Source organism: Mustela lutreola, chromosome 2 (genome assembly GCF_030435805.1).
Source record: "Mustela lutreola isolate mMusLut2 chromosome 2, mMusLut2.pri, whole genome shotgun sequence".
Lineage (NCBI taxonomy): Eukaryota > Metazoa > Chordata > Mammalia > Carnivora > Mustelidae > Mustela > Mustela lutreola.
In genome coordinates this window covers 135,122,041-135,266,219 of record NC_081291.1, presented here as the reverse complement: position 1 = coordinate 135,266,219, position 144,179 = coordinate 135,122,041, and the positions used below count along the sequence as shown (strand labels likewise).

General features: G+C 32.9%; 1 protein-coding gene across 2 annotated transcripts; it reads right to left on the bottom strand.

Moving 5' to 3' along the window:
* Window positions 1-34,431: 34,431 nt before the first annotated feature.
* SI (sucrase-isomaltase) lies at window positions 34,432-135,748 on the bottom strand. Of its 2 annotated transcripts, XM_059163587.1 has the most exons (49): window positions 135,645-135,666; window positions 133,337-133,383; window positions 132,778-132,895; window positions 131,382-131,524; window positions 126,280-126,397; window positions 125,838-125,947; window positions 124,592-124,743; window positions 123,197-123,368; window positions 121,263-121,362; window positions 120,016-120,128; window positions 117,320-117,445; window positions 113,800-113,931; window positions 113,592-113,711; window positions 111,768-111,881; window positions 106,495-106,579; window positions 105,430-105,547; window positions 103,894-104,065; window positions 100,324-100,440; window positions 98,229-98,383; window positions 97,114-97,198; window positions 96,277-96,333; window positions 94,496-94,620; window positions 92,790-92,878; window positions 88,869-88,918; window positions 87,973-88,143; window positions 85,679-85,834; window positions 83,227-83,433; window positions 80,526-80,680; window positions 78,680-78,848; window positions 76,888-76,984; window positions 76,679-76,791; window positions 76,461-76,586; window positions 74,464-74,592; window positions 73,618-73,728; window positions 71,051-71,113; window positions 67,288-67,404; window positions 59,569-59,656; window positions 58,440-58,578; window positions 52,787-52,920; window positions 51,735-51,769; window positions 51,533-51,649; window positions 47,906-48,054; window positions 45,836-45,920; window positions 45,695-45,751; window positions 44,970-45,094; window positions 42,006-42,094; window positions 38,464-38,513; window positions 38,088-38,255; window positions 34,432-34,827 (listed from the first exon to the last, which is right to left on the bottom strand). In XM_059163587.1, the coding sequence occupies exons 3-49, from the start codon at window positions 132,893-132,895 to the stop codon at window positions 34,759-34,761; spliced, it is 5,490 nt and encodes a 1,829-aa protein (XP_059019570.1). In that variant the 5' UTR covers window positions 133,337-133,383; window positions 135,645-135,666; the 3' UTR covers window positions 34,432-34,758. The 2 variants fall into 2 exon arrangements, with proteins under 2 accessions (XP_059019570.1, XP_059019569.1); XM_059163586.1 differs by lacking the exon at window positions 133,337-133,383 and having other exon boundaries at window positions 135,645-135,748.
* Window positions 135,749-144,179: the final 8,431 nt, after the last annotated feature.

Here is a 144,179-nt window from a genome sequence, read left to right as displayed (position 1 = left end):
AGCCACTGCCTTCGGCTCAGGTCATGATCTCAGGGTCCTGGGATCGAGTCCCGCATCGGGCTCTCTGCTCAGCAGGGAGCCTGCTTCTCTCTCTCTCTCTCTCTCTGCCTGCCTCTCTGCCTACTTGTGATCTCTCTCTGTCAAATAAATGAAGAAAGTCTTAAAAAAAAAAAAAAGTGGAATGAATCGATGCAGACTACTCCAGTGAGATGAATTTCTGGTACATTCTAAGTAGTTATTAAGGATAATGGGAGATTCCTCTTGTGGTATTTGCATAAATATAAATATTCAGATAATTGTGCTCTGTCTCATCATTTATACAAAAGGAAGAAGGAATATTTCACCATTCCAAGTTTTAGTACAATGCTGAACATAGTAGGCCCTCAAAATATTTTCTGATAACTGAATAAGACTTGTAGACAATAATAATTGAGAAATAAGTTATAATTAACACGTGATTTACATACAACATCACCTTCTATGATTTATAGCAGCTACCAAAAGCCACTGATTCCTAGATCCTATTTCCAAAATAATAAAAAAAGTAATCAAAGATTATAATCTAAATGATTAATGCAGGCATGGAAAGAGTAGTGAGAGCACTAAAATAAATTGTTCGTTCTAAAAGTCATGATGCCTACCTACTTCTTCTTAAAAACACATCCTATTCCTTTTCTAGGGCAACTGTAACAAACTAAGTAGCTGAGAACAGAAACTTGTTGCCTCAGGGCTCTGGTAGCTAGAAATCTAAGATCAAGGTATTGATAGGCTGAGAGGGCAAATCAGGGTTCTACAGATCTCTCCTACCTGCTAGTCATTTGCTGTCAATCTCTGTCCCTTGGTTTAGAGATTTATCACTCCAGTCTCAGCCTTCCTTTTCAGATCACCTTCTCCTTCTGGCTTTTCTGATAGTTTTAACCTCTGCGTGCATGCCCATCTCTGTGTCCAAATTTCCCTTTTGATAAGGACACCAGTCATACGTTTTACATTTCATCCTTATGACCTCCGTTTAAATTTATTATTTATTTATTTATTTATTTATTTATTTATTTATTTATGTGTTGACATACAATGTTCTTAGTTTCAAGTATACAATGTAGTGATTCAATTCAACCCTTCCTATATATTACTCAGTGCTCATCAAGATAAGTGTACTTTTAATCCCCTTTACCTACTTCACCATCCCCCACCCACTTCCTGGTAACTATCTATTTTCTATAGCTAAGAATTTGTTTTTGGGGGGCACCTGGTGGCTCAGTGGGTTAAAGCCTCTGCCTTTGGCTCAGGTCAGGATCCCAGGGTCCTGGGATCGAGCCCCCCATTGGGCTCTCTGCTCCGCAGGGAGCCTGCTTCCTCCTCTCCCTGACTGCCTCTCTGCCTACTTGTGATCTCTCTCTGAAATAAATAAATAAAATCTTAAAAAAAAAAAAAGAATTTGTTTTTGGTTTCTCTCTCTCTTTCTTTCCTTTTCTCATTTGCCCAACAACCTCATTTTAATTTGATTATTTATATAAAGACCATATCCAAATAATATCCTAATTTAAATGTGTGGGGGGGTAGTTCTTTAGCAGATCTGTTTTGGGGAACATACTTCAACTCATAATAATATCATTTATTGGATCCTTATATTTGAGGAAACAAGGCTAAACCACTCCAAAAGAGTAGAAAGGACGCTTAACCTAAAGCCTGTGGAACAGAGTCTCCCTCTGCTCCTGACAAACCATAAACCACAGTTAAGAACCCAAACCCAAACCAACCAAGTATCAGAAAGGTTAACTAGAATGTATAAGAAGCCTAGTGATGGCAAGAAACGTTATAGGGATTAAAGAATTGAGCAATTCAAGCTTTAATTAGGAGAGCCCGGGAGTGCCTGAGTGGCTCAATGGGCTTAGCATCTGACTCTTGATCTAAACTCAAATCTTAATCTCAGTGTTGCGCGTTCAAGCTCAGAAATGAGATCCACACTGGGCGAAGAGTCTACTTAAAATTTTAAAAAAGTAAAAAAAAAAAAAAAAATTATAAAGGGAGGGCCCAGGAAGAATGGGATACATAGTATTTCTTCCAGATAATGAATCCTTGGCTGCCTCAACGAGCCAGAGAGCGAGGCAGAGCTGTCCCCTAAAATTATAGGACTAATGTTTTCACTGGGGAAAGGAAAACTACTTATATCCTCTCCTCCAATTTATATATTTGTCGTCCTGTGATATATATGTTTTTTATCAATTTTCACAGATTCCTTATGACATTCACATACATCAAGCTCAATCACCATTTTCCCCCAAATTTTCATAACTCTATAAATAAAATAATCTCAAATTACCATTTTTTAATCCTTTTTGAGTTTTAATATCTGCTTTTCTATACATTGTAACCCTTTAACCACTTGCTTCCCCAAACCAGGGTGTTATAACATCTCTTCAGCCCTGAATCTGCACTCAGGCAGTCTATTAGTACTGGTTACTCTTTTTGAATTAAAATTTTGAATTTTATAGATATATCACCTATTAACTTCCTTAATATGGCTAATTTTTTTCCTTTGATAATGCTGTTTATGAGAGAGCTACATATTTTTACCACAAAAGGGAAAAAAATGTGTCACACACTGCCTTGAAATCTATATACCCTTTTCCACTTATTTTAAGCAGATAATAAAATTTATAGTCACCTTAATTTTCTTTGTGTCAACTTACACAGGCATTTCTACTTCTTTATCATTCTAATTAAAATAAGAAAATTTAGAAAAGGGGCTCAGGGAGTGCAGGCCCTGGGGTGGGGGGAGGATGGCAGGACCCACCTCACAGACAAAGGGCTTGGGGCATAGTGCATGCTCACCCTGTTGGCCATGGCCATCAGAAAAAAAAAAAAAAAAAAATTTTTTTAGACTACTCAGATATTACCTAATTGCTAAGAAATACTTTCAGTTCAATGATAAATTTTTTAAACAACTATGAAAAACTGTTACTTATTTCCTGCTGAATTGAATTTGTGGACAATACCAATAAATGAGGAATTATTAGGTTAAAAAAACTTCACCAATTTAAATGCTCCTTTTAAGGATAATGCATATTTCCTTCACACATCTGTACATGATTTATTTTTTCTAATTTTTAAATAAGAGATTCTGCTTTGAACTTTCAAAAAATTTAGTATTTTGTATATTTTTTTGAAGGTCTAAACAATAATCAAATGTAGTGTTACTGGGTTTTTTTTGTTTTGTTTTGTCTTAGATTTTATTTATTTATTTTTGAGAGAGAGAGCACAAGCAGGGAGAGTGGCAGGCAGAGGGAGAGGGAGAAACAGACTCCCGCTGAGAAGTGACCCACCCCCACCCCAAACCTGGTATTTTAGATCCCAGGACCATGGTACCATGACTTGAGCCAAAGGCAGACAAGGCAGACGTTTAACTGACTGAGCCACCCAGGTGCCCAGTGTTAGTTTTAAATATGAATCAGATCATTCCCTCTCCTGTTAACATTTTTTTTCTTTTCATATTTTATACAAATTCTATAGTTAACATACATGGTAAAATTGGTTTCAGGTAGAGTTTAATGATTCACCACTTACATTATAACACCCAGTGCTCATCACAAGTGCCCTCCTTAATTCCCATCACCTATCTAGCCCATCTCTCCCCCAGCCCTGCTCCCATACCTCCAGTAATCTTATTTAGTGTGTTCTTTATAGTTAACAGCCTCCTAGGATTTGCTTCCCTCTCTCTTTTTTTCCCTTCCCCTTTGTTCATCCGTTTTGTTTCTTGAATTCCTCATGAGTGAAATATATGGTATCTGTCTCTTTGTTTCATTTCACTTAACATAACACACTCTAACTCCATCTAAGTAGTTGCAAATAGTAAGATTTCATTATTTTTGATGGCTGAGTACGGGGTGTGTGTGTATCAATATATCATACCACCTCTTCTATTTTTTAAGATTTTTTTTATTTATTTATTTGACAGAGAGAGAGATCACAAGTAGCCAGGCAGGAAGAGAGAGAGGGGGGAGCAGGTTCCCTGCTGAGTAGAGAGCCGATTGTAGGGCTTGATCCGAGGACCCTGAGACAATGACCTAAGCTGGAAGCAGAGGCTCAACCCACTGAACCACCCAGGTACGGATCACCTCTTCTTTATACATTCATCAGTCAATGGATACTTGGGATCTTTCCATAGTTTGACTCTTAATGCTACTATGAACATTGGGGTACATGTGCCCCTTCGAGTCTGTATTTTTGTATCTTTTGTCCTGTTAACCATTATGGTTATAACACATACATTCTTGTTATTGAAACCCAAAACATCTTACCTGAAATGGCCAATGTCTACTTTTTCTACACCCTTCTTCCCTGTTCCTCACTCATTGCTCACCAGACATTCTGGCCTCTCCCATTTTCAAACACCATATGCTGGTTCTTTCCTCAGGGATTCCACACATGCTTTTCCAGGTTACCCTCAAGTTGTTGCATATCGTCTCTTTCCTATCATTTATTACTCAGTTCAAATGTCACATTCACCTGGTAGTTCCTCAAATGAGTCAGATCCATGTTCTGAAGGAGAGTGGAAATAGATACCACACCATATTTCCATGTTCTGCATCTGTTCAGTGCTCATCTATTCTTTTTATTTATTTATTTATTCATCCATCCTTTATTTATTTATTTATTTATATTTGTTTGTTTGTTTTACTTTTAAAATAATTTTATTATTTATTTGAGAGAGAGAGCACGTTAGCAAGAGAACACAAGCCAAAGAAGCAGAGGGAGAAGCTGGCCCCCTGTTGAGCAGGGAGTCCAGTGATGGACTTTATCCCAAGACCTGGTATCATGACCTGACCTGAAGGCAGACATTTAACTGGTTGAGCCACCCAGGTGTCCTTCATCTGTTCTTTTCAGATAAGGGTTAGAGAACAAACTGTATTCGTAGCAAGATCCTCGGACCATCAGCTTGCCATTTTAGGAAAAAATAGGATGTTTTACAAAATTGAAAGGATCAAAACAATGGACACAACTAAAATTCTGATTAAGAGAGGAATAATTAAAAAATATGCCGTCACTAAACATCAAAATGTTAATGAAGATGAAAATTAATCATTATATTATAAATAAAAAAACACAATAGGATGTTTCTAGCCTATTTGCAAGCTGTAAAGAAAAACAAAATTATCACCTACTTACAGTGTGCTTATGTGTGTATGAAAGAATTGTAGATGCCCTTACATTTATTGCTCTTTGCTCAATGTTTTAAAATTTAATTTAATTGTATGTGTGTGTGTGTGTGTGTGTGTGCTCCAAAATTCATTGTTTATGCACCTCACCCAGTGCTCCATGCAATACGTGCCTTCCATAATACCCAACACCAGACCCTCCCAACCTCCCACCTCTCTCCCCTCCAATACCCTCAGTTTGTTTCTCAGAGTCCACAGTCTCTCATGGTTCATCTCCCACTCCAATTTCCCCCAACTCACTTCCCCTCCCCATCTCCCAATGTCCTCTGAGTTATTCCTTATGCTCTACAAATAAGTGAAACCATATGACAATTCACTCTCTGCTTGACTTATTTCACTCAGCATAATCTCCAGTCCCATCCATGTTAATACAAAAGCTTGATATTCATCCTTCCTGATGGAGACATAATACTCCATTGTATATATGGACAATATCTTCTTTACCCATTCATCCATTGAAAGACATCTTGGTTCTTTCCACAGTTTGGCAACTGTGGCCATTGCTGCTATGAACATTAGGGTACAGATGGCCCTTCTTTTCACTATATCTGTATCTTTGAGGGCAAATACCCAGTAGTGCAATTGCAGGGTCACAGGATAGCTCTATTTTTTAATTTCTTAAGGAATCTCCACACTGTTTTCCAAAGTGGCTGCACAAACTTACATTCCCACCAATAGTGTAAGAGGGTTCCCCCTTCTCCATATTTCCTCCAATAGTTGTTCTTTACTTTCTTCTTCATTTTGGCCATTCTAACTAGTGTAAGGTGGTATCTCATTGTGTTTTTGATTTGAACCTCCCTGATGGCAAATGATTATGAACATTTTTTTTTTAATGTGCCTGTTAGACATTTGTATGCTTTCTTTGGAGAAGTATCTATTCATATCGTCTGCCCATTTTTTGATGTGATTATCTATTTGGTGCGTATTGAGTTTGAGGAGTGCTTTATAGATTTTGGATATCAGCCCTTTTTCTGTAGTGCCATTTGTGACTATCTTTTCCCATCCCATGGGTGGCCTCTTTGTTTTGTTGACTGTTTCCTTTGCTGTGCAGAAGCTTTTGATCTTGATGACGTCCCAAAAGTTCAATTTTGCTTTTGTGAAAGATGGTTCAACATTTGCAAATCAATTAATGTAATAGAACAAATAAATAAGAGAAGAGAGAAGAACCACATGATCCTCTCAATTGATGCAGAAACAGCACTTGATAAGATACAACATCTGTTTTTAATTAAAACAATTCAAAGTATAGGGATAGAGGGAACATTTTTCAACTTCATAAAATCTATTTATGAAAAACCCATAGCGAATATCATCCTCAATGGGGAAAAGATGAAAGCCTTCCCTTTGAGATCAGGAACACAACAAGGATGCCCACTCTCACCACTCTTGCTCAACATAGAAATCCTAGCAACAACAATCAGATAACAAAGAGAAATAAAAGGTACTCAAATTGGCAAAGAAGAAGTCAAACTCTCTCTCTTTGCAGATGACATGGTACTTTATATGGAAAACACAAAGACTCCACCCCCAAACTACTAGAACTCATATAGCAATTCAGTAATGTGGCAGGATACAAAAATCAATGTACAGAAATCAGTTGTTTTCTTATACATTAACAATGAAAATATAGAAAGGGAACTTAGAGAATTGATTCCATTTACTATAGCACCAAGAACCATAAGATACCTGGGAATAAAACTAACCAAAGAGATAAAGGATTTATACTCGAGGAACTACAGAACACTCATGAAAGAAATTGAAGAAGGTGCAAAAAGATGGAAGACCATTCCATGCTCATGAATCAGAAGAATAAACATGGTTAAAATGCCTATACTGCCTAGAGCAATCTATACTTTCAATTTCATTCTGATAAAAATTCCACTGGCATTTTTCAAAGAGCTAAAGCAAGCAATCCTAAAATTTGTATGGAATCAGAAGAGACCCTGAATTGCTAAGGAAATGTTGAAAAAGAAAAACAAAACTGTGGGCATCACGTTGCCTGATTTCAAGCTTTACTACAAAGCTGTTATCACCAAGATAGCATGGTCCTGACATAAAAACAGACACATAGACCAGTGGAACAGAGTAAAGAGCCTAGATATGGACCCTCAACTCTACAGTCAAATATTCTTTGACAAAGCAGGAAAACATGCAGTGCAAAAAAGGCAGTCTGTTCAATAAGTGATGCTGGGAAAGTTGGACGGCTATGTGTAGAAGAATGAAACTCGAACATTCTCTTACACTATACCCAAAGATAAACTCGAAATAAATAAAAGACCTACATGTGAGGCAGGGATCTATCAAAATCCTAGAGGAGAACAGTGACAGTAACCTCTTCGATATCAGCCACAGCAACTTCTTTCAAGAAATGTCTCCAAAGAGAATGATGACACTTCGGTCCAAAAACTATGGGATATGGTAAAGACAGTCCTAAGGGGGAAATACATAGCCATCCAGGCCTCCCTCAAAAAAATTGAAAAATCCAGAATATACCAGCTCCCTTTATACCTTAAAGAATTGGAGAATCGATGACAAATTAAGCCAACACCACATTCAAGAAGGGAAATAATCAAGATTAGAGCAGAGGTCAATGAGATAGAAACTAGAGATACAGTAGAATACATCAATGAATTTTTTTTAAATCAATAAGGTTGACAAACCACAAGACAAACTAATCCAAAAGAAAAGAGAGATGACCCAAATTAATAAAATTATGAATGAAAAAGGAGAGATCATGACTAACACCAAGGAAATAGAAACAATCATCAGAAATTATTATCAACAGTTATATGCCAATAAGTTAAGCAAACTAGATGAAATGGATGCATTCCTGGAAACATATAAATGCCTTTGCTCATTTTTTTATTAGAATAAGCACATGACACATTTAATCTAAAAATACTCAGACTCTTAAAATATACTTCAGCTCATAATAGTTTATATATTTCTGTCAGTCTATCTAACAAATATGCATATATATGTATGCTTACTTAAGTTAAATATTTTCTTTTCATTCCAGAATTTATTCAAGTAAATGAGTTTTAATTGTTGTATATATAGTATTTGTGAATTTTTCTAAGCTCTAAATAACTTTAGATATTACTATGTTTTTTTAACATGGATAGCTATTACTTAAAATTTTTTTGTTTCAGGGGTGCCAGGATGGTTCGATCAGTTAAGCAATGGACTCTTGGTTTTAGCTCAGGTCATGATATCAGGGTGGTGAGATTGAGCCTCCCCTCAGGCTCCTTGCTCAGCATGGTATGCTCCAGATTTTCTCTCTCCCTCTGCCCCTGCCCTTGCTCACTTATGCCCACTGTCTCTCTCTCTTTCTCTAATAAATAAATAAAATCTTAAAAATAATTATTTGCTTCATATTCTCATGATGAATTTTTATAAATGATATTTCTAGTTCAATAATCGTGTAAGCTTTATGACCATTAAAAACAGGCTCAACTGGAAATTTCTCTTTACCACATAGCTTTGTGCCCTTTCCAACATCAATTTCTACCCAGCTCCAGTTTGTCATCATGATGATTGACATCTTCACAGTCTCTTCTTTATCATAACATTGTTTTGAATAAGAACTCCCTCTTGCCTGGAAAAATTTAAAAGTGTCATTTCTTATTTGAAATGTTGTGTATGATACCCCTGCATTATCTTTAATGTCCTATTTTAGGCATACTATAAATTATATTCTATCAACATGCATAGTTTCTTCATAAAAATGTCTTCCTAGATGGTACTTTTTAAAGCCCTCAATTTTATTCCTCCATCTCAATTTTATGATGCAAGAATTAGTTTATCTTCATTTGTAAATTGACATTAGAATATATTATTTTTAATTATTTTTAATTTTTTTAAATTTATTTGACAGAGAGAGATCACAAGTAGACAGAGAGGCAGGTAGAGAGAGAGAGAGAGGGAAGCAGGCTTCCTGCTGAGCAGAGAGCCCCATGCGGATTTGATCCTAGGGACCTGAGATCATGACCTGAGCTGAAGGTAATGACTTAACCCACTAAGCCACCCAGACGCCCTTTTTATTTTTTTTTATTTTTTTTTTTTTGAAAATGAAAATTGCCTTTATTTAGGAAGAGAGAAATACATGAAATCAGAACTCCCCCAGAAAATATGGAATATATAATCATCTCTATGGAGCATGGGCCTTCACTATTTGATGCATCTTTTTTTTTTTTTTTTTTTTTTTTTTTTTTTATTGTGCAAAATAAATTTATATGAACATGAAAGTTCATTCTACCATTTGAAATCTTCATTTTACTCTTTCCTCCCAGACTTGAATGTGCTTGGCATAGTAGTAGAGATCTCTGTAGTCCACAAATATTTTTTCAGTAATTCCTGTGTGCCAAGTTCTGTGTTAGACCTTGGTTGCTAAGTTGGCTATTTGCCTGTGGTGTGTGGTTTGGCATTTTCTCAGCTACAGATGCATACTAAAGATTGCCATTGTAGACTCTAGAAAATGAATGGGTAAATTTCCATATTAGATTCCCCTAAGGAAAATGTGCCAAGACAGAACCATTGATTCTATACTGTGAATTCATACTTAGGAATAACTCAAGGTATGATATTTATCCTGAAAGCCCTTTACACTTGTTTTAGTTATTTGAAATTGTTAAAGCTCATTCTGTTTTAGCAAAAACTGGAGTTTAACAATTTCAGACGCCCTTTTTAAAATTTTCTTTCTGTTCAGTGTAACAGTGTTCATTGCTTTTGCACCACACCCAGTGCTCCATGCAATCAGTGCCCTCTCTAATACCCACTACCTGGTTCCCCCAGCCCCCCACCTCCTGCCCCTTCGAAACCCTCAGTTTGTTTTTCAGAGTCCATAGTCGCTCATGGTTCACCTCCCCTTCCAATTGCCCTCAACTCCCTTCTCCTCTCCATCTCCCCTTGTCCTTCATGCTATTTGTTATGTTCCACAAATAAGTGAAACCATGACAATTAACTCTCTCTGCTTGACTTATTTGACTCAGCATAATCTCTTCCAGTCCTGTCCATGTTGCTACAAAAGTTGGGTATTCATCCTTTCTGAGGGAGGCATAATACTCCATAGTGTATATGGACCACATCTTCCTTATCCATTCATCTGTTGAAGAGCATCTTGCTTCCTTCCACAGTTTAGTGACCGTGGCCATTGCTGCTATAAACATTGGGGTACAGATGACCCTTCTTTTCACTACATCTGTATCTTTGGGGTAAATACCCAGTAGTGCAATTGCAGGGTCATAAGGAAGCTCTATTTTTAATTTCTTGAGGAATCTCCACACTGTTCTCCAAAGAGGCTGCACCAACTTGCATTCCCACCAACAGTGTAAGAGGGTTTCCCTTTCTCTACATCCTCTCCAACACATGTTGTTTTCTGTCTTGCTAATTTTGGCCATTCTAACTGGTGTAAGGTGGTATCTCAATGTGGTTTTAATTTGAATCTCCCTGATAACTAGTGGTGATGAAAAAGCTTGCAGCCTTCCCATTGAGTTCAGGAACATGACAAGGATGCCCACTCTCACCACTCTTGTTCAACATAGTATTAGAAGTCCTAGCAACAGCAATCAAACAAAGATAAATAAAAGGTATCCAAATTGGCAATGAAGAAGTCAAACTCTCTCTCTTTGCAGATGACATGATTCTTTATATGGAAAACCCAAAAGACTCCACTCCCAAACTACTAGAACTCATACAACAATTCAGCAACGTGGCAGGATACAAAGTCAATGTGCAGAAATCAGTGGCTTTCTTATACACTAACAATGAAAATAAAGAAAGGGAAATTAGAGAATCGATTCCATTTACTATAGCACCAAGAATTGTAGGATACCTGGGAATAAACTTAACCAAAGAGGTAAAGGAACTGTACTCAAGGAACTACAGAACACTCATGCAAGAAATTGAAGAAGACACAAAAAGATGGAAGACCATTTCATGCTCTTGGATTGGAAGAATAAACATTGTTAAAATGTCTCTACTGCCTAGAGCAATCTATACTTTTAATGCCATTCTGATCAAAATTCCACAGGTATTTTTCAAAGAGCTGGAACAAATAATGCTAAAATTTGTATGGAATCAGAAGAGACCCCGAATCGCTAAGGAAATGTTAAGAAACAAAAATAAAACGGGGGGCATCACGTTGCCTGATTTCAAGCTTTACTACAAAGCTGTGATCACCAAGACAGCATGGTACTGGCATAAAAGCAGATACATAGGACAGTGGAACAGAGTAGAGAGCCCAGATATGGACCCTCAACTCTATGGGCAAATAATCTTTGACAAAACTGGAAAAAATATACAGTGGAAAAAGACAGTATCTTCAATAAATGGTGCTGTGAAAACTGGACAGCTATATGTAGAAGAATGAAACTCGACCATTCTCTTACACCGTACACAAAGATAAACTCAAAATGGATAAAAGACCTCAACGTGAGGCAGGAATCCATCAGAATCCTAGAAGAGAACATCGGCAATAACCTTTTCGATATCAGCCACAGCAACTTCTTTCAAGATATGTCTCCAAAGGCAAAGGAAACAAAAGCGAAAATGAACTTTTGGGACTTCATCAAGATCAAAAGCTTGTGCACAGCAAAGGAAACAGTCAACAAAACAAAAAGGCAACCCATGGAATGGGAGAAGATATTTCCAAATAACAGTACAGACAAAAGGTTGATATCCACGATCTATAAATAACTCCTCAAACTCAACACACACAAAACAGACAATCATATAAAAAAAAAATGGGCAGATGATATGAACAGACACTTCTCCAATGAAGACATTGGCTATCAGACACATAGAATATGTTATTTTTATACTATTCTGTAATTACTATCTCAAATCTCTTGTTTTTCTGCTTTTTTTTTCTTTTTTCTTTTTTATTTTCATATAAAGCAAAATTAAGGTGCGAGTGTTCTATATTTAGTTCTTTCTCATATGCATTTTTATAACCTTTATTCTTTTGCTAAAATTATGAGACTTTACTGTAATATGTTAATTGATTTATTCATTTGATGTTTATTGAGTCCCCATGTGCCATTTAAGGTTAGTTCTGAACTCATTTTAGTCTGTGTTTACTATTCATTTTTAGTTCAGTTTTATACATACTGTTCTAATCCTCAAATTTCCTTTGAATTTTATCTTCATTTTCTTCCGGAATACTCAGTTTTAGTTCCCCTCTTTAGCAAATAATTATCTGACTCTATCTTCTACATTTAGTATCATATTTCTTGTTCTTTCACTCTATTTGTAAATATTTATAAGTATTGATATTTTAGGACCATCATCAACAAGATGAATTTTTTCTGGAAATAACTGTTTTAGATTTGTAGAAAGTGAGGAAGATTAGAATTTGTAAATGTTTATAGATGAGTTTGTGAATTATTACTTCAAGATAAATTAAAGATTTGGCTCCTTGGTAGGTAATTATATTGTTACTTATTATCATAATTTCAACTCTACCATGTCTATTCAACAAATTTCTTTCTTAGAGGGTTTTGGGTCACTAGCATTATATGATTTAGGATTTGAGGAATTAGGGATATGGAGATGAATAAAGCCAAATCCTCTGTATTTATAACCAATTTCTAAACTCTTCATTAGTTTTATCGTTTAGTCTCAATATGTAAACAATATAGAAACAAAACTAGTCTTATACACTTTCACAGAAATTCCATGTAAAGATCTGCAAGCTAGACCTTCAACATAGTTCATCTATAAGTAATTTTGATAGCACCTAAGCTCACATACAAGTGTACACAAGCACACTTTCAGAATAATAAATAATAAAGAATTTTGCAAGGCTATGAAACAGAAAAGTTGGAATTGATTGTTACTACACAATGCTATTACATTACTGAAAATTAAATTAAATAGTTGAATTAAATTAAAACCATGTATATTCTATTTTCAAGAACAATGCAGCCATACTTGTCAACTCACATTTTTTTTTTTCCAAAATCCTAAAGAATGTTTCAGCTAGCTATGACTACCTAAATCAATATGATTCAATGTTAAGAAATACTTTACTAATTTGGAGCACCTAGGTGGCTCAGTCAGTTAAGAGTCTACCTTTGGCTGGAATTGTGATCCCAGGGTTTTAGGATCAAGCCCCAAGTCAGAGCCTGCTTCTCCCTCTCCCTCTGCCCTTCATTTTCTTAAAGTGTCCTCTAAAAGAGACTGCTTTGGAGATGTGCTCCTTACAAGTAAGACAGAGGGAATGCAGGGCTTGGGTGGCTCAGTTTGTTAAGCAATTGCCTTTGGCTCAGGACACAGGCCCTGCATCAGGCTCTTGCTCAGCACGGGGAGCCTGCATCTCCCTCTGCCTGTGCTTCCCCTGTTTGTGCTTTCTCTCTCTCATTCTCTCTCTCTACCAAATAAATAAAATATTTCAAAGATGGAGAGGGAGAGAGAAAAGAAGTAACTTGATTAAAATATCCTGGAATCAAATGCATGTCATATGTATAAGATAACATACTCATTCTTCTCTGAAATCCTAAAGTTTAAAAAATGTTTAATCATATAAAATCTATTTTTTCTCTTGTAGAATAACGAAGCAATACTGAGGAATATACACATCTGCCCAGTGCATATGATTCTTCATGGATATGCTATTATGACAGATTCCCATAATGATATTCAAAGAATCAGAATAAAATTATTGTTTTTATATACCAAAGAATCATTTAGTAACAGATGGAAAACACTGTCTAGTATTCAATGGCAATGAAAAAAAAAAAAAAAACGATGTTAATTCAGTCTTCTAGTAGTTTGCCATGTTACTCTGAAATGAAAAGACTTAGCTTTCTATTTATAAAATTGGAAAATAGTAATGTTGTTACTAAAATATTCTTATGATCAATTTAAAAAATGACACTCTGAATCATAATATAATTGTATCTTATAGGAAATCATAATTGTAAGTCTGATCAAATTTGGTTATGAACCTAATTTGTGTAATGTAGGAAACAAAAATAGGAATTTCAGAAAATGGGTTTATTTGCCTCCACAAAATTGGTATGGTACAACCCAAATCTATGGAGAAAAAGTAAATTTTAAGAAGGGGACTATACTAATACTCTACTAATTATATTATTTGGAATAATTCCACTATATGTTAACAGATATTATGGAAAATAGATTTGATGGACATATGTTTAAAAATTGCTGTGAAAGCTAATTTATATAGGTTTTATTATTTCAGGATTTCATATTATATTTCATATGCTAATAAAAATTTTAATTTCCATAAAAATTATGCAGACTCCATTTTTTCTAGAAACATCTCATAAAACAAGTATTGTGATTAATCATTGTTTACCAATTCTATAACTGTAGTAAGTTAGACAATTAATCCTACATTTTAGAATCAAAATTGAAAAACAATTGCATTTTGCTACAGAATGAAAAATGAGAGAAAATCAGTTTGGGCCTGAACTATTTTAAAAAATAGATCCTCTATATCTAATTCAACTCGTATAGATTTTATTGCATGTAAGAAACAATATATGCAATGATTATGTTACTTTAATTGTAAAACCTTATCTTTAACATGACAGATACTGAAATAACACCCTCCCATGGGATACCCATTTTATTTTCAACCATTTTTCAATATGAATGAGTAACCTAATTATCACTCAGTGTTTGCTAACTAGCGGTACTCAATACTATTGAAATTTTATAAACCTATCTAACCTACATCTATTTCTTGTAAGCATTTATTATGTAGCACAAAGTCAAACCTCATGAAGAAAATATTGCTAACATAATAAACAAAGGAAAGATATCGCCTAAGCAAACAAACCAACAAAAAGAAAAATGGGGGTGCCTGTGTGGCTCAGTGGGTTAAAGCCTCTGCCTTAGGTTCAGGTCATGATCCCAGGATCCTGGGATCGAGCCCCTTCCTCTCTCTCCGCCTACTTGTGATCTTTATCTGTCAAAAAAAAAAAAAAAAGAAAGAAAGAAAGAAAGAAAAGAAAAATGGAGTATGTCTCTGGGAATTTTAATTATTTTTCCTTTTTCTTCATCAGAATTTCTTTAAATTTTCCTCTATTTTTTTTAATTGAGTAAATTAGCATTACAGTACAAATTATATATTTTTATTGAAATAAATTAACTACATAAAGTAAAAGAAGAAGTTAACAATCTGAGGTTGGCTATAAAATAGCTCTAACTTGAAGTTAAGATAGTAACTCATATATTTTAATAGTTCTCCTGTTCCTTAACAAAATTAAATATAAAATTTATACTTTCTCTAAAGAGATGTGTTGAATTCTTCTTGTGTTATTACAAATTTGATAAGGATGACCAGAGTGTTTTGTTTATACGCTGCTCATTTGGGATTTGAAAATGCTTCGACTCAGAGCAGTTAATGATACTACTGGGACTAGATTGCATTTTTAGTTCTTAGACCACTTTTTTATTATTTTTTTTTAACTAAGTATACCATTCATTATTTAAGTTCATTGAAATGTTTTGTTTTCTTGATTCCTGCACCTCTCTGATGACTTTTTCTCATTTCAACTTGAGAGTGTTTACTATTTGCTTTTATTTTATTTTATTTCTTTTCAATGTTCCAGATGTCATTGTTTATGTACCACACCCAGTGCTCCATGCAATACATGCCCTCCATAATACCTACCACCAGGTTCGTTTACTCTCTTTGACTTCAGGAGATCACTGCCTCTGTTTTTTATGTCAACCAGACTAATCCTAAATGATCTTCAAAAGTTTCTTTTCCTTTCCCAATTATTAAATGTTCATCTTTTCCAGAATTCTATCTTTATCCCATTGCTTTCCTTATTACATGCCCATCAGTGATTATTTCATTTACACATATGATTTTAACCAGTATACTGAGTAAAATACTGACTTTTGAGGAAAAAAAAAAAAGTGAGTTTAAATATTTAACTTCACTTCCTATAACTGAAGGACTTTGGGCAAGATGCTTGATCACTTTCTACCTGATTCTCTCGTTCCTTGCACATTAAAAAAAAAAAAAATGCTAACTTTACCAAATACCTGTTAACTGTTCTGCCCAGCAACTCTTCCTCTACGTTCTGAAATTTCCCCCTGTTGAACGCTCTTACACTGTTAGTAGGAATGCAAGTTGGCCCAGCCACTTTGGAAAACAGTGTGAGATTCCTTAAGAAATTAAAAATGGAGCTACTCTGTGACTCTGCAATTGCACCTGGGTATTTACCCCCAAAATACGGATGTAGTGAAAAGAAGGTCCATATGTACCCTAATGTCCATAGAAGTAAGAGCCACAGTCACCAACCTGTGGAAAGAGCCAAGATGCCCTTCAACGGATGAATAGATAAAGAAGATATGGTCCGTATATACAGTGGAGTATTATGCCTCCATCATAAAGGATGAATACCCAACTTTTGTATCAACATGGATGGGACTGGAAAAGATTATGCGGAATTAAATAAGTCAAGCAGAGAGAGTCAATTATCATATGGTTTCACTTACCTTTGGAGCATAAGGAATAACACAGAGGATATTGGGTGAAGGAGAGAAGTGAGTTGGGGGGAGTTGGAGGGGGAGATAATCCATGAAAGACTGTGGATTCTGAGGAACAAACTGAGAGATTTGGAGGGAGGGGGGTGGGGGTCTAGGAGGGCACAGTGGTTGGTATTAAGGAGGGCACGTATTGCATGGAGCACTGGGTGTGGTGCTTAAACAATGAATCTTGGAACACTGAAAAAACAAAATAAAAATTAAAAATAAAAAATAAAATAGTGCAACAAAAGAAAAAAAAAATCCCCCTGTTTTCTTACTTCAGCATCTCAATATTTTAATTGATGATACCACCATCTTCCAGTTACCAAGCCACACAAGAAAATTACATAAGCATTTGCTGAGCCAGCTTTTCTCTACTGCTGCTGTTCTTTTTGATGCTTAGCTCCTGGCAATTGAACATCTGTGTGCTGCAATTCTTTACACCACTGAAATTCTCATTTCTGCAAAGCAAAATGTAGAGCAACTATGTCAAAACGATTTATAAAAACTCAAAACATCCAGATATTATTAATCCCGGAGCTAGCAGAATTTATTCTCAAGCACAATAATAAATTTGTCTGATGGTTCATATTCCTAAAATTTAAATAAACATTTTTGAGATCTCTAGTAAGAAGAAAGTTGGTCACTTCGCTCATGGTGATTCAGAGAAATCATTATGTGTAGCCACAAGTAAAGGCTGCCTTCCAACTATCCAAACACCAGAACCTGCCCAACAGTCTTGCAAAGTCAGGAGAAAGATTTTTATCAAGTCACCAAAAGAGTGAATTTATTTTTCTCAAGCAGTCTGAAAAGTCAGAGTTATAACTTTCTTTAAATAATTCAAAGCAACTTATTGAAATCAGGCCAGAAGTCCAAATATAAATGTCTGTAATGAAATGCCATAAAAACTTTCATTTACATTCTTGGTTTGGACAATTCATGAATGACTGGAAAAGTCTATGGCATGGTAATTTGCAACTTTGCAGTAGAACAAATTCAATCATACACATGCTGGAAGTCTTATATGTGGAAGGGAGGCATTTATGTAGGAATTGAGTTTAGCTTATGATACAGCATCAAAAATTCAATGTGGTTTTTCTCTTCTACACGTGTGTCTGCTCCCTCATTAATCTTTATGTGAGGCTGAAAGGTATTACCTAAAGATTTCTTTGATAGTCTGTATATATAAAATTTGGAAATTTGAATCCTGGTATGGCCTTACAAATATTTGGCTTTTAATAAAGATAAACATTTTTAAAATCCCTCTCTGAAAATACACACACACACACACACACACACACACACACATTGTATTGTGCTAGGAAAACTAGTCTTCTGGTCATTTGAAGGTAAAATCAAAGTTTAAGGAAAAAAGATTTTTTTAAAATATTTTATTTATTTGACAGACAGAGATTACAAGTAGGCTGAGAGGCAGGCAGAGAGAGAGAAGGAGGAAGCAGGCTCCCTGCCAAGTAGAGAGCCCGATGCGGGGCTCGATCCCAGGACCCTAGGATCACGACCTGAGCCGAAGGCAGAGGCTTTAACCCACTGAGCCACCCAGGTGCCCCAATTTTTTTTTAATAGAATAAAAAACACAATCTTCTCTTTTCTAACACCTTCCTAATGACAATCTAAACAGAATTGTTTAAAATGATGATTTCAAATAAAACTGCGGTGTGGTAATTCCTATAATTAGAAGACTATACATTTTTCTAAGATAGTACTAGTTATAAAATGTGTAATAAGAACAGAAAGAGGATATAAAAGCTACTGGAGCTTTTATGCTGCAACACTAATATTGAAAATTAAATATTCTATAAAAAAACAATTTTGGGGTATCTATGTACATATACATACTGAGATTTCTAAAAAAGTAGTCATCAAATGTAAATGACAGTCATTTTTGGGTGGTATGATTTGAATAACTTAAAATTTTTCTCTCTAATTTTCTGCTTTGATTTTAAAAATGGCAATGCAGAGGCACCTGGATGGCTCAGTGGGTTAAACCTCTGCCTTTGGCTCAGGTCATGATCCCAGGGTCCTGGGATCAAGCCTTGCATCTGGCTCTCTGCTCAGCAGGAAGTCTGTTCCCCACTCCTCCTGCCTGTCTCTCTGCCTACTTGTGATCTCTGTCTGTCAAGTAAATAAATAATTTTTTTTTAAATGGCGATGTAGTGTATTTACTTAAATAGCAGACAATTAAAAATAACAAAAACCCTTTCTAAAATCTTTATATATTATAGAAGCATTCTAAAGATGATTTGCTTTAAAGTATGCTTTTATCATGCATTAAAGTAGAAAGTCCAAGTTTCAAGTCAATTGAATTCAAATATGCAGTAGTTTTTTATTGAAATGGGAGTAGGGAGAAAAACATTCTTCATTAATTATTTATTTTAATGTCCCTTTTCAAGATAAAGCTAGATTTAAAATGTAATCATATGCCCTGTTTTACATTTCTATTAAGCTTTCATTTACTGATGGACAAAACAAGTTGATTTGTTTAATCAGATGATATGTATTCAGTTTAATTGTAATACTTGTGATAATAGTTATTGATAACATTGGCTTCACCATATTGATCACTTAATGTGCCAGCCATGTTTTATTTCATAGGTGAATGGGTCTACATCTTATAGCTGACAGAAAGGCTAGGGATTAAATAATTTAGCAAATGTCTAGAACTAGTGAGTGATACAATAATCAGAATTTAAATCCATATCCATCTTACTCTTGGATTCATTACTATTTTAATATTTTCTTCTGAAATTAAAACAAGAACAGCTAAGCTATACTAATCTCCTTCTGTGTATCAGATTTCCTTGAAATTATTTCCAAAGATCATTTTCTTTAATCCATGCAAATACACAAAGTAGATATTATTATTATCCCCTCTTTACAGATGAAAATAATTACATTATTTGCCCATAGTCATACAGCTAATATTCCCAATAATGTCTATTGATACTCAATTCCTGCCTGCCTTTATAAATTCTCACCACAGGGGCATTTGGCCTCTAAACATTTCCCAGATTTTCTTATCAAAGAATTCCTATTAGAAGAGCTTGTATTTGATAAAGAATCTAGGAGACAAGTCAGTATTCCAGCTAAGGACTAAGGACAGCTAAGGGCTAATGCATGGACACCTTCAGGAAATACATGCAGAATTCTGCCTGTAGCCATTAGACATCTTCTTGAGTCAAAGTTACAGATTTAACTCTAGATATCTACATTATTACATTTCTACTCTAAAATATTGTGTATAGATTTGAAAGTTCTGTATATGAAAATAACAGTTCTGAGTGAACTTAAACATTAGTGAATTAGTTATTTGCAGCTGCTGTAACAAAATATTATAAACTTAAACTTAGAGTATTAAAATGTTACAAACTTACTATTTTAAATTTCTGGAGCTCAGAGGTCTCAAATGAGCCTTACCAGCTAAAATCAACATGTCAGCAGAAGGTTCTTTCTGGAGGCGTCAGGTGAAAATAAGTTTTCTTACTTTTTTGGCCTTGCAAAAATTTAATGTATTTCTTGTTTTGAGCCCTTCTTCCATCTTCAAAGCCAAAAATGGCCTATCAACTCACTCCTTTCTGCCTCCCTTTTCTAGTTACAAGGATCCTCATGATTACATCGGGACTACTCTGATAATCCAATTTTTAACTGGAAGACTCTCTGATTTTTGTGATCTTATATGTGGGAAAATATAGCAACTTTTCCCAAAAAATAATGCTTTTGTTGTGGTAGATCTCATGATGGTAGCTGTCTGTGGCAGTGTTTTGTGGGGATTTCACTATTATAAATATAAAATGTAGCATGCAGTTTCCAAAGTTTTCATTTCATAACATAATTTCTAGCAAGGAAAATTTTGTTCCTGTTAGAGAAAAGTCTATTTTAAAAGTTAACAATATTCGAAGAGATAAAACACATTTTTGAATCCCATTTTTTTTTTTTTTTTTTTTTTTTTTTTTTTTTTATAAACATATATTTTTTATATACATATATTTTTATCCCCAGGTCTGTGAATCACCAGGTTTACACACTTCACAGCACTCACCAAATCACATACCCTCCCCAATGTCCATAATCCCACCCCCTTCTCCCCAACCCCCTCCCCCCGGCAACCCTCAGTTTGTTTTGTGAGATTAAGAGTCACTTATGGTTTGTCTCCCTCCCAATCCCATTTTAAACCAATTTACACCTATTAGGATGTGTTGCACTGAAAAAGCAAGCATCCATATTTTCAGTGTGTCAAATGCAAATATTTCCTGTATTTTGATGTTTCAGGGGTAAGAATGCTCCTCAGGTCAACTAAATTTTACCTTATACGTGACTAGTTAAATGTAGAAACCCATCAGTGTCAAGGTAAATAATACTGATTCCTGTTTCCTTATAAGATACATAATTTAAAATAGAAACGGGGAAATGGAGTGCCCCAGAAATGCCAATGTAAAATAATCAGTCTGTTAGAAGAAACACTTTATTTTCCTGATTCATGCAAGTACATATGAGGGCATCATCATATCAGAATGTTTAGTAACCGAACAACTGAGATTCTAATCCCTGTTCTGTCACCTTTTTTCTGCCTGACCTTGTCAGTCAATGTCCTCATTTTAAAAATAGAGGTAAGGGGCGCCTGGGTGGCTCAATGGGTTAAAGTCTTTGTCTTCGGCTCAGGTCATGATCTCAGGGTCCTGGGATCGAGGACCACATCAGGCTCTCTGCTCGCCAGGGAGCCTGCTTCCTCCTCACTCTCTGCCTGCCTCTCTGCCTACTTGTAATCTCTGTCTGTCAAATCAATAATAAAATAAAATCTTTTTAAAAAATAAATAAATAAAAATAGAGGTAAAAATACAAACTTTGAGTGTTGTCAGGGAGTTGAATAAGATCAGCTAATTCTTCCAAAACCATTTATTGAATGCCTACTCACTGACAGGCAACCATCCACGAGTAAGGGATAAGGCAATGAGCAAATAAGAAAGCCGTGCTCTCTAAGAGCTCTCATTCTGGGGTAAGGGAGGCCAGGTAATACATGGATACATATAATGTATAAAATATATAGTGTGTTTTATGGCAATAAGAGCTGAATATGAACCATGGGAGAGGGATACAGAGTGCAGAGGTATGGTGCAAACTCACCGAAAGTCTGATGCTTGCTTGTCAAAGACCTGAAGGATGTGAGGAAGCTAGATGTGCTATTACCTGGAGAACAAGTTATGTCCAAAGGGAAGAGTATGTTAAAATGTCTCAAGAGGGAAGAAGCATGGAATTTCTAGGAACACAAAGAAGGTGAGTATAATTGGAGCAGGGAGAGTGAAGGAGAGCTTGACACATGTAAGTGTGGAGAACTAAACTGATACCAAATCAGAAAGATTCCTGGCTGTTGTCTTTATTACTACCCTAAGAGTAAAGGGAAGGTAATGATAGGTGGTGATAATGATAGCATGGTGGTAATATAACTGCATTTGTGTTTTTATTAAAAATCACTTTGGGGGTGCCTGGGTGGCTCAGAGGATAAAGTCTCTGCCTCCCACTCAGGTCATGATCTGAGGGTCCTGGGACTGAGCCCCCCATCTGGCTCTCTGATCAGCAGGGAGCCTGCTTCCGCCTCTCGCTCTGCCTGCTTCTTTGCCTACTTCTGATATCTCTATCTTTGTGTCAAATAAATAAAATCTTAAAAAAAAATCACTTTGACTTCTACTAAGATAATAGATAGAGGACAGGAATTGAGGAAATTGAAGAAGGCTGAATAGTTAGTGAGTTATTAGGGTGTTTCAGAAGAGCATAGACAATGGCTTATACTATAATGGGATTAAGAGAGATAAAAAGCAGGAGACAGAGTCAAGATTTGGGACCTAGAATTAGGATTTGGTGACACTTTAGAGCTTAGATATAAAAGAGAAGCCACTGTCAAAGATGACCCCCAAATTTAAATTGGCATGAACTACTGGATGAGTGCTGAGGTCTTATTCTGAAATAAGGATTAGATGAAGAGCTAGTTTGGCAGAGTGGAGTTGGGGAAGTGTGCAAACTTATGAAGTTAGTTTCGAAAAACTTGCATTTGATATGTGTGAGATGTCCAAGGAGCTGCTAGAAAAAGAAGGAGTTGAATAAATAGATGTGAAGCCACAGATAGTACCTGGCCTTAAACTGGAACAACAGACAAGCAGAGAAGTGGTATCATCAGAGATCAACCAGGCTTCAACCGGGGACAACAAAATGTGTTGAGGGAATATTGAGGAGAAGTTGGAAATCTGGGCATCTGATGACTGTGAAGGTAGAATGTGTCAAGACTCAGAGAAGTATTAGGAGGTGAAGCAAAGATCTTTGACAGGAAAAAGAAAACAGTGAGCCTTTGAGGAATTAATTTACATTTTTTGCTCTGCAGTATCACATATTGATTTTAGACACAATTTTATTTTCACACTCTCAAGATTTGCCTTACAATGACTTTATATGTTGATAATAAGTTTCACATTTTAACTAAATACACCAGAGGGAATATAAGAGTAGAAATAGTTAAATGCTATTGAATCTCATTATTTTTCAAGAAAATTATTTTTCCAAACAACTATCACCTATTATGATTGTGACTTTTTTGCGTATTATATCATATTTATGCATTTCAAGTATGAATAGTACCCAAGCACCCTATATTTTTTTAAACTTACTAATAAGAAATGAAATACCTACTGATAATAAGCAAAAAGATCACAGTGATAGTGGGACCAAAGTACAGGAATATGTGTGTTCTTTTCCACGTAACCTATTTTATTGTAGTCTCATTTTTATTTATCTATTATTTAAATTTTTTGTTAACATATAACGTATTATTTGTTTTAGGGGTACAAGTCTGTGATTCATCAGTCTTGCACAATTCACAGCACTCAACATAGCATATACCCTCCCCAATGACCATCACCTAGTCACAGCATCTCTCCTACCCTTCTCCCCTTTTTAAAGTAAAGTGTTTCACTACATACTGTTAATATTCATATCAAAAGTAAACCAATATGCAACCACATAGTAAACAAAAAGCTACATCAAAGAGCCTTAGAAAAGTTACTAAAGTGACGTTAAAGAGCATGAATAACATATATTATTGGAGGAAAAGCTTAACCAGGCATTTGGCAGGAACATAAATCAGGAATAAAATGTGAAAGCCTGAGTGACTAAGGGAATAATTAATTGAGTGAAAGATTGATAATTTCAGTTTGTACATAATATGCTGAGTTTAAAAGTGAACACACCTCTATCCAGCTAGAGAATTTGCAGAATTATTGAAATACCTAAGACTGTGAGAAGGAGCAATAAAATCAGACAAGAAGCAGAAGGAAAATTATTTTATAAAAGAACACATTTCAAAAAATTGTTCAAACTTTAATTAAGGACTTGGAACAGAAAGTACATCACTAGGAGAAAATGTAAGGAGAAAAATTTTGAGAGAAAACTGAAGATGTAATTTGGAGCATATAAAAATGAAACCATCAATAAGTAGCTATAAACCATAGTACTCAGTAACCATAAGATAATAAATGTGCTCTCAAGAGATATTACAAGAGGATTTATTTATTGATTAGCTCATCACATCAATCTCTGAAATCTGAGGTGTATATTGAAAAGCAGAACGTATGTGATCAAATAAGATAATTAATTATAATAATTAATAATATTAATTTTGAAACATACATCTATAAAAAACTGAAATGACCCAAATACAAAAGCACCTCAATCTCCTCTGCAATTTGTCCCCTGCTCAAAACACGAGTCTCCATATTTCCTACCTAGTTGAACCAAAAGAACTCCAAGGGATTGGGGCGCCTGGGTGGCTCAGTGGATTAAGCCGCTGCCTTCGGCTCAGGTCATGATCTCAGTGTCCTGGGATCGAGCCCCGCATTGGGCTCTTTGCTCAGCGGGAGCCTGCTTCTCTCTCTCTCTCTCTCTCTGCCTGACTCTCCGCCGACTTGTGATCTCTCTCTCTGTCAAATAAATAAATAAAATCTTTAAAAAAAAAAAAAAAAAGAACTCCGAGGGAAAGTCGTCAGTGCAGAGTGTCCATTTGCTCTTACATCTTTGTTGTAAGTGAAAACATGAACTTCACATAGACTAAGTTAAACATATTATGTTCCCCACGGACAGTATGATACAGATTAGTTTGCCCCTCCTTATTCTTGGATTTCTTCTCACCTAGCATGACTTTCTGAAATCTATGCAAGCAAACAAAAAACATTGTCTCATTTTTTACTTATTAAAAATTCCATCTACTTTTTCATAATCTATCAATTTCCTAACTGCTATTTCTATTTATGTCACATGAAGACTAGCCATTTGAGTGTCCCAGTAATCAGAGGAAAATGCATTAGATATGACTTAATTTCATGTTGTGTATGAAGGAGGAAACAGAAATGTGCACAATATTTACACAGCTCAGACTTAATTTCCACATGGTTGTCTCTTTTACTTTGTGTGTGTGTATCATTCTCATGTTTTCAACTTCAAATTACTTAGGAAGATTACGAATAGATAATTAGAATACAAATTATCTTGCATATATATATATATATATATATATATATATATAATTTAATATATATAATGCCTATATAATTTCTCCTAAATAAAAATCCCAGTAAAAGGAATACTAAGAGGCAATGAAGATTTTCAATGCCAGCAATGAGGCAAACAACAGAAAGGAGGAGCTGTACGAAAGAATATAAAACTCACAATTCTGGTAGCTTACCACCTCCATGGAATTTGTCACCCCTCCATGGAAAAACTGTATTCCTTCATCTCCTTAAATCTGGTCTGTGAGCAACTGAATTATAAGTCATCCTCAGGAAGAACAATGAGACACCACAGGTAAGTGAAGGTGTCATCTTGGACTTCCAGTCAATCAAACCTTCAAATGACTCATGTTCCAACCTATATCTGGGCACCACCATGAGATACTATTTTTTTTTTTAATCATGAGATGTTGGGGTGATGAACAAACCAATGGACAACACCATGTTTTCCTTTGGGACTGAAACCAAGTAATATAGAGAGAAGTTGGAACATGCAAGTCATGAGTAAAAAGAGGAAAATGAGAATTGGTAAGGTTAACCGAGGCTATACCATGTATTGGTATAGAGTGTGGTATCTAGAGTCAGATGGATTTTATCTCCAATACTTGTATATATATGACATTGGGCAAGTTATTTAACTTTCTGTTCCTTGCTTTCCTCATTTATAAAATAAGGATGATGATATTGCATACCTATTAATTATTAATGGAGAAAAATTAGGATTTATGAGTATCTCATACAAAGTAAAAGTTTTAAATATTAAGATAGCCTATGATCGTACAACTATCATTGTGTAATACCAATGCCAAAACAGGGATTTTGACTTCAAAAAGTCCTTAACTTACTATGCCTAGTTTGCCCTTGGTTTGCAAAAAATCTTTCAGAATAGACATGAAAGTTAAGTTTGGGAACAATTTTTCTGAGGTGGTGATCATGGTAGGTTATAGGGTTGAGAGATTGAAAGCTACTACAAAAGAAGTATTTTAATGATATAAAGTTTGAGGTGATGAGAATCTTCATTAGGTGCCAGTTATTGCAAAGAAAGGAAGGGACAAGACTGGCAAATACTGTAGTACAGAAGGAAAATAAAACAGACAAGGCTGGAGGGGTGAGTTGGAAGAGATTGTAGACAAAAAAATGGCATCAAGGTTTTCAAATATCTGAGAAAAGAATTGTCACCCATTCAATGAAAGAAAGTTAGGAAGGGTGTTTTGGGGGAGAAATGTGGGAATATATGTTCTCTGTGTCCTGTAAACATCTTTCTGTTTTATGTTATGTGTTCAAATTTTAATTGTGTGAGTTTGAGAAAAGCAAAGTACCTACCAGTCTGACCACTTGTATAACTTAAAATATGGTGGAGGTGGGAAAAGGGTGTATAAACAAATGTGTTTCTATGTATATATAAACTATCCAGAATAGTTTATAAAAAAGCTAATACATTTCTTGGAGGGGAAATGAGTAAATAGTGCCAGGTATTTGAGAGAGAAATTTCACAAGTTATGTGCTTTTTATTTTCAAGCCATATTACTATATAAAAGTGCATTAAAAAATATGCCCCAAAGGCAGATTCAAATTTGAGTTTTGGACTGAGCAGAAAAATGTGTGGGAGATAACTGATATGATAGTTGATATCATTGAGAGAATACTGAAACTGAAAGAATGGATAAGATCATCAAGACAAAGAGTCATAGATGAGACCAGTATAAGACTATTACCTGAAAACACCAACATATTTGGAAATAATCCTTGTCCTAGATATAACAGTTCTGGTTATGTAGACTTATGGATCAAGCCTTTTTCATATGAGACAGAGACTTGTTTAAAAATAAAATACAGGGGGGCTTCTGGGTGGCTCAGTTGGGCGTCCAAATCAATTTTGGCTCAGGTCATGATCTCAGGGTTGTGAGAACTGAGCCCCATGTGGGTCTTCATGCTCACTGTGGAGTCTGCTGGAGATTCTCCTTCACCCTTTCCTTTTGCCCTTCCCCCTACTCACACTCTATCTCTAAATAAAGAAATAAATAAATAATTTTAAAAGAGAAATAAAATATAGGAACTAAATCAAAACCGTCAAGCATGTTTCTAATTATCTCATCTGTGAAGTCCTTCAATTTTTAAAGTTAACTATTGACAGATTATATATATATATATATGGTTTGTCTCCCTCCCAATCCCATCTTGTTTCATTTATTCTTCTACCCACTTAAGCCTCCATGTTGCATCACCACTTCCTCATATCAGGGAGATCATATGATAGTTGTCTTTCTCTGCTTGACTTATTTCGCTAAGCATGATACGCTCTAGTTCCATCCACGTTGTTGCAAATGGCAAGATTTCATTTCTTTTGATGGCTGCATAGTATTCCATTGTGTATATATACCACATCTTCTTGATCCATTCATCTGTTGATGGACATCTAGGTTCTTTCCATAGTTTATATATATATATATATATATATATATATATATATATATATATATATAAAGCTAAATGTAGAACTAAAATAATTTCCACAAAATTAAGTCACCTTTGGAACTAAAATTTGCCCAATCAAAAGAATATTACCAGCACCCAGAAACCACATTTATATCCTTCTGGTCACAATCCCTACAAAGGTTAGCACTATCATGGCTTCTATTACTAATTGATTGGTTTGCCTGCTTTTGTATCTTCATATACTTGGGTTTGTATTACATATTTACTTTTGTATATGGAGTTTTTAAATTTTATAGTAAAATCTACCTTTTTAAGTATGCAGTTTGCAACTTCTCAGAAATATATACCTCCATGTAACTGTCGCAAAAATAAGGATATAGAACAAATTCATTGCCCCAAATTAATTCCCTGTGTCTCTTTGAAATCAACTCTCCCCCCTCCTCATGTACCTGACAGCTCTGGTCTGTCCTCTGTCTCAGCTTTGCTTTAGCAGAATTTCAAATAAATGAATTTTAAATAATTTGAATATGTTTGAGTTCCTATACTTAATATAATGCATTAGAGTTTCTTCCATGATTTTACAAGTCTTAGTCATTGATTTCTTTTTTAATGTACACATAATTGATTTATGTATCATATAGTAGAGGCATATTTGGGTGTTTTCCAGACTTTGGCAATTATGAATAAAGTCACTGTAACATTTCCATATAGGCTTTCCTGTGCACACAAGTCTTAATTTAGCTTGGATAAATAAGTAAGAGTTTGTTCGGTCACATGATAGGTGAACACTTAACTTTTAAAAAAAACCCAAACTGCTTTCCAAAGTATCTATACCATTTTGCCTTCTCAGCACCAATGTTTAAGAGTTGTGGTTGCTCTTCATTCTTGTCTGTATTTGATGTTGTCAGTTTTAAATTTTGTTATTCTAATAAGTGTGTCAAGGTTGCATTTCCCTAATGATTAATGATGTTGGGCATCTTTACAAGTGCTTCTTTGCCATCCATATACACCCTTTGGTGAAACATTGCCGAAGTCTTTTATCCATTTTTTATTTTATTATTTTTTAAATTATTATTATTATTTTTTTTTTTTGAGAAAGATATTGAGTGGAATGGGGAGGTGCAGAGGGAGAAGGAGAGAGAGAATCCCAAGCCATCTCCATGCCCAGTGTGGAGCCAATTTCAATTTCAAATTAACGTAATACAGGAAGTGCTATGGGAACATGGAGAAAGAGAGAATTAATTTTGTTTCAAGGAGTAGAAAATCATGCCCATTAATTTGACAGTGAAGCTTAACTATAACATAACAGGAATTTGTTAAGAGAATAAGGCACAAAGTAACAGAATTCTAAGTAGTGAGAGAGGAAGAAACACAGTGAGTGTGAGAGATTAAGTTGAAATTAAACTTCTTTATAAAAAACAAGGTATTTCTTTCCAAAACAGTTAATTTCTGTCTGTTTTTTAAAAATATTTTTTATGTATTTATTTGACAGAGAGAGATCACAAGTTGGCAGAGAGGCAGGCAGAGGGAGAGGGAAGCAGGCTCCTGGCTGAGCAGAGAACCCAGTCCGAGGACCCTGAGATTATGACCTAAGCTGAAGGCAGAGGCTTAACCCATGGAGCCATCCAGGCACCCCAAAGCTTTGTCTGTTCTTTAGTAGATTTTTACATTCTTTTAAACTTTCAGTTGGAACCTTGCATATAACAGTAAGTAAGGGAATCACTGGAGAAGTATGATCAAGAAAATAAAATTATATTTGTAGTTTAGACTTTTACTATATTGTATGGTAATTGGAAAAGATTGGAGGAGATAAGGGGAGAAGCAAGAAAAGATATTTAGGAAGCTCTAAAAAATTGTTTCCAGATTAGAAACGATGGGGACTTAACAAGAATAGAGGGGAGATAATAAACTGGAGAAGGATTTGAAATATCAAATATAAGGCTTTTTTTAATATATTGGTTATTTTATTTCAGATTACTACAAAGTAAGTCTCCTTTATGTAAACACCAAATTAATCTTCTTAGCCCCTTAAATCAGATTTACAGCATTGATTTTGTGAATCACTAGGGAAAATAGTGAATGTCATATAGTTTCTACTTTATAACTTGTATGTTTTGAAACACAACCATTAGTCACTACTTAAGAACAAAAAAGATAGCCAAGATTATGCAGCAGATACCACCCACTATATGTCACACCATTAAATGTTGAAAGCTGAATTTAAACTCATCTGTTTAAAAAAAATAGATTAAAAAATAAACTCATCTGTTTGGCTCACAATTTTATGTTCCTTAGGTAGTCAAATGCATAAGTCACATAAACTGTAACTAATACGGATGAAATGAAGATAGGGTAGAAGACTTAGCCTGCTAAATCTTCCTCTTTCTGGAGAAGACTTTGCAGAAAAGCCAGTACTCTGTTGGGGGCTGCATTTCTAAATCATTCGTTAATAATTCTCTGTACTTTGCTCTGTATTTTGTATATTATCTCACTAGCAAGAACATTAAACAAATAAAGTTATTTTAAGTAGATAAATAATCATAATTTGAACATATGATATATTCTGTGAAACTGGTTTTTTTAATTTTTTTATTTTTTTATTAACATAAAATGAATTATTAGCCCCAGGGGTACACGTCTGTGAATCACCAGGTTTACACACTTCACAGCACAGTGAAACAGTTTTTAATAGCAGGATACTCATTTTGAACATTTTTTTTTTTTTTTTTTTTAGTGTCTATGATATGTGCTGGCTTTCTAATCAGTGAAGAACTGATTGTCAGTCCATGTTAAGTTTCTGTCTTCACCTGAAATTTGGTTCCAAATGCCAACATGAGGTCTTATACAGCTTTATGTATAAGAAGTACTAAGTAGATACTTGTTAACTGATTATCATAAAGCTTATAATAGTTTGTTGGGTATAGACATACCTGTCTTCTGTGCATGGTTTTTAAATCCATAGTGGATTCTTACTTGTCTTAGTTTGAAAACATTCTGTTTGGCACATGGGTACGTCTAGAAATGTAGCAGGCAAAATTTCAGATGACTTCCATACATCACTTTCTAGAGTTCACACTTTTGTGTAATTTTCTACCCTTGATAGGGACAGGGCATGTCAATTATTCTAATCAGTGGACTATGGCAAGTGGATGAGACATAATTTCCTTGATTATGGTATGTCACACAGACCCCACCTTTGCTAGCAGACTTGCTCCAGAGACTTTCCTTGCTGCACTAAGTTAAGTGGCTATGTAAAGGATGCATGCATAGTAAGGAACTGTGGGTGGTCACTGGGAAGTGAGGGTGATATCTAGAAGCTGAGTGTAGCCTGTAGCCAGCCATCACAAAAAAAAAAGAAAAAAAAAAAAGCAGGTCCTCAGTCCTGCTGGTGGAAGAAAATGAATTTTTCCAACAACCCAAGTGAGCTTGGAAGTAATTCTTTCTCAGTCTAGTCTCAGGATGAGAACATAATGCAGCCAACCTCTTGATTTCAGCTTTGTGAGACCTGAGCAAAGGAGCCAACTAAGCCAGGACCCACCTCCTGACTCTTAGAAACTATGAAATTATAAAACTGAATTCCTTTAAACTGCTAGATTTGTGATAATTTGTTACAAAGCAGTAGAATTGTGGGAAAAGTTGTTTTGATATCCTAAAGTGTCCCACAGTAAATCGGTTCCTCCTTGTCCAGACAAGAGAAAGTTAGTGTCTGTGGAGGATATTGTAAGATGAAACAGCAGTGGTACAGAACAGAAGCATAGGTGCCCTCGGGTTGTTTAGGAGAGATAAGTGTAGGCATCTCATTTTTATGTGAACAGTTACAAGTAACTTATCATTCACTCTTAAAATGTATACCTGGAAGCCTTCATACCCTCGTATATGAAATATGACATTGAGAACAATTGCTGTAGTAATAGTTACATTACACAAGCTAGTTTTATATTTAAAGCTGACATATTTTTACTGGTTTCATCACGCATTCAAAATTTCTTCTTACAAGGTGACTAAGGATCCCTAGAGAGTATCGTCACTGAGAACTCTACTAGGACAGACACTATCTCCACTTCTTTGTTAACCACAGTCAAAAGAGATGCCTTTTATATTACTGCATTTTTTTTTTCTCTAGGAGGTAGAAGGATTGGAACAGGATTACAGCAGCAATTGATTTAAAAAAAAGAAAAAATAATAACTCTTATTTGTCCTGAGAAGCAGGTGTTGGGTATTTTTGTGATTTAGAGAGTATTTTTATTGTTTCTTATCCTCAAAAATGATTATGGAGTAGTCTTGTTTTTATCTTGCTCCACTGTGGTTGGGTATCTGTGAAAACGTTTATTTTCAGTAGAAAAACATAATGGCTTATTTTTTAGAGCTCCAAACAACTCCAAGCTGACAGCAGTCAATGATTTTTTTTTTTTTTCAACAACAAGCAGCAAATACCTTGTACCACTTTGTGCACCTCTGTAAAAGTATCTCAGGGTTGGAACTCTGAGTTGAAAGGGATACACAAATTTAATTTTACTGAATACTACATGATTGCCATTCAGAAATGGCTATGCTCATTTATAATCTCATCTTTGGTGACTGGATTCCTTGGCAGCACCTGATTTTATAATTTATATTCAGTTTGTAAATTCTCCTCAATTTCTATTTCTTCCCAGTAAACTTAATTTACTTTTTTTGATGTTATTATTATTATTGTCATTATTATCGTTATGGTTGTTTTCCTTGGTCCTTGTAACCTGAGTTATGAATTGTCTTAAATATTCCATAATAACAGTATTCTAACATTTTTCTCTTCTTTAACCTTTTGACCCTCCTTTCCAATTTCTCCCATCCCCCCAGTTGTCCCCCCACCTCTGGCAACCATCAATCTGCTCACTATATCTATGAATTTTTTTCTGTGTTTGGCTTTTTTTAAGGTCCACATGCAAGAAATTATATGATATTTGTCTTTCTCTGTATGATTTATTTTATTTAGTATAATGTCCTTGAGGTCTGACCGTGTTGCCAAAAAATGGCAAATAAGATTTCATTGTTTTTTCATTGTTGACTAGTATTCCTTGGTGTGTATATATATCACAATTTCTTTATCCATTCATCCATCAATTGACACTTAAATTGTTTCCATATCCTGGCTATTGTAAATAGTGCTGCAATGAACATGGAGTATATATATATTTTTGAGTTAATATTTTTGTTTTCTTAAGATAAATAAGCAGAGGGGCACCTGGGTGGCTCAGTTGGTTAAGCGACTGCCTTCAGCTCAGGTCATGATTCTGGAGTCCCAGGATCGAGTCCCACATCAGGCTCCCTGCTCTGCAGGGAATCTGCTTCTCCAGCTGACCTCTCTTATGCTCTCTCTCATTCTCTCTCTCTCTCTCTCTCAAATAAATAAAGTCTTTAAAAAAAAGATAAGCAGTATTCCATTGTGTATATATACCACATCTTCTTGATCCATTCAAATAGAATTGCTGTGTCTTATTGTAGTTTTATTTTAAAATTTTTTGAGGAACCTCTATATTGTTTTCCATAGTGACTACACCAATTTACATTCCCAGCAATAGAGCACAAGCATCTCTTTTCTCCACAACTTCATCAACACCTATTATTTCTTGTCTTTTTTAAAATAATAGCCATCATTATATTATTGTTTCACCAGTCCTTGTATTCTGAGTTATGAGTTGTCCTAAGAATTCCATTATGATATTTTTAAAATTTTTAATTAGAAAAGAATTATATCAAGTTACAGATATTACTTAAGTAAATTATTTAAGTAAATTCGAAGAAACCTTAGAGTTAAAAAAAATGGATACTATTTTAGAACATGATTTAGAGCCTTCCAACCTACATGAATGTGCTAGAATGGTTTATTTAACCAAGTAAATAGAATAAAAGCTAATTTTTTTTTCTCCAGTACATAAAACAATGCTAAAAAAGAAATTTGGATTTCTGTTATGGACTGAATGCTTGAGTCCCTCCAAAATTCTTTGGCTGGACCTCTAATCTTTTGTATGACAGCTCTTAAAGAAGACACATTTGGGAGGTAATTAGGTCATGAGACTGAAACGCCCATAAACAGGATAAGTGCCTGTAAGAAGAGACAACATGGAGCTTGTGTCTTTTCTTTCTGCCTTTTACCATGTGAAGATACAAAGAGAAAATGGCCATCTGCAAAACCAGAAAGAGGGTCCTTACGAGACACCAAATCTGCTGGCACCTTGTTCAGGGCTTCCAAGCCTCAAGAACAATGAGAAATAAATGTTTATTGCCTAGGCTACTCAGTCTATGACAATTTGTTACAGCAATTTAAACTAGGACAATTTATTTTTGGAAAATAAAGAGAAATGTACACTTTCTATACTTATATGCGGTTTATTTTCTGTTGGTTTTTTTTTTTTTTAAGATTTTATTTATTTATTTGACAGAGAGAAATCACAAGTAGATGGAGAGGCAGGCAGAGAGAGAGAGGGAAGCAGGCTCTCTGCTGAGCAGAGAGCCCAATGCGGGACTCGATCCCAGGACTCTGAGATCATGACCTGAGCCGAAGGCAGCGGCTTAACTCACTGAGCCACCCAGGCGCCCCTATTTTCTGTTTTTTTTAATTAAATGTACATACTAAGAAGTAATTAAATCTGATCAGAAGTATTGCTATATGCCTTAAATTTACTAAACTTGGAAGAAAATACTGTATACAATTACACAAAAGATTCATTTTAAAAAAACACCTGTTTTAATTATCTCTTAGTTACACATGTATATATTTAGTAACTGGTTTGCAGTTTTGGCTGATACTTAGCAAAGTAACTAGAATGCTTTAAATCCTAATAAATATGTTAAAAATTAGATCCAGAACACATTATCATAATAAAATTAGTATTAGTATTATTGTACACTGTGGGGTAAGTTTAGATAGATGTTATGAAGTTCATATTTTATACAATATAAGAAACCAACAAAAAGGGAAAATTGTAAGTACAGAGAAGTTTAAATCCAGGTGTTAATATCCCTTTGACAACTGGAATTGATGATAATCTTCATGACCAGCTGATTTGTATTGGTTGATCTAGAGTAACATCATTCACTGTCAGATTAATATTTAGTATCTGAAAAGAAAGCAAAATGGTAATTATTGTTTAATCAGAGTAAGATTTTTTTTGTTTTTTTAACAAAGACTATTTCCATGTATAAATTTTCTCTAATAGAAGTTTCGTTTCTCTTTTTTTGATGAGTTTTTATTTTAGAATGTTCACAACTATTTCAGTAATAATCTCACCCAACCCACTCGTAATACAGATAAAAATAAATCCCAGAGAGGTAGAGTGGTTGTTAAAAGACTGTGAAAAACTAAAACTATTTCCTAATTATCTTGATTTCTATTGTTGTATTCTTTCTCCCTATTCTTAAACATGGAATTATTTATAATTCTATTACATAAATCTCTATGCTTCCAGCCCTCAAATATGAGGACATATTTATACACAAAAATTAGACTGGAAATATGCTTTCTTTTGTGTCAATCCCAAAATGCTTTAGGATGCACAATAATTTCAGTTCTGTTGTGTTACTTTCTTTCACTGGACAGAATCTCAATTAGACTATGTAGGGACTAATTATGGAGGTTACTGAGTAGCTCTAGCCAATCATCTGTAACATTTTTATGATATGATGATTTCATTAGACCTTACCACTGCTTTTTCGCCAACACATCACATGATTTTTCTGTCTTAGCTCAGAAAATTTAGATTCAATCATCAAATATGCAAGAGAAGAGGAAGACAATCCACATTCCTTTACTGCTTACTGAAAACCAGGTACTCTCCTAGTGGCTTTATAAAACATATTCTTCACTAAAAAACAACATTCTAGGATTTATTTCCCACACTGTATAGTAGAAGAGTTTAAAAGGTAAAATTAAATAATTTTTAAAAATGTATATTTGCCAAATTTGAAACTGATCCATCTTAACCAAAACCTAACCTAGTTTTTTTAATACATCAAAAGTGAAAAGGAACAAGTACATCAGATAGCTTTTAATAACTGTACAAGAGGCAACAAAACCTAACTGTTGCCAGGAAAATGTTTTAAAACTGTATTGATAGAGAGGGGCCTGGTGGCTCATTCAGCTAAGTGTCTGGCTTCCATTCAGGTCATGATCTGGGGGTCCTGGGATTGAGGTCACCATCGGGGGGTCCCTGCTCAGTGGGGAGTCTTCTTGTCCCTCTCCCCACTCCCCCTCCTCCTGTTCATGCTCTGCTTCTATCAAATAAGTAAATACAATCTTTTCAAAAAATAAAATAAAATGGGGTGCCTGGATGGCTCAGTGGGTTAAAGCCTCTACCTTCAGCTCAGGTCATGATCCCAGGGTCCTGGGATTGAGCCCCACATCTCTCTGCCCACATCTCTCTGCTCAGGGGAGCCTACTTCCCTCTCTCTCTCTCTGCCTGCCTCTCTACCTACTTGTGATCTCTGTCTGTCAAATAAATAAATAAAATCTTTTAAAAATTGCATTAATAAAGTAATTAAATCAAGATTTGCATATAATTCCCACACTGATGGAGAAGGCCAACAGAATAAAGAAAGAAACTGACCACTCTCTACTTTTAGCACGTATCTATAAAGGTTTGAATCCCTAGGTACTCATAAGTATTTGTTTTATTAAATGAATTTAGAAGGAACTGCTCAATTGCTGATAGTTAAAAATAATATCTACTTTTGGAATCAATGAGGTAATAAAATATTGTAAAAATTCCTTCTTAATACTTAAAAGTCTTTGTGAATATGTTTGGAAGCAGTGGAATGAACTTTCTTTATAAATTATGTGGAATGAACTTTCTTCATAAATTATGTGTTTTTATACCAAGCATCTGGTTAAAATGAACTTGAAATAATACTTGATATGTTTAAAATATCTTTTTTGACATTGTTCACCTTAGTGTTTTGGTTTATTTTTGTAGTAAAAATTATGAACTTTATTTTTGCCAATGCAGTACTAAATAAGGAGCAAGAAAATATATATGTCAAATTATCCTTTTTAATCTGATTGAACATTGGGCAGTTCAAATACACTGATTGCTAATTGTGATATTAACCATTGACTATCTATTCCTGGAGAATTAACTTTCCCTTTGAAGGACTCAGTTTCTTGGTCTGCCACATGAGACCACTGGCTTAAATCAGTGATTCCCTTACTTCGTAATTTTAGAAACCAGTGAAATTTTAAAAAGAAGAAAAATGGGGGTGAGGCACTGAGTTATTAACTTTTATTTTACCAAGGAAGGACATTAAGTATACAAAACTCTAATTCTCCAACCTTGATATAACTTAAAGAAATAAAAGAATTTTGATGCCAAAATAGTAATTAGAACATAGTTCTACATTAAAGGGGAAATAACACTTGCCTACAAAACACCAGCAACAATAGAGCAGTATTAAGTTTCAAGTGGATAGAATGATCTTCCAGGTGCTGTTTACCCCTCAGCTTTGTAAAATTCTGTGAGGACACAAGACTGTGGCCCAAGACACAACCATTATTTTTTTAAGTTGAAGTCAGTCAAATAACCGACTGTTTTTAAGTTAGGTATTGGAAGTACTTGTTGATTAACAGCTAGTAATTTTTATCCAGCTCTAACACTAACAGGTAATACACACACAAAATTTTAGTAGTAGAGCCAGAGCCTTCTACTTGGATCATTTCTAACAGTTAGCTGTTGACTAGAATATATATGTAGAACATATATAGAATATATGTTCTTTGAAATCCACCTTTTTGGGACATGGATTCCAGAATTTAGAATTGGATGGAGCTGAAGAGACTGTTCACTTGCATATTCTTATTGAATTTGAAAGAAAAGGAAGGCTTAAAATTATTTGTTCAAAATAAAAGAACTAATTACTGGTAGCAATGGAAATTTAACATAAAAATTCCAATACCTTGTTTAATGTATGAATTATATCCTTGTATACCTGTATGTCAAATTATTCAAGTGCCAATTCTATTAATTTTGCAAGGATTTCCAAACATACTTTATCCAAGGTGCATTAAATACTTAAATGTAGACATTTTATATTAAAAAAAAATTTAAGGCATTTTACCTTATAGGGATAACAGTGACTTAGAGGCTTAATGTAAATTGAATCTTGCTTTGATTACATCAGGAAAATTGTAACACAGGTGCCACTAGATTGATTCATATGACAAGTTACTATGAATGATAATATGGAGATCGATTAGGAAGTTTAAGGAAAATAAATAAATAACAGAGGTGATAGGTGACCCATAATTACGTTTCATTAGGTTTAGGAAATAGAAGACATCCATATAGATGTTTTAAAAACTCCATTATTTTTTTCTTGTATCACTTACCTCCTTGTCTAGGTTTTCACTAAATTTAACTACTTCTCTATTTCCGTTATATATAAGAATAACCTCATTAACAGCAGTCTTTCCTTTCCCCCATATGTTGATGAATCCAAGCCTCATTTCATTTTTGTTTATGTAACCATTTTTCAGTATAGTGCTTGTCAAGGTATTCTATAAAGACAAAGACAAAGAAGTAATGTAAACCCTCACTTTCAAAAGCAATTAAATCTTTTAAAGCATACATCTGTTAACCAAAACGTATTTCATAGTATAGCAAATTTTTATTCATATTTTTCAAATGAGGTATGTTATACAAAAATGTAAAATATGGAAATATAAAATATGGAACAAAACTTCAAGTATTATTTAACTGACATACCTTATTTAAATTAAATTGTGCCAAGAAATATAAGCCTTTTTCATAGGTGTCTGTAGAGAGACAAAAAGATTATATATTTATATTTCCAAAGAAGAAAAATAATAAAAACTAGAATAGTTTGGTTCTCTTTTCTAGTATAAAGTGTATCAAATACCATCAATGCATATCTAATTTTTCTCTAAGTTTATTTAACTTGTTCAAAAACTGTCCAAGGAGCACTTTAATATGAAGGATGAGTCCCCAGAGAGGATCCTAGAAGAACAGGGCAGGTTGGTGTGTGTGTATTTATTTGTTGGAGATTAATGCTAGAGTAACAGGTCTAAAATCACCTTAACATGGCTCTGGCAGGGTGAAAAAAGTATACTAATAAACAGAATTGGGTGGTGATATTGGTGGTCACTTACCAGCCATTTCAATGACTGACAATATAATAATGTTTATAAAGCAAAATGAACATGATGGAAACTTACTCTAGTGTCATTTGACAAAAAAATATTCAATTGCTGGGGATTATGAGAGATCTATTGAAATCAAACTGATAAAACATGGGGTTTATATTCATTTCTTTACCTAATTATAATTTTACCATATTTAAAATCAATTTTTAAAATAATTTGACAGCTAAAATATAAGTGCTTACTATTTGTCAACTTTTAAGTACTTTATCACACTGCTCCAAGAGGTATGTCCTTTTTATTGTTCTCATGGTTGAAGAGGAATGTGAGCTCCAGAGAAGTTAAATAAATGGCTGAAAGTGAGTCAACTAATTATTAACAAAATCTGGAATAAAGTCCAAATTTACCTGAATTCTAAGACTGTGTTTATATGTAAAACAAAACAAGCATAGGTAAGGCAGAAAGGCAAAAGTAAATTAAATGCATGACTGAAACAAGTGTTAAAATAACATTGAAAAAGTAACAAATTTTACTTTCCTTTTCAAACTTATACATGCCAGAATTTTGTTAAATGATTATTTTTAAAACTGCTTAATCTGTAACTAATTTTGCCTAATCTACAATCTTTACTTAATATACACAAATTTTGAGATAATTTTACAATAGTCTCCCTTTATGTGGGGGTATACACTCTAAGATCCCCAAGCCCTGTATATACTAAGATTTTTCCTGTAATACTTACCTCTGATACAGTTTAATTTATAAATTAGTCACAGAAAGAGATTAACAGTAACTAATAATAAAATAGAACAACTATAACAATATACTGTAATAAAAGTTATGTGAATGTGGTTTCTCACTCTCAAGAAGGCTTACTGTGCTATGCTTATTCTTGTTGTGATGATGGGAGATAATAAAATGCCTAGGTGAGGAGATGAATTGAGATGAATGACTTGGACATGGAGATGCAGCATTAAAACTACTGCTGATCTCCTCACACTGTAAGAGGGAGGATCGTCTGTTTCTAGACCAGGGTTTTCCATGGGTAACTGAGAATGCAGAAACCAAAACCATGGATAAGGGGAAACTGCTGTATTTTATCTTTGATTTTCTTTGAGAGAAAAAAATATGTCAGCAAATAGTATTTTATAAAATGTGAATATACTTAGAGAAGGAAATAGTTCTGTGCCTATTAATTAGATTGATGGGCTTGCTGAGAGAGAACACTTCTTTGGAGAGTCTGACCTGCTGAAACATATGTTATATATTGTTGTTGCTGTTTATTCAAGAATTCAAGGAATTATCTGAAATCTTCATACGGAATTACAACAAATATACTGAGTTTGTCAGATACAATTTAAAAAAAAACAAATATAATTGGCCAGAATAATCTTATATGCTTACATAGAGAGATAATAAATAAATATTTGAAGTATGTTTTTTCTTACTAATGATTAAAAAATAAAATCTGCTATGAAACTTTAATAGGGCAAAGGTCATACCAAGTTCTTTCATCTATATCTTAGTTTGATAGGAAGACCAGGAGTAAAATTTCTAAGAGAAGCATTGTCTCCCTTGCTGTTCAAATGAACTAATTTATTGGATAGGTACATAAATTCAAAGGTTCTAAGACAAGAATGCAAATGTATAACTCAACTTTACAACCCTGGAAAACTGTAGGCAAATTTAAAGTGCAGCCTGCTGGGAGCAGGTGAGAAAGACTGCAAACTTTGTAGAACCCCAGTTGACATGCTAACAAAGGTCAGAACTCTAAAAACATAGGGTTTTCATAAGTGACTCTCAATCTCACAAAACAGAGGGTTGCTGGGGGGAGGGGGGTTGGGAGAAAGGGGGTGGTGTTATGGACATTGGGGAGGGTATGTGCTTTGGTGAGTGCTGTGAAGTGTGTAAACCTGGCCATTCTCAGACCTGTACCCCTGGGGATAAAAATATACTATATGTTTATAAAAAATAAAAAAAAATTAAAAATTAAAAACATAGGGTTTTAATTGATAGCGGTTGATTCTTCACCTTAAATCAAAAGATAGTAGGAAAAATTTTTTTTGTTTTGTTTTTAAGAGTCTTGCTTTGATTGATCCATATGATTCTTGTATCAACCTTCCAATATACTTTATTTACTAATAAATTGATTCCCGTTTATTAGGGTTGCAAAATATTAACTATGATATAACTAAAAAAGTTGAAAAATACATGTCTTGGCTAGTAATGAAAGATCTCTCTTCTGCAGATAGCTTATTTTCATTGCACTGAACCGCCCTGTGAGAACATCAGCTCCACATGGATGTTAGTTTTTAGGACTGATGTTTGTTTGAAGAGAATGTTCAGAACTCCCATCTAGTAGAGTGACACTGTTAATGGCAGTCAACAACCCTAATCCACAACTAGTGTTTACTTAACAGCACACTAATCACCTGAAGGTGATACCAGGGCTTCTCCCCAAATTAATGGAAATTAACTGGTCCTTAGGATCTGCATCTTCAATAAACTACCCTAATAAACTACCCTAAGGGATTCTGTGACAATGATCAGAAAAGCACACATGGCTGGGAGCCTAGCAGTTCTGTCTGGTCTAAAGAAATGACTTTATAACTCATATTACTCTATGACTATAGAGTAAACATAGATCTAATTTTAAATCCTTAAACTTTTCATGTAAATAATATTGAATTAAAAAACCAAATACGCATGAAGTACAGAGATCAAAGTCAAGTTTTGTTTCTAGGCTATCTCATGTTTTAGAGGCATCCTTTATGCATTGCCATGTGCACATGGAATGTGGCGTTTCAGTTCAGGTGACCTCACACGTACTGAATGTCTCTCATGTAAATGGCATGAGCTACTTTCTGGGAGTAACAAATGATCAATATACATTCTCTGTCCATACATGTTTCTTAGTTATTCAGACATTTCCCATAGGATTAACTACATTTAGGGTAAGAGGAAAGTCTTTGATGCTTAGAACATTACGTTTTAAAGTTGATTTAGCTAATTATTAAGCTACTTTAGCTTTGGATAATTTTATTAGCCTTTCATTCAGCTTCCAAGGTACAAAATAGATAACATAAAAGCAATGTGAGATAATATGTATGCCATCAATTACATTTATCTATTAAATGGAACACTCACCGATACTCTCTCCATCATCCCAAAACAGAGATCCCTGTGCCGTCTGATTATTATCTGCAGCAACAATGAGCTTCATGTAATTTTTTCGACTAAAAAAAAATATATAATTTTACCTATGTTTATAGAATACCAGACTTCAGTTATGATATAGCAGCCATATGAACAACCAAAGGAAAACAAGTAAGAATATTAACAATAAGAATACAAACTGTTTTCAACAGAGAAAATGAAAGGTCTTTCCTTAATAATGAGTTACTGGGAATGACATAAACCATAAAATCCTTCATATTTAACAGAAAATATGCTTGCCTTTTGATCTCAAAAGATCACCTACTTAACAGATCAAAAGGGGCTTCATTTATAATGGTTTAAACCATATTAAGTTAATTGATATATTTATTTAGTATTCTTTCTGCTAATCTGGACACTGACCATTAAACATGAATATTTATATATTAATATTTAATACTAATTTAATATAATTATATTATATTAATTAACATTTATTATATTAATATGCACTGTTATATATGTTATTATATATGCTATTATAGCATATATAATAGTGTTTTATCTGTTATAATTTAAACCTTTCTCGCATTTCCATACATGAATCACTGAGTTATCATTGGAAATTATTAATAAGAATGTGAAGAGTAGCATGAAAGTTATAATTTCTTTTTTTTTTAATTTATCATTTGACAGAGATCGCAAGTAGACAGAGAGGCAGGCAGAGAGAGAGAAAGAAGCAGGCTCCCTGCTGAGCAGAGAGCCTGATGTGGGGCTCGATCCCCGAACCCTGAGATCATGACCTGAGCCGAAGGCAGAGACTTTAACCCACTGAGCCACCCAGGCGCCCCAAAAGTTATAATTTCTATCCTTGAAATGGACAATACCTCCCAAGCTGGTGCCTACACAGATCCATCTGTGAACTAAGATGTGCTTCCTTGCTGACTGTACAAATGATTTGGTTTGACAGACTCATATTTTTAAGGAAGGATTTATCAGACAAATTATGCTTAGATATAATTGTCTTTTCCTATCACAAATGTTGAAAGTTGTACTGCCATGAACTGCCCTAAAATATCCATAACATTAGAGTTCAAATCTCTACAGCAACTTAATAAAGACATTATTATATCTCAGTATGAATACCTATATATATTTACATGTAATGTATATATTTCAAGTTCATAGTTACAGGTGTAAGAGATAAATATATATTAACAACATTTAAAAACTGGTTTAACCCACAATTTTCCAACATACTTAAAATTTAAGATTAAAAAGTGTTTCACAGTTTATATTCTACCCTTTCTATATACCTAGCCCTAATAACCTATTTACTGTACCCCTCTAAGCACACACACACACACATACACACACACACACTGGCCTCTCTACTTGTCTTTTATAACAAAAGGATTCTTTGAGGTCCAATTTATAAATGTTCTCTTCTGTGAAGCCCTCATTTCTCAGATATAATTGTTTTTCTGCTCTTAAATTAATATCAGGGTAGAGTATTGAAAGAAATGGATCTGGATTATTTTAGGAGATAGAAAAAGTCCATGCATGTCAAATAGGGCTGTCAGCATGTAGATCACCAAATGAGTGGATACAGCACGAGAAGAGAAGAATCAAGACTGAGTTTCCAAATCTGAATGTGTAAACAGGAATTTAGGCAATGGAAATAGACACTCTGGTCAGAGGATTCACTTTTACATCAGTCACATAAACCAGAGTAGAGCCAGGATCCTTGGTAGATTGGATATAATGCTGAGTGAGAGGGAGAGAATACCAGGTTGGGGTCCTAGGTCAAAGAAGAGAAGGTCTTAGCCAGATCATCAGTTATGAATGATAATGTCTAGAAAATATGAATTAATAAGAATTATCTTTCATCTTTATATGGGATGAGGCTGCTAAAAAACAGGGCTGGTTCTTCTGTGGGCAGCAGTGTACTTGTAGTTTGAAGAAGCAGTGATATTGTCAATGGATATCTACATTTTCATAAACTAGAGTGAGTTTGGAAATACTTCACAGGACTGACAGAGGGAGTTAGAAAAAGTGGAAGGAAAAGGAAGTCCTCTGAACAATATTTGCTTAAAGTTTATAGAAAGTTCATTTAAGAAATCATGTTTCAATGAAGTAAGTAATATTTCTTTCCACATGTCAGAAATCAAAAATGAGTACTTAGATAAGGCAGCCACTCAAAATACAAGAGATTCAATTGCCAATACAGAAGACAAGAAGTTTTAGTTGGTATTTTGATCTAGGAAACTTTCTTACTATTAGAAGGACAATTTTTTGTGAGTCTCAAATATCTGCATATCTTGCATACGGGTAGGGATGTACAAAGGGAGAGGGAGAAAGAGAATCTCAAGCAGACTCTCTGATGAGCACAGAGCCCTGTGTGGGGCTTGATCCCACTACCCTGAGATCATGACCCCAGGAGAAATAAAGAGTTGGATACCCAACTGACTGAGCCACCCTGGTGCCCCTAAATTATATTTTAATGGATGCTTTTAAAGTAAACAGTATTGGAAGATAGGGCATTGTTTGTTTTTAAATTAATTTTTTAAAAAATTTACTGACCAGTATAATAAATCCCCTTAAAAGCAAACAATGAAGAGGTTTGCTTACAGCCCATTATAAAGGGCTGAGTGCCTAAGCCTGGAGTTCCGTAGCTGTGACACAACCTCCTACATGTGCAGTTTCTGTCTAGGCCTAGGTCATCCCCATGGGACTTCAGGGACAAGGAAACCCCAAGCAAACATGAAATTCAAGTCTCTTGCTATGCCATGAATAAGAAAGGCGTTTGTCTCTTACCCAACATCCATGACACTGTGGCAGAGTAACTTGTTCAGTTGGAAATAAGGTAAAATCTCAGACCCTTCCCAGTTCCTGACAATTCTAGCAGGACATATCTCAGAATTTAATCTGAGCTCTTGTAAATACTTCACTTACCTGTGAAATGTGTTTTTATCAGGCTCCTGACATGGTAGGATGTGACCACCACGGACATGTAGGTTTATTGTATCTAAAGGAGTATAAAATTCATGAAACTGCCCTCTGACTTTAATATCTTGGCCCTGGAAATGAGGAGTTTGGAAGGAATAACATAAGTGGCAAGAAATGGAATCATCAGCAATATTGGTGTTTGATATATCAAACAAAAATACTGATGTAAGTACATCAATTGATACACATACAAAAATTAATAAAAACTCAAACACGTATTTGAGAAATCATGTTACTTAAAGTATATACTTAGTTCTTAGTTATTAATAGCTTTGAAAGTAATTTACCACCATTTGTTTTTGTGATACTCTCATGCAGAAAATTCGTGGGTTTTCAAAGGTCACAAAAGTTATTCCTGCTTGTCATATACGTTATTCTTGGAAGGACTATATAACCTTTAATGGTAATTTTGCATATTGATACAGGACAATGACCTTCTTGTGTACAATGTTATGTTTATTCAGTAAAATAAATCAATGACTCCATAATAAGCTACGGCAGAATAAATTAACTCTTTCACTGTGTATTAATTTGATACAGCTATAATTAGCAAGAAATATCTTACCTTTTTAAGTGTAAAGTAAACCAAATATGTCACCAATGAAAAAGCTAGTATAAAACAGTTACTCATATGTTTTTAGTCAATTCCCCAGAATTCCCTAACCACTTACCGTATGATAATCAAACCACCGAGCATCAGGAACATAGCCTATTACAGACTTAACACTCTGGAATTTAAAGATACAGTCATTAAAAACATATAGGTCAAGGAAAATAATATTTTGTGAACAAAAATATATGATAGGACTTACAGGTTCCAACACAGCAGTAACCAGAAATGCTGGCCCCCACAAGAACTGCTTGAATATATCCCATGTTATCTTGTCATTAAAGAACCTTGACAGAATATTTACAAATAATTAAGTCAAAGAACTTCATTTCTCCTGAATATCATAAAATAATTATTCAAATCACATTTTGCTGTATAAACTTTTGTGGACTGAAGTGAAAATCAAACTATAAACAAATCAAAAACAATTCTATCATTTGGAATTTAATGTTAAATAAGTAGTGCAATATTTTACAAGTTAATGTAAACTATAACCATACTTCCTGACAAAACACAGAGAATTTCTGTAAGGCCAATTGAATGAGAAATCTTTGAAGAGAATTCACAGAGGTACAAATATTAACTTTACCTTGTAGAAGTTCAACAAACTAGGAAACATGAGTAACAAATAGTCTGGAAGAGAATTGTGAGGAAAGTGTGCTATACGAAATCTTGATTTCGTGCCTGTGTGGCTCAATTCGGTTAACCGTCTGCCTTCAGCACAGGTCAGGATCCCAGCGTCCTGGGATGGAGCTCTTACCAGCCTCCCTGTTTGGCAGGAAGCCTGCTTCTCCCTCTGCCTGCCACTTCTCCTGCTTGTGCTCTCTCCCTCTCTCTCTCTCTTGCTATCTCTCTTTGCCAAATGAATTAAATAAATAAATAAATAAATAAATAGAAATCTTGATTCAGTAATTAAAAAAAATTTTGTTTCCCAGAGTTCATAATAATAAAAAAAGAAAGAAAAAGAGAAATGAGCAAAAGAATACTTAAATTAGAGCTCACTGAATAGTGCATTTAATGTATTTCTGAATTTCAGGTACAAATGTTTGGAAACACCAAAATCTGTTCTTCATAGTTCCAGAACAGTCACTATTAAATGTCCAAATTTTTTTCTCTAACTGAAACAGAACTGCACATTTCAATTTGTTCTTTTGCTGTTGTTTCACTCTTCTACAAACAGATTCATGCCAAGGTGGACTGCTGAATTTACTGCTTCCTGGACTTTTCGTGAGATAAAGGGCCAAGATGTACTCAGTAGGACAAGAGTCTGCAAAGTTAATAATAATGTTTCTGATTGGGGATTCAGTTTAGAGCTTATACTCTGACTCTTCTGGGAAGTTAATAGGGAGAAGACAAACTGTGGAAATAATAGAGGCAGATATTAATAGAAATTTACCAGAAATAAAGAATGGATTATGGTAGATAAATTAATAAAGTAACTGGTGGATAATATAAATTTAGGAAAACCTGTTATGTTTAAGATCCCGTCATCAGAACAGATGGCATATTGATCAACCTATTACGTTTGTCATTTTGCCTTGCATACTATTATTTAATTTAGCAAATATATGCTGTGTATTTTTACTGATTTATCAATTGTACCATCTAACAAATCACCTCACTCAATTACTCTGGTAATATAGTGTGTGTGTGTGTGTGTGTGTGTGTGTGTGTGTGTGTGACATAAACAAAAAGAGTTAGCTGGTATTTGCCTTAAAAATAGGACAAGCTACAATTTTTACAACTATGCTAGTAGAATAGAATTTTAAGATTTGATCATATATCAGTTTAAGCTTTAAGGAGTGAATCCAAAACAATTTTCTAAGCAAAATACTAGCACTGTTCTAGGGTGCTCTATAACACATCTCCAAGAAAAGGTGAGACAGTTTTCTTCAGTTAGGCATACATATATATGGTAGATTTACTTAACTGTTACTAACTTCAATTAATCAAATCATTGTGTAGAGATAATATTACTTGCCTTCATTTTTAAAATATTCAATATAAAAATATATGTAAATCGAAACACTAGGAATATAGTAATTATAAAAATTATTACTTTTCAATAACTGATTAATGTTTTATTTTAATACCACCCTGTTTATTAATACTTATTTATGTAAATGTTTATTAACCCAAATTTTAAATTAAAATAGCAATGAAAACACTTCCAATTTCAAATATTCTACACTTTATGAGATTACTGAGTAAATTAAATGAAATTTGTCCCCTTTTGGCAAAAAAAAAAAAAAGAAGAAGGATTTGTGCTTACTCATGCAAAAGGGGTCGAATAACAGTGCCCCCATGAGCATGAATTTCATGCATCTGTGTATAGAAGTAAGGCAATAAAGTGTATCTAATATTTAGAATATTCCTTGACATTTCAGAAAAAGTTGCATTCCAGGAAGCAGGATCTTGTCTCTGAAACAAAGCAGAATGAAATAGTCATAAGCTCTTGTCCTTGTTTAAATCATAATTTTCAAATACATGATTGGAGAATAAAAAGTAGAAAATAATATTCATTCATTGCATGTGGTATATACTTTCTTCACAAATATTACAAAGATCTTATGCAGTAATATTTCTATCTCATATGATGAAGAAAGAACATATTTTTTTTTAAATTTTTTATTTTTTATAAACATATATTTTTTATATACATATATTTTTATCCCCAGGTCTGTGAATCACCAGGTTTACACACTTCACAGCACTCACCAAATCACATACCCTCCCCAATGTCCATAATCCCACCCCCTTCTCCCCAACCCCCTCCCCCCGGCAACCCTCAGTTTGTTTTGTGAGATTAAGAGTCATTTATGGTTTGTCTCCCTCCCAATCCCATCTTGTTTCATTTATTCTTCTACCCACTTAAGCCTCCAAGAAAGAACATATTTTAATTAAAAATGCAAATAGCTTGATTCACTTTAGATGAACATATGTAAAAAGCAGTTCATATTTGAATAGGTAGCAAATACATTGTCAATCATGGTGATTATCAGTATAGGGATGAAAAGACTAGAAAAGAAATAAAATGCTGTACAAAAGCCGATATAGACATGCAGAGCTCATTTTGGTGATGCCCCCACACTGTATGTTCTCATGAGAAATGGATAAATTATGATATGAAAGAATTAATCGAATAGGAGAAAGAGAGGACCTAATTAAAAAAAAAATTCTGAATAAGAAAGAAGGGCATGCCCTAGTCTCCTCTGGAATATGCACTCAAGGTAAAAACGAAAATTGACACTGCAAAGATTAAAACCTGTTCAAAATGTTGTGTGGCACCTGAGTGACTTAGTCCGTTAAGCATCCAACTTTTTTTTTTCTTTTTTTTTTTTTTTTTTTTTTTTTTTTTTATTTTTTATAAACATATATTTTTTATAAACATATACTTTTTTTTTTAATAAAGATTTTATATATTTATTTGACAGAGAGAGAGCATGAGTAGAGGGAGGGTCAGATGGAAAAGGGAGAAATAGTTTCTTTGCTAAGGACGGAGCCCTATGTGGCTCAATCCCAGGATCCTGGGATCGCGACCTGAGCCAAAGGCAGATAGGTAACTCACTGAGTCACACAGGGACTCCAATCCTCCAACTCTTGATTAGGCTCAGGTCATGACCTCAGAGTCAAGGGATGGAGCCCCCCATTAGACTCTGTGCTGAGCATGTTGCCTGCTTAATATTCTCTCTCTCTCCCTTTGCCTCTCCCCCCACTTGCACAGCTCTCTCTTTCTCTAAAAAAAAAAAAAAAAAAAAAAAAAAAACACGTTGCATTTACTGGTTAAAATATAGTAGGGACAGTGATTCATATTTTACATTTTAATTTGTACTAGGGAAAAAACAGGCTGCCACATAACTCCAGGGGGCAATACTTTCCATGTTTTTTGCTGGTATCAATAGGAATGATGGTATTAAGAACTATGCCATATCCATACAGATGCCAACTTTTTTTAGATTTTGGTAGTAAGAAAGCTTTATGATGACTGTTACCATTGTTATATGGAAAATAATGTTAAAATAGGCAAAACCTTGAAAGTAAAGTGGTTCAAAAATTAGTAAACAGTAACTGATCCTATTGTTACCACTTCCAAAGATAAGAAGAGGTAAAAATCATCTCTTAACTTACTGACCTCGCTGACATTATTTCAATTTTAACAATACAGAAGAACTTAATTCTAAACTGTGCATCCCTAAATTCAATTATACTACCTCATAATTGAACTTAAGTTGAGGCTTCTGTTCCATAGATTTTTATTTAAAAATACTTCCTCAGTTTTTTCTTCCTCCATTTCATCTTCTCCAAAACTCCAGCCACCTCCCATCTTGGAGGTTTTCACTTGCACCCTCTACCTGAATTCTCTCCCATATCCTTATATTGGTTTTGGTTGCTGTGCTTCACTCAAGTCTCCACTCTAACGCTTAAGTCATTTCAAGCAAGAGGACCTTCCTAAGTACTGCTTCTAAAACTGAGTCCTCATAAATCCCTATCACTTTAGCTTTCACTGTTTTCCCTCATATGCATTTATTTATATCTGGCTATACATACACACTTACATATACATATTTGCCTATTATCTCTATCCTGCCTACATTATATGAATCATAGGGCAGGGAATTTATAAATATTAAATGGTAGACTCTTAATAAATACTTGTTGAATAAATCCCTGTGCAGGTTTTTATTGATTCATTTTACTCTTCCAATGTTACATCTTCCTAAATTGCATTATTGACAGCAAGTTATTCTTATTCCAACAAGTTATGTTATTGCCAAACTTTCTTCCAAAATGTAGTCTCATACTGCCTTCTATCCTTATATAGATTTTCATTTTCTAAAATATATCCTTCCCTCTAACACTTCCCAGGATGGACAAAAAGATTTCACAGCACGTGATAAGCTCCACCACTCAGTTACTACTGCTGGAACCCATCCTTCAAAGACCAGCTCTATCTGCAACTTTTCCATGAGGTGCATTTTGATAATTCATCTTTTCTCTGCAATTCACTAAAAGTCAATATCACAAAATTTAGCACTTAATTAGGTATTGCCTCTAATTATTAATACATTTCCATAACTTTTAATATTGTCACCTCTTTTTTCCAAAAATTTCTTTCAGACAATTTAGTAACATGGAGAGTTGTGCCACAACACAAGAATTAGCCCCCATAATTCCTTTTTCTTTTTTTTTCTCGATTTCTCAACTCATTATCTTAACATTTGCCTTTTAAATCTGCTCATTTTCATACACTGATAGTAGTATTTCAAATGACTTTTCCCTGGTTATTTAGTTTGAAGCTGTTTTTTAAATTGTTTTGTCTCAGTTGAAAGAAGTTCAAGAAGCAGGTTTTTTTTCTCCCCTGACTATTCCAAAATTATACAGAACAGCAGTAAGTATGTCAGCTAACCAAGTTCTAAAGTCCAAAGTATAAAGTAACCCAAATCAGAAAATTCTGAAAGCAATGAGCTCAGATGCCCTAAGTAAATGTAAAGAGGTTCATACAAAGTATGCATTGAAAATCAGCCTGATAGGGTGAATTCTTTTTTTATTTGTGATGATTTTTGTTTATTATTATTATATTTAATTAGCTAACATATGGTACATCATTAGTTTTTGACGTAGTGTTCAACGATTCATTAATTGTGTATAAGACCCAGTGCACATCACAACATGTGCCCTCCCTAATACCCATCACCTTGTTACCCCACACTCCCACTCCCATCTGTAACGCTCAGTTTGTTTTCCTGAGTTCAGAGTCTCTCATGGTTTGTCTCCTTCTCTGATTTCTTCTCATTCAGTTTTCCCTCCCTTCCCCTGTAGTGCAGAGGGTGAATTCTATTTAAAAACTTCCAAAGTTAGTAGGGGGAAAGGAATGAGAGTAAATGTAGTAACTACATACCCTAGTAAAAGCAATGTTGTGATTTCTTGAGTACGGATAAAATGCTCCAAGTTGCATCCAGCGGGCACAGAGCTCATATTCTGAATTGTTGAAGAAACCACAAATATCTGCTCCAGTCTAAAACATATTGTGATGTTTAATTTTAATGGTTTGTTTCTTAATCTTTGTAAGTTATAAAGATAAAAGGAATAGAAATACTTACATATGAGATTCCAAAGAGACTAAATTCCATCATACCTAAAAAAAAAATCAGGAAAAATCTTTTTCATATATTTTGATATTTGATTTTTTCTATTTATAAAGATGTCTTATTTCTAATAACCTAATCCAATGATACAGTTTTCAGATTATTCATATACCTTTCTATCATTTCCTCTTACACTATTCAAGTTTTTTATGTTATAGTGTTAATGACATTTATAAAAATAAAATACTATGCTTCTTTGTGACTTTCAAGTTGGTACATTTAGAGCACAAAATGGTTATATGTACATTACAGTATGAGAAAAAAGTGGTAGTATTTTCCTTGGTTTAATTTTTTTAATAAACAGCTGTCTATGTAATTATTTAACCAAGGCTCTCATCATTTGGGAAATAAAAAATCATCTTTATTAAATAAAATCATCTGAGACCTCTTCAGTAATATAGGATTCATGTGATATCCCAGCTCTCCTTTCAAAGTAGTATTTGTAAAACACTGATTGTTTTCCTTGAATCTTAATGTAAACAGTAAAAGAATTTTTAAAACTAGATCTCAAACAGAAAATTATCCATTTCCCCCTTTAAAATAATAACGTCTTATTTACTATTTACCCAACGACTGTCAAAAGACTCCTTAAAAATGTGGCTTGAAGTGTTCCATTCTTTAGCATCTATGAGTATTCTTATTCCCTAGAATCTAGAATTTCTATCCATTTCTATTCTTAGCTCTAGATATTATCCTTCCCAGTTCCTGACCTTTCCCAGGGAACTGAGACCAAAAAGAATGAAATTATTTCCTCAAAATAAACTAGGTAGATATCATTAGTTTCTATAACACATCCCAGATCCTACTTTCTAGTCCACTCTCTTTTCATCACGCTATTTGTTATAAAATATGATGCAAAAGTATGTTTCTCAAAATAACTTATAAGGTATATCGAACTAGTACCTGCAAAAGTGAATACCTGCAAAAGTGAGTATCTAGTTCCTGCAAAAGTGAATACCTAAAGGAAAACTCAATAGCGTTAATGATATAGATGGTGACTCACATACCAATGATTGATTTGTCCAAATTGTCCCATTGTGCATAGTTGTCTCCAAGCCAATGCCCTCCCCATTGTCCACCAGTAGGATATGTGGAACGAGAAATAACAATTCCTCTTTTGCCAGTTGTCTTCTGCAATGCACTAAAATAGATGGAGAATTTTCACATGAGGTATTTCCAGATATTTCTATTTATGAACACCTCATTAAAAAAAAAAAAAAAAGTATGTATGTGTGTGTGTGTGTGTGTGTGTGGTGTTTTTGTTGTCTGTTACTAAAACTTGTTCTTTCCCTTCCAACATTTACTAGACTGACATGCTTAAGTAGCCTTTGTTTCTTTGCTCAATGAATACAAGTTAACTACTGAAGTTATTAAATCAACTAAATAGTTATAGCTTAAGTTTTTTTTTAATGACCTCATTTTATTCTATTTAACTGTGTTCTCTTGAATAAAGGTCTAGGCTCTAAATATTGGTTGTTCCAATACTTCTCAGTTATAACTTGTCAACACTTAACCTCCATATCACTCTACAGAGACTCTTTGCCACAATACTCTCTGTTTTAGAGAAGGTAGATTAAAGTGAGCAAGGTTTTTTGGGTGTTTAAAATAAAACTAGTTGTTCTATTCCAAGTACAGAATCTAACCAAAGCCAGATTTCAAGAGAATGAATTTTACAAATTACCTCATATATTTTTTTTCTTTTTACCCCTACTCAATCTTTGAAGATACTTCAGTGACTTACTACTATTCATTTTAAAACATAGTATAGTGCTAAAAAATATATAATAATGTATTATTTTATATTATCTGCATCTCTTTCTGTGTGATACTATAAAAGCATCTGAAGTAGAAAATATCCCAATATTAATGGAAGTAAAGTGTTTATTTTTATATTATTTAAAATAAATTGCATATGAATAAGGAGTACAGAACTACTCAGAAAAAAAAAATACTTCAAATAGCTAATTAGGCACACTTCACAATCATTTTGGACCACAGTGTTTGTTCTGATTTCTTTATACATAAAGTTTCTTCAGTGAGATCTTGAGATTCTTGAAGTTAGAGATAATGTCTTAATCTTCTTTCTATTTTTTTGCGCCTAATATAGTGCTTGGGATAAACTAGTAGCTCAAGACAGTTTTGTATTAATGAATATATCATGTCAAAATTATAGGAAACTAAAAGTGTTTTCAATGGACGTAGGATGATATATTTAACCATCTATTAATAATAAAGACCACATTGTATTCGCTAATTTAAAATTTCCTACTTGCATGTATGTCCATCATACAAGAAAACTATTTTCATTGTTTCATTTTCTACCATAAATATGAGTATATAGTCTATTTAGGAACATTAATATATTTAACACACATCATATATATTTGCTGACATTTAACAAGAAATGGATGATTATTTATATAGAGAATAAAAAACCGATGATCAATCTAAAAATATATGTGAAAATGTATATTCTAAGGTTAGTTCATTTGCAAACAAAATTAATTTTAATTAACTAATATAAAAACTATTTATAAAGATTAAGGTCCCAAATTCCTAATATATTCACATTCAAGAAATATGTATTCTTTTTTTTAAGATTTTATCTATTGGGTGCCTGGGCAGTTCAGTGGGTTAAGCCTCTGCCTTCGGCTCAGGTCATGATCTCAGGTTCCTGGGATCGAGCCCCCACATCAGGCTCTCTGCTCAGTGGGGAGTCTGCTTCCCCCTCTCTCTCTGCCTGCCTCTCTGCCTACTTGTAATCTCTGTCAAATAAATAAATAAAATCTTAAAAAATAAAGGATTTTACTTATTTATTTGACAGTGAGAGAGAGAGTACAAGCAGGGGGAAAGCCAGGGAGAGAGAGAAGCAAGCTTCTGCTGAGTGGAGATCCCTACATGGGGCTCGATCCCAGGGTCCTGGGATCATGACCTAAGAAGAAGGCAGATGCTTAACTTACTGAGACACCCAGATGGCCCCATGAAATATACAATCTTAAAGAATTCCTTTCTTTCCTGCTGTATGCAACATTTTTTTTTTTTTTTTTACTGAGACTTTAAATCAATAACTGAACAAATGTTTTGCTAGATTTCTGGTTGAGAAGAATTTTGTTAATTATTTTCATAATAATTTTCTCTTAAGGACCTTAGAATGTAACCATTCGGAGAATATTGGGGAACAAAACTCTTGAGAAATCACTTGCAACTACTAGAGATATAATTTAAAAGTCTCACCACTATAAATATTTTCCAAATATTTTTGACATGTTCCAACTTTACAAATAGCTTAGTCATAATGAATATAGCTTAAATTTAAGAAACATTTTTCACCTGTAGGACAGCTTATCCTTTGTTATCAGTTGATTTTGCAAAATCTAACATAGAAAGGATTTTAATGTTGTGTTAGGAAAGTATTTTTATTCTGTGCTTATAGTTGCTTCCATTAGCATTTTTAAAAGAATTTAAAAACTTCTAAAAATATCTTAAATTTTTGGGAAAAAAGTCTATAGGAATATCTGAAAAAATAAATTGTATCTATTGATTTTTTATTCCATTCAAAATTATGATTACAAAAATCTGGGGGATTTACTTAAAAATCACATATTTAACACCAAACCTCCCATTTGTCCAGATGGAGATAAAGATTTTGATTTTTCTACATCCCTTCTCATGAAAAAAATATATAATAATCTATAAAGTCACTCAAGGTATTGTTGAAGTTGAAAATACAGAATATATAGATATAAAATACTTGGATAATTGTTTGGAATTTGAACACAATTTGAGGTAATTTTTATAGTGTAATTATTCTTACATTAGAAGCACAGACTTTGTTTCAGTTCAACATTGAATTTTAAATAAGAGAAAGAGAGCTATTGAAGGCTGAACGTTTTTGTATGGGAACTTCATTTGCCACTGATATCCAAGGTCCTTCCTCTAAAACTGCAGTTTCTCAAGCTGATTATTTATCTCCTGTTTCTGAGTCCATTTATTGTATTCTTTCCTTGTTTTTTTTTTTTTTTTTTTTCTTGTTTGTGACATGTTTAGTGAAGAGGACAGTAGCAAAAACTAGTTGCATGTTAAACCTGCACCAGTTTTGAAAGACAAAAGCAGCATCAAAAAAAAAAAAAAAAAAAAAAAAGGAATGATAAAATGAATGCTATAGTTTGGATAACTTGAAGAAAAAAAATTTCATTTTAATCCTTTCACTTTTCCCCAATGAGTAATAAAAAGTCCTTACTATCCATCCTTCACCTCAATGTAAATGTAATTATTTATACTGTTCTTTTATATTTGTCAAGGTTTTTAAAGATATAGATTATATTTAATCTCTGAAATTTCTGAAAGTTCAACATTTTTTACTAATGTAACCGAAAATAATAAATATCAAGAAAATATCTAAAACATGAAAGTCTAGGGCTATGTGTAAATTGAGCTATTATATAACTCAACATTTAAAATTCATTACTCTATAATTTAAATAACAAATGTGGTTGAAATTTTTATTGAAAATTTTATGAATAGGAGCAAAATTAATACTATTAAAGAAATGTATTGTGACTTTAAATTTTTAAAAAATGTTCTTTGGAAGATTGTGATGATCTCTTCTTCATAATGTTTGTTATTTAAGAGTAAAATATATTTTTGGGCGCCTGAGTGGCTCAGTGGATTAAGCCTCTGCCTTCAGGTCAGGTCATGATCTCAGAGTCCTGGGATCAGGTCCCGCATTGGGCTCTCTGCTCGGAAGCAGGGAGCCTGCTTTCCCCTCTGTCTTTCTGCCTGCCTCTCTGCCTACTTGTCATCCCTCTCTCTCTCTGTCAAAAAAAAAAAAAAAAAAAAGAGTAAAATATATTTTACATATCCCTAAATTTTCCTAAATCTTTGTATATCAACTATTTAGAAATTTACCTACATTTTCTTAAATTTATTAAACATCCCACAGTGTGTTAGAACCATGACATGTGTTCCAGAAGTTCAAATTACTACCTCAGTGAAGAAATGATTTTTCAGTTTCCCTTAAACTACATAGTTTCATCTCAAAATGGGTAAATTTTGTCACCAAGATTATCAGTCAGTTCTCAGTAATTTTGTTCTTTTTAATATCTGTATTTTTATGATAAAATTTGGTTATCTGAGGACAAAAAATGAGAATAACTGTGCTCCAAAACTATGTACCAGTAGGATAAATTTAAAGAAAGATTTGTCCCAATTAAAAAAAAAAACTATTGAAGATCAATGTGTTTACTCTTAAAAATTACATTTCATAGTCTTTCTACATTATTTTAGTGTCCCTGCATTAGAATTTGTTGAACAAATCTACTGTCATACATTCATGGAATAATATCTTAGATAATTCACCTCTTTCAGGTTGAGAAGTATGGTGCTAAGATAAGCATGTTTCACTAACTGAGGAAATATTACCCATACACTTTACTCCAAAATGCTTTTCATTCTTTTACCAACTCCAGTCATATACTATAGATACATGCTCATTGGAATCACCTGGAAAATTTTTAAAAATTTTTAAAAATTTAAAAAAAAATACTACAAACTAATTAAATAAATACATTTTTTTTTTTAGGAGATGAAAAAATTTTCCCAGATTAAATAAATACATTTTTTAAAAAAATCTCCAGGTGATTATTCTGTGTAGTTAAGAGCCATTGACCTAGAGTTGCACTGTGTGACATGGTGTACACAAGCCAGATGGGAGTATTCAACTTAAATTTAAATTTGTTACAATTTTAAAAAATTAAAATTCCATTTCTGGGGATGACTGGCTGACTCAGTTGGTTAAGCATCCAACTCTTGACTTCAGCTCAGGTCATAATCTCAGGGTTGTGAATTAAGTAAACCCCACATCAGGGTCCATACTCAGTAAGGAGTCAGCTTGAGATTCTCTCTTTCACCCTCTTCTTATGCCCATCCTTCCATTTGCACTCTTTCTCAATTATATAAATAAATAAAATCTTAAAAAATAAAATACAATAAAATACCATTTCTGAGTCACACTAGCCATATTGCTCAACAGTTTTACATGGATAGTAGATAACATATTGGATAACCCAGAATTATAAAACATTTCTATCATTACAAAAAGAAGTCTTACTGGACAGTGTTAATGAAGACTTGATATTCAAAGAATGATTTGTGTTCCATCATCACTGGCCTCACATAAAAGTTTGTTTATTGTGGACATTAAATAAAGTTCACTTTCACATGTTCTAAATTGGTTGCTATGGATTTAAACAACAGATTTAACCAAACTTTAATGTCTTAATTAATGACATCAATTATATATTATTTATTCATTTTTTCATTCACAACCATTTATTGAGCACCTATTATTTATTAATCACTGTGCTATTATGAGCTAGTGAAGGATAAAATAAAATTGTTCAGAATTGCTTTTGGAATGGGATGAAAATTTAAAACAATGATATAATGATATAAATGAAGAGAAAGGAAAAGAAAGAGATAGCAAGAGAAACACAATAATTATAAGTGCCATAAAAGACAAAGTAAGTTACAGACAGCATTGGGGAGGAAAGTGCTATCAGATAAGGTCAGCAGGGAAAAACTCTTGAAGTAGGTAAAACATTAAATTTACTTCTAGAAGACAATGAAGAGTCAAAAAGGATAATTATGAACATTGCTTACTCATAACTAGGTTTCATTTGTGACCATCCATACAGATTATGAACATCGTAATGCAAAACAGATGATCCATCACTAAGAATTTGCTCGGTTTCCATACACATAGTTCTGAAATGTAATCCATTAGTTCTTTTTGTGAGTTCTGGGGAGAATCAATGGAAAAATATCAATGTATTATAAAGTACCCTGTTTGCAAATATGTAAATCATATCTATAAATTCTTGTGACAAAAGCATTAATCATTGTTTTAAAATAATATTGATTTTTAATCATTTGCACACTTCATCTCTGCGAATTAAAAATGAAAAAAATCTGCAACTGTAAGTGACTATAGTTACAATTGTGACTGAAAAACATGAAAAATTTTAAGGTAACATTTAGAGCAACAAACTGTTACCAATTAACATGAATTAATAAATGTTACCAAAAATTTTAGTGTAACATTTAGTGCAACAAAAATGTTACCAATTAACATGAATTAATAAAAACCTGAAAAAAAGGTATTACTAAAAGTCTACTATATTTTGAGACATACTGATTAAATAAATTTTTATTAAAAATCCATTTGGAAACACAAAGCCCTGGGGGTAAGAACTGGACAAGCGCTATAACAGCACTATTTTTTGATCCACTTTTTCTCAGATAAAGATGCCTTTTTTCAGATCTTTGCCATAACTTTAGGTGTCAAGAGTTTATGAACATGAGAGTATGAGGATGAATATTGAGTGACTGGACCCCTTTTATCTGGGTCAGGGACAACCAAAGAAATGCTATTGGTATTCTCTCATTTTTTTCCTAATGAAGAAAGATTTAAAAAGAAAACTCCATAAAAGTTTCTTTTTTTAATTTTAAGAATTATTGATAATTTTTAAAACTTAGAATATTCTCAAGAAACTCAAAGTAACAATTTTAAGCATGTTTAGTTAGGAGTATGTTCATATAAATAAAACATATTTCTTGATTTTTCTTCTAAAAATAATGTTAAATAGTTTTGGTAATGGGTTGAGTTATGATTCAATGTATAGATGGGTAGTGGGAATTACAAATGTGAAACCTATTCCCTACATTATAAGGTATATAAACCAGATAAATAAATACCAATACCATCAAAGGTATAGCAACAATATTGTACCTGGGAAATAAGGTGGATAATTTAACTCTTTATTTCTGCATTGATTGCTGACTGTTCCATGTACAAAACTTGATGGTTCATTCATGTCCTTAAAGAGAGAAGAGTGAATTTAAAAATTTAGAACATATATTCTCAAAGGAAATAATTCAGAGAGCCAATAAATTAAAGAAGCATATTTGAGCACATTCACTATTCTAAGGAGCAAAACTATAAGGTATCTTAATACTAAAATATTTAATTTATCTGTTTTTCTTTTTTACATTTCATGACCCCTTTTGTAAAACACAAAATGCCCTATATTTCTCTATAGATAGAATATAAATAAAAAGTAAATTTTCTGGGGGCTCCTGGGTGGCTCAGTGTGTTAAGCCTCGGCCTTCGGCTCAGGTCATGATCTCAGGGTTCTGGGATTGAGCCTTGCATTGGGCTCTCTGCTCGGCAGGGAGCCTGCTTCCTCCCTCTTCTCTCCCTCTGCCTGCTTCTCTGCCTACTTCTCTGCCTACTTGTGATCTCTGTGCGTCAAATAAATAAGTAAAAAAAAAAATTTAAGTAAATTTTCTGTTTTCTAGACATAAAATTAAATTATAATGTGTATATTCTCCCATGTCCTCTCTCCACTCCTGCTCTAGAGCCTTCAATCAACTGTTTTTTTTTTCCAAAAATGCAATTTTATGTGATTTTCTAAAATCAGAAAATACAGTTTACACACAGAATATTTATTTCGTTTTTTTTTACTTTTATTTTTTTAAGTATAGAATTTAGTGATCCATAACTCAACTACAACACGAGTGCTCATCACAAATGCCCTTCTTAATAGTCATCACCCATTTAAACCATCCCTCTGCCCACCTGCCCTCCAGCGACACTAAGTTTGCTCTTTGCAGTAAAGTCTCATGGTTAGCCTCTCTTTTTTCCCACATATTCATCTGTTACATTTCTTAAATTTCTCATATGAGTGAAATCATATGGTATTTTCTTCTTCTGACTGCCTTACTTCACTTAGTATAATAGTCTCTAGTTACATTCATGTTTTTGTCAATGGCAAGATTTCATTTTTTTCTTTGTGGTTGAGTAATATTCCATTGTGTGTGTCTATATATATATATATATAGACATACACATACCACTTTATCCATTCATCAGCCAATGCACAACTGGGCTCTTTCCATTATTTGGCTATTGTTGATAATGGTGTTATAAATATTTGGGTGCATGTATCCCTTTGAATCAGTATTTTTGTATCCTTTGGGTAAATACTTAGTAGTGCAATTGCTGGATCATAAGATAGGTCTATTTTTTAACTTTTTGAGAACTCTCATACTGTTTTCCAGCATGGGTGCACCAGTTTAAATTCCAACCAACAGTGTAATAGGGTTCCCTTTTTTCCACATCCTCACCAACACCTGTTCTTTCCTATGTTGCTAATTTTAGACATTCTTACAGGTGTGAAGTAGTATCTCATTATGGTTTTGATTTGTAGTTTTGTGATACCAAGTGATGTTGAGCATCTTTTCATGTGTCTGTTAGCCATTTGTTTGTCTCTTTGGAAAAACGTCTGTGTCTTCTGCCCATTTCTCAACTGGGTTATTTCTTTTTGGGGTGTAGAGTTTGGTAACTTTTTAATATGTTTTGGATACTAACCCTTTATCTGATGAGACATTTGCAAATATCTTCTCCCATTCCATAGGCTGCCTTTTAGTTTTGTTGATTGTTTACTTCGCTGTTCAGATGCTTTTTATCTTGAAGTCCCAAGAGTTCATTTTTGCTATTGTTTCCCTTGCTTCAAGTAAGAAGTTTCTATGTCAAACAGGTTGCTGCCTGCATTCTCCTCTAGAATTTTGATGGCTTTCTGTCTCACATTTATGTCTTTCATCAATTTTGAATTTATTTTTGTACATGGTATAAGAAAGTTGTCAAGTTTCACTTTGCATTTTGCTGTCCATTTTTCACAATTTCATTTGTTGAAGACAGTGGCATTTTCCATTATATATTCTTTCTTATTTTGTCAGAGATTAGTTGATCATATATTTGTGTGTCCATTTCTGTGTTTTCTTCTGTTTTATTGATGTAAGAGTCTGTTTTTGTGCCAGTACCATACTGTTTTAATAACTACAGCTTTAAAGTAGCTTGAAGCCCAGAATTTTGATGCCACCATCTTTGGCTCTACTTTTCAGCATTCTTCTGGCTGTTTGAGGTCTTTTCTTGTTCCATATAAATTTAAGATTGTTTGTTCTAGTTCTGTGAAATATGTTGGTGTTATTTTGATAGGGATTGCTTTAAAAGTGCAGATTGCTTTTGGAAGTATAGACATTTTAACATTTGTTCCTCCAATCCATGAGCATGAAATGTCTTTTCCATGTTTTTGTGTCCTCTTCAGTTTCTTTCAAAAGTTTTTATAGTTTCAGAGTACAAATCTTTTATCTCTTTGGTTAGGTTTATTCCTAGGTATCTTGTGGTTTTTGGTGCAATTATTAATGGGTTTGATTCCTTGATTTCTCTTTCTGCTGCTTCATTATTTGTGCACAGAAATGCAACAGATCCCTGTACCTTGTTTTTGTATCCTGTGACTTTACTGAATTCATGAATAAGTTTTGGTAATTTTTTGATGAAGTCTCTCAGGTTTTCTACATAGAGTATGAAGTCATCTGCAAAGGGTAAAAGTTTGACTTCCTCTTTGCCAGGTTGGATGCCTTTTACTTCTTTTTTATCTTTTTATTTTAATCTTTTTTTTTTTTTTGAGGGTAGGGTTTCCAGTACTATATTAAATAAAAGAGGTGAAAGTGGATATCACTGCTTTATTTCTGACCTTAAAGGAATAACTCTGTTTTTGTTCATTGGGGATGTTATTGGCTATGGATTTTTCTTATATGGCCTTTATGATGTTGAGGTATTTTACCTCTATCCCTACTTTGTTGAGGGTCTTTATCAAGAATGGATGTTATAATTTGTTAATATTTTTTTCCTGCATCTCTGGGAAGAATCATATGGTTCTTATCCTTTCTTTATCAATGTGGTGTATCACATTGATTGCTTTGTGAATATTGAATCACCCTTGCAACCCAGGAATATTTCCCACATGATCACGGTGGATGATTCTTTTAATATACTATTGGATTCAATTTGCTAATATTTTGTTGCGAATTTTGCATCCATGTTTATCAGGAATATTGGTCTGTAATTTTCATTTTTAGCGGGGTCTTTGTCTGGTTTTGAAATCAAGGTAATCCTCACCTCATAAAATGAGTTTGGAAGTTTTACTTCCATTTCTGTTTTTTGGAATAGCTTCAGAAGAATAGATATTCTTCTTTAAATGTTTGGTAAAATTCTCCTGGAAAGACACCTGGCCCGGACTCTTGTTTGTTGGGAGATTTTTGATTATTGATTCAATTTCTTTGCTGGTTATCAGTCTTTTCAAGATTTCTATTTCTTCCTGTTTCAGTTTTGGTACTTTATTTCTTTCTAGGAATTTATCCATTTCTTCCAAATTGTCTAATTTGTTGACATATAATTTCTCATGTAATTATTGTCTCTTAAAATTATACTTCTGTGGTATTTTGTTGGTTGTTGTTTTTCCTCTCTCATTTGTAATATTACTTATTTGAGTCCTTTGTCTTTTCTTTTTAATAAGTCTGGTTTACCAACTTTATTATTTTTTTTCAAAGAATCAGCTCCTGGTTTCATTGATCTGTTCTTCTGTGAGGTTTTTTTTTTTATTGTTTGTTCATTTTTATATTATTTATTTCTGCTCTAATATTTATTATTTCCCTTCTTCTGTTGGCTTTAGGCTTTATTTGTTTTTCTTTTTCTAGCTCCTGTAGGTGTAAGGTTAGGTTTATATTTGAGACTATTTTTGCTATATACTTTTCCTTTTTTGACCACTTTTGGCTGCATCCCAAAGCTTTTAGACAATCTTTTTTTCATTTTCATTTGTTTCCATGTATTTTTTTTTTTTTAATTTCTTCTTTAACTTCCTGGTTGACCCATCATTATTTAGCAAGATGTTCTTTATCCTCCCTGTATTTGTGGTCTTCCCATTTTTTTTTTCCTTGTGGTTGACTTCAAGTTTCATAGTGTTGTGGTCTGAAAATACCCATGGTATGATCTTAATCTTTTTGTACTTGTTGAGACTTGCTTTGTGACCTAATATGTGATCTATTCTGGAGAATATCCCAGGTGCACTCAAAAAGAATGTGTGTTCCGCTGTTTTAGGATAAAATGTTCTGAATATATCTCTTATATCCATCTGGTACAGGGTGTCATTCAAAACCGTTTCCTTGTTGGTTTTCTCCTTAGGTTATCTGTCCATTTCTGTAAGTGGAGTGTTAAGTCCCTTGCTATTATTGTATTATTATCAATGAGTTCCTTTATGTTTGCTATTGTTTTATATATCTGGATGTTCCCAAGTTGAGGGTACAAGTATTTACAGTTGTTAGATCATCTTGTTGGACAAACTGCTTTATGTAATGCCCCTCCTCATCTCTTCTTACAATCTTTGATTTATAGTCTAGTTTGTCTGATATAAGTATGGCTACTCTGGTTTTCTTCTTATGCTCATTTTCATAATAAATATTTCTTCATCCCCTCACTTTCAATCTGCAGGTGTCTTTAATTCTAAAATCCAGCTAGCATATAGATGGGTCTTGTTTTGTTTGTTTGTTTGTATAATATTTTATTTATTTACTTGACAGTGATCACAAGTAAGCAGAGAGACAGGCAGAGAGGGAAAGGCAGTCTCCCTGCCAAGCAGAAAGCGTGATGCGGGGCTCGATCCTAGAACCCTGGGATCATGACCTGAGCTGAAGGCAGAGGTTTAACCCAGGTTTCCCTGGGTCTTGTTTTTTATTCATTTTGACACCATATGTCTTCTGATTGGAGCACTTTGTCCATTTACAGAGTAATTACTGATAGATGTGAATTTAGTGCAATTTTATTACTTGATTCCTCATTGTTTCTGGAGATTTTCTCAGGACCTCTCTAGTTTTGTTGCTTTTCATCTTTCCCATTCAAACCCCTTTGATATTTCTTACAGAGCATTTAGTGGTCACAAACTCCTCTAATTTTTGTTTGGGAAACTCTTTATCTCTCTTTCTATTTTGAATGATAGTCTTGCTGGATAGAGTATTTTCAGGGGCAGAATTTTCCCATTCAGCACATTGAATATATCATACCACTCTTTTCTGGCCTGCCTAGTTTCTGTGGGTAGATTTGCTGCAAACCTTATTTGTCTTCCCTTGTAGGCTAAGGAATTTTTTGTCTCTTGCTGCTTTCAAGATTCTTTCCTTATCTGTGTATTTTGCAAATTTTACTATGCTATGTCTTGGTGCTAGCTGGTTTTTGTTGATTTTGATGGGATTTCTCTATGCCTCCTGGAATTTAGAAGTCTTTTTCCTTCATAGATTAGAGAAGTTTTCAGCTATAATTTCCTCAAATAAACCTGCCTCCTTTTTTTTTCTTCTTCTGTGATTCCTATGATACAAATGTTATTATATACCATAGAGTCACTGAGTTCCCTGTCTACTTTCATGATCCAATACTTTACTTTCCCTCTTCTTTTCAGCTTCATTATTTTCCATAATACTATATTCCATATCACTTATTCATTCTTCTGTTCCTTGCATCTTGTGGTCATTACATCCAGTCAGTTTTAAATCTCAGTTATTGAATTTTTAATTTCAGCCTGATTGGTTTTTAGCTCTTTTATCTCTGAGGTATAGTTGTCCCTAATGTCTTTTATTCTTTTCTCAAGCTCAGCTAGTATCCTTTTATTGGATTAGACATATTATTTATATGTTTTGATTAGACCCCTGGCCCTAAGCTTTTGTTGTTCTATCTTTTTGGGATGAATTTCTCCATCTTGTCATTTTGTCTAGCTTTCTGTCTTATTCTGTGTTTTATGGTAGTCTGTTATGTTTCTTGTTCCTGAGAATAACAGATTTATGAAAAAGAAATCATATAATGTCCAAGGTCTTCCATTCAGGAAGTGTCTCTGGTGTATGCTACATACACTTTACTGCTGTGTTATGGCTGCTCTATCCCTCAAGACAGTTCTCAGTGGAGATTTTCCTTACCTGCAGTGGGGAATGTTTAGACCTTGGCCAGAATGTGGTGAGTTTTAACTAGGTGAGCTTTGATCTGCTTGTTAAAAGAGACGTGATGTTATTTCCATTAGAACTGAAGATTTACAGAACTCTATGGTCAATATACATGATGCAGGCAGGGGTTTGTGCTGATCTTCTGGGGGAGGGGCCCACTGCATTGGTTCTTAGGCATACTTGCCCAAGAAAAGCAGTACCATTGGAGTGCAGAGAGGGTAGAACTTGGTGTAAGCAATGTAAGCAGTCATAGTTGGCATTGTGCTATTTACTGAGGTAGTTTATGTTGAGGGGCAGGTCAGGGAATTAGCGCCAGCCAACTCCTTTGTCTCTAGAGAGGGAAGTTCTGCTCCCCTCTACTGTCAGGGAGACCGTCTTGGAAGAGCGAATAATTTCTCCTCATGTGTTCCAAGCATTTTTTAAATTGTTGTCTCCATACTATCTGTGTCTGGGTTCTTGCCTGCCTGGAGAAGCACAGTGCACTTTGGTCTCTATTGCAGCCTGGATGACCGACTTTTAAAACTCCAAACTTTAGGGTCCTGTTGTGGTGGGTACCTACACTAGTCTTCTCAGGGATGGTCTCAAAAGGCTGGAGTTGATGCAAGTTTAACCCAGAAGGGCAGTTGCACCAGAAGCAGGAGCATGGAATTTGGAGCTAAACACACTAAACAGCCAGTGTCTGGGCTGGCCACACTTAGCAGGTATCCCTGTGCTACATTGAGAGGCGCAGGGTGGGGGGGATCCATGCCTGTCAGCTCTTATGTCCTCAGAGAGGCAATATCACCCTTCTCAAATGTGTTCCAAGAAAAATAAACAGCCTCTCCTAGTGGATCTTAGGCAATCCTGAGATCTCACCATCTTCCTCATGGTTATCTGACTGACTTTTCTCCAGGAATAGGTCTGTACTCTTAGGATTCTATCCCAGACACACTGTGGACCTCTAAAACTCCATTCTTTGAGCCCTGCTTGTTGCAAAAACTCATGGAAATCAAACCTTCTCATTTGTCCTGCCAATGGCTTTTAGAAAGTGTTCTCCTTGTTTGATCTTGTATGTTCCTCTCTGTTTTGTCTTTCTCAGAAACCAAAGCTCCCTCCCCTCAACAGCACCTATGATTGTTTCTCCCCCAAACCACATTTCTGCACCTCCTACCTTCCACAACATGGCCAATACTCCACCATTTTAGCTCCTCCCCCTCTTACTACCAAGATTTTAAAGTTACATCTAAAATTAGGAGATTGTTTGAAAAGTAATTTGCTACATTTGTAAGAGATTATGATTTTTTGTACTAATGACTGACAGTTACGTGAGATTTATTCCTACATTGAATAAAAATAAAATAAATGTTTATAAGCATTTATAAATAGTTTTAAAGAGATTTTTTTTTGGTTCCCTGGTGAAGCTGAAACTTTAGAAAATAGCAGCTGTATATATAAAATAAATTGCTAACACTGTATTTTACAGTTCTATGAATATGGAAAGGCGTTTCCTTTTATAGAAAAATGAGTGGATATTTTCAAAAAAATACTTTGTTGGAATTATTAGAATCTAGCAAGAATTCTTCATAATAACTGCATAATAAATAAATCAATAATAACTTAAAATATATATTGCTTTACGTTTACTTACAATCCACAAACCATCAAACCTCATCTGGTTATTGTAGAAATCTATAATTTCTCTTGCCCACCACTCTGCTGTGGCATTCCTGAAAAAGTCTGGAAAAGCTACATAAGCTCTGGAGGCCTGTAAAAACATGTAGAAAGTCAGAAGAGAGACCATGCATGTCTAAGACATTTACCTGTCAGATTCACAAGCTGTGCAGAGGTGATAATGAAAGCAACCTGATCCCAAATTTAATTGCATGCATCTACATTATGTTTCTCTAACCAAAACAATGAAGAATAACAAATTTAAAAAAAAAAAAGTGAGAGAGAGAGAGAGAGAAATATACATGGAGACAGAAGGGAGAAGCCTTGGGGTCCTTACAGATTGTCAAAAAAAAAAAAAAAAAGTTCACAAAACACAGATATATACTTTTGGTGCTTCTTAGACTATTAGGGAATTTTTGCCTTTGTGTCCTTAGAGTCCTATAATGCAGATTTACTTTTGTGGAGCATGATAGGAAAGGAAAAGGCATTGGTTTAGTCTGTTTAATTGGATTAAAAAAATTGTTTACCCAGCTTTCTGCCCTTCTAGGATCAATATATTGCTTTACCACCCCAACCATTTGCCTTTCTCTCTCACACCTAGCCCTTCCCACCTCAGCAGAGAGGAAATGATTTACTTCTTTCCCTACAAAAAAATTCTTTACTTGTCAGCCTACCTATATATATTCTGAGATCAAATTCTGTGTGCTAACAAATGATTGATCTTCTGTAAATAAATAGTCTGAAAAACATGGCATCACTTGCTACTCTCCTGTCACACTTTAAGTTTAAATCTATGTAATAACTTCCAGAATAGCCTTACCAGTGTATAGAGAAAGTGAAAAGGGTAGGGAATATAGAGATTTACAAAACACATATGGTACTGGCACAAAAAGACCCATAGATCAGTGGAATGGAATAGAGAACCTGGAAATGGACCTTCAGTTCTATGGTCAACTAATCTTTGGCAAAGCAGGAAATAATATCCAATGGGGCAGGGGGGGAACAGTCTTTTCAGCTAATTGTGTGGGAAAAATTTTACAGCCACTTGCAGAAGAATGAATCTGGACTACTTTCTCACACCATACACAAAAATAAATTTAAAATAGATGAAAGACCTAAATGTGAGACTAGAATCCATCAAAAATCCTGGAGGAGAACACAAGCACAGCACCTTCTTGCTAGGCATGTCTCCAAAGGCAAGAGAAACAAAAGCAAAAGTGAACTATTGAGACTTCATCATGATAAAAAAGCTTTTGCACAGCAAAGGAAACAGTCAGCAAAATAAAAGGCAACCTATGGAATGGGAGAAGATATTTGCAAATGCCTCACCAGTTAAAAAGCTAGTGTCCAAAATATATGAAGAACTTACCAAACTCAGCACCCCAAAAACCAAAAATCCAGTCAAGAAATGGCTAGAAGATATGAACAGACATTTCTCGAAAGAAGACATACAAGTGACTAACATATAAATGAAAAGATTCTTAACACCACTTGGTATCACAAGCTACAAATCAAAACCACAATGAGATACCACCTCACCCTAGTCAGAATGGCTAAAATTAACAAGTTAGGAAACAACAGATGTTGTCAAGGATGCAGAGGAAACGGAGCCCTCTTACACTGTTGTTGGGAATGCAAACTGATGCAGCCACTCTGAAAGCAGTATAGAGGTTCCTTAAAAAACTGAAACTAGAACAACCATATGACCCACCAATTGCACTACATGGTATTTATCCAAAGGGTAAAAACACAGTGATTCAAGGGGACATATGTACTCAAACATTTATAGCAGCAATTTCCACAATAACCAGAATATGGAAAGAGCCCAAATGTCCATTGACAAAGAATGGATAAAGAAGAGATGATGTACATATACAATGGACTATTCCTCAGCTATCAGAAAGAATGAAATCTTGCCATTTCCAATGACATGGATAGAACTGGACAACCTAAAAACTCTCAACAAATTAGGAATAGAAAGAAATACCTCAACATAATAAAGATGATATATTAAACATCCCCAACTAATATCATGCTCATTCAGAAAAAAAACGGTTTTTCTCTCTCTCTCTTCCACACACATGTGCATACACACACACTGTTAGAATTAATAAATTATGTCCTCTGCCCATTTCTTGATTGGATTATTTGTTCTTTGGGTGTTGAGTTTGCTAAGTTCTTTATAGATTCTGGACAAACCATAAGTGACTCTTAATCTCACAAAACAAACTGAGGGTTGCTGGGGGGAGGGGGTTTGGGAGAAGGGGGTGGGATTATGGACATTGGGGAGGGTATGTGCTTTGGTGAGTGCTGTGAAGTGTGTAAACCTGGTGATTCACAGACCTGTACCCCTGGGGATAAAAATATATGTTTATAAAAAATAAAAAATTATATATATAAAAAAAGAATTAATAAATTAAATAAACTTATGGAATGTAAAATCAATATGCAAATATCAGTTGCATTTTTATACACTAACAAGGAACTAAATTAGGAAAATAAAGTAAATTAAGAAAACAATCCAATTCACAACAGCAACCCAGATAATAAAGTACTTTGGAATAAAAGTAAGGAGGTGGAAGCCTTGTACACTGGAAACTACAAAACTTTGTTGAAAGATGTTGAAGAAGATACAGACAAATAGAAAGATATCCCATGTTCATAGATTGGAATAATTAGTATTGTGAAAGTGTATTAACTACCCAAAGCAATCTGTAGATTTAATGCAACCTCTATCAAAAACCCAATTCCATCTTACACAGAAATATAAAATCAATTCTACAATTCATTTGGAATTACAAAGACCTTGAATAGCCAAAATAATCTTGAAAAAGTAGAGCAAAGTTCGAGGAATCACACACCCTGATTTCAAAATATACTCCAAAGCCACAGTAACAAAAACAGTATGATAGCAGCACAAAAACACACATAGACTAATGGTGCCAAATAGAGAACATATAAATCAATCAATCAATTCTTAAATTTAACACATTAAATTGAAAAAGCTTCTTGGGAAACCAAAGGGAAAAAGCTTCATGACATTGGTCTTGGCAAAGATTTTATAAATCTGTGACCCCAAAAACACAGCCAAAAAAGTAAGCAGGTGACTACATCAAACAAAAAAGTTTCTTCACAGCAAAGGAAACAAGCAACAAAGAGAAAGGCAATCCACAGAATAAGAGAAAATATTTAAACACCATATATCAGATTACATGTGAATCTCCAAAGTATATTAAAAAGTCTTAGAACTCGATAAGAAAGAAAGAAAGAAAGAAAGAAAGAAACCCTAATAACCTGCTTAAAATATAGGCAAAGTCTTGATAGACATTTCTCTGAAGAATGCATACAGATAGCCAACAAGTAGATGAAAAGATGCCCATATTCACTTATCTTCAGGGAAATGCAAAAAACACAATGAGATATCACTTCACACCTGTTAGGATGGCTATTATCCAAAAACAAAGACAAAAAGTTGTGGAAAGGATATGGAGAAATTGGAATCGTTTTGCACTGTTGATGAGAATGTGAAGAGGTGCAGCCACTTAGGAAAACTGCATAGATACTCCTCAAAAACTTAAAAATAGAAGTACCTTGTGATTTAAATATGGTCTGGTATAGAAAATTTAAAAATAATCCATCAGTTTTTTGAAGAAAATACTCAAATTGAATTATTGGTCAAAGTGATCATTAAATCCAAGTGCAGAATTTCTTTTTTATGTAATCAGTCAATGTAAACTTACATTAACAGCTTCATCTTCCGTTAGACTTTCATCTATTGTTATATTGGGCAAATCTGGCCAAACCTACAGAGAAAGAAAAAATAGGAAAATTGTTGAAAATAATTTCAGTAAAGTATGACTATGTTGTAAATAAAGTATAATAGGGTTCTTAGGGTTCTGGTGGGATATTATTATTATATCTTGAGATCCCCAGACCAGTAATTTTTTCAATTGTTTTTTTTTCAGTTTGTGTTTTGGTAAATGTAACATTTGCAAACCATTCTCATATTTCATATTAATTTCCTCTTTAATATGCCAATAGGAAAAATAATGCCAACCTTTGTAGTAGGTAGTGATATTAAAACCAATGTATGTAACCAAAAGTTCTACTCAGAAATAATATGAAGGGGGCGCCTAAGTGGCTTAGTTGGCTAAGCAACTTCTTTTCGCTCAGGTCATGATCCTAGAGCTTTGGGATCGAGTTTCACATCAGACTCCCAGCTCTGTGGGGAATCTGCTTCTCGCTCTAACCTTCTTCCCTCTCATGCTCTCTCTCTCTCCCTCTCTCTCTCTCTCAAATAAATAAATAAAATCTAAAAAAAAAAAAAAAGAGTATGAAGGCACATACTAAATTTAATTTAATGTGGTATATTAAAAACTGTTTCTATAATTATTTTAGCATTAAAATCTAAAAACAACAAACATTTTTATTTAAAAGGAATTGAAGATCTGAGTTGGATGATGCCATGCTAAGGCAAACATCTTCTTTGTTTTCTCAATTAGTACTAAATACTCCTCTCTGTCTTTCCATATCCCTGCTTTCCCACCTACTAGTGTTTTCCTCTACTCAACCACAAACACACAACTTGAGCCCAAATTCAATCATGCTGAAAGCTCTGAGAATTTGAATCTATGTTGTAAAACCTACATAGTTCCATATTTTAAAAAAATGTAATTAATTCCCAAGGACTAATTACATACAAGAGATTAGTTGTGGATGGGGAATAGTTCACTAAAGGAATGGAAAAGAAGATAGAAATCTGAGAAAATGTATAGACATTTAGAATGAGAAGATAATACAAACGAAGGGAAAAAAAACTAACCTTTCTATGGTCAATATGCCATACTCTATACTTTCATGTTTCTTAAAATGTTATGATTTGTCATTAAGTTTATTATAAGATTTTTCTATTTTATGTTAATTTTTAGTTTTGAAATATTTTGATTCACAGAAAAGCTACAAACATTATACCTAGAGGTTTTTTTTTTTTTAATATCCTTTATTCTGTAACATTAACTAATTTATAACCTCTCTACAATCATCAAAACCAAGAAATAGACATTGATACAATATTTAAGTAATCTAGAGGCCATGTGATTTTTTTTAAGATTTCATTTATTCTTTTTTTAAATTTTTTATTTTTTATAAACATATATTTTTATCCCCAGGGGTACAGGTCTGTGAATCACCAGGTTTACACACTTCACATCACTCACCAAAGCACATACCCTCCCCAATGTCCATAATCCTAGCCCCCTTCTCCCAACCCCCTCCCCCCAGCAACCCTCAGTTTCTTTTGTGAGATTAAGACAACTATCATATGATCTCCCTGATATGAGGAAGTGGTGATGCAACATGGGGGCTTAAGTGGGTAGGAGAAGAATCATTTATTCTTTTGACAGGCCAAGACCACAAGTAGGCAGAGAGGCAGGCAGAGAGAGGAGGAAGCAGGCTCCCTGCCGAGCAGAGAGCCAATGCAGGCTCCATCCCAGGACCCTGGGATCATGACCAGAGCCGAAGGCAGAGGCTTAACCCACTGAGCCACCCAGGTGTCCCCCATGTGTGAATTTTACCACTTTTATCACTAATATGGTATTTTTGATCCAAGATGAAAAAATGATTCTATATTATATTTCATCATGTCTCCCACAACAGAATTCTGTTTTTATTTTTCATTCTAGTTAAGACTATTGGTTTTTTTGTTTGTTCTTTTATAAGTAAGTCAAATCAGGATTTTTCTATAATATGTCAATATACTCAGATCCGAATATTATTGTTTAAATGAAATACAATAAATTATAATCCTTGTTCAAGTCAGGAATATAAGTATGGCTCTTAAAAATTGTCTTTTTTATTAATGAAAGAAGTACAAACATTTAAATGACTTGCAATGTAGAATAATGAACAACCATCTTATTAATCTTAATTTTATAATACACAAAAGAACAATGAAAAGAAATTTAAAAAGTAAATTAAAATTTTTAAAAATGCAAAAAAATTTCATTTTGAAAAAATATATGTATCAGCTTTCCCTGTTCTCTAATACACAAAAGACATTCTAATAAATGCAATTTAAAAATTTAAAATGAAACAAATACTAAACAAACATACAAATACATAAATTCTGTTTCTAATAATTTAAGTTGAAATCTAATTATATATTATTTTATTAGGTATTCAATCATTACATTTCTGTATTCTACATCTCTCCTTCTGAATATGTCTTTAAGTGTTATTTTTACTCAATAGAAAATTTTAGTGAAGTAACATTTTATACTTATTTTATTTCAAGATATCAGTTCAGTACCTTTGCCCAACAAATATCACTGGTATTAGGCCATTTGACAAAAACATCTTTCTCCATTCCTCTTTCAAATGCAGGGTAAGGCTTTGTTTCATTTCCTGAAATTGCTGGATCCTAAAATTAAAATGAAATATATACCAGGTAACTCTGGAATAAAAGTATGACCACTTAGGTCACAGTTATGAAACAAAATTTTCCATGACTACATTATCATTTTACTGTGCTCTCACACAGACTGGCAAATTAGACTGACAGTATAAATTTCAGTGTTCCAGCTAGAGTGTCCTCTAAATTCCTTGGAAAGAAATTTTAAGAACTCCCCAAAATGTACTGGCTGTGATTTCAAGAAAGATTACTAACATTTTTTTGTTTTGTTTTTATTTTTCCCAGTGGGATTACTGGCTGCCTAGCTTGCTTCCTTTAATGTATTGATAAAATATTCTCCCCACTGAATCACTAACCTGAATTCAAATTTCTAAACATGACAAGTGTAAGAAGCAATCCCATAGAATGATTTGAGAATTGTATAGAAATGGAAAATCCATCATAACTTTGTGATAGCTTCTATAAATTGAGGTTAGTTTGTAGCTTCAGTGATTATTAGAAGACAGCTTGTCTTCGACTTCCGGATTCAGTCTTAGATCTCTAAGGATATATCAAACTGTAAAAGTAGCTTGGTAGCAGCCCATGTAAATAAGTCTTAAAGGAAGAAAGTTTTAGATTTAGGAAGGATTGAAAGTAATAGTCTTCCTATTTTGAAACACCTCCCTCCCACTTCATTCTAGAAGAGAAATTTTAATGAAATCAAGATAATAAGACTCAGATAAAATATAAAATATAAATACTGACCAGGATAATAATGTATCTCATTCCTTCCTGTCTTATTTTGTCAACAAACTGAGGAAGGTCATGGAAGTTTTCATCAATTGTAAAGTCTAATTGCCTTTCCATGTAATCAATGTCTGTATATTGAACATCCTGAAAGATATAAAGATTGTGGCAGTGGGGTAAGAATCACATGGGTCAGTGCATCTCATTCTGTCATTGTATAAAAATAATAGCAATATGAAAGTTTAAATGCCTCTTCACTTAATCCTAAAGAGAATTAATCAAGTAACACAATGTTCAACAAATAAAACTAGTATATGAAGATCCAAAATAGTCTATAAGCAAGTTAATATAAACATTCTGTTCACTAAGAGTTCACTTAACAATTTTGATTCTAAATATTCTTTCAGATCAATATCTTTTGTTATGTAATTCCCAGAGGAAATAGGAAGACACAGGAGTAAAGGATTTGTGAGGCTATGAAATTATGTTAAATGCAATTTGGAATGTTGCACAATATATACAGAAATAGCTGTTTTTCTTTTTCGGGAAACATAAAGCCAATGGGAGTAATTTCAAATAACTCTAATATTGCCAAAAAGGAAGAAAGAATTATTGGTAAATCCATCAATTAAAAGATTCTTTCATTGGGACACCTGGGTGGCTCAATCGTTTAAGCATCTCAGGTCATGATCCCACAGTCCTGGGATCAAGTCCCACATCAGGCTCCTTGCTCAGCAGGGAGCCTGCTTCTCCCTCTGCTTCTGCTGCCACTCTGCCTGCCTGTGCTCTCTCTCTGTCTCTTTCTCTCTGACAAATAAATAAATAAAATCTTAAATAAAAAAGATTAATTAAAAAAGATTCTTTTATTATCTACCAAAGTCTTTTTAGAGTTAGAAACCAAGCTTAAATAACCAAACTACTGCTTACAAGTATTTACAAATATGTTTAATAAATATATGACATTTACAAATATGTTTAAACTAATAAATGTTTGACTTTTCATGACATTGTTTAGATCTAAATAACAGATTTTTAAATTATTTTCTTTAAGACATTAACTCAATTTCTTCTTCTAGGTGTTATAAAAAGGACGGGTGATATAACGGACCTAATAACCTCCCTTTTTATAAAAAACAACCTCCCTTTTTATATAAAAAAAATCACTTATATATTTCTGTATCATCTATTTGTAGAATTAATTTCCTCATAATAATGTATTGGAAAATCACATACTTGATTCTACTACATGTACCAATGTCTTATAATGAGGCCCTTCTCTTTCTTCTTAGAATGAGTTCTTATATACCAAGTATTGTGGAATTCACTGTTTTAAGTTCTCCCAGAATGACCCCTGGGATTCCTGAATCTTGTTAAAAAATGAAATCACAGAGATGATTATTTCTGGATACTCAGTAATGTTTAGTTTCCTGAATATTGCAGGAAGAGAATATTTTGCAAGTGCTCCAATTCTGTGTTCCAACATTACTACTATCACCTATTTCAAGGCAAAAATCACTAAGTTTCATGTCTAATTTCTTCTCTGTAATTTGTCACTTCAGTTGATGAAGTAGGTTTCTGTGGACTCTATTTCTCATATAATAATAATTATTTTTTTTTAATTTTTTATTTTTTATAAACATATATTTTTATCCCCAGGGGTACAGGTCTGTGAATCACCAGGTTTGAAGTGTCTATTTCTCATATAAAAAATATGGGAAATACATCTGATTTCTTAAACAACCCAAAGTTTAGGAGAGAAAAACAAGTGCATAGTGAGTTGTTTAGTACAACTCAGGGCCATGGAACCAGAGAGAAAGGAAAAAAAGGAATGGTATTATCCCTTTTCCTTCATCTAATAAAGACACTTTATAAAAATTTCAAAACCATGTCATTAGGTGCTACTAATAAAAACAAAGAATTATTGCCAAATTACTAATTTTAAAGTATGCATACTTATTTCATTTTGCTTTTATAGATAAAACATTTAACACTGTTTTAAAAATGGATATACATACATAGGGGATCTGAGCAGCCACCATATCATTATATACTTGCTCAACTTCTGAAGTATTTCTGTACCCATAACGACATAATTGGAATCCTAAAGCCCAGTAAGGTGGCATGACAGGTCGACCAATTACCTTTGGGAGAAAAAAAAAAAAGTTATTTGTGAACTAAGAGGTACTTTATATCACAAATAAAACTTAAAAAAAAAAAAAACGTAGTGTCGTACTTCATGGTATTGTTGTGTTGCAATTTCTGGAGTTGGGCCCAAAAACACATAAAAGTCCAAGATTCCTCCAATTATACGGTAAGTTAGAGCAGGAGTTGGCTGAAATGTAACGTCTGGAAATCCAAAATATGATTACATTTTTATCTATGTAAAATAGTTTACTAAAGAGTAAAATAAAATACAAGAAATTCAGCAAATGACTGTTTTACCCATTGCATTGCTGTTAAGTAAGAGAACTCCATGAGCATAGCCTTCATCTTCCAGAGCCATGTAATAGGGATGAAATCCGTAGGAATTAAGTTTATACTAAAATAAAAAATTAAATATAATTCACATTTAAGTAATAATAGCATAATATTTAAACAATAATAGCATATGAATTTTGTGAAGGTAATATTCAAATGCATTGTAAGACTGAGGCTATATGAATTTAAAGGTTCTTTCTTTGTACACAAAGCTATGCTTACATTAAAACATTTCTCCTTTAGAAAATAATTCCTTTATTATTTGAACCATCACTGCTTTAGAGCATACAAATGAATGTACAAATTTGTAACACCTACAAATTCTGTCATATTAACTGATGTAAAAACCCATTGATATTGGTGTAGTTGGGTTTCTTTCTACAAATTCATTTATAAATTGGCACTTCTTTTTCAATAAAAAAAGCCCTAGAAATGTTGAAAATATTCAAACCTCTTGAGAGATTATATGGTAATACCTAAGTTTATATAATATTATAATATTTTAAATGATATCTTCTTTACACAATAGTTTATAAACACTTAATTTCATTTTCAACTAGATCTTTTCATTTTTTGGAATACAAAACCTATATCAGGCTCATGAAATAACTTCTCAAAAGTCATAAAACTTTTAAGTTGATGACCCCTAATCAAACTGACAATTTTAGGGGCACCTGTGTGGCTCAGTCTGTTAAACCTCTCACTCTTGATTTTGACACAGATCAATCTCAGGGCCTTGAGATGAAGCCCCGTATCAGGATCTATCCTGAGCGTGGAGCCTGCTTGGGGTTCTTTCTCTACATATCCCTCTGCCCCACCTCCTTCCCACTCTTGCTTGTGTTCTCTCTAAAAAAACAACACACACATACACACACACAAAACTGACCTCTTTGACTCACACTGTATGTCAGTATTTGATCAGCATGTGGAAGAAGATTTATATTTTGAGTCAAGAATTATATTAACCTAATAATGTCAATACATTGTTGCACAGTTTTAAAGAAATACATTTTGTAAAACATTCTTTCAAGTTGAAACAAATGAAAAGCAGACTTCATAATCCAAGTTTGAACAATTATGACACAAATAAAAGTTGTTTGAGCACCTAACAATAAAAAGTCTTTGCAATAGTATATACACTTATAATCTTATATTGAATATATCCTTTAGATATAAGTCATGTGTAAAACATCAAAATGAATTAGTATTTTTATTAAAATGTGTTTTTGCATGATATACTTAGAATAATTATAATTAATATTAGTTGTGCAATAAATTATTCATGAAATGTACTCCATTATTTAAGACAAAACATTGGGAAAAGTGATATAAGCATATAAAAACGTTTCTAAAGATGTATTTAGCAGTATGGCCTCATAAAAATGCACACCTGTACCTGGGTATCATAAAGGAAAAAATTAGCATCAAATCAATATCAAAGAAGCAAAAAAAAATTTTTTCAAGGAGAGCCCTGGTCAATTATTTCTACAAGCTGTGGATAAAAGTAGATTTGGCAGGGGATTTGAATCTGAATATTTGTTTTATCACTGTAATCAAGGATGTTATCCATCCTATCCTCTGCTTTCACATGTAATTTAAGGTAGCTTTTTGTTTGTTTTTTAGAAAATCACTATCACAGGTCTGGGGCCCTTTGTCATTATTACTTCAATACTCAAGTTTAGGCCTACAGAGAAGTGGCCAAGATCCTAATCATGGTCTTAGTTGACTCACAGAGTAGTCAAATATTGATACCTACACCAGGGGGTTGGTCTCTTGTAAACATTCCCCAAGTATGCCAGTTCAGGTCTCTCTTAAATGTTGTATGTTCCACTTCCCCAAAACCGTATATATATTCTGACGGCAGGCGAGTAGATATTTGAATAAACTGGTTATTAAAAGCAAATCCAGGCAGATGAGAATCCCAACTGAAAAGAAAAGAAAACAATTCTAATAAATACAAAGTATTACCACAAATACTAATGGTAATTCTTTCTTAGGTGATCTGAAAACCAGTAATATTTTTCTCTATGTACCTATTGTACTCAAATACCAAATGAAAATAATATCCCAATACATTTTTCTTTTGACTATGTTAAAGAGTATCTAAAATATGTTTCATTTATTTGGCATTATTAGTAAAATAAATTATAGATAAATATGATTATGGTTTATCTTTAGATATATATTGCTTTTTAAAATAAAATTAATATGAAGTTATAAATAATATTGGCCTAGAAGGAATATATGTCCCAGAAGTTGAAAGTCCTCTGTTTTCCTGTTGCCTTGAGATAATCACTGAGGTAAAATTTTTCTACATATGGATTAAGATGAAATCAGTGTCAAAATAAACTATAAGGCATGGTGGATTTTTTTTTTTTAAGATTTTATTTATTTGACACAGAGAGAAAGTGAGAGAGAGTACAAACATGGGGAATGGCATGCAGAAGGAGAAGCAGACTCCCCACGGAGCAAGAAGCCCAGCGCCTGATGCCATCCCAGGACCCTGGGATCATAAACTGAGCCAAAGGCAGATGCTTAACAGACTGAGCCACCCAGGTGTCCCATGAGGAATATTTTAATTGCAAGGTCTCCCTAATTACTACTCCGAATCTTTTCTTCCTTTATTTTGTATTTATAAAAATGGGTGTTTTAAAATAAATCTTGAAGTAATGTGTTACAGAGAATGTATTGTTTTTCTAGTCATTTGCAAGAATATAAATGAGGAAGAAAAGAAATTGAAGTTGGAAGAAAAAAAGAAACATGAATTGCAAAGAATTTAGGATGTATTCAAAATTTTATCTTATGGATTTTGGAGAAGTATTTACTAAAAATAATGCTTTCCAAATAAAAATAAATAATGCCACTGTACCAGATTTTTTTTTTTTACAAAATGACTTCACTTCTTATTCTCTGAAACAAAAATATTATCATAACAACACAATTTTTAAAGCAATACAGACATAATTTTCTTCATTATTTGTATCCATCCTGACAATATCTGCAAATATCCTGACAACATCTTCTAAAAAGTCGCATGGTAAGCTTAAATTACTTGAAAGTATCTTTTAATATATTACAGTTTATCTACAAAGCTCTACTGCTTATTAAAACAAAAATAATTTTTATATGTTTATTCATTGTAACATAAAAATACAGAGAGGTGTATGTGTATCAATTACCTTTCATCATTACCTGGCAGAGATAGTATTAACTTTATCAGATTTCAGAACTAATATATTTCAATTTTAATTAATTTCTAATTAAATATTTACATAACATATTTCCAACTACTTTTTTTTTTTTTGCTAATACACTTTTCAAGAGGAGTCTTGGTTTTAGTTCTCAGCTTGATTAGAAGAAAGAATGTGATAATAATTAAATCAATCACATCCAAGATGAAGGTGAAATTTTACTAATCCTTAGTGATAGTCCCATGAGTATGATAATTGTTCAGTTTTAAAATTTAAAACAGGTCAAGTTATTTAATAAAATTAAAACATTTTTAGTGTGATGATTAATACTCTAGCACAGTGAAAATAATCTTACTTCCCCTCTAACCTAAAATCAAAATATTCCTCATATCAAGTAATTCAATCACTTACATAACTTTTCCTGTACTTCTCCTTCGAACCTGGATGCCAAAAGGATTTTCTTTGATTTCAACATCATAAAGTCTGTTTTCGTAAGTACTTGTTGGTGTGGTTGGAATGTTTAAAGGTACTGGAACTTCATATCTCTTATTTTGGGGATCATAGATCTATTGCAGAGAAATAATGAAAATAAAAACATTCTCTCTTATTCTCTCTTATTGCTGAAATATCATGTAAACAATCATTAAATAATTTAAGTAATTGCTCAGACAAGAATATTGTAATTCTTATTTATATAATTCTCAATTTTGTATCCATGGCTCATATATCTATATGGAAATCCACATACACATGTAATGAGATCAAGTTATGAATTATATTTTATCATTTTTTGTCATCAAATTTTCCATACAAAAGAAATCTTCAAAAAAATTTTGGAGCTAAATGTTCTCTTATATAGATACACAAAATTATTTACCACTTGATGGTTAGACTCAGAAGTTGTTTCAGTATTTTTGATCACATTTATGATCCTACAATGACTGTTAATGGTTATTTATGTTTATACATTTCTTTATTTTTTCAAAAACATTTCTTAGAAGTGATAGTGTTAGGTCACAAAGAGTGTACTAAAATGTGTAGAGTCTTTGATATCTATTTTCCATAAATAGTTTACTAATTAATATTCTTACCAAAATGTATATCCTAATACTATTTTCTGTTAAACTAAAAGCATTTATTTTTCTAAATGTCATGTCATTCAACTAATAAAAGTATTTTAATATTTTTATCTCTAATTTTTATGTCTTCTGTTAATTGTCTGCTTATGGAGACTTACTATTTTTCTTGGTTTTGTAAATTGAAATTTCTTGCTTTTTGTCATGTATGTAGCAAATACTTAACCATTTTTTGCTTTTCTTCTAATTGTTTATAGTGTTTGTTGATGTTGAAATGTGTTAAATTTTCATGTAAGAAAATATATAGGTTTTCATCTGTGGGATTTATACTGTCATATCTATGGTTTGAAAGGATTTTACTAGGCAGATATAAGACAAAAATACATGTAATTTTTTTTCTGGGCTTATGTTTAATTGATATTATATATATACAAGTACATCTTTTACACACACAAACATATTTTTTGTCATCTTTTTTCAATAAACTGTCAGGTATTTCTGGATGCAGTTACATACTGTCTCAATTCCATAAGTTTTATCATCTCTTCTTTTCATGAATTTTAATTATTGCCATAGCCAAATGTTTACTTCTCCAGATGAACTTAAAGAAAATTAATTAACTTTAAAAGAGTTAGGCTTATTTAAGATTTTTTTTATTTAAAATCTACCAACACTTTTCTGGGGGGCTTCTGGGTAGCACAATTGCCTGGGTGTCTGACTCCGTTTGGGCTCAGGTCAGCAGAGACTTCAGGATCCTAAGATCAGTCCTGCATCTGACTTCCCACTCAGCAGGACATCTGTTTAAGACTTTCTCTCCCTCTGCTCCTTCCCTGACCTCACTCAATAGGCTCTTTCTCAGATAAATAAATAAATCTTAAAGAAACAAAACAAAAACTATCAACTTTTTTAAACCTTTTCTTATAACAGTCAATTTGCTCCTATGATTTTTGATATTTTTGTTGTGTCGTTGATTGTTTTTCTCTCTAGATTTTGATAATGGTATTTGCCTCCATTTCTATTTTTAAATGGTGAATGATAACATATATTTTTTGGATACTATTTTACATCCAGTCATTTTTCTGATCTTCTTATCATTTTTAATAGTTTTTGTAATGGATTCCCTTGGAGCTCTTAAGTAAAAGGTAATGAGAACAAACTGATGCCAGAGGGGAGGGGTGGAGGCAAGGGCAAAGTGAGTGAAGGGGCGTGGGAGATATAGGCGTCCAGTTATAGAATGAATACATTAGGGGGATGAGAGGTACAGCTTAGGGAATGTAGTCAATAATTTTCTAATAAGGTTATATGGTAACAGGTGGTAGCTACACTTGTAGTGAGCATAGCATAAAGTATAGACTTGTCGGATCACTATCTTGTGAACCTCAAACCAATGTAACATTGTATGTCAGCTATACTTCAATTAAAAACTAACTGCTACCTGTACTGTTGAAATTTTTTTTTTTCTTTTTATGTCTATTGCACTGGTCAGAAAATTCAGGCTGTTATTTAAAAATAATGGAAATAGTATCCTGTTTTGTTTTGGCTTTTTAATTATTTATTTATTTATATGAGAGAGAGAGTACAAGCAGGGGACAGAAAAAGAGGAAGTGGGGAGAATCAGACTCCTTGATGAGCAAGGAGCCTGACCTGGGGCTCAATCTCAGCATCCTGGGATCATGACTTGAGCCTAAGGCTGATGCTTAACCAACTGAGCTAGCAAACATCCGGGCTTTGTTTATCTTAATGTAACAATAAACACAGTCTGATTCTAAGTAACTTATGTATTTAGCAAGAATTTGATTTTTTTTTAAATCACCACTACATGTTTAATTATACACAAAATTGCAAAAGTAAGAAGATTTATTTTTGGTCGTAGGTATGAGCTGTGTAGGGGGAAAAAACCTTTATTTTTATAAAATCAAAATGTCTACAATTCAGTTGCTAATCCTTAATATCGTAAAACTGAAGTATCTAAACTATTCGGAATCTTTTGTTTTGAGAGATGAGTCATTCATTGGGATAGTTTATATCAAACATACCTTAAACTGCAGCATATCATTTTTGTGATATTTCACCTCCACACGAAGAGTTGAGATGGGGTCAGAAGGTAGCTTTATTTGAGCTCTTGTAGGATTCAGCTGTAGGTCAGTTGTTATACCCATTGATGAATACTGAGTTGAACTGACCAAATAAGGGTTGTATTGTCTAGGAAAGTAACAATCAGGTGCTTGGGAGCTAAGAGGAACCTAAAAACAGAATACATGTTCATTGCCAGAAAATTATAAACAGTGTAATATTGAACTCTTTAAAAAAGGTAGACATATTTAATCACATGTTGCATAGCTTATCAATTTTATTATTTAACTACAAAATAAAATTATAATCATAACACAAATATCTATTATGCAACCTAAAATATCGTACACTAAAATTTTATGTATAATATTTATATTTTGACTCTAAAGATAGACCAGTAGAGGAAAAGAATCGAATGTCATAGCTTTTCAAAAGAATATAGAATGATTCTATGGTCTTTGCAAAAATTAAGTATATAATGGGGTGCCTGGGTGGCCCAGTGGGTTAAAGCCTCTGCCTTCGGCTCAGGTCATGATCTCAGGTTCCTAGGATCGAGCTCCGCATTGGGCTCTCTGCTCAGTGGGGAGCCTGCTTCCCTCCTCTGCCTCTCTGCCTAGTTGTGATCTTTGTCTGTCAAATAAATAAATAAAATCTTTTAAAAAATTAAGTATATTACTCATAAATCTTGATTCCATGCTTATTCTTATTCTTCATACTGACTATTGCCTTTTGTATGTAAAATGGCTCTACAACAACCCTCAGAAGGGCCTGTACTTAAAGTTCTTTTCTTGGGGAGCCTAGGTGGCTGAGCAGGTTAAATCTCTGCCTTCATTCAGGTTGTGATCTCAGAGTCGTGGGAGGAATCCTGGGATCGAGTCCGGCATTGGGCTCTCTGCTCAGCAGAGAGCCTGCTTCCCCTCTCTCTTTGCCTGTCTCTTCGCCTACTTGTGATCTCTCTCTGTCAAATAAATAAATAAAATCTTAAAATAAATAAATAAAGTTCTTTTCTTTTACTTATAATGAAATTATATGATTCCTTATCTCATGACTGATCCTAATACTGGTCAATTACATCCTGACCAATATTTAAATAGTGACTATGGCCAAAGAGCAAAATGGATTGGTTTATATATAAGTGGAAGCTAATATCTAAAAAAATGAATGATAAATGGTGGCATTGAGGGCTAGTCCATTCCCCCCATCTTTCTTATTTATTAAATTATTATATTGCTGGGAGAAGCAATGTGCTCATCTAACTTGTCCCAGTCTCTTTTGAGGAAGTTATATATGACCTCCAAATCCTCCTTAAAAGAAAAGGGTATAAGCTGATTAAAATAGGATGTCTTTCCACCTCCCACCTTTGGGGCTGGAATGAATACATAATGACAGAAGACATAATACAAACTGGAGGATAAAAAAGAAATGGTAAACCTAAAACTTTGATGACATTGATAGGCCAGTATATCAGACATGAGCTTCTTTCTTGTAGGAGAAAAATAAACTGTGTCTTGTTTAACCAAATCATCACTCTGTTGAATGGATATCAAAACAACTGGCTAGAAATTACTCCTTATTGGAACTAATACACAGTCCATTAATATCAGAAGTTTTAATATCTTGAGACAATGCTTTTGAAAGACTGGCCTATCGGCAAAATACCTTAATATATTAAGCTAGTCGGCCATAGTCAATATCTAATATGAGTTCAACATATAGTGAAATGGGCACACTTTATTAAGTTAAGTAAAGCACACTATCTAAAGTGCTTGGAAAGCAACTTACACAACCATTTAGTCTGGCATTTAATAAACCATATCTTCAGAGAATTAATAAAATTAAAAATAAATTGTTCGGAGGCGCCTCCATGGCTCCCTGGGTTAAAGCCTCTGCCTTCGGCTTAGGTCATATTCCCAGGGTCCTGGGATGGAGCCCCACATTGGCCCTCTGCTCAGCAGGGAGCCTGCTTCCTTTTCCTCACTCTCTGCCTACTTGTGATCTCTATCTGTCAAATAAATAAATAAAATATGTAATCAGTCAATCAATCAATCAATTGTCGGGGCACTTGGGTGGCTCTGTGGGTTAAACCTCTGCCTTCAGCTCAGGTCATGATCTCAGAGTCCTGATATGGAGCCCTGCTCAGTGGGGAGCCTGCTTCCCCCTCTCTGCCTGCCATTCTGTCTACTTGTGATCTCTCACTCTCTGTCAAATAAATAAATAAATAAATAAAATCTTTAAAAGAAATAAATAAAATTAAAAAATAAATAAATTGTCTGTCAAAGGCCTAATTTCAAATTCCAAATGTTTCTCTAGATGAATTTAGTTCTTACACTATAGAATTAAAATTGTAATACATAAGGTTACATTGAGATATTTATGTAAAAGCCATGCTATGAATTATAATAAAATTCTTAGTACCGTTTCCCATAAACAGCCACGTGCTTCACACTTTTCTTTAGTTGCAGGGTCTGCATCTGGATAACAAGTAAACCTTTCATTTACTGAGTAATTTTGATTCCATTGAACGGTAAAGTTCCTTCCAAGGTTAAAGTTGAGATTGTAAATTAGGAGATTCTGAAGACGAAGAAACATTAAAAAATATTTGTGAAAACTGGATGACTTAAAAGTACTTAACATTTATAAAATGCAACAACCACAGCAATTCTTCAAGTCAAATCATTGGTATTTTAATAGGATACTTAAAGAACAGATAAGAAAGGAGAAAATATGTCATGCCACTGAAATGGCTACAATTTCAAGACAAGAGAAGTATAAGAAATCATAGAATATCAATGAAAAGCATTATTGCTAAATCCAGACATGAGTTCTGATCTCAGTTCTGCCATTTAATGCTTATGCTTCTTTGGGACAATTGCCTATCCTTTATTATCTTCCATTTCCTCCACCTGTGAAATGGGGATGATTGTTTCTACTACAAGGGGTTGCTATACAGGAAGAATGACAAATGAAATTTAAAGCACTTAACACAATGCCTAGGGCAGATTAGGTGTGAAATAAATATTAGTTCCCTCAAGGGAGGGATAATAGTGACAGGTTTATATAGAAAACCCCAAAGTCAGAATAGGGAAATACCTATTTCTTCAATTCTGTCTCTAATTTGAGACACTGCTTACAATCTTTGAGGGACTAGTTAGGAGATAATATGGTATGATGCAAAACATGGCGTGATGTGTGTGTGTGTGTGTGTGTGTGTGTGTGTGTGTGTATATACACAGTGTGTATGTATATATATGCACACACATATATATGTTCTAACATATAATGATTTTTATTATTAGGATATTGCCAAAGTTAAGTTTGTTGTCTATATACCTTGAGAATACTATAGGCAAAATTTATCCCAGACTTCTATCTTCATTAGCTTACTTTTTGATATCAACTTACTTTCATACCTCTACATGCAGGACTGAAAATTCATATAAAGATTAGTCTAAGCATAGCATAATTAAGAAAGTGTGTCTATTAGAGTCTGTGTAAATCTTACATAAGCATAAATACAAACACAGAAATAAGTTAAAATTGCAAAAAACAAATAAAATTATTTTTGTTTTATACTCTTGTGGCAATCTCTGTTAGAGTCATAAAGTTCTCAATAAGCCTGCATTATTTAATTTATATTAATTAATTATTATAGCCCCAGGAATATACAAAATTATAGTATATTTACTAAATAAAAATAATTAGCCAATACATATTGTTATAAAAATTGTGAAGTGAAGAACTCTGGGCCAGAGGCTTAGGAATTAGGAAAAAAAAAAACCTCTAAAGGAATATTCTATATCTCAAGTAATTGAGAATTTATACTGATGTTACCAATTTAGGGTATATATAAATGGTGGGAAAAAAGTAAATAAAAATAATTTCAATGCTTTAAATTATTATGATCTATATTTTAAGTACAGTAATTTATTACCCAAAGCAACAATTTAAGTGTTATATTTTATAGATAAGGAAACTGAGATAATAAATTAATTTGATATGTTTAAATGTACACATTGCAAGGCTGAAATTCAAGTCCTATCCTAAGACTCCTTTTCCCTCCATAGTACACATCTTGAGATTTTATTTTTCAGTAATCTCTATACCCAACATGGGGCTCAAACTTACAACCCTGAGACCAAGGATCCTACATGCTCTCCTTACTGAGGCAGCCAGATGCCTCTCGGGAACACATCTTAAAAGAGACAAAAATTATAATTGCCTTAGAAGCAAAGAGTGTAAACAAAATTTAAAAAAAAAAAAAGACAAGATCTATCAAGGATAGTGATAGTTCTTGAAAGGAGAAGCAGAGGGAATGAGTGAAGAAAGGCATTATATATATATATATATATATATATATATATATATATATATATCTTAAAGAGTATTAAACAAGAACTAAAGAATTTAGAACCTTTATTATATGTAACAGGTGAGTAAGTTCAAGTTCAGGGTAGGAAATGCCATAAAAATATTAATAAGATGTATATAAGTGATATCCAAGATAAAATGAAATAAAGAGAAGTAACAAAGAGTCCTTTTAATGTTGATATCTGAAATGGGAATTACCTAAAATAGAATATTAATAGCAAAAGGAGAAAAAAAAGAAGTAATATGAAGAAAAAATGTCACAAAACCAGAGACTGAATGGTTACATAATGTTAAATGTGAGAATATATGACAGGTAAAATATTTTAAAATTTTTAATTTACCTGGTCAGAAGCAGTGTAAGTAAAATTGTAGTGATCTTTTATTGGCTGATTATCTTCCACCACTGTAACTTGTGTAACAGAGTCTGTCAAACCAAGGATTTTTATAGTCTCAAAAGCTAAAGTGGTTCCTTCCTGGTATGATGAATGTGTGCATAAAATATCTAATTTGTTCTGAAAAGAAGTATATAATAGTATATATTAAGTAGAAGGTCAATGGATAAAACCTGAAATAATACAAGTATGAAACAAAGAACCAATCACTATCTCTCCATTCCCACCAGTTCTCCAAATCCAAGTAATATATATAATATACTCATTAACGACTCTTCATTTTTTTGTGTACATATCATAAAATTTATTTTCAGAGATAACCTGAATTACCCATGATGCAACTCATATATATCTCTTCTCATTCTAGTATTAATGATGATGAGGAATAAGAGCTTTGGCAACAAAGAATATATGAAGAAATCCAACATCTACAAAAACTATTGCTATTAATTATTGAAATTTAGCCTTATGTATAGATTTTTCATCCTCACTCAAAATCCATAACAATTATTGTTGTGACTGATATAGATTTTCAAATATGTTGACATTATTTTCCTAGGTCCTGCTGCTTAAGCCAGACATACCCATTTAAGATGTTTGAAGATTTCTGTACATCAATTTCATCATCACAAACTTATCCATTACATTTAAATACGAAAATTTAAGATAACAATGTATTTATAATTTAACAACTTAAATTTTAAAATTTAACAATTTATTTAATTTCTTTCTGTTGAAATCTGAAGGTAAATGTAAGCATCCTTCCAAAATAAATCTATGATAAAGGCATAACACAGACATTAGCAAGATATATGTTCAGCTGTGTGTGCAAAGAGAATACTTACATTAGAAACTGAAAAAGTATATAAAATGTAGTTGCCATTTTGTATGGTATCTAAAATGGGGGAAAATACAGAGTTATCAGATCAAAATATAATTCTTTATTGCTAATTTCTCTATTTTTATAGTTCTACAACTCTTAAGAAATTTAAAATAAAAGGTACTGTTAATGGGCGCCTGAGTGACTCAGTTGGTTAAGCATCCTGCTCTTGACTTCAGCTCAGGTCATGATCTCGGGGTCCTGAGATTGAGCCCTAGGTCAGGCTCTGTGCTCAGTGGGGAGTCCACTTCTCTCCTCCCTCTTCTTCTGCCCTTCCCCCTGCTTGCACATACTCGCATGTAGTCTCTCTCTCTTTCAAATAAATAAATAAATATTTTTTAAAAATTATTTTAAATTTTATTTATTTATTTATTTGATATAGATCACAGGTAGGCAGAGAGGCAAGAAGAGAGAGAAGGGGAAGCAGACTCCCTGCTGAGCAGATAGTGTTATGCAGGACTCGATTCCAAGACCCTGAGATCATGACCTGAGCCGAAGGCAGAGGCTTAACCCACTGAGTCACCCAGTCACCCCTTAAAAGTTATTTTAAAAAGTATTGTTTATTAATGAAGCAAATTAAAAAGTTTATCTTTTCAAATTAAAGTCTTTAACACTTATATGCAAAATAATTTTAGTAGTTTATTATCCCAGTAAGTAAAGGTAATGAATACATATGTGCCTAGTTTAATTTTTCAAAGATGGATTAAATATTCCTGGAAATTAAGAGAAAAAACCTTACAATAAAATGTACATAATTGTAAATGTATTATTGAAAGATATTTTATCTCTTTCTAGTAAACCATGTAACATTAAGTTTATCTTTGGAAGATATGGCTCATCACAATTTTTATTTTGCACCTTTAATTTTTTTCATTGTTTGAGGAAATAAGGTGAACCTGGAGATATGTTTTTTTTTTTTAAGATTTTATTTATTTATTTGACAGAGAGAAATCACAAGTAGATGGAGAGGCAGGCAGAGAGAGGGAGAGAGGGAAGCAGGCTCCCTGCTGAGCAGAGAGCCCGATGCGGGACTCGATCTCAGGACCCTGAGATCATGACCCGAGCCGAAGGCAATGGCTTAACCCACTGAGCCACCCAGGCGCCCCTGGAGATATGTTAAAGACAGAAATAAACTTTAAGGAGGAAAGTGGAAGAAGAGAACGATTTTCTACACTATCTATGTAAGAGAACTTTTTATTAACATGTTTCTTTAACAGAGAAACTGAAGATTATGGCTAAAATAATTTGAAAGACAGTGAAAAAAGTAAAAGGAATATGAGAATTTATATATATTTTCAACAATATTAATTTGCCTAAAATTTAATCCTAATTAATGAAATAAAAATCATACCATGAATTGAAGGTCATTTTACTGTTCATTTGTTTTCTTACAGATTGATTGTTTAGAAAATTTTGATTTTAACTTTTCAAAGCACATAACTATGGAACTCCCATATTTGATAACTGATTTATCATATCTCCATATTTTTAAACAACTTCCTAGATAAAAGTAAATTATCAATATGTATTTTTATATAGAAAGAAATATATTTGGTTATATTTATATAATTTGAAAAATAAGAATAACCTTAAAATCAAACCCCACATGCTATCAATGCAGGTATGATCTCAACAGCATTCTTTAATTGATGATCACAAATAATTTAACTCAGCAGGATCCAATCTTAAGGAACCTGTGTGGTAAATGTTTGGAACATATTCTCATGGAAAAGCTCACCCCAGTATGCTCAGGTTCTAAGGTATTTGAAACAGAGCAAGAAGGTTTGTGTTAGAGTAAAATGAGAAAAGGAAAGCAGTAGTGGATAAGTGTGCGTGTGCACACATACATGCAAAAATACAGATCACGGTGAGTGGTCTAGGTCCTGGTAAAGACTATGACTTCTAACTGAATAAAATGGAAAATAATTAGAAGGTTTTGAGCAGAAGTGTGGTGATTTGAATCATATTTTAAAAGGATTACTAAATGAAATAAGACAAAAGCAGAGAGGGAGACAAACAATAAGATAACTTAATGCCAGGAAACAAACTGAGGGTTGCTGAAGTGGATGGGTGGCTGTGTGATGGACACTGGGGACAGTGTGTACTATGGTGAGTGTTGGGAACTGTGTAAGACTGATGAATCACAAACCAGTACCCAGTACCCCTGAAACAAATAATACATTATATAGTAATAAAAATAAATAAATTTTACAATAAATAAATAATAAAAGGATTACTGCACCTACTGGATTGTAAATAGAATGTAAAGGGGTTCAACAAGAACGGCAGACGGACCAGTCAAGGAGCTATTCTAAGTATTAAAATGAAAGATAGTAATGACAGTGATGGAACTGACAAGAGAATCCAGGTGAAGGTAGAACTAAGAGAAATTCCTAGGCTGTGAGAACAAATGGCCAACTAAAGTTTTTGGCATTTTGGAGAGATGAAATCAATTGACAAGGGAAGACTGTAGGTGAAGCAGATATATCATGGTGATCTATATTTTCATAAATAAGTTTTAAAAAACATGAATTTTTTAATAGTTTCCATATTTTCAAATTATTCGAGGGCACACCAATGCATAGACTATTTCTTGAAGTGAGGTTAGAAATACTTAGATGTTCCATACACATACAAAGACATATGGGATATTCTTTAGTACATCTGAGAAATATGAGCTAAAATATAAACTAACCTATATTTTTTTGTACATACAAATACAAAACAAATACCTAAGAATCTTCTTTTTTTATATTTTTAAAGGTTTTATTTATTTATTTGACAGACAGAGATCACAAGTAGGCAGAGAAGCAGGCAGAGAGAGAGGAGGAAGCAGGCTTCCCGCCGAACAGAGAGCCTGATGGGGGGCTCGATCTATCATGACCTGAGCCCAAGGCAGAGGCTTTAACCCACTGAGCCACCCAGGCGCTCCACCTAAGAATCTTCTATTAAAATAAAAACAGGATTAAAAAAAAAACCTTCTCTTTTGATGGCTGCATAGTATTCCATTGTGTATATATACCACATCTTCTTGATCCATTCATCTGTTGATGGACATCTAGGTTCTTTCCATAGTTTGGCTATTGTGGACATTGCTGCTATAAGTGACTCTTAATCTCACAAAACAAACTGAGGGTTGTTGGGGGGAGGGGGTTTGGGAGAAGGGGGTGGTATTATGGACATTGGGGAGGGTATGTGTTTTGGTGAGTGCTGTGAAGTGTGTAAACCTGGTGATTCACAGACCTGTACCCCTGGGGATAAAAATATATGTTTATAAAAAATAAAAAATTATAAAAAAAAAAACCTAACAAATTTATGAGGGTAATTATAATTAACTAAATCTAAATGGATAAATTTAGTATGGCATAATTACATATTAGAAAAAATGGCTCATTTTTTATTCTCCTGGGTATTGAATCCTCAAATTTGGGGCTTATGAAATAAAATTAAATACACTATTAATTAAAGTATATAATAATTTAATTATTTTAACATTAATTAAACAAAATTTTAAATGCTAGGGGTTTTTTAACAGTAATAAAATTTTAGTTTTTAACTACTACAATCACTTAAGAGAGTTGAAAATATGATAAAATTTGCATATTTGTGAATTTATTAAATACTCTAATTAAAAATATCTAATAAAGATATCTATACATGTCAAAAACTTTTACAATGAACCAACAAAAATACTGTCAATGTTTATAATTTAAATAATGATTTTAATTTCACAAAGTAACCTAATACCTTAAGGTAGATAAAAACAGGAATTAAAAATTAAAACTTGTGACCTTTTTTTAAATAGATGCAATCTTATATCAATAAAAAGGCAAATTGTCCCAACATCAAAATGAACCTTTTAAAAGTCTATCACATTGAAACTTACTTTTCGTTTCTCCATCATCCCAGAAAAAATCTCCTTTTGCTGTATTATCTTCATCTAATGCAACTATAAGTCCTAGAGGGTTCTTTCGGCTGTTAAATAAGTTTGGGTATATATGTAATTCAAAATAAATTTATAATAATAAAATATCTTACAAATAAGTCAATTTAAACCCAGCAGATCTGTAGATGTTCTGCATTCATGTGAAAATATTGATATCCATTAAATTCATGTCTGTATTTATTATTTTTCCATGAGAGAAATAATTTATATACTTATAAAATAAATGAAAGAAATAAATTTAATAAATATAATGTGGAACTTCTTGGAGGCAAGATACCAACAAAATTTAAACAGTATAATGATCCTTCAAGCAAGAAAAATTAAATATACTTTATGAATGCAGAATACATTTAACATATATTTGCACATTTCAATTAACTCTACCTTGCAATTTATCAAGGCTACATCTTATATACATAATAAAGAAAGGTACAATATAAACACATTTTACTGCTTAGTAGAATATTTATTAACCTTACAGATGAGGCTAATTCTATTATGAGAAATGAGACATGATGAATACAATTTTATTTCTCTGTCCCTGTAGGTTTTAGAAAGAGCCTGAGGCAGATATATAGAATATATTCTCTCTATATAGAATACATTCTATATAGAGCAGTTGAGTCCAGGCAACTTCTCTATATAGAATATATCCCATTTTGCCTGCTCACCAAAGTATATGCTTCTCTGGTTCAATACAGCTCTAGAATATAACTAATTTTTTGGAGAACGCAGTCACGGAACAGTTACAGTCTGAAAATAAGCAAAGAAAATAATGAAGATACTAGCACACATTCATTCACTCATGTATTTGTTCCTTCAATAAATATTTAGTGAAAATAGAGAGCATATCATGGGCCGGACATTTACTATTGGCCTGGGGAGTACAGCAGGCAAAAGCCAAGTCTCTCCTTTAATGGAGTTTATAAAGGGAGAGGACACATTACATACACAATAAAGTATACAATATAATTCCAGATATTCTTAATGTTACAAAGAAAACACAGCAGGCTAAGATAGAATGCAACTATCCCTTGGGGTGTTAACAGAATATGGGGGAATTTGTGCGTTCAGTATAACCCCTTCTGTGCTCTTGTACCTAGAATGAATGCTGCAAGATGGAGCACAAGAATTTTCAAGTTTCTTCTTTTCTCCTAAATATTTCTGCAAGTTATTCCTACTGAATGATTTAGTTTCTGTCTCATTCTTTCCCTAAACAGAATTATCCACTTCATTTATCATTTAAAGTAAAACATTTTAGCAGAAAGAAAAACATTGTGACATTTATGTATTGATAATCCAAGTATATAACTGACACTATCAACAATTATGTAACTTACTTTACTTTTTCATATTTTTATTAAGAATGAGCAACTAACTTTAATTATACATATCCTATAGAGAATATCAGCACTTCTTTGGCATACAAAAAATTATGATCTAATTACTTTCATTTTTTAAATAAAAGAATTTGTAGTAATGCTATATAATTTGAATCTTTTTATACGTGATTATATTTAAGAATCCCCTTCATACATCAAATATCTTTTGGTGAAAAAACTAAACAGTAATATTTGATTCTCAATAAAATATTAATTAAAACTTGAATTATATTTCAGATTTCAGTTAATGATTTTTCATTTTACCTTGCAGTTGTAGTTACAGCAGGTTGTTGAATGGGGATAATATAACCTCCTCTAAGATGTAATCCTATTTTGTCTCCTGGAAGGTACATATTAACTTGTTGTTTTCTCCACGGCCTCTTTGCACCCTAATATTTGGAAGTTAAAAAGATTTTTTAATATTAGTGAAGACATTAATTCCATTTCACAAGAATTCAATTTTACACATAGAAATAATTTTTACTGTGAGAAATTCATGTCATCTAAATGAATATTTATATACTCTTTTCTAGCTTTGAAAAAATCCTTATTTTTCAGTTTACTGAACAAAGCAGGAGAAAAATAGATTCACTTTTTCAAAAAAATTAAAAATCAATTTAGACAAATCAACTTCCCCTTTACAATAATTAACATTCTTAATAAGTACTGTTTTTATTCTTTGTTTTGGTTTAAAATTAAGTGTATCTTTAAAAAGCTTTTAAAGATTTTATTTATTTATTTGACAGATCACAAGTAATCAAAGAGTCAGGTGGAGAGAGAGAGAGGAGGAAGCAGGCTCCCTGCTGAGCAGAGAGCCCGATCTGGAGCTCAATGTGGAGCTGGATCCCAGGACCTTGGGATCATGACCCGGGCTGAAGGCAGAGGCTTTAACACACTGAGCCGCCCAGGCACCCATTTAAAAAGCTTTTAAAAATCATTCAGGGCATTTGGGTGGCTCAGAGGGTTAAGCATCTGCCTCTGGCTCAGGTTATGATCTCAGGGTCCCAGAATCAAGGCCCGAGTTGGCATCCCTTCTCAGCTGGGGGTCTACTTCTCCCTCTCCCTCTGCCTCTCTCCCTACTCCTGCTCTCTCTCTCTCCCTCATTTTCTCTCTCTAATAAATAAATAAAATATTTTTAAAAATATTTTATATTTTAATTTAGTTTTATTCAAATTTAATTTAAATTTAATTTAATTTAAAATTTAATTTAATTTAATTTAATTTAAATTTTAAATTTAAAAATGTTTTTAAAAATATTTTATTTATTTGTTTGACAAAGAGAAACACAGCAAGAGAGGGAATACAAGCAGGGAGAGTGGGATAAGGAGAAGCAGACTTTCTATGGAGCTAGGAGCTGGATGTAGGCTTGATCCCAGGGTTCTGGGATCATGACCTGTACTGAAGGCAGATGCTTAATGACTGATCCAGGTGCCAAAATAAAATATTTTTTAAAAAGAAAAATAAAATAAAATAAAAATCATTGTTTCTATAAAAATATAAGTGATATGCAAAATAATGCCTTTCAAAATAAATACTTCTCAAAGGTCTTAATCAATTAAAAAATATGTTGCATATGAATATTAAAATGTTGCCTTTTCATGGTTGAAATGAAAATCTTTCCCAAACATTTGAATGTGCCATATATAAAAAAAAAAAAAATTGGTTACCATTAGCTCAATACTCAATTATTCTGCCAAAAAGATAAATATATAAAGTAGGAAAAACATCAAAATAAGTCACCACTCCTTCCTAAAATCAGTCTTGAGTCTAATTTCCACAATTTAAAAATGAATAATATAACTCTTTTTACTAAAGAATGTAATTTTATATTAATCACATGCAAGAAACATATACTTGCTCATATGCAACAAAACATGTATACCTGCACAAATTTTGCAGGTTATTCAAATTGGAATTATTCTTTTTTTTTTATAATGATAACAAAAATGCTAAAAACAGATATGCTATTTGTTGGGAATTAAGTTTCCACGTAGAGATGTGTGACAGTATAATACTTGTCAATTACTATATTAAGGTTACTTACAGTATCATAATCATACCAAGTAGCATTAGGGATGTATGCACTCACTGTATCTGCTCCCTAAAATAAATCAAGATAATTTATACACTTTTTATTTCTTTAATACTTATCAGAAAAGTCTCATATCAAATAGTAAGTTGGGTTTTAACAGTTAAGCAAAAAGCTTCCTTTGTACTCTTCCACTATAGTATTTCCTATAAATAATAATCAGGTTATTTTACTAGTTTTATATAATAATATAAATCACATCAAAAGTGAAGTTGAAATTAATTTAAGTAGCAAATAAAAAAAAGCATTTGTATTGTTATAATCTACATGGTAATTGCAAATGTGTACACATTCATTTCTGTATATTTCCATGGGCTTTAGAGACTTCTAAATAATAGGTAAAACCCAAAAGTCTCACTCTACTATATTTTTAGTACTTAATATTTAATATTTTCATATGATCATCTGGCTTTCCAGTTCCTCTTTATTTACAATTTAACAAAACTTCAATGTCTATTGACATATATCTATGTCTAATAAAATGAGAATTCATTGTTATTACTACAAGATTGATTTTGGCTCCACAAATAAAGCTTTCTTTTTTAGAAGAATATTAATTTTACATACTTTTCTTCTCTGCAGTTACATATTATATATTTGAAAAACATATATTTACTTAACATTTTTATAATTTTTCAGAATTTCTTCTTCATTTTAGAATTCAACATTTATCAGTTTGAAACAGTCAGGTAGAGTAACATTTATTACTAAGTCTTTTTTTATAATTTTGTGTGAATTTGGTTACAAGGTATCCTTTAAAAGCAATAAATTAATTAAAATTGTAAAACCTACCTCTTTCAAGACGGGAGTAATAAGTAATGCGGGACCCCATAAGAACTGAGTGTCCTCACTCCAGGTATTCATATCCTCATAAAACCTAAAATGACAATTTGCTTTGTAATGACAATTTGCAATATAAAGATAAAAATAAGTTTACCCAAATTCTGTTTGGTTTATCATTTCAGTTTTTTCATGGGAATGATTATTATTTTTAATTTTACTTGTTTCACATCTCATTTTGAATCTATGGTTCTTATATCCTTATAGTTCATCTGACACTCAAGAAAAAAGAAAGGAAGGAAGGAAGGGAGAGAAAGAAAAAAGGAGGGAAAGGGGGAGGAAATTAGTTCAACTGGGCTCAAAAAAATTTATCAGAGATGATAAGGTTACTTATTATTCATAATAAATAAGTATTCTGTTTAATACAATTTCTCTAAGATAAATTTGTAAAGTACCAGAAATCTTTCATATTCTACTTTCTTCCCTTTAAATTTTTCATTATAAATTCCTGTTTTAACCTGATTTGAAAGGGTCTTCAGTCATTTCTTGGGGAAAGGTCCTGCTTTGCTCAAGATATACAAAGGCAGACATAATTAATTGCTCTGTTACAATACCATACTCTTGATCTACAGCTAGATGATTTTGACAATACATATGTAACATGTCTTCAATAACTGCGTGTTTAATCTTACTAATATAATTTCCCTAATACAGCCTATGTTCTATTCAATTCCCACATTTCTAGTTCAATCTTGTCCAATCATTAAATTAATTAGATTTATTTACTGCTATCATTCCATAGTTCACCAAATGCTTTATATAAATCATTTGACATCATAATTACTCTCCATTAATTTTTCAATATATATATCTGAAAATAGTTTGAAAAATTAAAATTCTTTTTTTTTTAAAGATTTTATTTATTTATTTGACAGAGAGAAATCACAAGTAGTCGGAGAGGCAGGCAGAGAGAGAGAGAGGGAAGCAGGCTCCCCGCTGAGCAGAGAGCCCGATGCGGGACTTGATCCCAGGACCCCGAGATCATGACCTGAGCCAAAGGCAGCAGCTTAACCCACTGAGCCACCCAGGCACCCCGAAAAATTAAAATTCTTCAGTATGGTACTCACTCATGAAGAACTGGCCTTGCTACAGTTTCTCCAAACATATGGGATTTGTAAAACAGAGTATAGAGGAAAGGTAATAATGTATAGCGAATATTCAAATAATGCTTTGATGAATTAACCAAAAGAGAATTCTGCCCAAAAAATGCTGGATCCTGATGCTATGGAATAAAAAGATACATTGAAATAAAAAAGCTAAAATAATGAATGAAAATTGAAGGAGATGCATTTAATCTATTTGAAAAGCAAATCACATATTTTAGCTTGTTTATAAAAATCTGAAATTGTTACACTTTCTTCACCAAAGTATATAAATATTTTTATTTTTTATGTTTTCATTTAGATATATGTTTTAATTAAACTATTTTATACTAGACATTTTTCTTTTACATTTTACATTTTTCATTTAATATAGTTACATATAGTTAGAGATGAAAATATATTTTAACAAAGAATTTTTTACCTATATTACTTGTGGTAGATTGAATTATTGCCTCCAATATTCATGTTCCCTTGTACACACAACCTTCACTGTGTAATTCTGCAGTTGCTACCACTAAAGGTGGAGTGTACTTCCCCACCTCTTAACTTTGTGCTCAAGTGAGTGATAGACTCTGGGCAGGGAAATCTTAGTACATGTGACACATTCATGGAAAGGCTTAAAATGTGATTGCCTGAGGACTTGCTGCCTTGTGCCCTGTTGTTGCCATTAGAAGAAAAATCCCAGATACGTAGTGTACTGGCCCAGAGATACAGGGAACATGCTGCCTGGCCAGCATGGAGGCTTGTAACTTGAGGGACAGCCTTCCTGCTGAGCCCAAGCTGGATCAGTGGATCTCCCACAATGGGTAGCAAAATTAACTAAAGGTACCATCTACTGCCTCCCTGGATTCATCATCATTTTATCCTGAAGATATTTCCCTTCGGTTGCCCGTAGCTAATCAATGAGCATGGTGGGGGTACTATTCAGGCCCATTCCTGAAATATACAGGACATTTCCAATGCTCAACTTTGCCTTGAGGACTCACCACCGCTGAGTGAAAACCCTTAGCATTGGGCTGCAGTATGTTACTCTCCCTAAAAACCCCCCTTCCTTGCCTTCATCTTCACCAGATCCAGATTATGATATGAAGGCTTGCTTCATTTTTTCCTGCTCCCTCCCCTTTATCCTTTCACAAGTATTTCACCAATAAATCTCTAACATATTTGTCTTGACATCTGCTTTTGGGAGACAGAAATGAACACACAGTGTAATCTAATTCATATCAGCATCTTCCATGAGCACAAATTTCTTGAAAGCATCATTCAGGTGGATTAGGAAATGACTAATCCCCAATTTATACCTTTTACTACTGTTCTGTCATGCTTCCTTCCAGGCAGAGCTCTGCCCATTGTTTCATCAAAACTCTTCTCAAACAGAATTAATGGCTTTATATGTAACCAGTGTGTGAACAGTGAATAATATCTCAACCAACATGCACTTAATTGATTTAATGGTTTCACCTAATTTTCTCATTTCCTCTGAGAAATATGTCTCTGAGAGCCCAGAACATGCCGAATTCATAGGGGTATTAGAACCGCTCAGAATGTCCTTATACTTCTGCTCCCACTAGTTCAGATACATGTTAGTTTAATTTTTCCCAACCTATCTGTTCAGTTTTACTTATTAGACAAAGATTCTGGACTCAAACTACTTTTTAAATCTCTTGAATTTCTTGTGTCTCTTTAACAGAACAAAAGCTGGAAACCCTTAATATTACGTTATATTTTTTATGAAAGTTACTTGGAACTTACATTGTTAGAATCCGGACTCAAAAAGTTTTGGCTTAATTTTAATATTAAATTATTTTAAAGTGATGTAGCACACATGTATATGCTTTAGGCTTAAATAAAATATTTATGGTGCGACCTCATTACCTTTCATGATTTCCTTATTTCACCATTTTTTAATACATAAATTATACGCCTTGAGAAGAGGACTTCTAACTCTTCTTTATGCTGCAAACTTTCAGACTATATCTTCTATGGATATAAATTTAAGTACATTGTTAAAACTAGAATTAGGTCTTATTTAAAAACATGGAGAACAAGAAGCATTTACCTCATATATATCACCATTATGGTTCCTGGAAAATGGATAAAATGCCCCCAGTTGCATCCACCTTCTGCAAAGCTCTTCTGTGGTATTAGCCACAAACCCACAGATGTCCGCTCCAACCTAAGTAACAAATATATCTATTATTCATAGTGTAAAGAGACTCAAATTTGCCCAGAGCATCAAATTTTATGCCTCACAGATTAATTTACATTATTTAGGAATCTTTTTGTTTGACTATCTTCATGTATTCTTCCTTAACATAGTTTTATATTTTCCATTTTTGCTATGGAATTATTTTACACTTTTTTTATATTATTTTACACTTTTTTTCATTGCCTCTTTATACATTGTTAGTCTTATGTATTTACTTTCTTCATTTGATCTAATCATTGTTAACTCAATATACAATGTGAAATTATATTATTAAAATGTGTTATTTCTTAATCGAAAACCCACCCCCATGATTTTATTTTTTCTTTTATAATGTTGCCTAACATGTAGTCATATAAAATTTCATTCCTCTTCTTTCAGGAACCCTCCAAAAAAAAACTGCTATTCTTAATTTGGTATGTTTATATTCATTTACATTTTTACAAACATTTCATTTTTTCTAAATAGTATATAAGTACCCATAAACAATATATAGTATCATATTATATATTTATTAACTTTATGTAAATGGCATATTTGAATGACACAGCATTTCATTTTTTTCTCAAAACATTATTTTTATGAGATTCACTTGTGTTAAATGTAAACATTTAGTTCTAATTCTCTATAATATAGGATCTCATAACTATGAAAAATGCTCCTGTTAAGTTTTATATATAGGTTTCTTTATGAATATTAAAAAAAACTTAACTATTCTTCTATGGTATTATATATATATAAATATTTTCAAGATTATTTTATTGGCTTATTGTAAATACACATTGTTTAATCAAAACTGGTTGTAACCATTTGTAAACACAATGAAAAATTCCATTATTCCGTTTCTTCCCAATTACTGTTATTTTCAGACTTTAAAAAATATTTTTTCACCAAAGTTTTACTTGCATTTCTCTGATTACTATGGAAGTTGAGAACTTTTTCATATTTTTACTGAGTCCATATGGGTTTCTCTTCCTACAGAATTACCTATTTATATCCTTTCCTAATTTTCTATTGTTTTTACCTTCTACAGATTTCTAGTAGGTATTTTAAATTGAGTATTATTTATTTAATGTCTATTTAAAATAACTTTACAAAAGATTTTATTTATTTATTTGACAGACAGAGATCACAAGTAGGCAGAGAGCCGGGCTGGGGGGAGACAGGCTTCCTGCTGAGCAAAGACCCTGATGCCTGATGCGTGGCTCTATCCCAGGACCCTGGGATCATGACTTGAGCTGATGGCAGAAGCTCTAAACCACTCAGCCACCCAGGTACCCCCAAAATAGTCTTTTAATGAACAATTTTTTTTTTCACTTTGTTGTAGTCAAATTTATGTTTCTTTTTTATTTGTGCCTTCTGTGATCTGTTTAAGAAATTATTCCCCTAACCTAACATCACAGAATTATTCATATTTTCTTCTAATATATCTAAGGTTTACTTTCCACACATAAGTCTTTAATCCATCTGAGACTGATTTTTGTGTAAGGTATGAGGCATGGACTCATTTCTTTTTAAATGGATAATCAATTTTTCATATGAATATTTGATACATCCTCAATAATCTATAGTGATAGTGCTATCAGTGATTGTATTTCATTAATGCATGGGCCTGTATCTTATTTTGCCATATTATTCTATTTGAATATACAGAGACAAATATCATTGTGTTTATTACTACTTTATCGGACAGGGTAAATCCTTATGCTCTTTTCTACTTGCATTGTCTTCCAAATGAAGTTTAAGTAATCTTTGATGCTCCCCAAATTCACTTTATAGTCTAAACTGGAATATCACTGAACCTGGATATAATTTGGGGAGAATGTGTATTTATAATATGCTAAGTCTTATTATCTATGAACATGACATATATTTATTTAGTTAATTAAAATTTTCTTTAAAAAAATCTTACATTTAGTTTTAATATTTACTCCTGGATATTTTATATTAATTACTTGCTATAATAAATAACACCTTATCTTAAAATACATTATAAGATTGCTTATTTTTTTCTTCTTTTTCAGACAAAACTACTGAAAATGCTCTATTTTATTCAAATTTTCAAAATCGCCTTTGTAATTTCATTTTGTTAATTTTTCTCTAGAAACTTTGTTTTCATTGCCTTAATCTCTTGTCTTATTTTAATTGCCTATTTCTTTCTTTAGGTTTATTCTGTTTTTCTTTTTTCCATGTTCTTAATTAATTCACTTTACTCATTAATATTCAGCATATCTTTGTTTTTAATCTAAGCAGATATCCCACATTTTTTATATGAAGCATAATTGTGAGCATTCAATTCCAAGGATTTTCCCCCCCTCCATTTCCATTCAGTTTATTTTTTGACTCACAAATCATTTGATAATGTGGTTTTTTAATTTCCAAAGTCAAGAGTCTGTGTGTGTGGGGGGGGGGGGGTGTGGGTGTGTGAAGTTTTTGTTGTGGTTTTTATTTGGTTGGTTTTTGGTTTTCCTTTTGTTTTGTGTATACGAAAGAAAGAATAAGTGATCATTGTAATTTCCTGACACATTTTAAATTATTTCTTTTTATGTAGTGGCCTTCTTTGGTGTTGAATATCAACATGGCATACTTTTTTTGCTTGATTTAGAAATATCAGATTTTTTGGGGCGCCTGGGTGGCTCAGTGGATTGAGCCGCTGCCTTCGGCTCAGGTCATGATCTCAGTGTCCTGGGATCGAGCCCCGCATCGGGCTCTTTGCTCAGCGGGAGCCTGCTTCCTCCTCTCTCTCTGCCTGACTCTCCGCCTACTTGTGATCTTTCTCTCTGTCAAATAAATTAATAAAATCTTTAAAAAAAAAAAAAAAAGAAATATCAGATTTTTTATATTTAGAGTTGCCTAGCATACATTTTTTCTCTTCTTAAAATCTTGAGACTTCCTCTTTATTTTTTATCTTTTATTTTATTTTACTATCTTTTAAATAGAGGAAATAGCTTTATTGTTTTTTAACGTAAACTGACAATCTAGTATTTTAAATATATTTAGACATTTGACATTTACTTTTTTTACTAATGTATTTGGATTTTTCCCTACCATCTTATCTGGTACATTATATATTTGGAAGCTTTTTCCTATGCTCTGTTTATATTGATATTTCTTATATGTATTTTTTTGATTTACTTGAAATTTATTTATTCTGTTTTCTCATTTTAATGGCTTGAATATTATAGACATTTTCTTATAATTCTAATTTTTTCATATAAATTCTAATTTTTTTTATTTTTCTTATAAATTCTAATTTTTTCTACTTTCTAATTCTAATTTTTCTTATAAATTCCCTAAGAATAAGGATTGAACTTTTCCTGCAATATACCTTAGCCATTATATTGAAAATCATTAAGACAATAATATTACAAAAGTAAGAGTAATTCATATATTTTATAAATAACACTGTATGAAATTCCTTACCAATGGTATTCCAAACAGGTTGAACTCCAGCATTCCTGCAATAGACCATTTCATTTGTTCCCATGAAGCAGTATTATCTCCTAACCAATGTGCAGCATAACGTCCAGATCCAGCAAAAGTTGACCGGGTGAGAATAAAGCTTCTCTTATTGGGAAAAACTTTTTCTATGGCTCTAAAAATAAAAGTAAATTAATAAGATTTATTTTTATATAAAAATAAATATTTTATCAATCTTCCGTACCAATTTTTATTTATCTGTCAATATTTATTTGTGTAAATATTGCAATCAAACAGAGAAAGGAAATCTATTAGAAGCGGTTCAGACTTTGGTTTTCTTTATCAAATTAAATGATCATGTTTTTTGTATCAATTCAACCTTTGTTTTTTAACATATATGGTCTATACTCATTGAAATCCCTCTATAACATCAGATTTTGAACTCTGTATGACTTTTTGTGGCACAGTAATGTTGATGCTTTATTAATATATGTATTTTCAAATAATAGCATGTGATGTTGGGATAACAGTTACATATTTGAGAGGCATTTTAGTTTGTTTCCTGAAGCTTACCATCCAAGCCACTAGTATTATTCATCTCACCTCTACTGGTATTGGAGTATTAATGATAATTTTTCCATTAATGGGAAATATTCAAGAAAAGTACAAGTGTTTGATTTAGTAGATAAGATTATCCAGACTACCTTAGTAAAAATATAATATTATCTTAAAGTGGCTATTCTATATTATTATCCTTACAATATTGAACTATAGTATTGCTTTTTGTTTCTAGAATTTATATATTTATACACTTCAAGATGTAATTATCTACTGAGTTTAAAAGTAAAGTAAACACTCTGAAGACAGTGTATAAAAGTGTATAATAACATGGCATGTTTTGGATTAGACAAATGTAGGTTTGAATTAAAATTGATCATGTTTACTTAATTATGAGAAAATTTAAAATGTATTGAGACCAGGATCTGGGTTTTATTGGAAATTGCATTACAGATCTTTATATAATGCTTGGAAAATCATAGGCATTCAAGTTATGATTGTCCCCTTTCTTTTTTTTTAAACTTGTTTCTTTTTTATATATAAGTGACACACTGCCTTAGAAAAATTACTTTGGTAGATACTACATATAAAACTACATTTTAATTGAAACCTTTGATTTTGAAAAATAAAGACTTATTTAGAAACACCTCTCTCCTATGCCAATTGTGAAGTTCATGCTTAGAACACCATTATATTCAGAGATAATGAACTGAGTCAAAACTTGAAACATAATTTAAATCTATGAATTAAAAAAGAATCACAGTTAAACACATACATCACATAGTTCTTGATTAACTAAGATCCACATTCATGAAGATTAGTAAGAGTACTGGTGTTTTTAATGCCCTATTTTTTTTTTCCATGAAAATACTATCCTTCTTTGTTTTCTTATTCTCATTATTTTCCAACTATTTAGGAAATTATAACATATATTTCTACACATTAAATATGAAAGAGGTTTCTGAATGAAATTGCACCTACTTCTCTGTGGCGATAGCCATGCTGTACCCATAGAGGCTGTGAACATCATAATGCTTCCCCCAGTATTGCACAGTGTCCATGCAAATTGTTTTGGAATACAGGAGTTTGTCAAGAATATCTTAGAAAAAATATATAAGAAATTATTTTAAGACACATTTTGCCATTGTGAACTTCATAATCCTTAAATTATGTGCTATGTAAGATGAAATTTAGTTTGAAAAAAAAAATGAAAGACAATTGAAGATAAGTTCTAATTAGGTCTCCACCCTCTATTCCTGTTGATTAACTGTAAGGTTTGCACTTACACTAACAAATATTCAGTTGCCAAATTATAGTACTAAATAAACCCATAGAAAAAATACATTTAAATATATAGATATATGCAAACCCATTTGTATTATACATTATATAAATATACACACACTTTAAAGCTTTATAGCTTAGTTCATTTAAATAAAATTTAACTTATACACATAAATATCTTTCACAATTACAAACCATGTAAATATCTGTTTTTCAGAAAAGTTTTTATTGTCTTTCATTTGCAAGCATATGTGATACTTCCATAATTATTGTCATCTTTCTTCCAATGCACTTACTGCTAGTGCCCTAAGAGCAAATCCCTTCCTTTGGTTAAATTTTTTTAACTTATTTTTAATGGTGAAAAACCCATTTTTTAGAATATGTGAGATGTAACTATTCACATTAGGTTCTTTCTAAAAACTGCATAGACTTACAACATAGTGCCCACAGAAAGAATCTGATCACTTATATTGTAATTTCAAACAAATTTCATTTCCTTTCATTAATTATTTAATCATGGGCAGTTTATCAGTGATAAACAAAGTCAATATGCTATACCAAAATGTAAAATCATACTCCTTTTCTTAAGTATAAAAATTCAGGTCCAAAAGTAAAACAAAAACAAACAAACAAAAAGACATTGATTTCAGGGTCTCAAGATTGCATCAAAATTTGTGATTTAGAAATATATGCTAAGATTTACCATTCAACAAGGAAAATTATTCTCAGCTAATGGTAAATAAATAACTAAATAAAATTTACCAGGAGTAAAAGGTGGATAATTTAGTTTGTTGCTTTCACATCCATTCTTTGAACCTTGAATAAAGCTGGAAACTTCATTCATGTCCTGAATGGATATAATATGAACAACAGACTTTAAGTAATAACAGAAGTATCTTAGATGGGATTCAGGGGTTGTATACAACCAAAATGTTTTTCATTACCTAGTTTTAATTTTACATATAAAACAATAATTGTAAGTATTAAGCAACTGTCTTCTCTAAATAGTTATATCAGTCTTCTCACTGAGTCCACCATTGTCCATCTTTCTAGCACATTCATTTATTCAACATGGTTTGCTCACCTCAGTGGACATTTATCTAATTTCTATGATGTGCTTTGCTGACTACTACGCACAGCACATTTTGCATACTCCTCAATTCCTACACTCTCAGAAGAGAATGAAAGTAAAACAAGGCAATAGCATTTTAGTATTCTAATGAAAATAGTTACAACCTTAATGAATCTCAATGAACCCTAAGGCAGCTGGACCACATTATAAGAACCAGTAACCTAAACATCTCCTGGAGGCCAAGTGTGTTCACAGATTTTTTTTTTTTTTTTTTTGCTATGCAAACTGAGGCTCCAATATTGTCCTGTCACATACTAGTTCTCTGTTTATAGCTTTAAATAAAGCTATAAAATAAAGCTATTTAAAATAACTTTAAATAAAGCCTTTGAATAAAACAGATAATGTATAAAATCATATATCACACTACACAGTCTCAAGAAATTATGAATTTCTTCTCCTCTGTTAATTGCATTGAAGGACTTCTACTTTTTTTTTTTTTTTTTTTTTACTGAAAGAAAAAAAAATTTTATTGTTTATTTTAATTCAGGTAGAGTTAACATACAGTGGTATATTAGTTTCAGATGTACAATGTAGTGATTCGGTGATTCTTTTTTTTTTTTTTTTTTTTAATTTTTTATTTTTTATAAACATATATTTTTATCCCCAGGGGTACAGGTCTGTGAATCACCAGGTTTACACACTTCACAGCACTCACCAAATCACATACATTTTTTTTTTTTTTAAGATTTTACTTATTTACTTGACAGAGATCACAAGTAGGCAGAGAGGCAGGCAGAGAAGGGGGGGTGGAGCAGACTCCCCACTGAGCAGAGAGCCAGATGCCAGGCTCAGTCCCAGGTCCCTGAAATCTTGACCTGAGCTGAAGGCAGAGGCTTAACCCACTGAGTCACCCAGACGCCCCTACACATCTTTGTGGATATGCAGTCTGCTCTCACACAGCTTCACACTCATTCAAGTCCCTTGTTAATTTTATTTTCCTCTGAAGAAATATATTTTCTTTACTACTCTTCCCTTCTGCCATTCACATCATGCTCATATAGAATTAATGTGAAAAATTAAGGTTGTTCAAAGGAGGAACAAAATAAATTTCTCATTGTGGTAACAGATATTAAAAGGTAAATGTTTCCATTCCCCAAATATTTTCCTAATAATAATAAAGAAGAAAAATTATGTAGTTATTTTAAAGTATTGGGTTATTTTATTGAATTTTATTGAAACTACCAAGGATATAATATTCAATTTTGTTTTCCTATGTCCAGTAAAACTAATACAAAGAGAAATTATGCTTACACGGCCAATAATTTTAGGTGAACTTAAGTGTATTTTCTTCACAAATCCATGAGTTACATTAAATTTAAAAATAACTTCAACTGCTGAAATTCATAATTGGGAATTGAGTTGCATTATTTTAAACTTTAAGACTCTTTCTAAACTGTTTAACTCCTTTTGTATATAATTATTCTTGAGAAAATAAGAGGAAAATGTTTACTATGAAATTTATGTTACTCTATTTGAATAATGTATTTGCAAATTTGTAATAAAATTCACAAGATCTTCCAACATTCACTCCAAATAGACAATATTTACAAAATTTAGTAAATAACTTTTAAAGAAAGATTAATTTATTTCAAATGAAAATTGATCAAAACTTTTTGTTTAATCATCAATATTACACTGTATGTTCACTAAGTAGAATTTAAATAAAAACTTTAAAAAATAAAAATATATAAAATATTTGTTTTAACATACAACCATGTAAACAAGATTAAATAAAATATATTATTTCACCAGTTCACAATATAAAGGGAAAGAGTCTTGTCCAAAAACCAAATATATTAAACTACTAAAGACAAAAAATAAAAACTTTTATGATTTTAACAACAAATACAATATTTGCCATTTGATTATTTATTTTTAAGTTATCCTGTCAACTTGGCAAGATTGTATTATGAATATATTAAACATACTACACATAATGTAATAGAATTTATTTGTATCTCTTTAATGTATTTTATATATATATATACTTTTGAAAATTCTGGAAACATTTTTCTCTAATTTACGCACATTATTTGAGTGATGCTACATGTATTCAATATCATGTAAAAATAAACTCAATTAGTATTTTTAACATTACAACCTGCACATTCAAAGCAGTGGAAGGTATGAAAAAAAGGCCTCAATGAATTGGCAGTGAAAAGTACACCTACAGATATTCAAGTGTCATTCAAATTATCCCAAATCAAGTAATGACCATTCCTAGGAATTGTCAACAGCATTTTTAGGGATATTTATGAAGGTTTTCTTTAAAGTCAATTGAAAATTGCATATAAATGTTTGGTGGCTAATAAAAACTTTTTAAAAATCTTGGGGCGCCTGGGTGGCTCAGGGGATTAAAGCCTCTGCCTTAGGCTCAGGTCATGATCCCAGCATCCTGGGATCTAGCCCCACATTGGACTCTCTGCCTAGCAGGAGCCTGCTTCCCAATCTCTCTCTGCCTGCCTCTCTGCTTACTTGTGATCTCTCTCAAATAAATAAATAAGATATTTTTTAAAAATCTCTGGGCATTTTGTGGCTCCACATGTGAACTCAATCTAAATAAAAATAACCAAAATTTCAAATAATTTTTAAAATAACTCAATTATTATAATATTCCCATAAAATGTAGAGAAAATATAATCAAATAAGCCCCAGTTATTTGGATATATGAATTGTTGGAATACATCTTCTTATCGAATTTCAAGTTTCCTAGTACTATATATAAAATTACTGAGTTTATTTATGGAGGAATTCCATTTATTAGATTTTTAAGAATGAAATCATAACATGACCACTACAATGTGTATATTTATTCAGAAAAAAAAATCTTTGGATTTTAAAAATATTGATTAATGCTTTTATTTTGAAATCACAACTTCAGTCTTAATTATAACAAATGCATTAGGCTCTTCTTTCTCAAGTATTAGAAGATTTTCTCAAGAATGATGCAAAAAAAGATAATTCAAGTATATGTTTGTATGCAAAAAGATAATTCAAGTATATGCTTATATGCAAAAAGCTGTTTTTCAATGGCTGTTGAGCTCATACCATTTTCTGAAGTGATTTTAATATTTAAACTTTAAATTCAAAATGTTAGCTTGGAGTTTAAATTAGAAATCAAGAAAACTTTAACACTATTTTAAAACTTGACCTAAAAATAAAATTTCAGCAGTTAAATAATAATTCTTTTTTACTGTATGTTCATTCTATCAGAACAAATAATCTGAAGAAAGTGAAAGAATTAAGGACACAGTTTAGCAGTAGAATTTGTCAGTTATTCAAGTAAGAGCTGGAAGTGGTATAACCACTTCCTATACATCATATAACTTAATTCAGTGATTAGTGTGCTTTGAAATCATACTGGTTCCCATGTGTTTTGTTTTTTAAGCTTAGTCAAATGTTTATGTATTAGTATGAGAACAGAATTGTTCTCATACTAATACATAAATACTAATACAATTCTGCCATTCTCAGATGCTCTTCCTCGTCCCATCCCCACCCTCTCTTTGATGATGAATCGAGTGTGTGTCTTCAGTGGATATAGGAAATGAAGTCTTCTCTATGTACAGCACAGTCAGATTCTCTTTTACTATTCCTAAAGTGTCATTTATGCTGTAGCTCTTCTCTAATGGACTCAAACTGTTTCCTAAGCAAAAACAAAAACAATAACAAAATAAAACAAACAAACAAACAAAAAACCCAAACAGAATAATTTATATAATATGTTGAAATTAGGACTGGAATTAAAAATAAAACTAAAAAAAGAAAAAAACCTCAGGAACGGAATGTACAGTTTTGTTATTTCCATCAGCAGCTAGGTATTATTGTGATCTCACTAATTTTGTGTCAAATAGCTAAAGCTTCTCCATCTTCATTCTATTCATCATAAATAATTCTGAGGATTATGCTAACCTCTAACTCAGTTCCCTGTTGTTAGCTGAAAAAATCATTTTCCTCTTTGTATTCTCCACAATATACCTGATGTATTGATGGTGCAAAGTAACCACTTGTAAACTAAGTAACTGATTTAAAAAATAATCATTGAATAAAAATGAGCTATTCATGAAAGTAGAGATATTGTATAACCAAATAACCAAAGAAAAGTATAGCTATCCCTAGGACATCCATTACCTCCTTCTAAAATTCTGTGCAGTTATAATACCTTTGAACAAAAACCCTGATGATATCTGTGTTTAGGTTTATTAGACTTCTTTTTTTTTTTCTGAAACACAGAATCCTGGGATCACGGCACTAAATCATTGACTATCATTCAGTATAATTATATAAAATAAACCCAGAAGCAAACAATCAATAGTTATAGAGATAAAACTTCATTCAAAGAAACTTTTAAACATTAGCATTTTCCTTTAATAACTTTACCAGAAACCTAGGATTTTGGTTGTTGCTGTTGTTGTTTATCTTGTGATAATACACTTAGCCTATTACAATTTTGCTTCATTCTATCCCATGAATTCCAAAAAAAAAAAAAAAAAAAAAACAGGTGTCTAAAGGCTGAGTGCTTACTTATTATTATAGTCCATATTGCTGTAATCGCTTGAATACTGTAGACTAAAATAAATATTTTTAGAATTACACTACTTATCTCCAAATCTTAATTGTTTCAAATGTAAATTATGAGTCATAAAAATATAGCACCTTAGTGACAAAATGAAATTGATTCTTCAGTGTGTTACCGAAGAAGAAAACTCTCAATTTACAGTTTTTAGTTTTAATTCTTTTCTAACTCAGAAACATAACAGATATGAATTTATACATTCTAGAAAAATATTTTGTTTTTATTTCACGTTCAATACATAACAAACTATACCCTGTCAAATTAACAATTATTTTATAGAAAAATATTTCTGTTAACTTTCCAAAATTTCTTAAAATAGCTACTTACAATCCAAAGTCCATCATATTTCACTTCTTGATAGAAAATGTTGCACTCATCTGCCCACCAATCAATGCAGTTCGGATTAGTAAAATCAGGGAATACTGTTAATCCTGGCCATACCTAAAAGAATAGATCATTCACATATACACATATAAAAAAGGAAAAATAAGTAAGTAATAATACAAAGTTAATGAGTGCAAAATAGTAAAAAATATTAAAGTTACAACACTGAATTTCCTTAGGTACCTGTGATCCATGTACCATTTATATTTATGATAATCTTAGGCCTACTTTAAAATGCATTTAAGTAACAATTAAGTAGAGAGAGATCATAAAGCATTTAAAAAGCGAAAAATACAACAGCATGGAAAGAGGCTGCTCTTTTGACTGCAACTAAGTTTTTTTCTCAGCATCCTAATAGTTTAGGTTAAAAACAAAAATTATGTAATATATTCATTGTTTGATAAAAGAAAGCATACTATTTAATTTCCAAAGACATTTGCTTCCAAGAAATTCAAGTAAAAAAGTCTTTGTATATTTATTTTTTTTAATAAATGAGAATATGGCATTTGTTCCAAGCATTTTTATGATTATTAGCTCATTTAATCTTTACTAAAACTGTAGGAGAGAGGCATTATGTTTTAATCACCATTTTACAGATGAGTTATTTACTATAATTAAACCCACCTTACAGATGAAAGGAGTGATAAACAGAGAAATTAAATACATTTAGGATCACACCACTAATATATGACACAGAAGGAATTCAAACATAGCAATAACATATCTGAGTCCATGCTATTAAACACTATACATATTATGTTGTCTCTTTATGATTTGTGCTTCTTCAAATTATCTACTTATTACTTAAAATAATGATAGGCAAGAGAAATTCAATTTCAGATGAACTGAAATAAATCATACTGTTTTATACACAAATTATGCATATTGACTAACTGATCACCCATATCAAATGGAGCAGGTCTTAATAAAGTATATTCTGTGATATATTAGTAGGCATTATGAGGAAGAAATTCAGCTTTTATCTCCTGATGGAGCTCATAATTATTTGAATAAGACTTTCATCAGAAATTTTTACTTTAATGAATGTAATAGAATGTGATTAGGATATTCTTCTTTATTGTAAATAATGCTATAATAAACTTTTTTTTATAAATTGATATTATCTCTTATTTTATTTCCTTTGATTAAATTACAGAAGTGGAATTACCAAGTTAATATATCTAGACCTTACAGTTTTTTATATATTTTATAAGACAAACAAAAGAATATATATATAAACAAAAGAATGTTTATTCTGGTTAAAATTATGCTTTGAGATATAATCTGTTTCCTAACTCTGTTTTAATTAGCTTCATGACATCAGGAAAGTTACTAGGCCTTTTTCAAATTCACTTTTTTCACCTATAAAGTAATAATTCTAATCATAGCTACCTAATTATTTTATTGTGAGGATTAAATATAAATCATAAACTTTAATACCCAACATAAAAGTACTCAATTTATATAAGCAACTAATTTACCTCAAATTATTAGAATTTTTGTAATCTAAATTATATTTTGTTAGTTTTGTTTTAATTATATATAGCACAGAAAATTACCTGCCTTCTTACAAGAAATGTTTTAGAGATCATTGAAATATTTCCTCTGTCTAAAATTTCTTTACACAATTAAAATATCAAGTCCAGGTTTGAAACCAACTAGGCACGCGCGCACACACACACACACACACACACACACACTTTCTTATAAAAACTTTGCACAACAGAAAATCTTAACATTACAAATTTAATGAATATCATAATTTACCTCTCCAATAACTGCTGTAGTCCCATCTGATTCATTTACCCACACATTTTTTGCATTTCCCCTATCATAGGTCTCATACGCTGCTCCATTGGTAAGCTTATTTATTGAAATTGCAGGGTCCTAATAATAGAGAGAAGAAACTATAGAAAATCTATAAAGTTACAGAAGTGTGAATACTAAAAACATATTAAATATATAATGTTATTACCAAGATGATGACATATTTCTGTCCATTGTTATGTAAATCTTGAACAAATTCAGGGAGCCCCTGAAATGCAACTTTATCATAAGTAAAGTCTTTCTTGGCTTCCATATAGTCAATATCAGTGACCTGTGTATCCTGAAATTAAGTAGAGTATATTTTAATAAGCAATATTGAAAGAACTCTAATAACTTCAACCTTTAAGTCCAATGAATTTTTTATAAATTTATTGATTAAAAAGTAAATTTACTTAGATCTCCTCTATTTCATCAAAAATGCTGTTGTAATTATTTATAAAAGTAATTTTTCTTAGGGGCACCTGGGTGGCTCAGCGGGTTAAAGCCTCTGCCTTCCGCTCAGGTCATGGTCTCAGGGTCCTGGGATCAAGCCCCACATTGGGCTCTCTGCTCAGCAGGGAGCCTGCTTCATCCTCTCTCTCTGCCTGCCTCTCTGACTACTTGTGATCTCTTTTAAATAAAATATTTTTTTTAAAAAGTAATTTTTCTAGTTCTAAAGAACAAAAGCATTAAATAATTATTCACACTTGTTTCATACGTTTTACATATGGGAATCATTGTATAGAAAACAAAACAAAGGGACACCTAGGTGGCTCACTCAATTAAGCATTCTGCCTTCTACTCAGGTCATGGTCCTGGAGTCTCAGGATGGAGCCCCAAGTTGTCAGACTCCCTCCCTACAAAGCAGAAAGTCTGCCTCTCCCTCTGACCCTCCTCCCTCTCATTCTCACTCTCTCACTCTCTCTCAAATAAATAAAATCTTTTGAAAAAAAAATATACGTATTACGTAAAATACTTTAATTTTTTTAAAAAGATATCTCATTGTGGTTTTGATTTGTATTTCCCTGATGCCGAGTGATATGGAGCACTTTTTCATGTGTCTGTTGGCCATCTGGATGTCTTCTTTGCAGAAATGTCTGCTCATGTCCTCTGCCCATTTCTTGATTGGATTATTTGTTCCCTGGGTGTTGAGTTTGCTAAGTTCTTTATAGATTCTGGACACTAGTCCTTTATCTGATATGTCGTTTGCAAATATCTTCTCCCATTCTTTCAGTTGTCTTTTGATTTTGTTAACTGTTTCCTTTGCTGTGCAAAAGCTTTTGATCTTGATGAAATCCCAATAGTTCATTTTTTCCCTTGCTTCCCTTGCCTTTTGCGTTGTTCCAAGGAAGATGTTGCTGCGGCAGAGGTCGAAGAGGTTGCTGCCCGTGTTCTCCTCAAGGATTTTGATGGATTCCTTTCGCACATTGAGGTCTTTCATCCATTTTGAGTCTATTTTTGTGTGTAGTGTAAGGAAATGGTCCAATTTCATTTTTCTGCATGTGGCTATCCAATTTTCCCAGCACCATTTATTGAAGAGGCTGTCTTTTTTCCATTGGACATTCTTTCCTGCTTTGTCGAAGATTAGTTGACTGTAGAGTTGAGGGTCTATTTCTGGGCTCTCTATTCTGTTCCATTGATCTATGTGTCTGTTTTTGTGCCAGTAGCATGCTGTCTTGATGATGACAGCTTTGTAATAGAGCTTGAAGTCCGGAATTGTGATGCCACCAACGTTGGCTTTCTTTTTCAATATCCCTTTGGCTATTCGAGGTCTTTTCTGGTTCCATATAAATTTTAGAATTATTTGTTCCATTTCTTTGAAAAAGATGGATGGTACTTTGATAGGAATTGTGTTAAATGTGTAGATTGCTTTAGGTAGCATAGACATTTTCACAATATTTATTCTTCCAATCCAGGAGCATGGAACGTTTTTCCATTTCTTTGTGTCTTCCTCAATTTCTTTCATGAGTACTTTATAGTTTTCTGAGTATAGATTCTGTGTCTCTTTGGTTAGGTTTATTCCTAGGTATCTTATGGTTTTGGATGCAATTGTAAATGGGATTGACTCCTTAATTTCTCTTTCTTCTGTCTTGCTGTTGGTGTAGAGAAATGCAACTGATTTCTGTGCATTGATTTTATATCCTGACACTTTACTGAATTCCTGTATAAGTTCTAGCAGTTTTGGAGTGGAGTCTTTTGGGTTTTCCACATATAGTATGATATCATCTGCGAAGAGTGAGATATCACCTCACACCAGTCAGAATGGCTAAAATCAACAAGTCAGGAAATGACAGATGCTGGCGAGGATGCAGAGAAAGGGGAACCCTCCTCCACTGTTGGTGGGAATGCAAGCTGGTGCAGCCACTCTGGAAAGCAGCATGGAGTTTCCTCAAAATGTTGAAAATAGAACTGCCCTATGACCCAGCAATTGCACTATTGGGTATTTACCCTAAAGGTACAAACGTAGTGATCCAAAGGGGCACGTGCACCCGAATGTTTATAGCAGCAATGTCCACAATAGCCAAACTATGGAAAGAACCTAGATGTCCATCAACAGATGAATGGATCAAGAAGATGTGGTATATATACACAATGGAATACTATGCAGCCATCAAAAGAAATGAAATCTTGCCATTTGCGACAACATGGATGGAACTAGAGCGTATCATGCTTAGCGAAATAAGTCAAGCAGAGAAAGACAACTATCATATGATCTCCCTGATATGAGGAAGTGGTGATGCAACATGGGGGCTTAAGTGGGTACGAGAAGAATCAATGAAACAAGATGGGATTGGGAGGGTGACAAACCATAAGTGACTCTTAATCTCACAAAACAAACTGAGGGTTGCTGGGGGGAGGGGGTTTGGGAGAAGGGGTGGGATTATGGACATTGGGGAGGGTATGTGCTTGGGTGAGTGCTGTGAAGTGTGTAAACCTGGTGATTCACAGACCTGTACCCCTGGGGATAAAAATATATGTTTATAAAAAATAAAAAAATTAAAAAAAAATTTTTTTTAAGATTTTTGTTTGTTTATTTGAGGAAGAGAGAGACTCTGAAGCCGACCCTGTACTGAGCACAGAGGCTGACATGGTGCTCATCCGACAGCTGTGAGATCAGGACTTGATCTGAAAACAAGAGTCTGACACTTAACCAACTGAGCCACCAAGATGCCCCTAAATATTTTTTTACCTTTAAAAGTATATCATCTTGGGCGCCTGGGTGGCTCAGTGGGCTAAGCCGCTGCCTTCGGCTCAGGTCATGATCTCAGGGTCCTGGGATCGAGTCCCGCATCGGGCTCTCTGCTCAGCAGGGAGCCTGCTTCCTCCTCTCTCTCTCTCTGCCTGCCTCTCTGCCTACTTGTGATCTCTCTCTCTCTCTGTCAAATAAATAAATAAATAAAATCTTAAAAAATAAATAAATAAATAAATAAATAAATAAATAAATAAAAAAGTATATCATCTGTAAAAAACAGTCTATATTAAAAAACTGAATGTGATGTTCAGTTAACTATGTATTCTGTTCTAGTATAACTCATAATCAGTTCTTAGAATTTCAGTAAGACCTGTTCTTAGGTATGGATTTGAAAAATGCTTTATCATTAAAATGCAGTTTGATATTCCATACATTTATTGTTGTGTGATAATATTTAACTTGGTGTATATTCCCACAAACCCTTCATCCCACTTACAAATGGTATGCCAGCATCCCGGTTTCTTTTTACTACTTCTTTCAGTACATCAAGTGACTTATAATTCCAGCGACTAAGTTGGAATCCAAGACTCCAATATGCTGGCATTGCTGGTCGTCCAATGAGCTTGAAGTAAATGGATATTTGATTAATTTTAATAAAGAATATTAAAATTATTATTAATATGCTTTGTTTCTTACTCTGTTATCGCTAGTATTTACTTAAGTTAAATTACATATTTTGAACAAAGATTTAGTGTTACCTGAATTCTGTGTCCTGCATATTCTGTTAGAACTTTATGTTTTGTCACTCACATTTGTTTATTTTGTTTTAGAAAGTTAGCTCTTAAGAAAGCAGCGTTTGCAAAGATATATTTTTCCCAGCATGGAAAGTTAAAAAAGAGAATATAAAAATAGCATCAAAGAGAAAAAAAGTATTGTCCCAGCACACTCTCACTTCCTGTAGCAACAGAATGAATGAATGAGTGAATGAACGGTCCTCATTTAAGAAAAAATGTTTAAAACTAGATAATTTCTATCCCCTTATATTTTCATGCTTATTTTTCTCCTTTTCAAAATATTAATATTTTTAAATATTAATAAAATATGTTCCATAAATCTACAAGCCACTTATTTTATCAAATATACTTATGTCATTCACATGCAGGGCTTTTCCCCCATGGGCTAAATAGAATCTCTTCTCTCACTTTCTGTGACCCAAAGAATCTGGTGCTCAATGCACACCAGCAACAGCATACTAGTGTGTCATCCTAACAAAGGATACTATTTTGCATATGGAAATATGGGTGTAACTAATAATAATTATTTTCACTGAGTATTAGGTTATATAAAGCTTGTAATATAAACTTTATTGGCATGATTTTTAAATTAGGTGCATATCTGCATATTTCATGATTTCTCTATCACATATGTTTAAAAAACCACAATGTAACATTTTTTAAAAATAAATTATATTGGGTTATAATCGACTCATTAAACATTAAATTTATTTTAAAAATAAATTACTATCAAAACTAAAAAAATAAGCATTTTTAAACTCATTTCATAAACACTTCATGTTTCACGGAATTTCACTAAAGATTTGGACATGTAATTAAAATGTCTGTGGATTATACATGTATATGACATAATTTGTTTTTAATAAAAGTATACAAAATATTATTACATATATTAATTCATATATTTTTTATCTTACACTTTATATATGAGCATTGTTTTCAAAACTATTTGGTCAGTCAAATGAAGCAAATTTTAAATTTTAAAACATTAAGACAGCTTGTGGGTTAGCTTATACAGAAAAAAATTTGTTTTTCTTCAAACAAGAATTACAGCTTCTTACTCTCTACATAGCTTAAACCTCACTTAAATGCCACAGTAATTAATAGCGCTGTATTCTGCACCATGATTGTGGGTTATTGCTCAATTTCAAGCCTTTGCAAGGCTACTCAGAAAATGATGGAAGCAAGCATGCCACTATACTATATGTATGCTGCATTTATACATCGTGCATAACTCAAACTCAACTACTGCTGACCACAGAATTCACTTAGCATGTAGTAGAGAACAATCCCAGCTAATAACTCACAAAGCTGATGTCAAATTCTTTCAAAAATGTGCTATCCACTGTTTAGATGTTGTAGTAACCATACCCAAAGTCTACATAAAGCTCAGCCTAACATTGTAATTATGATTTAGTATTACAGACTGTAAATTTTGTGGGTTTTCTGAAACTCATATTTATTAATAACAATTTTGGAATTATTAGACACTGTAAATTATTTACTTGTGTAAAACCCTACCTACTCTCATTTCACATTTTGGACTCTAATTAAAGAAAGTTTTTTTATAGTAATTACCTCTCCTGTAACATCATTTTAGCAAATGGGAATTTTATTTCAAAGCTATATCAATAAAACAATATTTTTAAAAATGGAATAATCCTTAAATCTTATGCTTATTTTTCCATACTAACACCAGGGATTATATAAACCAATACTCACAAGAGAACAGTTGTATAAAAGAATTATATAGAAAAAAATACAGAATTATATTTTAGAAGCAGTCTCAAGGTAAGCACTGGATTGCTTACCTCTCTAAGACCCATCTTGGACTTCGGTTCATGAACACATTACTTAATAGGAAAGCAAAATTTGCTTAGAAGATGTAAGGCTTCAGACTATATATCAGAATCTGCCCTTCTATGCCTAAGCATCAGATCCAATTTTCTTGGAGTTTACCTACTGTGCATTAACAGCAAATTTCACTAGCCTTACTTATAACTCACTTGCCTTTAGGATTTTTATCAAAGGGGTGTATGACCTATACATCCATTGCCTATCCTCAGCCTTGAAGATCAGATACTTTCCTTTGCTTTATCCCATAAAAGTAGGTCATGAATAAGTAAATATTTACTATGCAACATTTCAAAGAAATCCAACTCCTGAACTCAGCTGCCTAGAAGCAAGAAACAATTTGATATCAGGAATATCGACATTTAATATATGCATAAGCTTCATGGTATTGGAAAAAACAAAATCCACCTACCTATGCCTGAAAAATAGTAAGATTTAAAAATACATTTAGCTAAGAGTGCCCAGATATCTAACATAAAATTAGACGTGAGATGAAAGAAATGTATAGTAGAAAATAATTTTATAAAATAGATGTAGAATATACCTCTTGATACTGTTGAACTACTTGTTCTGGTGTATCTCCTAGAAAGATGTAAAAGTCCAGAATTCCACCAATAACTCTGTAAGTTATTATTGGAGTAGGCTGGATGAAAATTTCTACAAATAAAATTAAAAGAGCACATATAAGTAATAAAAATAGGCACAGTAATAAAATAATAGCTGTGCTTCATATTAACCACATATTTTTACACAGATTTCTAAATAATTAAGGTAAAATAAGATACTGAAAATAAGAAGAATATAGGAGAAAAAGAATGCTACCAAATATGAGGTTTATGATAGGATATCCCAGATGTTTCTTCTTACATATGTTGTCATAATCTTTCCCTGAATCCCCTGCATAGCAAGAGATCAGTCCTTTTACAACAAAAATATTTTTTTCTAAAATTGCATTTCAAATAGTTGTTGTAATTGAAGATTCTCTAAAAGATCATATTATCACATGTTAATATCTAAGAAAACACTATAAAAGTGGTTTTTTTTTTTTCCCAATGTAGACAATAATTGCCTTGATAACCATATAATATAGTGTTCTTTCTGGGACATGGTTTAATTTTGTAGCTTTTTATTATCACTGATTTATCTGGTAAACATTAGTATTGCATGCACAATGTTTTAAAAATATTCTACATTGGGCACCTGGGTGGTTCAGAGGGTTAAGTCTCTGCCTTAGGCTCAGGTCAAGATCCCAGCATCCTGGGATCCAGCCCCGCATTGGGCTCTCTGCTCAGCAGGGAGACTGCTTCCTCTTCTCTCTCTGCCTGCCTCTCTGCCTATTTGTGATCTCTGTCTGTCAAATGAATAAATAAATCTTTAAAAATATATTCTACATTACTTGAATTATGATAAAATAAAAAATTAATCTTCTTTCTTTCTCTCCTTATATGGACATCTCTCTTTTGTATAGTAGTGTTATATTAACTTATCTTAACAAGTGAAGCTATGAAATAGGAATAAGCCTTTTCATGGTTGTGTTTCAGTTTTGCTCTGAAGGGAAAAGAAAGTACCTGAATGTCACAACACAGTACACTCTCCCCAAAATAGAAGTACTGATATGCAAAATTCTATTGTCATACTAACTATGAAAACTGCTTGTAATAACTTCACATAGCAAATCATGAACAATAAAGTTTACTCTGACATACAATATCTGTGATTGAAATAAGAGAGCAGTTCTAACATTTCAAGTTAAACTTTATTTAAATATATTATCAGATAAATTACTCTTACCCATTGCATTGCTGTTCATTAAGAAAACACCAAATGACTTTCCAGAATTATCTTCAATGCACATGAAGAATGTGTGATGGCCATATAAATTATTATTATTCTGTAAGGCAAAAATTTAAAAATTAACTTTTAAGGTATATTTAAAATTTAAAAACTATATATTTAAAATGACCTTTATTTATTACAATTTGTTTCTGTAATTTACTTCTCATATCTCTATACTAATTTTCTCCACTATACTTAACATATGAAACCCGATAGCAAAAAATTAACTTATTTTGATTAACATGTTAATACATAAAATATATAACATAGTATATTCATCAGACTATGAATTGATTACTTAACTTTATGTTTTATCATTATTGAGTGTGTTTTAATAAGATATTAATAATAAGAAAATGGCACATTTATTCCTTATGCCCAAGACACTTCAGGGAATTCCAAGGAGATGTCCATCCTCATAGAACTTCTGTAGTATGTTTGTGAAGAGCTAATAAGTACATGAAATAGTTGAGACCAACTGAAAATACACTTGAAAGGTAAAAGAAAACAGTTCCTGGCTGGATATGGAAGTTCAAAGGAAAGAATATATGGAAAATAGTTATGAAGTTCTCAGCCTAGTGTTATATTAAGTATTCATTACAGATAGGGATGCTATAAAAAAGATTGGTAGAATCATTATTAGTAATTTATTACTAATAGTTCTCTATTAAATGAAGCTCTTTAAAGCAACAATCCATTTATTCATTTTGGGGAATGAAATGATTAGCACTGACATTTTTTAAAAATCACTAAGAACTGACTCAAAGCAATCATAAATCAATAAATATAAATGTCTTAATGACAGGGTCCTGGTCCAGAAGAATCTCATATTTTAGAAGTATAAATGAATATATACACAAATACTAACCTGAGGTGATTGTCATACTAAAATATAAAAAAAGGGTTAGAAAGTAAAAGCTAATTCTGCATATGAGAGTTTGGGAGAAGTTCTTGGGAAATTAAACTACTAATTAGCTCTTAGTGACTTATTGTACAAATAATAAATAACATCATGTTTTGGTACTTACAAAGGGAACTGTTCCCCTGTGCAGGTATTTAAGCCTATGGAAGAAGTTCATATGTTATGGAAGAGGAAGAAACAGGCATAGATGTACATTATGATGTCCAATGGATAGGAAGACACCATACCATACAAAGTAATATAGAACAGTTAGTATTTAGAATGATTCTAGTGCAATGACTAGCTGTAGATAGTTTTTTTTTTTTTTAAGGCTTTATTTATTTATTTGACAGAGAGATCACAAGTAGGCCGAGAGACAGGCAGAGAGAGAGAGGAGGAGGAAGCAAGCTCCCTGCTGAGCAGAGAACCTGATGTGGGGCTTGATCCCAAGACCCTGAGATCATGACCCGAGCCGAAGGCAGAGGCTTAACCCACTGAGCCACCCAGGTGCCCCTGTAGATAGTTTTTTATTTGTTTGTTTTTGGTTTTGTTTTTTAAGTAAGCTCCATGTCCAGAATAGAGTCCAACATGGTGCTTAAATTCACAACTGTGAGATCAAAACCTGACCTGAGATCAGGAGTCAGATGCTCAACCGCTCAACCAAATGAATCACCCAGGTGCCCTGTCATGGATAAGCTTAAGCATAAGAATGACTGAAAAAGGAATGATGAAATATAAAAAGCAGAATCAAAAGAAAATATTCATAAATTAGATATACCTATTGAAGAATTCATAAAATCTGTTGGTTACTTTTTGAGTTAATTTAGGACTGCACTGTAAATCCTCAGCCTTTAAGTAAATAAGCTGCTGGATTAAGTATCATTGACATCAAATAAATTATGGTTTAAAGTAGATGAAAATGATCATCTGATCCAATATAGTTTATTTATTAAAAATATTATTTATTTAAAAAAAGATTGTTCCTTACATCACCAGGAAGTTGATCACGGGTAAAAATTGGCCATGTTTTCCAGTTTAAATCATGACGAAATCTCTTATGAATATGTTCCCCAATACCATAGATATATTCACTGGGAAGTTTGGTTGAGATCTGTAAATATTGATCAGAGTATACCAGGGGACCAATGCTGGTATCAAACCTGTACAGTAAAATAAATAAATAAATAATCTAGAAACACAAATGTCCTATGAAAGAAGGATCTATGTAATCATCCAGAATATTTCATTTTGAATATGTCAATCTTGAGCTGTAATCATTTCTTGGGAATATATGAATTACATCATAAACAGAATTTGTTAATTGCATTGACACAATTTGTTGTATCATCACCAATATAACTCTTTGTACACATTCCTTCTTCAAATCTCCATCACAAACTTAAAGCATAACTACCATTATCAATTCCATTTTACAAATAACACAATTAGGAAAAATTCATTCATATTTTCGAAGGTGACAGACTGGTAAGTGTGGAGCCAGATTTCAAACCCAATTCTGCCGTGCTCCAGAGACACAATTTCAAAATACAGTACCATACTGGTTTTCACACCTCTAACATATATATTAAGATTAAATTCAAAATTATTTTTCCAAAATTAAAAAACTGTATATTTGATATCAAACATATACTACAAGAAATGTTAAGTGTATTTAATACTTTCATCATTTAACATAATGTTAATTGCAAATTCTTAAACTATATTTAAGAAATGTAATTGTTAAAATTTGATATTGACAAAACTGCCTAATTAACCATCTTAGAGACATAGAGCATTTGTCTTAAGAATTACTAAATCCTTTGCCACAAATATCCCCCAAAACACATTCATAATGTAGGCATTCATAGAATATTTAATTTAATATATATATATATATACACGTTTCATACATGTGTGTGTGTGCATATATATATATATATATATATATATGCACACACACACATGTATACAAAGTCCTTTAATATTACTATGGGAATTAGCCCCTTTCTGAATAGTAACTAATTGATCCTACAAACTGGCAACAGAATATAATAAACAATGGAGAAAGGACACAATAGGAGTTCTAGCTATGTAAAAATATAGGCAAGGCGAAAATTCTATCAGTGATGCTCTTTACCTTCACCTTTGGTTGGCCCTAATTTGTACATTTTCATTCACTTTCTCATACTTTTCATCCACAGGAAATAAAACCTTTTTTCCATTATATTTCTGAAAGTATATATACTCACTCTCTTTGGGGAGGAAAATTATTTTTCCTGAAAATGCCTTAAAAATAAGACTTTCCTAATTCTATGATAATAAAATAAAACTAGTTATTTAACCAGTTATTTAACCTTATAGAAATGTTAAATAAGATACTTACAAAATTCTCCTATTGCTTTTTCTAATAACTTTGATGCTAAATGGATTTTCTGTAACCTGCACCTCATATAATGTATCAGAGGCCGCAGTTCCAGTAAATTCTCCTACAAACTGATGAGGAACTTCATATCTTCTATTACTTGGATCAGTAATCTGCAAAGATTTAAAGAAATTAGCATTATTTGATTCAAAATCATTATTTCACTTTCCATTTCTGAAATAAGGATCAAATGCAAGTTCTGAATAAAATATACTAAATTTAATAATTTAATAGAGGAGCTATTATTTAGTCATAATTTTAACATGGTTGAATGGTTATATGAAGAATTGTATCAATTGTCAAAGAGTATAGAATTGTTTATAAAAGTAATATATATAATATATAAAGATTTTTATAGATAGGTTAAGAAGGAAATTAATAATACTATTACTAAATATTTATTCTTTAATACTATATATATTGCTTTTCAGTGTTCATCCCCTTAGAAATTCCAAGAAGATTTTATATTTTGCTAAAAAAAAGCTATTAACCCCGGTGAAATTGCTTTAAAGTAGTATTATACAAAGGATATGGTGTTGTTTTCTTTTCTTTTTTTTTTTTTTTTAGATTTTATTTATTTGACAGACAGATCACAAGTAGGCAGTGAGAGAGGAGGAAGCAGGCTCCCCGCTGAGCAGAGAGCCCACACGGGGTTCGATCCCAGGACCCTGAGATCATGACCTGAGCCCAAGGCAGAGGCCCAACCCACTGAGCCACCCAGGCGCCCCTATGGTGTTTTCACTTCCTAATCTAAAAGATCATACAAATAAACTACTTGCTTAAAAGCAGCAGGAATTGGTTTCTTTAAAATCGTGAATAAAAGTGATACAAGTAAAAAGAACTAGTAAGTAAAAGTCCCATTTATACAGCACAATTAATGTTTTTCTCAAATTTTGAACTAATTCTTCATCATAGTCTGTTGTTGAAATAATAAAAATTAATTAAGTTTATTGTTTATTCTTTTAGATACACTATATCAAATATTTTACATTGACTATATTATGAAATTCTTCAAAAATAACTGGTGGATGAACTCTTCCTATTTTACATTTCAGTAAACAATCTCAGGGAAATGGAATAACTAGTCCAATTAGTCCTTTGCTTTGGAATAAATATTTCTTAAGAGGGAAAATGCCTGAGTAAGATGAAGGGAGTGCTCATTGCTGCCTTTCATGATTAAGTCCTCTTTATAAATAAAAAAACAAACCTTAAACCGGAAACGATTACGTGTCTGATTTTGAGCTATGAAGAGAGCACTAGAAACATCATCTCCAAATAGTGTAGGTGAAGATATCCTGTTTAATGTGGCTTCAAGTCCTTAAAGAAGAAAAACGTTGGCATGAGTGATGATTTTATTTATAAAGATTAATAACTATTAGTTAATTTTATAATTATATTACCCTTATCACAAATACTTATCTTACTTACTTTTATAATTATAATACCCTTATCACACTACTTCTTTTATTATATGGAAGATATAATTATGCAAAAACTGAATCCTTGATATAAGCAATTTAAACATTCTTGTGTATAAACTTCCGATTTGATTCTATTAAGATATTTTTCCAAAGAAAATTTTAAAATGTACTTTTTGTTTTTCACTTAAAATATATTATATTGGGTCACCATGATAGAACATTTCTCACCAGTACTTGTTGTTGTCACTTTGTCAGCATTATAGCCATGGTTATCTGCGAAGAAGCACCAGGGAATAATAGAGTCATTCCATGGCTTCCAGCAGCAACCTCGCATGGCACAAACTGCCTGGTGAAACATTTATAGAAGGAATCATAGAATTAGTACTATGATCATGTGTCAGTTGTTGTTTTTTAAACATTCATTCATTCCAGTAAATGTTTGAATTAAATGTTTGAAAAGCAAGTTTCTCTCTTTAAGAATATAATATATTGAAATATCACCTATTTTCCTGTCCCTTTCACTTGGCAGAAATATCAATTGAATTAATTACACTCTACCATAGATTGATGCTCTGAGTTGTGATTTATCAAATTAACATGCTAATACACACTACTATAAACCTATGGTTTTTCTTTGTTTGCATTTATTTTTTTAAAGACATTATTTATTTATTTATTTTGTTTTTGACACAGAGAGAGAGAGCACAAGCAGGGGGAGCAGCAGGCAGAGGGAATGGGAGTGGGAGAGGCAGGCTCCTGATGAGCAGGGATCCGGAGTGGGACTCCATCCCAGGACCCTGGGATCTTGACGTGGTTCCAAGCTTAACAGACTGAGCTAGCCAGGTGTCCCAAGTTTTTTAATTTTGGGGAGTATATTATTCAAAGCAATCTACAGGTTCAATATCAACCATGTCAAAGTACTAATATTTTTCACAGACCCAGAACAAATACAATTTGTATGGAACCACAAAGGACCCAGAGAAGCCAAACAAAAACAAAACTGAAGGTATCACAATCCCAGAGTTCAAGATATACTACGAAGCTATACTACTATATATTTTTTTTTTCTTTTTTCTTTTTTTTTAAGTTTCTGCCCTGGATGCCGGGATGGTTCAGCTGATTAAACACAGGACTCTTGATTTCAGTCAGGTGATGATCATCTCTGGGTGGTGGATCAGGCTCTGCTCTCAGCATGCAGATTCTGCTCCTCCCTCTCCTCTCCTCTGCTCTCCTCTTCTCCTCTCCTCTCTCCCTCCACCAAGTAGATAAATAAATAAAATCTTTTAAAAAAGACTTTAAAAAAATAAATAAAAGTTCCTGCCCTATGAGTAATTATAATCTGGTGTCATGTAGTCAACCCAGAAGAACTGGAATAGTTTTTGTGTATCAATTATGTATCAAGCTGAAAGTGAGGCTATAGAGATGAAGAAATGCCCTGAATTCAAGCCTACATAAAATGCTTAAGGCAGTTATTTCCAGCCACTTATTAGTTCAGTATTTAAGTAAACTAGTTAAACTAATTCATGTGCCCAGTGTCACAACTAGTTGTAGACAGTACATCTAATGAATAACGCAAAACACTGAACTCTTGAGTAGTTTTATGATCTGTATGGAAAGATTGTGTGAAGTGGAAAAAATTATATATGCTTATATAAAAAGTGAAGTCACATAATAATGCTGTCTTTTAGCATCAGTATAATTAAAAATCTACTTAATATTTGAATTTAGTAGTATGACACACTTTCATAATTCGAACATTTGTGGGATTTTTTGGGGGGGTTATTTGACTTGAAAAGAAGTTTAAAGCCTACGTTTTTAGTAGATGACATATTAACTTCTCTCCTAGTTTAACATCAAATTAAAGTGGCTTTAGATATACATGCACAGGCACACACATATATATACATACTTACATGTACATTGCAAATAAAAGTGCAATTGGATCTGACATTTTGGAGGGTCATTATCTATCAGAATATAAAGTATGTGTGATGTCTATCAGGCAATTAACCCTCTAGTTATAGAAATACTCCCAGAATTACAAAGAGAGAGGTAAAAATTGTTAGTCTTTTTATTTATCTTTTTTTTATTTTTAAAAGATTTTGTTTATGTATTTAACAGACAGAGAGAGAGCACAACCAGGGGGAGTGGCAGGCAGAGGGAGAAGTAGGGACCCTTATGTGAGACTTAATCCCAGGACCCTGGGATCATGACCTGAGCCAAAGGCTCTTAACTAACCAACTGAGGCACCGAGGCACCCTAGAGTAGTCTTTCTAAAAGAATTTTGAAAATGTTAGTATAAAACAAAAAGGTAGAATTAGATGTAGATATACTGATATTGTAAGGTATAAAGGTGTTAAGAAAAAAGAAGTAAGTAAATTACAATCATTTTGCTTAATTAAAAAATGCACAGTAAAATGGAGTTACATAGAGTTCTTCCAAACATACTGTATTGGATTCCTAGGTCTGCATACCAGCCATAAACAGGGTTGTCTGAATCAAGAGAAATTTATTCTCTCAAAGTGTAGCAGAATCATACTCCCTCTAAGGCTCTAGGGAAGCCAGCTTCCTTATCTGTTCCTAGCTTCTGATAGTTCCTGGTAATCCAGGATTTCTAGATTTGAAGATACCTTACTCCAATTTCTACTTCCATCTTACACCAGCTTTCTTCCCTGTAGTTCTCTGTATATCATCCCCTTCTCTTATGACACTAACCATTTTATTTGAGGCCCACCCTAATAACCTCATTTAATATTTAAATACATCTGCAAAGATCCTATTTCCAAATAAAGTCATATTCTAAGGCTACAAGTAGACATGAATTTTTTGGAAGACATCACTCATACCACTACATATATATATCAAAATATTAGTTCAAAAATGTATATCCTCATTGTTGCTTTTAAAATATGAATAATTTTGGTTTATTTCATATAGATTTTGATTCTTGTTATTTATGTTTAGTCATTCTGCCTATTTTTCAAGATTTCAGGTATTTTCCATTATTATTTTAATTCTTAATCTATTTTTTAAACTTTTGTTTAAATTCCAGTTAGTTAAGATACAATGAGTATAATATTAGTTTCAAGTGTACAGTATAGTGATTCGACATTTCCATACAGCACCTGGTGTTCTTCACAATCACCCTCCTTAAACCCCATCACCTATTTAAACCGTCACTCCACCCACCTCCCTTCTGGTAACCATCAGTCTGTTCTCTCTCTATAGCTAAGAATCTGTTTCTTGGTTTGTCTTTCTTTTTATTTTTCCTGTTTGCTTATTTGTTTTGTTTCTTAAATTCCACATATGACTGAATTTCAATTTTCTTTCTTCTTAATTTGAAAAAAACAAAAAGTAAAATATACTAAATATCCATCAGTAGATGTAAACTTTGTTAGATAAAAACACATTTTTTACATTTTTATTTTATTATATGCATGTGAGTATGCATATAGAAATATATGTAATAAATAATTATATTAATATATAGTGGATTGACTGTATTATTGACTGAATTGTGCCCCCCCCACAATTCATATTTAGGAAGCCCTAACCCCCAATCCTCAATGTGATTATATTTGGAGACAGAGAATTTAAGGAGGTTAATTAAGGTTAAATGAAGTCATAGTTTGAGGTGCAAATTTGATAGGACTGGTGTCCTCATAAAAAGAAGAGACTTTGAACATGGTCACATACACACTCCATCTCTCTATCTGGGCATGCACAGAGGAAAAATCATATGAAGACACGAGAATGCAGCTGTTTACAAGCCAGGAAGAGAAGTCTCACTAGAAATCAACCTTGATGACATCTTGACTTCTAGCCTCCACAGCACTGAGAACATAAATGTCTTATTGTTTAAGTCACACAGCTTGGCATTTTATTATAGAAGTCCAGGCTGACTAATAAACTCTGGTTATAATTATAGCTACTCTTAAATTAAGTTCACCTTCTTTTCTTAGATGACAAATACATGTTAGCTGAAATTTGTTAAATTCATAAGTTTAATTTGTTTCACATTGAAAACACTATTTAGCAACCTGACAGGCTGACATTAAAAATAGTAAGCATCAAAACCTTAATCAATTGGCTTTGAAATGTTGTTTCTCTTTAAGCTTTTAGCAGCCCATATTGTTCCTAATAGAATTTTTTTTTATTTTTTTAATATAATTTTTTATTTTTTATAAACATATATTTTTATCCCCAGGGGTACAGGTCTGTGAATCACCAGGTTTTTTATGTTAAGCTGCCATTGTTTCCTAAAGAGAATAACTGGTCAATTATCTTAACTTGTCACAGTAAACACTATTTATCTAGCTGTTTTATCAGTAGGTAGGCTATAAGGACTTACTATTCCTAAAGTTGTCCTAAGAAAAATCTCATTGTTTTCAACTTTTAATAGCAAATTAACCACAAAATTATGTGTTAACTATGAGGTGACAATGGTAGGATAAGGCTAATAGAAATTTTATAGTTAATTTTTCTTGTAATGGAGGCAGTAAGATTCAGATATGCTTATTTTATATTTAATATATATTAAATATGCATATTACATGCATATAATAACACATAATATGCTGAATATACATATTACATTATAATACATATATAATGTATAATATTTAAAATGCACTGATTAATATATATTTATATTATATAAATATCATAGTATGTTATAGATTGCAAACAATATGTAGCTATTATAAAATGTGAAGACACACATTCACACACACAACCCTCACTGACCTGTATTTCCACATAGGTTATGAAGACCAAGGAAGAGTCACATGAAGCTATTAAGTCACCCTTAATTTTCCTCATTTAAGCTTCCTCTCCTAAACTACTAAATAATTAAAAAATAATAATAATAATTTTCCAAAGTATGAGTATCACTTTATTTTCCAGACACACCTTAATGTCCTCATTACAAATACTTTTATGGAGCATTTATATTTTCTCTCAAATGTTCTACACCGTCAAAGGTTATGTTTTTTTAAGAAGTAGATTTGCGAGGACAGAATTTCATAAAGAATTTAAAATTAACAATAGTTTGTTAAGCATGGAAAAATGCTTAACGAAAAAAAATTAACTTGTCAATTTATTGAATAGAAATACAGATAAGCAAGCTCATCAATTTCAATTATCTCTCATCTCTTTATATGGATCTATAAGAAAGATAAGTGCAGTCTAAATGACTATTAGATATTTAAAAATATGGAATTGTTCCAATACTGAGCAATTATCTTAATTTAATTACTATATATATATATACATATATGTTTGTGTGTGTGTGTATATATATATATATATAAAAGTCTTTTGTGGCAGACCTGTGTGGGAAATTGCTCTGGAATGCAGTTTATTCTCTCGTTGATATGATCATTTAGCTCACTTGGACATTTAGCATCACTTGGACCAGGATACACAGTGGTTGTACGAGTGGTAGGTGGAGTTGAAGTAGAACTACTAATTTCTAGAAAAGAAAGAGGTTAGTAAAATAAAACAGGTGTTAAATTATTTTTTTTCAGATTTGGGGGATAACAAATACATTGCATTGAAAAACCAAATGAATTTATACATATAATAAAAATAAAAATAAATTTTACACTAATAAATGACCCACAAATTCAAGTCCTAGTCACCAAAGAAAAATATCCAAATAATATTTAAAAACTGTGCAGAGCCCTATTGACTGTTTCTGCAGAAAAACAAAATATTTTCACAGAAGGTCTTGAGGTAGATTCAAAAGGAAGCAAAATGTTCATTCTACCACATTTATGAAAAAATGTGTTTTATAGATGAAGAAAAAGATGGAAATATATGGATGGGAAATGAATATAGAGAAGGAGACAAGAATTAGAGCAAACAGGGAAAAGTAGCAGGAAAACAATACTTTGAAGTGAACAGAAGAGAAAGCAAGGACTGCAAAGAAAAACAAATTCCAATTCTGTATAATAACTTTCCAGCAATCAGATATGGGTAAAATAAAATGATTGTGTCACAATGTAGTAAGCTTTCAGTTTACTAGGAGCAGGTGAAACAAATGACTAATAACAGTAGAAAACTAACTATTGTTGGAGTAGAAGGCAATTTGTAACTGTTTCTAATTCTGATTTGGTCCAGAAAGAATGATTGAAAAAAGAGGTTAGGTGGATCAGAGTAGTATGCATTTACTCGAAATCAGGACAGAAATATTCAGGGAAAGAAAGATAAATGCTTCAAGCTTTGTTTCACCTTCCCTCTACCTGTTTTTGTTATACATTCTCTCTCTTACTTAAAAAAAAAAAAAAGAGAGATAGAGACACTAAAATAAAGAGGGTATTCCCCCAGATTTTCCACTCTGCCTCCCCATACTTTTGCAAGTATTTCAAGGCCAGAGCAAAAACCCAGGTTTTCCCATTAATTAGAAGAACCTCACTAAAAACAGATGATTATTTCGCCTTCCATTAACACCTTGATCCTTTGGCTCTTCACAATTGTTTAGACAACACAATGTGGGGAAGGTCATTAATGTCAAAGTACATAGATTGCTTAATTAGAACAGCTCTTCATTGAAATAACTGTAATATGATGGATAGAAAGATTTGGGATAATTATGTAACTTACTTGAAATCTTTCTTCACATTTTTCATTTCGTGTAGATTACTTTTGAAAATCCATAACTATTATGGAGTAAATTTTATTTAACTTTAACTGTAACATGCAATTATTTTTAACATTTCTTACCTTCAACAGCAGGTGTCTTAGTTGCTAAAACAGCAATTAGGGCAATAGCTATTATAGTAACTATAGCAAAAAGGACAATCAGAGAGATTTCTAATCCAGTAAATTTTTTCTTTGCCATCTAAAGAAAGAAAAGAAATATATATTTAAAATGTAAAATATATAACTACAGTAAGCCACTGTCATTATGGTAAGAGTATTTACATTCCATTTTTTTTACCTAAGTAAATACAGGCAGAACTAGAGACAGTTGTTTATAATCTAAAACAATAAACATTGGCAAAATATAAACCACACATGTAAGTTTTAATAAATAGAGTGGATACATTATTGCGGTAACTAAGATGAAACATAAAGGGAAGAAAAGATCTCCAAGGAGATGTCCTTGATCTCTCACGTTAGAACCTTTCTCAAGTAAAAGAAATCTGACACCTACCCTGTGTCCCCTAAATCTCACTATTTTTTTAAAGAGATAATGTTATCTGCATTTTGCTCATTAGAAACTTCAACCTTAGAGGAAATAAGCTATTATCTCAAAATCAAAATTTCTAGTTCTTCCTACCTTAAATTCTGTTCCTCGAACACTAACACTGCTTTCTTATAACAATACTGTGGAAAAGAATATAAATATATGAGAATACAAATATAAAATATTATGAAAAATTATATAGGTATATAGTATATACTTGGGAGTTGTCACTTCAAAAAAAGATTTGAATTAAATCATCTTCAAGTACCTCCCTCACAATAGAAGAATAATATGCTAAACTCTCATATCAAACATATGTATTTATTTTCTCATAACATTATGTCAGTTAGCATACAGAGGATACCTAAATGTAGATTAGGAAAAGATTTCTTCCAGTAATTATCTTAAACTTCACTTGTTTAATTTAGTTTTGACCATATATCTCTCGTCTCTTGTGCTCTTCAAGTTTCCCTCATTTTTGTGTATTCTATGATTTTTATACAAATCTCAATTCAATGGCATATACCCAGATAGGAACTTAGAGTTTCAATGCTAAATGCTTTAATAAATTGTTCATATCATTTTTTTGAGTTTTTATTTAAATTCGAGTTAACATACAACATAATATTAGTTTCAGGTGTACAATATAATGATTATAAGTTGCTGATCTTAAATTTTTTTTTTTTTTTTTTTTTTGGTCTCTCACATTAACACCTTCTCCTATAATTATCTGGGATAGTTCATATGTACAGTTGCCCCAACCTAAACACTTTCCCTCTTTTGTATCTTTCTACAACATTCAGTCACTCAAAAGCCCTGTTGGTTCTATCTCCAAAATACTTTCAGAATTATACCTTCATCCTATCTCCACCACTGTAACATCTTTCTTGGGTAACATGTCTTCTTAAGTACATGCTATTTAATCTTTCTTCAATCCTTCCACATTTGCTGTTCTAAGTTAGCCCTAATTTATACCCAGTTCAAATGTCATATTCTTGGTGAATCCTTTCCTACCACTCTTAGAGGCAGTATTAATCAATCCTTTTTTTCCATTTTACCACACCACGTAGCATATCTATTGTCCTTATTAATCTATATGTTAATTTCCTTAATTGATTTGTTATTTTTTTAAGATTTATTTATTTACTGAGAGGGAGAGTGGGAGGAAGGGGCAAAGGGAGAGGGAGAGAGAGACTTAGGCACCCTATTCTGAGAGCCTCACAAGGGGCTCTATTTCACAACCCTGAGATCACAATTTGAACCAACACCGAGAGTCTGACACTTAAACAACTGTGCCACCTAGGCACCCCAGAATTTTTATACTTTTAATGCAATATACTTCAGAAGTAGTGCAGAGCCCGACAACAAGTAAGCACAAGCTCACTTTTTTTAAAAAAATATACTTTATGAATGAAAGTTTAAAGATTAGCTTTCAATCTTAGTATATGATTTCTTATTACACATATTAAGCTGTTTATTGCATCTCTAATCTTTAAAGAACCTAAATGTAAATTGGATCTAATCAAAATGACAGGGGATATATGAAGCCGTTAAAATGAAACTGAATTGTTCAATGTTATGTGAGAAAGAACACAATTGCATTTAATGTTTAACTTTAAACAAGTCTGTCTCACTCAAAGTATTATTTTACTTTGGTATCAAGAAGTCAATAAGGATTATGTCTTTCTATTTTTAAGAAAAGTCTAAAGGTGTAAATGCATATTGTTATGAAGCAAACCTTTTATCTTGAAGAATTAGAACAAAGTTAATGTATTAAAATTAAATAGCTCATGTGAGTACTCATAAACAATCAGTACTAAAATTGTTCATATGCTGGAAGTGGTAATTTCTGTGATCACATTTTGGACCACAGTAATTTTAAGCAAAACATTTTTGGGGAAATTATATATTGATGTCCTTTTTGTATATATTTACTTTCAAAATAAGTAACAGTTTATTAGATGGTTACTTGATTACTGACCTTTAAAAGATTTGCTAGAAAAGATTAAATGTTTTATAACAGTTGTATTCTATTCTGCCTATATATATTTTCTTAAATAAAATACATTGACTCATACTTAGAGTACTTGTACATTTCAAAATATTTTTAATCATTTTTTCTTATATGAAGAAATTAAATAAAGATGATTTGAGCCAACTAAGTCTGACAAAAATTATAATGAAGAGGTGGACAAAGAAAATATTCTCATATCTTAAAAAATTTTAAAAATGTTTTCTCCTATTTTAGTACAAGAGATAGATATTTAAATTGGTAAATGAAAGCTATCTTTTCTATTTTAAGCAAGTGCTGATAAACAGGAATATTGCTAACATGAATTAAAATAATAAATAATTATTTGGAAACATGAAAGAAATGAAGAAATATGATCAATCAACTTACCTTATTTCATAGCCTGTTCTGTTCACTATGTTGTACCAAAGTTGGGTAAGGCTCCCAAAGCAGTGATCATGAAAACTGATCAGCTATATACTGAGCTGCCCATAAACTTTTATTGCATCTTCACCAGCCTGTCAGTATTTAATTAACTTCTGTTAAACATGCAGTGGGAAAAGACTTAGCCCTGAAAATAGTTGCATAAATATTTCTGTTTAGAAATCCAAGTTAATTAATAATTCTGCCCTCAGATAGTCTTTGATTTCTGGTACCTATGAACTAGTCCAAGAACATAAAGATATTTATTTATTCTGTCTTTTTTTCTTCAAAATTTTCTTTCATTATTTAGGCATTGTTTGAAAATTGTTTTACCTAATTATGTGACATTAAAACTGTCATTGAAAAGTGGAAACATTGGTAAGCTAGAACCTGAAAAACATTTGCAGGAATTAACAATTAGGAGAGAATATTTAGTAGAAGATATATAAGATAGATATAAAATAGAAGATAATATAAAAAGTAATGATTAAATAAAAGTTATTTCCTGTGTCCCACTATTAACTTTAAGGATGAAGAACTGAACAAATCCATTAGAATAAAATATAAAAGTGGAGATATATAAAAAAGCAATCCAGAAATAAATCAACATTTTATTTATATTTATTTAGGACACAAATTTAATTATCAAAAATTATACTAAACACCATTTCACACACTAAAAATTATAGTATCAATTACATTACTGGTTTAAGTCAGTGTAGTGTTTAAGATCAAAGAATTTTATAGAAGAAACCTAGGTACAAATTCCAGCTGTGCTACATATTCCTAAGAAACTGAGGGCAAATTTGTGAATGTTTTTAAGAGTAAGTCTCTTTTCAGAGAGGAAATAGAAATATCTACCAATAGAGAAACTAGGAGATCAACCCTAAAACTGAGGTTAGTTGTTTCCCCTGCAATTTAAGTTTTCTGATTGGTTCAAAATAAAGTAACTAATTAGCAATTTGTCTACCTTTTTTTCTCTTTTAAGAGTGAGATCAAACACTCTAGTTTCTCACCCCCTTGAACTAAAACTGCAAATCTGTCAATTTTAATTAATAATCTTTTAGATTTTCTTTTATGTGTAGAAGTGTTTGTCCTCTTAATTTAAAAAACTTTACAAGATTTCAAAATTTATGCCTTCTATTTCATTTTCAGGCTTCCATGTCTCATGCTGTGAGTGGGCCTTTGCTTTGAACAATTTTCTTTGCGCCCTTTGGTCCATACTCCTCCCACCTTAACTCTGGTTTCACTCATTAACTTTAAGATCAGGGAAGTAATTGCTCATGAATTGCTTAGAGGCAAATTCAGACAAAACTGCAATATAATGGTATTCAATTATACACATACCAAACTTATATATAGTAATGAAAAAAATGTGTCAACTTAAAACATATTGTTTTTACCTAAAAGTAATTGTGAGTTTTAATTTTTTTTTTTACTTAATATAAAAACTATATAAAAATTTAGGGGCACCTGGGTGGCTCAGTGGGTTAAAGCCTCTGCTTTCGGCTCAGGTCATGATCCCAGAGCCCTGGGATCGAGCCACGCATCGGGCTCTCTGCTTGGCGGGGAGCCTGCTTCCTCCTCTCCCTCTGCCTACCTCTCTGCCTACTTGTGATCTCTCTCTGTCGAATAAATAAATAAAATCTTTAAAAAAAAAACCAAACTATATAAAAATTTAAAATGGTGTGAAGTAAATTAACAAAAATTGAGTTAGGTAGGCAATAGACCAAAAAAGTTGTAAACACCAGCAATGAATGACATTGAACTATACTTAGTAACTGACACTTTTACTAAACAGAAGAAATTAGTGTTCAACTATTCTCTTTATGGAAATTGCTCTCTTTAGACTTTGTAATGTGCATTTCAGAATTTTGAACATATGGTAGTTAAATCATACACATCAAACATCCACTTTGGGTTAAAAGTTATATAATTTAAAATCCAATTTACAATTGCACCAAAAACAATAGGATACCTTGGAATAAATCTAACCAAAGAGGTGAAAGACATGTACTCTGAAAACTAAAACACTTATCAAAGAAATTGAAGATGACACAATGAAATGGAAAAAGTTCCACACTTATGGACTGGGAGAACAAATATTGTTAAAATTTCTATACTATCAAAAGCAATCTTCACAATTAATGCAATCCCTATCAAAATACCAACAGCATATTTCACAGAGCTAGAACAAATAATCTTAAAATTAGTACTGAACCACAAAAAACCCTAAAATGCCAAAGAAATCTTGAAAAATAAAAGCAAAGATTAAGACATGACAATTCTGGACAGCAAGCTATATTACAAAGCTGTAGTCATCAAGACAGTATGGTACTGGCATAAAAACAGACACACGAGTCAATGGAACTGAAGAAAAATAAATAAATAAGCCCACAATTATGTGGTCAATTAATCTTTGACAAAGGAGAAAAGAATATCCAATGGGAAAAAGTCAGTCTCTTCAACAAGTAGTGTTGGGAACACTGGGCAGAAACATGCAAAAGAATAAAATTAGACCACTTTCTTATATCAAACACAAAAATGTATTCAAAACATATTAAAACCCTAAGTATGACACTTGAAACCATAAAAATTCTATAGGAGAACACAGACAATAACCTCCTTAACATTGGGCATAACAACTTCTTTCTAGATATGTCTCCAGAGGCAAGGAAAACAAAAGTAAAAATACACAATTGGGACTTCATCAAGATAAAAAGCTTCTGCACAGCAAGGAAAATGATCAGCAAAACAAAAAAGAAAAAAAAAAAAACAATCGATGGAATAGGAGAAGATATTTTCAAATGACATATCTAATAGTTAATGTTAGGCTTGGCCTGCAAACTCTGAGATGGTAAATGAAAAGATTACTCCAGAGGCCTTAGTAGGAGAAAGGAGATGGCCTGGGGACCAGATATTCTAGCGGCAAAGGTCCTAAGCAAGATTATGCCTCCACCTTTATTGTGAATATTATCAATACAACAAGGGAATAAGAGAAACAAGAAGGGATGTGAAGCTGTAAAATAATCAAGACAGTGGCATAGGGAGTATCCTGTGGCTAGAACAAGCTGTGCTCATGATGGAAGTACAAACAAGGAGTATCAGACCTCCAAAGAAATGTTTCTTCTAAGTCATGCATTTACTCCCTGGATGAGTGCCCTGAGCCACAATGAGAATCTGGCTGTTTTCAGACCAGAAACCGTAAACTGCCCAGTTTTCTGGACTCTCCTTTGCTTTTCAACTAGTCTCATCCAGGGCTTGTGTTTACTAAATCTTTTCTGGCTAGGCACTATGAATTTCCACAAGTTAGTGCCCCAAATCTCTAAAGAAAATCAAACTCAATACCTAAAAAGTAAATAATCCAGTTAAGAAATTGGCAGGAGACATAAATACACATATTTCTAAAGAAGACATACAAATGGTTAACAGACACATGAAAAGATGTTCAACATCACTGATAATCAGGAAAATACAAATCAAAACTACAATGAGACACGACCTCACACCAGTCAGAATGGCTAAAATTAACAACAGAGAAAACAACAGATGTTGGTGAGGATGCAGAGAAAGAGGAACCCTCTGACACTGTTGTGGGAGTGCAAACTGATACAGCCACTCTGGAAATCAGTATGGAAGTTCCTCAAAAAGTTAAAACTACCCTGTAACCCAGCAATTGTGCTACTGGGTATTTACCCAAAAGATGCAAAAATACTGATTCGAAGTGACACATGCAATCTGATGTTTATAGCAACATTATCACCAACTGCCAAATTATGGAAACAACCCAAGTGTCCATCTACTGGTGATTAGATAAAGAAGAAATGGGATATTACTCAGCCAAAAGAAAGAATGAAATCTTACCATTTGCAATAATGTGGATGGAGCTAACATGTATTATCATGCTAAACAAAATAATTCAGTCAGGTAAAGAAAAACACACTATGATTTCACTCAGTGTGAAATACAAGAAAAAAACAGATAAACATAGGGGAAAAAAGAGAGAGGGAAGCAAGCCTTAGGAGACTTTTAACTATACAGAACAGAGGGTTGAAGGAAAGGAGGTGGGTGAGGGGATGGGCTAAATGGGTGATGGGTTTTAAGGAGAGCATTTGTTGTGACAAGAACTGAATGTTACATGTAAGTGATAAATCACCGAACTCTATTCCTGAAACTAACATCACACTATATTTTAACTAACTAGAGTTTAACTAAATAATTGAAACAGACAAGAAAAGAACTACTTATCCACACTAGATCACTAACCTTCCTCAGAACCATAAAATGAGAGAAGGAGGAGGAGTTAAATGTTGAAAATAGAACTGCCCTATGACCCAGCAATTGCACTATTGGGTATTTACCCTAAAGATACAAACGTAGTGATCCAAAGGGGCACGTGCACCCGAATGTTTATAGCAGCAATGTCCACAATAGCCAAACTATGGAAAGAACCTAGATGTCCATCAACAGATGAATGGATCAAGAAGATGTGGTATATATACACAATGGAATACTATGCAGCCATCAAAAGAAATGAAATCTTGCCATTTGCGACAACATGGATGGAACTAGAGCGTATCATGCTTAGCGAAATAAGTCAAGCAGAGAAAGACAACTATCATATGATCTCCCTGATATGAGGAAGTGGTGATGCAACATGGGGGCTTAAGTGGGTAGGAGAAGAATCAATGAAACAAGATGGGATTGGGAGGGAGACAAACCATAAGTGACTCTTAATTTCACAAAAGAAACTGAGGGTTGCTGGGGGGAGGAGGTTTGGGAGAAGAAGGTGGGATTATGGACATTGGGATTATGTGCTTTGGTGAGTGCTGTGAAGTGTGTAAACCTGGTGATTCACAGACCTGTACCCCTGGGGATAAAAATATATGTTTATAAAAAATAAAAAATTAAAAAAAAGTAATCCTAACATTATAAACAGTGATATTTCATTAATAAAATTTTACTTTATAATTTAAAAAAAAATGGTGGAGCGTTAGGGAGACTCTGGGCATCCTGTCTCTCAAACACAGCTAGATCAACAGCAAATCATTTTGAACAACTAGGAAATTGATTTGAGGCTTAAAAGAGTAATCTTCACAATTTAGATGAAGAGAATGTAGCAGCTGATAGTATATGAATTGGGGGAGAGAAAGATCCTGGTGCTGCAGAGGGAAGGGAACCCTTTTTGCAAAAAGAAGATGGGAAGGGAGAGCAGTGCATGGGGATCACACAAGAAAAACACTCCCCCAAGATCATTGACTGAGGAATTGAGAGAAACTGACTACAACGATTTTTTGCAAGCAGTGGAGCTCAAATTCTGAGGTTTTAGAAGGCCACACCAATTGCCAGAGTCAAGTCAGACAGGCAGTTTTGCTCTGGAGAAGGTGAGTAGAGGCATAGGAGTGGACTATGTGGCGTGGGGATCCGAAGATGGTCTTTTGCCTCTCCAATGACAAGGAACCCCATGGGTGCCATTGAGTTGCTACTAAAAAGCAGGGACAGAGGTGTGCAAAGGGTAGATACCCAAGTAGTAGCTTTTAACTGTGCTTCACCATAGACTCCAGGCACTTGTGTGGCCATGCAACTGCTTTTCTGGGTCAGAACAATACCTGGTGCAAACTGCAAGACTCTCTGCCAGGGCATTAGGTCCATGCCTTGCCAAGTCCTTTAAGATTTGCAATTTTGTATCCCATCCCCATGCTAGAGATAGATCATAGGAGTACTGTGGTGCTGAATGTGCCAACAGCCCAGGCACAGACAGGTTGAGGGCAAAGACCTGATGGTAGCCTGAGATAAAGGAGGGGGAGGTTGTTTGGTTTTCTGTTAGGGTTTCCTGAACACAAGTAAACGTGAGTTCCTCTCCCCTGGCACAGGAGGGCAGGGTGATGCCATTTTCCACCCCCACCCACCAGCACAGTAGGATTTCAGCAAGCAACACAGTACCCCCAGTAGAGGCTGGAACCACTTATACCAAGTGGAGTATTTGGTAGAGGCATCTTTATCAGGGCAGGTCTGAATGTGAGCCAGTGCATTGGGTCTCTCACTCAGAGGAAAATTACAGGTCTCCTGCCTGTACCAAGTCTACTAATCAAAGAATGCTCCAAAGTACCAACTTCAGTTCTAGTAGAAATAGGATAAGGATTTTTTTTTCTTTTTCCTTCTTTTCTTTTTTCTTTGGAATCAGGCTTATAGTTTTTTGTTCATTTGTTTGTTTCTTTTTCTCATTTTTTAGATCAGGCTGGCTTTCTTTCTTTCTTTCTCCTTGGAATCGGGTTTACAGTTTTTTGTTTGTCTCTTCGCTTGCTTTTTGTTGTTGTTGTTGTTCCTTTTCCTTTTCTCTTTTTCTGGATAAGGCTTTAACTTTTTTTTTTTTTTTAATAAGGCTTATTTTAACAAATGTATTAAAGCCCACCTAGTTAAAAGTCCAACTTTCACCACTGCAAGCAAGGAGGAACTCTATAGATGAATAACTTGTGGGAAAGAGCAACCAAAACACAATGACAGAATGCACACAGCATGTGCCAAAAACACTTCCTGAAGCACCAGGCCATGGACAGTATATGACCTCTTCTCAATACAGCATTACTCTCAGGAGCAGGAAACATAACAAGCTCTTATAACACGCAAAAGACAGAAATCTAGACAAAATGACAAGATGGATGAGTTCTCCCCTAAAGAAAGATCAAGAAGGAATCACAGCCAGGTGTTTTCTCAAAATAAATATAAACAATACATCTGAAGAAGAATTTAGAACAACAGTGGTAAGAATACTAGCTTGTCTTGAAAAAAAGCATAGAAGACACCAGAGAAACCCTTGCATGGAAGACACCAGAGAGATAAAAGACCTAAAAGCTAGTTAGTCTGAAATTAAAAAATGCTATAACCAAGATGCAAAACTAAATGGATGAAATCAAAATGAGGGTGAAAGAAGAGAAATAAATAGGTGATACAGAAGATAAAATTATGAAAAATAATGAAGCTGAAAGAAAGAAGAAAGGAAAACTCTTAGATCTTGAATATAGATTTAGGAAATTCAGCAATTCCATAAAGCACAACAATATCTGTGTCACAGGAGTCCGAGAAGAGTGGGAAAAAGAAGCAGAAGGTTTATTTGAACAGATTATAACTGAGAATTTACCTAGTCTGGAGAAGGAAATAGGCATTCAAGTCCAAGAAGCATAAAGAACTCCCCTCATCATCAACAAAATCAACACCAAGACATATGATAGTGTGACTTGCAAAATACAAAGATAAAGAGAGAATTCTGAAAGCACCTAGGGACAAAAGATCCTTAACCTACAAGGGTAGACACATAAGCATCAGACCTTTCCACAGAAACTGGGCAGGCAAGAAGATAGAAGGATATAGTCAACATTCTAAATGGAAAAAAAAAAATGCAGCCAGGAATACTTTATCTAAAAGGCTGTCACTCAGAATAGAAGGAGAAATAAAGAGTTTCCAAGACAAGCAAAAACTAAAGGAGTTGGTGAACACTAAACCACTTCTGCAAGAGATGTTAAAGGGGACCTTTTGAGTGGGAAAGAGATACCAAAAGCAACAAAGGCTAGAAAAGGAAGATATAATTTACAGGAACAGATACTTACAGGTAATAAAATGACACTAAATTAATATATATCAATAATTACTCTGAATGTAAATAGACTGAATGCTCTCATCAAAAGACATAAGGTGGGACCCCTGAGTGGCTCATTGGGTTAAAGCCTCTGCCTTTGGCTCAGGTCATGATCCCAGTGTCCTGGGTCAGACCCCATGCTGGGCTCTCTGCTACGCAAGGAGCTTTCTTCCTCCTCTCTCTCTGCCTGCATCTCTTCCTACTTGTGATCTCTGTCAAATAAATAAATAAAATCTTTAAAAAAATGTTTTAAGACTTAAGGTATCAGAATGAATTTAAAAAGAAAAAAAAAAAAAGACCCACTGAATGCTGCTTATAAGATATTCATTTTAGACCCAAAGGCACCTCCTGATTGACAATGAGGGGGGTTGAGACCATCTTTTATGCTAATGAGCATTAAAAGAAAGCTGGAGTAGCCATACTTATATTGCACAAACTAGATTTTAAACCAAAGACTCTAATAAGAGATGAAGAAGGGAGATATATTATAATAAAGGGGTCTATCAAATGAGAAGATCTAACAATTGTAAATATTTATGCTCCCCAAATGGGAGCAGCTAAATATATAAATGAATTAATAACAAACTTAAAGAAACTCTTTCATAATAATACAGTAATAGTAAGGGACTTTAACATCCTAGTTACAACAATGGACAGATAATCTGAGCAGATCAAAGAAACAATAGTTTTCAATGACACACTGAACCAGATGGACTTAATAGATATATTCAGAATATTTCATCCTAAACCAGAAGAATGTCATTTTTTTAAGTGTACATGGAATATTCTCCAGAACAGAACACATACTGGGTCACAAATCAGGCCTCAACCTTACAAAAAGATTGAAATCATACCATGAATATTTTCTA

Bases quoted from the DNA above. Each gene is read 5' to 3' on its own strand.
- SI (XM_059163586.1), bottom strand. From the start codon at position 132,895: ATGGCAAAGAAAAAATTTACTGGATTAGAAATCTCTCTGATTGTCCTT. The intron at 120,129-121,262 runs GTAAGAGTAATT...TTTTATTTGTAG, and splicing joins AATGAACAGCAATGCAATGG to AAATTTTCATCCAGCCTACT. The intron at 105,548-106,494 runs GTAAATTTTATT...ATTTTTTCTAAG, and splicing joins TTATCCACCTTTTACTCCTG to ATATTCTTGACAAACTCCTG.